At 37.2% G+C, this 144,179-nt stretch overlaps 9 protein-coding genes and 1 long non-coding RNA gene across 20 annotated transcripts in view; 8 read left to right on the plus strand and 2 right to left on the minus strand.

The window, feature by feature from the left end:
* Window positions 1-446: 446 nt before the first annotated feature.
* Window positions 447-14,646, minus strand: LOC148863122 (Haloacid dehalogenase-like hydrolase (HAD) superfamily protein). 2 transcript variants are annotated; one of them, XR_016109913.1, is made up of 9 exons: window positions 14,254-14,550; window positions 13,741-13,854; window positions 12,976-13,058; window positions 2,245-2,328; window positions 2,021-2,096; window positions 1,840-1,912; window positions 1,317-1,421; window positions 1,044-1,137; window positions 447-835 (listed from the first exon to the last, which is right to left on the minus strand). XR_016109913.1 is itself a non-coding variant. In XM_088978129.1 (9 exons), the coding sequence occupies exons 1-9, from the start codon at window positions 14,366-14,368 to the stop codon at window positions 778-780; spliced, it is 771 nt and encodes a 256-aa protein (XP_088834255.1). In that variant the 5' UTR covers window positions 14,369-14,646; the 3' UTR covers window positions 447-777. The 2 variants fall into 2 exon arrangements, 1 of the variants encoding a protein (XP_088834255.1); XM_088978129.1 differs by having other exon boundaries at window positions 1,348-1,421; window positions 14,254-14,646.
* An 8,324-nt stretch (window positions 14,647-22,970) lies between these two features.
* LOC148863123 (transmembrane protein (DUF616)) lies at window positions 22,971-36,667 on the plus strand. Of its 3 annotated transcripts, none has more exons than XM_088977777.1 (9): window positions 22,971-23,472; window positions 23,869-24,142; window positions 25,171-25,263; window positions 26,013-26,368; window positions 28,995-29,206; window positions 34,808-35,064; window positions 35,187-35,365; window positions 35,907-36,062; window positions 36,283-36,667. In XM_088977777.1, exons 2-8 carry the CDS (start codon window positions 23,911-23,913, stop codon window positions 35,979-35,981), a joined length of 1,404 nt encoding a protein of 467 aa, XP_088833903.1. In that variant the 5' UTR covers window positions 22,971-23,472; window positions 23,869-23,910; the 3' UTR covers window positions 35,982-36,062; window positions 36,283-36,667. The 3 variants fall into 3 exon arrangements, with proteins under 3 accessions (XP_088833903.1, XP_088833905.1, XP_088833906.1); XM_088977779.1 differs by having other exon boundaries at window positions 22,971-23,433; XM_088977780.1 differs by having other exon boundaries at window positions 23,040-23,252.
* Window positions 36,668-52,431: 15,764 nt separating this feature from the next.
* On the plus strand, window positions 52,432-53,424 carry LOC148863124 (antimicrobial ginkbilobin-2-like protein). Its single transcript, XM_088976254.1, has one exon. It carries the CDS (start codon window positions 52,432-52,434, stop codon window positions 53,422-53,424), a length of 993 nt encoding a protein of 330 aa, XP_088832380.1.
* Window positions 53,425-58,085: 4,661 nt separating this feature from the next.
* LOC148863125 (ARM repeat superfamily protein) lies at window positions 58,086-65,378 on the plus strand. 3 transcript variants are annotated; one of them, XR_016110322.1, is made up of 10 exons: window positions 58,086-58,417; window positions 59,036-59,158; window positions 59,464-59,661; window positions 59,924-60,002; window positions 60,453-60,598; window positions 61,884-61,997; window positions 63,548-63,679; window positions 64,034-64,080; window positions 64,380-64,493; window positions 65,033-65,378. XR_016110322.1 is itself a non-coding variant. In XM_088979672.1 (9 exons), the coding sequence occupies exons 1-9, from the start codon at window positions 58,364-58,366 to the stop codon at window positions 65,081-65,083; spliced, it is 1,011 nt and encodes a 336-aa protein (XP_088835798.1). In that variant the 5' UTR covers window positions 58,086-58,363; the 3' UTR covers window positions 65,084-65,378. The 3 variants fall into 3 exon arrangements, 2 of the variants coding, with proteins under 2 accessions (XP_088835798.1, XP_088835800.1); XM_088979672.1 differs by lacking the exon at window positions 64,034-64,080; XM_088979674.1 differs by lacking the exons at window positions 58,086-58,417; window positions 64,034-64,080 and adding an exon at window positions 58,586-58,783.
* A 9,247-nt stretch (window positions 65,379-74,625) lies between these two features.
* On the plus strand, window positions 74,626-91,097 carry LOC148863126 (NAP1-related protein 2-like). The gene is made up of 10 exons (XM_088979364.1): window positions 74,626-75,285; window positions 76,058-76,180; window positions 76,307-76,357; window positions 76,576-76,647; window positions 76,832-76,945; window positions 77,030-77,091; window positions 87,588-87,648; window positions 87,809-87,865; window positions 88,002-88,046; window positions 90,601-91,097. The coding sequence occupies exons 1-10, from the start codon at window positions 75,157-75,159 to the stop codon at window positions 90,670-90,672; spliced, it is 786 nt and encodes a 261-aa protein (XP_088835490.1). The 5' UTR covers window positions 74,626-75,156; the 3' UTR covers window positions 90,673-91,097.
* Window positions 91,098-94,243: 3,146 nt separating this feature from the next.
* On the plus strand, window positions 94,244-97,570 carry ORC6 (origin recognition complex protein 6). The gene is made up of 10 exons (XM_088975790.1): window positions 94,244-94,630; window positions 94,722-94,768; window positions 94,870-94,974; window positions 95,075-95,155; window positions 95,678-95,789; window positions 95,930-95,992; window positions 96,092-96,179; window positions 96,469-96,560; window positions 96,993-97,089; window positions 97,185-97,570. The coding sequence occupies exons 1-10, from the start codon at window positions 94,511-94,513 to the stop codon at window positions 97,259-97,261; spliced, it is 882 nt and encodes a 293-aa protein (XP_088831916.1). The 5' UTR covers window positions 94,244-94,510; the 3' UTR covers window positions 97,262-97,570.
* Window positions 97,571-97,610: 40 nt separating this feature from the next.
* Window positions 97,611-110,595, plus strand: LOC148863128 (sphinganine C4-monooxygenase 1-like). Of its 3 annotated transcripts, XM_088975792.1 has the most exons (4): window positions 97,611-97,830; window positions 97,957-98,071; window positions 101,649-101,963; window positions 109,880-110,595. In XM_088975792.1, the coding sequence occupies exons 3-4, from the start codon at window positions 101,742-101,744 to the stop codon at window positions 110,432-110,434; spliced, it is 777 nt and encodes a 258-aa protein (XP_088831918.1). In that variant the 5' UTR covers window positions 97,611-97,830; window positions 97,957-98,071; window positions 101,649-101,741; the 3' UTR covers window positions 110,435-110,595. The 3 variants fall into 3 exon arrangements, with proteins under 3 accessions (XP_088831918.1, XP_088831917.1, XP_088831919.1); XM_088975793.1 differs by lacking the exons at window positions 97,611-97,830; window positions 97,957-98,071 and adding an exon at window positions 101,193-101,416; XM_088975791.1 differs by lacking the exons at window positions 97,611-97,830; window positions 97,957-98,071 and having other exon boundaries at window positions 101,141-101,963.
* A 13,554-nt stretch (window positions 110,596-124,149) lies between these two features.
* PKS1 (phytochrome kinase substrate 1) lies at window positions 124,150-126,575 on the minus strand. The gene has a single exon (XM_088975071.1). It carries the CDS (start codon window positions 126,099-126,101, stop codon window positions 124,542-124,544), a length of 1,560 nt encoding a protein of 519 aa, XP_088831197.1. The 5' UTR covers window positions 126,102-126,575; the 3' UTR covers window positions 124,150-124,541.
* Window positions 126,576-129,612: 3,037 nt separating this feature from the next.
* On the plus strand, window positions 129,613-132,542 carry LOC148863130 (uncharacterized). Its single transcript, XR_016109362.1, has 3 exons — window positions 129,613-129,770; window positions 129,883-129,940; window positions 131,991-132,542. It is a non-coding gene; the product is annotated as an uncharacterized LOC148863130 (long non-coding RNA).
* A 5,683-nt stretch (window positions 132,543-138,225) lies between these two features.
* Window positions 138,226-144,179, plus strand: part of LOC148863131 (ATP-dependent 6-phosphofructokinase 5, chloroplastic-like) — an 11,992-nt gene continuing 6,038 nt past the window's right edge. Inside the window, exons 1-6 of one of the 4 annotated variants that reach the window (XM_088975794.1) lie at window positions 138,226-138,593; window positions 139,475-139,637; window positions 140,475-140,834; window positions 141,180-141,264; window positions 141,723-141,796; window positions 143,633-143,744. In XM_088975794.1, coding sequence (XP_088831920.1) covers window positions 140,530-140,834; window positions 141,180-141,264; window positions 141,723-141,796; window positions 143,633-143,744 — 576 coding nt within the window. In that variant the 5' untranslated portion in view covers window positions 138,226-138,593; window positions 139,475-139,637; window positions 140,475-140,529. Of the gene's footprint in view, window positions 138,594-139,474; window positions 139,638-140,472; window positions 140,835-141,179; window positions 141,265-141,722; window positions 141,797-143,632; window positions 143,745-144,179 lie in introns of those variants that run through there. The other 3 variants (XM_088975795.1, XM_088975796.1, XM_088975797.1) reach the window with 3 other exon arrangements.

The following is a 144,179-nucleotide window of genomic DNA, read 5'->3' on the forward strand; positions in this document are numbered from 1 at the left end:
TTACTGCCCAGTCCCCGACTCTTGCGGTGTGTTTATTGCTGCCGACACTTCTTCAGAGGCTTACTTCATTCAAGGGCTACCGGCTGCACCAAAGCGACTCGTAGCAGGGACACATAAGAAATTAGTCTGATGATGTTATCAAGGTTCAAAATATCGATATGTTGGTAGGGGTGTATTAGGCCATATCGATATATATATATATATATATATATATATATATATATATATATATTTTTTTTTTTCAAAACCGGTTCAGTGGGGCCAGTTTAAGTCTCCTCCACCCCATGAACTGGTCAGAACCCCGATATACCCCCTGGGGCGTATCGGGGAGCTTTCGAAACTTTCAACCTTGGATCTTATACAGGGGATTTCAATCCAACAATTTTGTCGTGTCTATAGCCCAATAGAATCTTCTACACTTTAATCCTACTTGGCTATTTTACATGTTTCTTGTTTTGGTAAAAACTATTTGTTACCATTGTTATTTGAATTTTAGTGCATAAAAATAGGGTTTGCAGCAAGAGCCCTTTTACAAATTAGACACATTTGTTCTTTTTTCAGCCAAAAGATTAAGACAAGGACACCAGCGACTTATATAGAACTTTGTAGTTAAGATCAATGCTGAAAAGTTCCCTTTCCAACTTGGAGCTATCGTATGCCTGAGATGCTTTTCTAGACGCCCATAATGCCCATTTTGTGGGATTCTAATGGCCAATTTCTGAGGCAAGCTGCATCTCAACAGATCCTGACCCCTTTGTTCTGTGGAACCGATGAATTTTATCTGAGAATTCGATCTTGTATCTCTGCAAATGACTTCACATCTGATCCCCACAACCTGCCATTCAAATGGAAATCATAATCATGACAGAACAATAACATTGTCATAAATCAAGATGAACAACTGATTTGACACCTAGACATGCATGTCTTGCCTTACTTCAAAAAGACCTAAGTGTGAATGTTATTGAAGTTTCCAAAAAAAGGCAACATTAGAAATCACATGTACAAAGAGATAATACATGCATCATAAAACATTCACTCACCAGCAATCAATTCCTATGGAATTGGCTCCCACCTTATCTGCCCTTTGATCATCTCCAATATGTACTGCTTTGTCAACCTCCACATTGATATGATCTATACAACCACCACCATTCACATACACAAATAAAGAAAAATATGAAACCAAGTGCCATCATCCTGAGCTCAGAAGACATATATAGACAAAGTAGACGCATTCAAACTGGTTAACAAATGGATAAATGGAGGACATAGCCACCAATCTAGACAAAGTATATCAACATGTCTCTATTTACATTAGGAAGGTGAGTTAATCCAAATTCCAACCTAAGGCAGCTCTGAAGATCTCTGGATCTGGTTTTTCATATCCAACCTCTGAAGATATGATAATGGCATCAAATCTAAAGAAAAAAACAAAAAGAAAATTAGTTTGATACAATCATAAAAACATGATAATATGTTTGGTTCAATGGTGGCTATCCTTTTTTTTATCAGCATTAATGGCGGTTATCCTTGTTTATAGCAAGAGTGTTGTTTCTATGTAATTATCTTTTTTTCCTTTCTATTGGTTTGGAGGGCAGGAGTTTAAAAGAGAACACAATGCACAAACATATGCACACCAACAAGGGTAAACTTTTCCTGCATCATCAGTAAGTCCATCAATAGAAAAACCAAAGATGTCCTAATAAAGATTGCACAATGGATCTTGTGCCAGGAACTCTATCGTTCAACCAAAGAATATTAATCTCCAGAACTCAAGGTATGAATTTCATAAGATGATTGGAAACAGCCTATTAAAAAACACGTGATAAAGCTTACAGATCTGCAACATTGAGATCCTTCAATAGCTTCCTTAAGCGGGTGTCAAAGTTGGACACAACGACCAATTTAACTGTAGTATTGTTCACTAAGTCAACAAGAAGGCAAAAACAACAAAGGAGGGTTTGACATGATGCATCATAATAGAAGAAAAATAAGGAAAATATATGGTGGTTATGACCTCCAGCATCTTTCAGTAGGCACATTGTTTCAAAAGCTCCACTGGGAAGTTTCCATGCATCACCATTTGCAAAATACTGATGAAAGCAATCAATGGCACTTCAGATGGAAATATCTAGATTCTGATTAATGGTGGGAATCTTGATTATATAGTTCTAAAATGTATTTTGAAAATGAAGCATGAGGATCAATTCCAAGAATCTTAAGTACTGTAAGAAAATTCACCTCATATACTTCTTCAAAATAGTCATTATTGGAGCAACCAGTAGCTTCAGAAACAATGGACTTCCAAAATGGCCGCCCATCTCCCTGCCAATAGTAAAAATGTGCAAGTACCGTTTGGATAAGATTTTTCAGTGATTTGACAAAAGCAATGCTACAGTGCATGATGCCATTACCCATGATGTCAGTATGCTACAGGTGTGATTAAGAACAATGTCAAGCTTTCTCCCACAATGGTGTTCTGAATTGAAACAAAAAAAAGGACTAATAACCGAAGTACGTAACCCCCTCCAACTATCTTTTGAACAACCCCTCGAAAGTTGCTAAGGAAACACTCAGAGTTCAGACTTGATACAGAAATTGCTAATGGCCACAAAAACAAAAACTAAAAAAGAAATAAAAAAAAGAAAAGGAAACCTGGTAACTGTTTGGTTTTACAGAAAGGGATGAGATGGTTTTGTATTCCTCTAGCTTCCCTACACAGCTAATAATTATTCAAAATGATGCTGATCAATGTTCATAGCTTTTTTTTCCTCAATTGGCATGCTTTTCATTGTTGCTCCTATGAGCTTTTAATTCCCGGCTGCTGCATAGCTGTTCCTCAGTCTCTTGGTATTCATACCAGTTTTCCCCAGTCCGTTTCTTCTTTGTTACTTCTTCAATATGGCAAATAACTCTATGGCTGAAGAAGTAAATGAAGAGAGCCGGGTGATTGACAGTCATCTGGTGGAGCAGATATCCGAACTTGGTGAAGACCTAGCTATGCATGAATAGCAGGACCCTTTGTGGAAATACATGTGGATCCTGTACCCGAAGTGGAAGACCTCATCCAAAGAACTCTCAAAGGCCGTATCTTCCCCAGAATCCAAGTAACGAAGGAAAATGTAAAATCCTTTGTTAAAAATATTTGGGCTCCAAAAAATCCTGTTTGGGTGGGGCACGATGATAGCAGTGGATGGGAGTTCGTATTCGAAGACAAAGATGACAAGCAAAAAGTCATAGATGGTGGTCCGTGGTTCATATTCATATGTTCCAGTTGGATGCTGATAGATGAATTGAAAGACGCCAAACCAGGAAAGAAGATGAAGATATGGCACCAAAAACTCTGGGTGCAGATGCATGATATCCCACGTAAGTTCATCTCGAATCAGCATTGTAAGCTTTTTACTTCAGTGGCAGGAAGAGTGCTACCTGAAAACGAGGAGATTTCTACAGGCACTCCCACTAGAGGTAAAATAGTAAGATTGCGACTAGAAGTTGACCTTCAAAATTATCTTTTCAAGGGATTTGTTCTAAACAACAACAACGAGCTTGTTTGGGTTCAGTTCTCATATGAGGGGCTTACAAAGCTCTGCATCTACTGCAGTCTGGTTTGGTCAATCGTGGAAGAAATGTAGACAGATACCTCCGAATACCTCACTCGATCAAGTCGCAAAAGGGATGGAAGATCAAAAGATGGATGCCCCAGGTGAATGGTTGAAGGCTGAGTTTAAACCAGATAAACCTTTGAGTTTTCCAACGAGATTATTCTCCTTGCAAACAACTTCAGTTGAAATGTCGTGATTGCAGTTCGGATGAAGATTGGGAAGAAGAGGGCAATGCAGACAAGAAGCAAAGATTATTGGGAAGCTCCAGGCAGCATATCAAGCTTTCGTCCAAAGACAAGATGAAGAGCCAGAACCAGCAAAGTGAAGGTGGCGAGTTGGGCAAGTCTTCCTCTTCAAAACGCAAGCGTGCTAAGTCTAGTTACAGTGCAACTCGTAAAAAAGTAAGAGCCGCCACCCTATCAGAAAAGCTAAACTCAAATATGTCAGATAAGTCAGAGCCAAATAAGTCAGATAAGTCAGACTCGCAAAATATGCATATCTACTTGCCAATCTCAGGAGGCTTAAGTTTGATAGATCCAACAACAGGAGCCAAAAGAAGAGGGTGTCCGTTTAAGTGTGAGAACTCCCTATAGGACCATCTTAAAGGAAAATAAAAAAAGCCAAAAGAAGAGGGTGTCCGTTTCAAACTCTTACAACCCGGACTTCCGCTTTCTCTGTGAAACAAAACTGTCATCAGGAGGCCTTAAAACTTTGAAAAAGACTAAATTTTTTCAACTTTGGAATAGTAGAAGCCCAAGGCTTACGAGGAGGTCTTATTTGTTACTGGAAAGATGGACTAAAAGTTGAAATTACTGACTCAAATAACCAACTCATTGAACTGAAAATTCTACAAGGACCTCAAGGCAAACACTGGCATCTTGTTTTTTCTTAATGGTCATCCTAGCAGAAGTGACAAAGCTCTATTCTGGCAGAACTTCTCTCAAAGTAGGCTTTATCTTCGAAATCATTCGTGGATGATGATGGGTGATCTGAATGACATTATTCATGTTGAAGATTATGAAGGTCCAAGTCATGTTCACCATATCTCAAGTTCTCTAAAATATGTTATTGATTCCTATTCTCTAACTGAGTTAGGGAACTCGAGACCTTACTTTACATGGACAAATAAGCAACCAGATCGAAAACTAGTTAAAGAAAGGCTGGATAAAGCTTTTGTTAGCCTAGAATGTCTAGATCTATTCCCAGAGACCAAATTAAAAGTCCTTCCAACTATTAATTCAGATCATAACCCTCGTATCCTTGATACAAGCTTTTCTTTTTCGAGAGGGAGACAAGCTTTTTCTTTTTCGAGAGGGAGACAAGCTTTTCACTTTCTCCCAATGTGGGCTGAACATGAGGATTGTGAAAGGTTAATTTCACAGAACTAGCAAAAGCAAGTCTCAGGGTTGATGGGCTATAAAATCTCCAGAAGGCTAAAATTGATCAAGAAAGGTCTAAGACCTTGGAATAAGGAGACTTTTGGTAACATAAGAGAGAAAATTAATGAGTTAGAGACAAAAATTCAAACTATTCAGCAAAGTCCCTTAGATCCGGAGAGTAACATTATTCCAAAGGATCTTGAACAACAATTCAATCACTAGCTGACTTATGAGGAAAGACTGAAGACTCAAATCTCGAGAGCTTTGGTTAAAAGATGGAGATAGAAACACGAGATTTTTTCACCTTCAAACCCAATCAAAGAAGAAGATGGAACAACATAGATTGGTTAAAAACAGGAAATCAAAGTTGGGTTTCAAGTAGAAAGCAAATTGGGAAAATCTTCAGAGATCACACTTTACTAATTAGTGGCCAAGAGGACTTTAACCATGATCTCTTGGAGAGCTTAATCTCTCCCCTCATCTCCGAGGAAGAAAAAGCAGATTGGTTAAAAACAGGAAATCAAAGTTGGGTTTCAAGTAGAAAGCAAATTGGGAAAATCCTCAGAGATCACACTTTACTAATCAGTGGCCAAGAGGAGGAATTTAACCATGACCTCTTGGAAGGCTTAATCTCTTCCCTCATCTCCGAGGAAGAAAAAGCAAATCTGGTGCCAGTACCTGATGAAACTGAAGTGAAAGCAACCCTCTTTGAAATGAACCCCCATAAATCTCCAGGACCAAATGGATTCACCCCTTCTTTCAGAAGTACTGGCAAATCCTTGGTGCAGATCTTACAAGATTAGTCCAGAACTTTTTCAACAATGAATTCTTGCTAAGGAATTGAATCATACTTATTTGTTTTTTTTTTTTTTTGATAAATAACAGAGACTTTTATTAAAAGATAATAATAGAAAATAGAAAAGGAGGGGTAAAAATTAACCCTCCGAAGAAAGCAATTCAGATTACAATGTTGCCTAGAAGAAATTAACTCTTCCCACCCCTTGTTTGGCCAATGAATCTACCAAGGAGTTGGCGCACCTCTTTATCCATTGAAACTTGACTTCATATTTTGGGTGAGATGTCTAACTTTCTTTTTTTCATTCAGAAACTTCCACAGACTAGAAGTATCCTTCATCAACCAATTTACAGCCAACTTACAGTCACCTTCCACTATCAATTTTCTGATATTTAACTCTTGCGCTCTTTTTAACCCTTCCAAGACAACCAATATTTCAGCTCTAAGAGAGTCCCCCCATCCAATAGAACCAGAATACAATGCAATAATTCGACCTTCATCATCTCTGAAGGCTCCCCCTATACCCGACAGACCTGGATTTCCTTCACTACTACCATTAAAGTTTAGTTTAGTGAAACCTGAAACTGGAGGGGACCAAATTGGGTGGGATACATTCTTTCTTGGAGCTGACCAAGCCACTTCTTTCCACTTCCTGATGATGTCTCCTTCTGAATAATTTTCAAAACTTTGCAAAGTTTTAACCCAATGGATCACCCTTATGAAATCAGTTCAATGATTACACCCTTATTTCTTTCTTTCCCATGAAAGGTCTGTTTATTCCTTTCCTCCCAAACTGTCCAACATACAGCTGCTCTTACACACCTCCACAGAATTTTCCCTCTCTTCTTTAGCCCCCTAACAGCAGTAGATTGAAATAGGCTTTGAACATTTGGGGGAGGGGTCCACCTGCCACCAAAAAGAGAGAAAAACCAACACCAAATTTCTGAAACAAATGGGCAAGAAACCAATAAGTGGTAGCAAGTCTCACCATTCTTCTTACAAAGGGTGCAACAATGTGGGGATAAACACCAATTAGGCCTTTTTCTTTGAAGTAAGTCGCAAGTGTTACACTTTTCAAGGAAAACTTCCCGACAAAAAACACTAATTCTGGGAGGAATTGGTCTACCGCAGACTTCCAAAACTGGAAAAGGGATTCCAAAGATAGGAGGGGAATGAGCCAGTTCCTTGAAGAAAGAGGAGCAAGAGAAGATACTCGAAGGAAAAGGAGCCCAAATCCTACTATCCCTCCTAAGGGGGTCAATAACCACCCCCCTCAAGGATATTTAGCAGGTTAGCAATGAAGTTCAGTTCCAGTTCTCTAAGGGCCCTTCTAAAACCCAAATTTCAATCAATGGTTGAATTAGAGGTGGTCAAAACAGTGGAGATTGACTCATTTTTAAACCGTGATAAAGAATACAAGGAAGGGAAAAGTTATTTCAGCGGAGTGCTTCCCACCCAAACATGATCCCAAAATTTCACGCAGTTACCGGGGCACATATCATACCTGATTAGAGGAAGAAAAGGAGGAAGTATGGCATGAATCGATTTCTAAGGAGAAGCTCTCGTAGCCCTAGTTGAAACTCCAGAGTCCCAGCCATCCGCCGCTTGCCCATGAATACTTAAGACAACTTGAGCCCATAATTTATCCCTTTCCAAAGTCAATCTCCAAAGCCATTTCCCAGTAGAGCTTCATTATTTTTTTGCAAATTGCCTAAAGCAAGCCCACCATCACTTTTGGTTTTGGTAACTATATCCCACCTGACCCTATGATCCTTTTTCTCCTCTCCTGGTTCCCATAAGAAGTCTCTCATCAACTTTTCCAAAATTCCACATATTCCTTTGGTCATTTTAAACACCGAAAAAAAGTATACAGGCAGATTTGTCAATATGGACTTAATCAAGGTTATTCTACCTCCCATGGATAGGTAATTTTTCTTTCTAGATGCTAACCTCTTGGTGAATCTCTCAATCACCAGGTTCCAGAAACTCTTTTTACTTGGGTTATCCCCCAGTGGCAGCCCCAAATATGTTAATGGCCAATGAGCGATCTCACAACCCAAAATTCGGGCTCTATCCTCCACCTCACTTTCACTCAAATTAATGCCAATCACACAACTCTTTTCTAGATTCACTCTAAGATTTGTCACATGTTCGAAGACATTGATCACTTGCTTCAGATTACTCACCCAACTTACCTCATCCCCACCACAAAAAAGAATTGTGTCATCAGCAAACTGTAGATGTGTTACTGGAACCCTATTCCTCCCTATCCTCCAACCTTTCACCAAGTTCCTAGAGTCTGCCCTCTCAATGAGTTTTCCTAGGAGCAATTAGGGTAAAAAGAAAAGGAGAAAGGGGGTCTCCTTGTCTGATGCCCCTGGTAGCCTGGAAATGGTCCATCACCCTGCCATTCACTAAAATGGAATAGTGGCAAGTCCTAATACATCCTTTCACCCATTTGCACCACTTCTGCCCAAATCCAAAATACTCTAAGGCTTCCAATAGAAATGACCAATCCACCAAGTCATAATCCTTTTCGAGATCCAATTTGCATACAAGCCCTTTCTTCCCGCTTCTTTTGAAATCTTCCACACTTTCATTTGCAATTAGGATTTGATTCACGATTTGTCTGTTCTTCACAAAGGCACCCTGATTTGGAGAAATTATTAAGGGTAGTACCTCTCTAATCCTCTGAGAAAGCACCTTAGCAATGATTTTATAGAGGTTGTGTACCAAACTAATGGGTTTGAACTCTTTGGGATGACAAGCATCTCCCTTTTTTGGAATCAGAGCCAAGAAGGTAGAGTTTAGACTTGGATTAATCACCCCTCTTTCAAAGAATTCACAAAAGACCTTTTGAATATCCTCCTTCAGTATCTCCCAGCAATCTTGATAAAAAGCCATCGTAAATCCATCAGGACCAGGTGCTTTAGATCTATTCATTGAAAATATGGCTACCCTTATTTCTTCCGATTCAAAGCTTCTCTCCAACCACACCCTTGATTCTTCTGGGATTCTTGGCCATTCCAAACCCTCAATTTGTAATCTGTTAGACATAGGCCTTCTAAAGATTGATTTAAAATGGTCCACAAAGGCCTCTTCAATCTCCTCTTGCTGAGTCAGTATTGCATTGTTAATCACTAGCTTAGAAATCAAGTTCTTCTTATTTGGTATTCATTCCTAAAAAAGTGGGAGCTGAATCTACAGATCATTACTATCCAATTAGTCTCCGTAATGTCATCTATAGGATAATTGCTAAAGTCCTGGCAAATAAGCTAAAGCCTCTCTTGCCAAAATTAATCTCTCCAAAACAGGCAACCTACATAAAAGGAATAAACATTTCTGATAATGTTATTCTTGCCAAAGAAATAGTCCATAAATTGAAGCATCAGAAAGGGAAACAAAATTGGGCTATGTTAAAACTTAAAAATTGATCCTTTGATAGGATGGTGTGGAGCTTCTTAATTGAAACTCTTAGAAAATTGGGCTTTCTAGCAAAATTGTGTAACTTAATAAGTCAATGTATTTCTACAACTTCTTTCTCAATCAAACTAAATGGCAGCTCTTTTAGTTTCTTTCATACTAAAAGAGGACTTTGTTAAGGGGATCCTCTCTCTCCTTATCTTTTCATTATAGGAATGTGGTTCTCTCCAAACTTCTTGAAAGAGAAGAATTTGAAGGCAGACTTCAGGGGATTAAACTTGCCAAAAATTCTCAACCCCTCACTTGTTATTTATAGATGATTGTCTCCTAGTTTGCAAGGTGTCTCCAGATTCTCTTCAGGCATCAAGCAGGCACTAACTCTTTTCGTGAAAATTGAAGGTCAACAAATCATATACAATAAATCCGGCATTATCTTCAGGAAGAATGTTCACAGAACCTGATGAGGGCGGATTTGGCCCTCCAGTGAAATTGTGACACGTGACACCTCGTGACAACTAGGAAAACACCCAGTCAACAAACTTACGAAGTTGGTGACCCACCCGGGCACCAGTCTGGCCGGCCTGGCGCGACCTGCGCTCGGCCTGACGCGCGCCTGCGCGACCTGCGTGCGGCACATGCGACTTGCGCGGCGCGCGCGCGCGGCTTGCGCACGGCACGCGCGAACTGCGCGGCGCGCGCGGCCTGCGCAACCCGGCCGACTTGGACCAGCCTAGCGCATGATCCGGCCAAGGCGCCCACCGACGAACCTGGCCTAGACACTGACCCGCCGACTGACACAGGCGCCAGCTTGACGACCTGGTCTAGACACTGACCCACCGACTGACACAGGCGCCGACCTAACGACCTGGCCTAGACACTGACCCGCCGACTGACGCAGGCACCCCTCTGACAACCCAGCCCAGGCGCCGACCTGGCCGCTTGACACAAGCGCCAGCCTGACGACCTCGAGGAGTTCACCACCGTACCCCGGTTCTGACAGGATGCGACGAGTCTTACCGTTTGGAGTCTTTTCACCCACCTAACCCGCGAGGACTCCGGTATATAAAGACCTCACCCCCCAAAGGGGAGAGGGATGGAAAAAAGGGAAGTAACCCCTGCTCTCTAGCTCTCTCATATTATCTTCAAAGCTCTCTACACTAAGAGTGCTAACTTAAGCGTCGGAGAGCCCCCACCGGGAAAATACTCCCGGGACCTCTGATTCAGTTCTCGCAGGTCCTTCAGCTCCCGCCGCCTACAAAGAGGAGGAAAAGATGGAGTTCTCGCAGGTCTCTCAGCTCCCGCCACCTACAAAGAGGAGGAAAAGATGAAGTTCTCGTAGGTCCTTCATCTCCCGCAGCCTACAAAGGAAAGAAGACCACCTCATGCTGAGGGCAGTCGGATTGCGCCGCACCAAGGAGCTCCAGCATTCTCTAAGGCATCAGCCGCCTAGTAGGCAGTTCGCCACCAGGCAGTTCGCCACCAGGGAGTTCACCACCAAGCAGTTTGCCATCAGGCAGTTCACCATCAGGCTGTTCGCCAGGCAATTCGCCACCAGGCAGTTTGCCACCAGGCAGTTCGCCACCAGGCAGCTCGCCACCAGGCAGTTCGCCACCAGGCAGCTCGCCACCAGGCAGTTCGCCACCAGGGAGTTCGCCACCAGGCAGTTCGCCACCAAGCAGTTCGCCACCAGGCAGTTCGCCACCCGGCAATTTGTCACCAAGTAGCTCTCCACCAGGGGGCTCGCCACCGGGCAGTTCGCCACCAAGCAGTTCTCCCCCAGGGAGTTCGCCACCAAGTAGCTCGTCACTAAGGCACGCCACCACCGGGTCAAATAACGAGGTACTTAGCCAAAAAATTTTACATCACAAAACATTGGTACGTGGCCGAAAACGGTTACATCAGAACCCACCAAAAGATTCTTTGCAGATTTATGGGCATGAAGATCATGAACTTTAGTGGCAAGTACTTAGGTTCTTAGATTGATGAAGAAAGAAACAAAAGTAATCCTTACAAAGAAGTTCTTACGAAAGTGAAGAACAAGCTTGAAACTTGGAAAGCCAAGGTGCCATCACAAGCTGGCTGGAACACAATGTTACAATCAGTAATTCAAAGTGTTCAGCCTATTTGGTGCTCACAAATATACTACCTAAGAAAGTTCTACAGAAACATGAACAAATGCAGAGGAACTTCTGGTGGAAAGGAGATAAAGAGAAAAGTTCGGGCCACAACACTTCATGGAGAAAAATTTGTAGGCCAAAAACATAGGTGGTTTGGGACTGAGGTTAATCGAACCTATGAATAAAGCGCTTTTTGCAAAGCAGCTCTGGAAAATGTTTGAGGAAGGGGAAGCAATTTGGCAAAGACAATTAAGAGCAAAATATTTGAAAAATAAGTCTTTTTGAGGTTAAAGCAAAACAGTCTCATTCGAGGTGGTGGAGAAATATACTAAAAGTAAGAGATCAAATATCCTCACACCTATGTTGGAAGATATGGAAAGGAGATAAAATCAGCCCTCTTGTGGACCCTTAGATCCCATGGCTGCTGAATAAAAACCCCTCTGCTAGCTGGTCAAGAACATCGGACTTGGACTGTAAAAGACCTCATTACAGAAAATTGGGAATGGGGTACTTAGATCCTACATCAACTCTTTGAACCTAGTACAGTGGAAGCAATTTGCAATATCCCTATCTCTCCCCATCAGACCAAAGACACCATGCTGTGGAAAGGATCAAAGAATGGAGTTTACAGTCTGCTCTGCTTACAGAAGCTTTAATCCAGATGATGGAGAAGGAACCTCAAGATCCCTCATTCGATGGCCCAAGCTTTGGATGGTGAAAGCTCCTTATAAATGTCAAATGTTTGGGTAGAAGATTCTGACGAACAAAGTAAAAACAAAACAAGCAACCTGGCATTCAAGACAGACGGGAGATGTATATTGCTCTTTCGCAATTATGCTTCTGAAACACAATCTCACCTATTCTTTGAATGTAGTCTAGCAAGAGCTGTCAGGTTAGAAGCTCAATTTAGCTTTAATCCTAATGAATTTATCTCTTCAGCATCCTTGGATTTTCTAGACTGGTGGTCGAAGAAAAACTTTGAACCAAAAGCCTTAAGGGATCACTTTATGGCTAGAATTCTAGCCATCCTTCGCAGCCTTTGGGATCATAAGAACGATGTTAGAGAGTGCTACAAATCTCACTCTCTCTGAGTATTGGTTTTCTTTCTCTTCTCATTCACTAGTTGTAGTGGGTGGCTCTTGGAACACAGGCACCCGCACAACTTCTACAGGACTCTATCTATTATCTTATACACATAATGTTTGCATTGCAGAAGGATGCCATGCCAATGATGCCTCAAAAGCTGAACTCTAGGCAATCGTCAAAGGCTTAAGGAAACTAGCTCTTTTGGGGATTCACAAAGCAGCTCTAACTTCTGATACTAAAGACATTTTGATGCAGTTAAAAGGAGCCACAAGAAACATTAGATGGAATGGCCATGCACTCTTGGATCATATTGACTATCTCCTCACTCTTTTTGATGACATAAATCTGCTATATGTCCGTAGGGATGATGTTACTAAGGCACATAACATAGCTAAGAAAGTGAACGTAAATAGAACTTACCTTTTTTGTTCAAAACCACCCCCTTAAGATCATCCCCTCAATTCTGTAAAACGGGCTCCTTTTGTATCCTTGATGTTTCTAGTGGATCCTATCACTAAAAAAATGTTCATGTATCCACACCATACACAACAAAGTAAAAACAATACCTGATATCGAAGCTTTTCAGGCCATGGGGCCGCAAAGGCTCTCCTGAATCCTTGCTTTATTTCTGCCATTGTCACACTCAAACCTATAAAGATTGAGGGAGGGAGGGGGGGACATGTCAAGCCATTTGACACCGAGATCAAGCAGTTCCACTCAACAATTGCATAGAAAAATAATTTTAAAAGAAGCAATAGAGAAAGGGCTTACCTGACACAAGGAATCAGTACAATTACCCATGGTCTAACACCCAAAAGTCACATCAAGAGGGCTTTAAATCATAACAGGGAATGAGGGATATAATGTAATATAATAATATATATATATATTCCAATAAAATCATATGTAAATATATAATACCCTAAAATCAAAACATATCACAACAAATATTAGCATATAAAAATTTGAGGAAGAGAATGTAACTTTTGTAGGACTAACACTTAAATAAACCTGTTTTAGGGGTAACGATTAAAAAAATCTGTTTGGTAACAGAGGAACTACATTGTATCTTAAGTACTGAAAGCATAGAAAAAGTTAGGAAGAAAATGTAATTTTTGTAGGACTAACATTTAAATAAACCTGTTTTGGGGGTAATGGTTAAAAGAGAAAATCTCTTTAGTATCAGAAGAACTACATTGTATCTGAACTCTGTAGTACTGATTACTGAATTTGGAGTAAAAAACGGTAATAGGAAGTTCCTTCGTCTCTGAAACTTGAAAACAAAAAGGCACCAGGCGACAGTCCAAGAGTACGTAAGCAACTCTACTGACCATATTTCCTCCCAATAGCCCCGTACGTCTCCTCAACAGGCTTTGCCAACTGCAGAAGGGTACCCCCGGCATCCAATAACAACGCATCATAAGCCCTCCTATGTGATCCTCCATCTGCAAAAAGTGAGTGGCGCATGTTAGGTCGTCATAATAATATGGATGGTAAAGTGTACTACGAGGACTATAGGCAACTATAACCAGAGATCGATCGGCTTGGTTCAACAGCCCAGGACTTCTCCGATGCAGGTTAGATTGCGGTGAATTCTGATACGAAGGGGGCAATTTGAAGACCTGATAAGTTAGGATCTTTGATTGGTTTCAGTTAGAAAATGGTAAGAATCCCTAGTTAAAGGTGCGCTGCAAGGACCGAGCTGAGATAATTTAACAAAGAGAATCAGCGTTCAGATGGATTTGTTACGGGGAAAAACGAATCTTTTTCATAAAGTGACACAGATGGTTGAACGTTTTTCAGTAGTAGAAAGCTAGAGAATCCTGTAGTTGAAGGGTTCCAACCTGTATGAACCGCCATGGAAGAGCATACAATCGATTTCGATAGCTTAATATTCTTCAAAGGTTTCTCTCCTAGCAGGAGTGCTCTTGCAGAGCATTTCGTCCAGAAAGCTTCCATCTCTGTCAGTTGGGGAAGAAAACAACGAGCCTAAAAGCCTATAAAAGGAACATACCTTAACCGTTCGATCCGTAAAAAAACCAGAGTAGTTCCGGATGGTGGCTTGGTGCACAACTCTAATGCCCCATTCAGTTCGCAAGAACAGGGATCCGGAATCGGAATGGAATGGATATTCCGATTCCAATTATTTGGTTGGCGGAGTTGGAATTTTATTCCTGTGGAATGGCATTCTTTCATCGGAGGGAATGGTCATTTCCTACCCTTCGCTTGCGAATTTTCATCCCTACTGATTCTAAATTTTATTTATATTATTATTTGAATCAAATAAATTATAAGAATAAATTATTCCAATTCCAATTTTAAAAGTACTTCGATTCTAATTCTGATTCCAATTTCAGTTATAAATCAAAAGGACCCTATATCTCTAACATATATGATCATATTGGCTCTCACATGTAGCTCACAATACATTCTAACATCCCAACGGTGCATTGACCATCACAAGTATGAAAAATGTTTTCAATACACGCTGAGAGATGTGTTACGGGAGACTGGGAGTATGTATGAGGTGTACAAAACTTCTAAAAGGTATATATCAAAATTTCCAAATTTTGATTGACAACAGGGCCGTTAAAATGGACTGAGCTTGGGTTGAAAAATTGAACTGGATACGATCCGCCCCAAGAATATTGAAAAATTGAACCCAAACTAAGTGATCGATGCAATAGTTGGGCTCATATCCATATAATATGAAATAATCTTGCATGTGTGGGTATAGGATATATCGGAGGAAACTAAGCCAAATCTACAGATTAGTCTCCTCCAACTCAGGACTTTACTCCGTCATTCTTCTTGATGCTCGCTCCTCTTTTCCTTAGTGGAGATCGGAAGTGAGATGTGGGAGGAAAGACGCCCCATGCCCATTACTGTTGACAAATCTAACCCTTGGTTATTAAAAATTTAACATAGTTATACAAGAACGCTACCTACACTGTAGCCACACATCAGGGACTGCTATACTGTCCTCTGATAATGTGGGTAGCATATCCGGTCATCATTTAACACCAAAGTATTATATATGAACTACTGATTTGGTACCGATGGATCAGTTACGGTTTCTGATATATTATCTTGATTTTTATTGGTTTGAAATCGGTTTTATCCGGTCTCCAACTAATTCAGATCTGACACGAGTGATTATTGATCTAAATATTTACATCATTTTTATGAAAGGTGTATTTACATCGATTATCGATGTTTAATTATATCTATCCAAATGCCTATAAATATGGATAAGAGTGTTTAATGACACTGATCCATATTTACACCGCAAACAAATGCAATCATAGGGTCTGATTTGATTCTTGGTCATGTCAGTTTTGATTCTACTTGGACCTGACCTGTTATGTATGTGTGTATGTTTTAAACCATAGCTTTTTTTCTTGGGAGCATGTTTATTTATTTCACTTAAGTGAAACGTTCACTAATCTTGCCCCCTATATGCATAAGTGCAACTCTCTTTCCACCTAACCCTGATGAGGGCAGATTTGGCCCTTCATTAAAATTGTGACACGTGGCACGTCGAGGCAACTAGGAAAACACCCAGCCAACAAACTTACGAACTTGGTGATCCACCCAGGCACCTGTCTGTCCGGCCTGGCGTGACCTGCGCGCGGCCTGCACGCGGCCTGACGCGCGCCTGCGCGACCTGCGCGAACTGCACGAACTGCAGTTCGTGCGGCCTGCGCGAATTGCACGGCATGCGCAGCCTGCGCGAACTGTGCACGGCCTACGCGACCTAGCCGACCTGGACCAGCCTAGCGCATGATCCGGCCAAGGCGCCAGCTTGACGACCTGATCTAGACACTGACCCGCCGACTGACATAGGCGCTAGTTTGACGACCTGATCTAGGCACTGTTCCGCCGACTAACACAGGCGCCGACCTGACGACCTGGCCTAAACACTGACCCACCGACTGACGCAGGCGCCCCTCTGACAACCCGGCCCAGGTGCCGACCTGGCCGCCTGACACAAGCGCCAGCCTGACGACCTTGAGGAGTTCACCACCGTACCCCGGTTCTGACCGGATGTGACGAGTCTTACCGTTTGGAGGCTTTTCACCCACCTAACCCGCGAAGACTCCGGTATATAAAGACCTCACCCCCCAAAGGGGAGGGGGATGGAAAAGAAAGGGAAGTAACCCTGCTCTCTAGCTCTCTCGTATTATCTTCAAAGCTCTCTACAATAAGAGTGCTAACTTAAGCATCGGAGAGCCCCCACCGGGAAAGTACCCCCGGGACCTCTGATTCAGTTCTCGCAGGTCCTTCAGCTCCCGCCGCCTACGAAGAGGAGGAAAAGATGCAGTTCTCGGAAGTCCCTCAGCTCCCCCCACCTACAAGGAGGAGGGAGAGATGGAGTTCTCAGAGGTCCTTCAACTCCCGCCACCTACAAGGAGGAGGAAAAGATGGAGTTCTCGCAGGTCCCTTAGCTCCCGCCACCTACAAAGAGGAGGAAAAGGTGAAGTTCTCGCAGGTCCCTCATCTCCCGCAGCCTACAAAGGAAATAAGACCACCTCATGCTGAGGGCAGTCGGATTGCGCCGCACCAGGGAGCTCCAACATTCTCTAAGGCATCGACCGCCTAGCAGGCAGTTCGCCACCAAGGCAGTTCGCCCCCAGGCAGTTCGCCACCAAGGCAGTTCGCCCCCAAGCAGTTCGCCACCAGGGAGTTCGCCACCAGGCAGTTCGCCACCAAGTAGCTCGTCACTAAGGCACGCCGCCACCGGGTCGAATAACGAGGTACTTTGCCAAAAAATTTTACATCACAAAACATTGGTACGTGGCCGAAAACGGTTACATCACCATTCATCTTTCACACAAGTTTGGATTTGCTCCTCACAAAGTGCATCTCACACCAACCTCACAATATGTCCTGATCACAGATCGGGAACATCTCCCCTACTTGTATTTATTATTCATGGGGAGGTGTTCCCAATTCAGGGTGGGATGTGGCTATGTGGTCGGTGTAAGGCATGCTCTGTATAGAACAAATCACAATTCCCTCCACATACATTTATGGCATCTAGACCTATTCATAGGCCGGGGTGGGCCAAGCATTGTCTCTTTATAAATAGAAAGTCACCAGACTCGAGTCTGAGCCCAACTTGACCATTGGACCTAGATCTTGAGCTCGAGCCCGACCATATATAAAGCCCGAAGCCTAATTTTGACATGTATTTTATAATATATTAATTATATATTATTAAATAGCACACTATATGATATTTTATACATTTAATATATATGATACTTTTTTGCTATTAATTTTATTAATATATAATATATATTATATATTATTAAGACATATATCATATTTCTATTATATATTTAATATTATTGGACCAGGCTCAGGCTTAGGCCAAGCTTATTTGGGAAAGCTCGAGTTCGAGCCTACAGACTTAAAATTTTGTCCAAGCACAGCTTATGATGGATCAGGTCGGGCCAATCCGTCAAACTATCCAGCCCATGAATAGATCTAATGGCATCCCAATCAAAAGTAGCACAAGAATATAGGTTTAATGAATCGACTACATAGAGTGAAGTTGAAGAATAAACTTTCATTGAACTATGGTTGATCAAGTGGGAAGGCTCACAATAGACCGACCTCAACATTTAATAAATATATAGTGGAAAACTTCAACACGAGAATGAACAAGTCATATGCCCGTGACTGGTTCAAAATCAAGTTCCACTTCAAGAAGAGACATCAATTTCCAACAAATTTTGCAACCACACAAGATTACAATAGATTCACTCACCAAGAAACCAACTAAGAGTGTTTAGTCATAGTGCTATAGTTATTTTTCTAGATATTTATAAGGAGTTTTTGTTGATGGGATGCTAACAACAACCTAATATACTTCATTAGAAGTATAAGTGAGCAAAAGAGATAAGGAAGAAATTTTGTATTGTTGTTGGCATCCCATGTTACAATGTTTATTGGAGGTGGTCCCAATTACCAAACTTTGGGGGAGGTTTTAGCAATTTACTTAAAAATAAAATAAATAATTTATTAAAACAGCTCTTATAGTTTCATGAATCACTAAAAGCTTACTCTATAGTTTGGGTTTTATTAGAACACCCCTTGTAGGTTGCAATTGATTTAATCAATTGATTATTTGTTAATTATTGTTTGTATTCCTGATCAAACGGAATACTTTAGGGTCAAAAATGAGATTTTCTTGTTCTTTTTCATTAAATTTGTTCAAATAGACATTAAGGCCAAAATTGTCACTTTTCACTTCCGTCCAACGGAAAGTTAATTAAGTAAGTCGGTTGTATAATATAAGGGGTATTTTAATAAAATGCAAATTATATAAACAGTTTTAATAAATTTATAAAACTATAAAAATCTTTCAATAAAGGACAAATTTCAGAAACTACCCTTATGGTTTAACTAATTGACCAATTCTACTTTTATTATTTATATATTATCTTAAAGTACCCCAAGTTTTTTAACAATTGATATCGCCATTAAAAAATAAAAAAAAATGAAATATCAAAATTACCCTTTATTATTCATCAAAAATTCAAAATAAACCCTAATCGATGAAAAGATCTCAGAAAACCAACTTGTAAGTCCACTATGCCTCCACCACTATATGAAAGCAATGGAGCAATGCACCAATCAATAATGGGCGAGGTTGTTTTTTGCCCTCTATAAATTCCAGACTATTGAGTCTCTCTCTTTCTTCGTGCAAAACCCATATTACCTTTCTTTGAAATACGACAATCAAATTGTATAGAACATAGCTCAAGCACTGCCTTTCCACACAAACTTTCATCAAATTAAGATTGCCTTGGCAGCAAACCCACTCCTTCAAGAGCATTAGGACCCAATAAAGCTGAAATGACACTCTCTCTTCGTCAGAACCACGTATTGGGGCTGAGGTGCATCCCGATCCAATACGAAATACAAAATTAATGGTGATCTGGTGGGTCATGACTCTACTACATGACATGCACAGGTTGACATGGAAGAAAGAATAAGAAGAAGGCACATGCCTCATTACTAATGGAGCAACACAGATTTTCAGAGAAAAAAAAGAGAAATTTTCCTATTAGTGCCCTGTAATTTGTGCCTAGTGTCATTTTGGTTCTCTAACTTTAAAATGCAATAATTCAATATCCAAACTTTCAAAACATGACAATCTAGTACCTGTCATTAATCAACAGTTAATCTGTTGTTAAGTGGCATTTGAAAAAGACATGCATGCCCTTCGAATGTCATTTAATTTTCTTTATCAACCATCTAAGCATTGATAAAAAATTAATAGTATCAAATCTTTGCTTCTTCCATTCAAGAAAGTTGGGGTTTACGTTTGAATGGGCATTCTGGTGCCCCCAACTTTATTGAATAGAAGAGTTAAGTATTTGAGACTAATTTTTTTGTGAATGTGTGGTAGTTGATAAAGAAAATTAGATAACACTCAAAGGGTATTTATATCTTTTTAAAATGTCACTTAACGGATGATTAATGACTAGTTAACGACATGCACTGGATTGTCATGTTTTGAAAGTTTGGGTATTGAATTGTCGCATTTTAAAGTTCTAGGACCAAAGTGACACTAGACCCAAAGTACAAGGTACTAATCTGGAATTCACCCCCCTCTCCCCCCGCCCCCCCCAAAAAAAAAATAATAATAATAATAACAGATTTCTCATTTAAAAAAGCTTTACCTCCCCAAAATGAGAGAAACCACAAAGGAGAGCGGCTTGGAGTGGGCCAAGTGGTGTTGTGTGCAATTATACATCCCACTTCTTCAATTTAATGAAAGAAGAATAGGGTGGATGGTGTGTTTTTAGCAAACCATTCGAGTAATACAGGGGAAACCATTCCAATAATACAAATAGGGGTGTAAACGGATCGAATTCGAATCGGATCAGGCAATATCTGAATTTGAATCCAATTAGAAAATCCGATATCTGACAGATATTGAAATTAATATCCGAATTTGAATCCGATTAAGTATTTGAATATTCAATTCAATTAGATTCGAATTCGATTAATTAATTATTTTAGATAATTAATAAATATATAAAATAAATATTTTATTGATATAAAGTATATAAGTATATACATTATTTATATAATTTAATTATTATATATAAATTATATAAAATATTTTATATATTATATATAACTAAATAATCGATCGAATTCAGATATTTATCGAATCGATTCAGATCATATCCGAATTCAAACCCGATTAACTATTCGGTAAAGAATAAAATATCTGAATTCGACTAATTAAACATTCGAATTATCTGAATTCAATTCGATTATGTCGAATATCAAATTTAAAATCGGATTTTCGAATATCGAGTAAAGAAAAAAAATTGTTTATTTCTTAAACAAAATATTAAGAAATGGAGACGTTGACTACAAATGTACGCATTGTAGCACTCCACGTTGTGATCCATAAAAACCTAAACTCGGACGGATGGTGCTTCAAACTTATTACAGAAAAATACAATAAATTGAAACAAATGAGGATTTGTTGTTAGAGAAATTGACAATATAGGCACGTAGAACAGAGATGGTGAGATCTAGGGGGGTCGACCGGTGGGAATGGCGCGCGGTGGCACGTCTGCAGCTTCTGTTGCCACTGGGACATTGTGTGGAGGATAGTCGAACTTCCAAAACCTATATTTTCTTTACGATTTATCCCACCTATTCATCCTCAGAAGATTTAAAAATGTTAAAGAAAAAATGAGAAAAATATGGAGAGAGAGGATGAGAAAACAATTATAGAGTTAATCGATTAGCTAATTGATTAACTCTATTTTAATATGTACATATTGTCTAAAACCTCTCTTATCGTTAATTTTTTATTATCTGAGAGTTCCATTAAGAGTTTCAATTCTAAGAATACGACTATGCATGTTATCAGGTGATATAAAGAACAGACACCCCACAACTAAACAATTATAGCATGGTGGGAATGCTCATGTGGATATGGAGTCGATGCTAGAATCATCCTGACCCTCTCCATTTTGAGGTTACCCAGGAAACAAAAAGAATGCTTATTGGAGCCCACTGAATACTGTCACAACCATTCACATTGCCTAGCTTGCTTCAAATTCTTGTAAATGAATTGAACCTAGTAGGATGCACATCTAGCATAGAGAAAAGCTTTTAGACCTTGATTTGGAATTCAAATATAGAATCTATAAGGCTATGTTTGGTTTAAAGGAAAAGATAAGGAAAGGAAGGTAAATATAGGGAAACCTATATAAATCTTGTATAGATTTTCCTATATTTTCTTTTATTTCCCTACCTTTTCCTTCAAACCAAACACAGCATAAAGGAATAATTTTACACTTCCATCCACATATGCCAAAATTTAGAATAGCATAATATAAGAACTATGATACTTCTTATGGCGATTAAACTTCAAATTCATTTATTGGAAATGGCATAGACATCTCCGTGGATCATGACGTATATTCTCAGACAATCTTTGCACATTCTCCCCTGCCCCAAACGGTCCTTGTTCTCTTCCAATTTTCAACCTCCCGCCTCCTCACTTTTCTTTTCTCTTTTTTGTTCTCATTTTCCAATAGCCAATCAGGTCTACGCAGCTTCAGATTGTTCACGTTCTATATCCCCATTTGATTGGATTTCAGATAGGTGGATCCAAATCTTTCGTCTCCATAGAATATGCAATTTGTGATCATAGTCGATTGTACAGGAGTGGCTGAAACAAATGAATAGATATTGCTGCCCGTTACAACTGCATTCCGTTGTTGACCTGGATAGTGATCACTGAATAGTTTTTCCGATTGTCAATTGCAGTCTTATTTGCCTTTACTTCATTTTCCTGATCTCCAACTATGGTTATGAGCTTTTTCAAATTTTTAGTAGTTGGATTTTATTATGAAAATCTGAAAAATAATAAAGAATAAATTGATATTTTGTTCTTTTCTGTTAATACTTATTAAAACATTTATCAAAAAACTTAGTAATACTTTAAAATAAGGGAAAATTCTCAATTAGTACCTTGTATTTTGGGTCTAGTGCCACTTAAGTCCCAAAACTTTTAAATGCAATAATTCAGTACCTGAATTTTCAAAACATAACAATCCACTACTTGTTGTTAACGGACACATTTGAAAAAAATACAAATGCCCTTTGGGTGTTATTTAATTTTTTTTATAACTATCCAAATATTGACAAAAAATTAACAATCTCAAATTCTTGCCTTTCTTATTCAAGAAAATTGGGGTCACCAAAATACTCATTCAAACATGACCCCAACTTTATTGAATAGAAAAGTAAAGATTTGACACTGTTAAATTTTTATCAACATTTAGGTAGTTAATAAAAAAATTAAAAAACACTTAAAAGGATATTTATGTCTTTTTCAAATATCACTCAATCACTTAAAACAGATTAAATTTTAAAAGTTTGAGTATTGAATCGTGACATTTTAAAATTCGGTGACCAAAGTTGCACTAAACTACAAGGTAGTAATCGGGTAGAGTAGCATTCGGCTTAACAGCGAGATAAATATAAATAGTATGGATAGAATCAGTCAATTAAAGAAACCAGAAGGATACTTCAAGATATTTGCCCTTCAATAAAAGACGTAAAAGAGAAGGTAAACGGTGAATCGGTGACCTCCTGCGAGCAAAAGCTCTGCTTACATAACATCTTCACGGGGAGATGTTCGCAATGAGCGGTTCGATTCCCATCTTCACCGTGTATGCAGAGTTTTGCTTGCAGGGAATCCCGTCGCGCACCCGTGGAACTGTGGAAGACGGAAGACGCTCTTCGCAGGTGGTAACTGGATTCTGGACCCGGGAATATCGTATAACACGAGGTACCTCCCCAATTTATTAGATCACGAGCGACTCCATGAGATTATAAACTATAACGCTCACGGTTCTCAGAGACTCAGATAACCGGACTGCCAGAAACGAAGAGATATCAACCGGAGATCCGACCATCCTGAAGATTCACGAATACTGCAACTTTAAAACCTTAGGTTTTCTTTATTTCAGGTCGTCTACTTACAACGGAAATGGTGAAATCCATTTGTAGTACGTTTAATTCCTTTCATTTGGCCCTAATTTATCATTTACTGTTATCATTATGATCAAAACGTCAATCGTTTTTACTTTTATGCTCCGTAGAAAATAAATTGCGATAATTGTGGGCAATCCATGGATTTTGAATGTTATGACTCGATCTAAGAATAGCGTTCCATTAATAAGACAGTGATTTAAATTTCTCTTCACCTGTTAGATTGCATTTTCCAAATGATATATTGGTTCTTGTATAAAATTGGTTTTCTGTTCTATACATTTTTATTGAAAACTAATGGCATGGGGCAATTATATGTGCTTAAATTTAAAGATATTATGTATTCTATCCATGAATTTTGAAGTACCAGTCTTTTTTGTTTCTAATACGTATTTATTGTTTTTTTTTTTCAGACGAATGGTTTTGAGCTGAGTTGAGCCTTAGCCTTGGGAGAGATGTTGCGATGGCTTTCTAGGCGTGGTAGCGAACCGTTGCCGGAAGGAAGGGAAAGAGATACCACTGGTGCAGTTATTAGGACACATGATCGAAATGATTATGGTTTGCGGGTGCGTCGAGGAAGAAAATATGGTCGGGTCACTAGGCAGAGGCTTTCATTTTGGACGTCCTTGGTAGCATTGTTTTTTCTGATGTATTTATCGGTCTTTGGCACAAACTTGCCATTTCATGGTGAGAATTAAAGGCATGGATTTTTATTTAGAATTCTGTATTTTTTTTTTTCAATTTAGAATCTTTCCAACCTCATGCATAACAGTTTTTTTTCTTTTTGGCCATTAATCTGTAATCCATGTGTATGGTGACAATGTAAACAAAGATGATTCAAAGATAAAATCTAGAAACATCGGTTTGTTTTTCACTGGCCAAGTTTGCTTCTAGAAGTTGAATTACACAACATTGACTCATCTAAATTTTTACTATTTATTTATTAACTTGGAATTTTCTTCTAATTATATTCTTGTTCAACGTATAAAATGTTGTACCTTGGATGAACCATCCAATGATGGAGTAATTAGAGAGAATGTTTCTCATAGAATTAGTGCAGGGTGGTTGTAACAGAAAGGTGCATCCAATGTGATGTGCAACTAGAATATACCAATGAGACTAAAAGGTAATTTAAAGTGCTGGGCAATGAAAAAACATGCTTGAAAAAATTGTGACTTAGATGAGAATGTTGAAATGGATGAGTGGTAAGACTGGAAGGGATGGAATAAGAAATGAGTGCACTAGAAGGGACTTAGGAGTAGCTCCAATTGGGAACAAGGCAAGGTAAATCAACTGAGATGGTTCAGTCGTGTGTAGATGATCAATTGCTACACAAAAAGGAGTGAATTAGTGCAAATAGATATTGTGGTTTAAAGTTGTAAAAAAGGATTTAAAGGCTTATAGTTTGACAGAAAACATGGCTCTTAATAGAGCACAATGGTTGGATGGGATTTGTATAGTGGATTCCAATGGTTGGGATTAAGGTTGAGTTGAATTGAGTCTATTAAGAATGCTCTTGATTTTTTACATTAAGCTCTGTGGAGACACCTGAGAGATCATCAGGTACATAGTTGTAAATGCCAATATTACTGAGCTATAATTCTTTATATATTTTTGAACTCGATCTCTTCATAAGTACATTAAACATTTATTATCTTTTGTTGGCAGTTGGCACCATGGATTGCAATTTATTAATTTATTATTATTATTTTTAGGTAAAATGGAGGGAAACACTTCATCTACAAGGGATGTACACCACAACACTTCAAGATTGGATATTTTAGAAAAGCCAAAACATCGGAAGAAATGTATGGTTTACTTTTGCCTCTTTTGATTGTGTGCTTAATATATTTAAGCATTCTTCTTGTTCAAATATTTATTTCTTAATGAATATTTAAGCATCCTTCCATAATATACACATACACATGAAGCAATGCGTTTTTAAGCATTTATGAACCATGCTACTTGGGCTAAACATAAAAATTAACTAAACTTGGCCTTTTCATTTGACAATGTTCTTTTGTTTACCAAGTTAAAACTGCCTTGTATTAATGAAAGTTCTATGGTCTTTTATGGTTAGTTTTCCCTAGATGACTACACCATAAAGTTCTGGTGATAAATTCACAAATCAGGCAAGAAAAAAAAAAATTCAGACAACATGGTACTTTATCTTATAGTTAATAAGTTATAACTAATTTTGTGATTAGTTACCTTGCCTACCAGAAAGTTACATTCTCTTATTTTCCCTTGCTTCATGCAAGGTTGACATTTTATTTGTAGAAAAAGAAAACAAAAGTTAGGAAGAGGCACACTCAAACTTTATCACCTAAACCATATTTGATCAGTGAATTGTCAAGAAGAAAATAAATTGTCGTTTATTAAAGAGTGATTTGAGCAATCATAAAATAAGAATACAATGTTATTCCTTGCTTTAAGTTCATGTTGCATGTAATATACTCAAGATTGTTGTCATATGCATGATTTTATTCTCTTATTACTGATTTGCTTGTGGTTGAGAATACTCATTTCTCAGATATTTCAACTCCACATCTTTCAGATTTTCCTTGTGAGGTTGGATTTGTCAAGTCAGTTGATAATCTTGTGGAGCCCAAGGATTTCATGAATTTCACAAAATTTACCCTGACATATATTGATAGAGAGGAAAAATCTCATAGTCATGATGCCTTTGAAGCCAGATTTGGAGGACACCAGACCCTTAAAGAAAGAGAGGAATCCTTCTATGCAAGAAATCAAACACTTCACTGTGGCTTTGTCAAAGGACCAGAGGGATCCCCAAGTACTGGGTTTGATTTGTGTGAGAATGACAAGGAGTACATGTCTACCTGCCATGTTGTTGTATCATCCTGCATTTTCGGAAGTTCTGACTATTTGAGGAGACCAACAAGCAAAAAGGTATCTGAGCTATTTTACAGTATGCATTATTGTAGATTAGAAATTAATTTGATTGGTTAAATTTTGTTCAAGTGTGTATTTGTTTTTAAGGAATGCATAAATTACTTTCTACCAAGGTTCAAAATATCAATACAGCCCGATATGCCAGTAGGGACATATCGGACTGTATCGGGGCTCGCTCCCTTTTTTTTAGTGTTTTTTTAAACCTGGTTCAGAGCGCTCGGTTTAAGGCCTGTCTACCCCCTGAACCGGGTTAAACCCTGAAACACCCCCTGTAGGGGTGTATGGGAAGCCCCCGATACATATTGAAATTTTGAACCTTGCTTTCTACAAGTGCAGTGCTATTTTTGACTTTCAATTAGGATTTTTAGAGTTGTCTCCTTTGTTTCCCTGTTTTGTGATCTTCAATTTTCATTTTGCAGGGGAATTCTTTTTTTTTTTATAACAATCATGGTTATAGTCTTATAGATGTCTAGGGTCCATGAACTTTTTTGTTTATATTACTTATCTTCGTATATGGAAAACATTTCTTATGCCCCTAGAAATTTCACAAGTGTATACTGATTAATACAACCTTTAGTGCTTTCTTTAAGACTTCAGTTTTATTCTTTGTCCATCTAGTTCAGCACATATCATTTTTCTCTCTATTTCTGAATTGTGTTTTGCAGATTATAATATCCTAGTGCTGCAATGCTGATAACAAATAATTGCAAAATAACAACTTCTTAGGTTACACGTTATAGTTATCATTGATTATCTACATGGTTGGTATATTGCCAATGGTTTGATTAATGAATGCATAGCATGGTTTTCGAACTGCCGTTGACCCGTACGGTCAGACCGTTCGGCCCGGGAACCGTCTAGGCAACCGGTTCCATTTTACCCCAAACCCAGTCCCTGGCCAAAACCGTTGAATTGATTAACGACCCATTGGCCTGGGTGGTCGAACCGCCGAACCTCAACCTGTTCAACGGTTTTTGGCCTTTTATTTTTAATTATTTTTTTAGTTTTTGTTGTCAGAATGGGCCATTCGCTCGAACCGTCGACCCGGAAACCATTGGCCAGAACGTTTCCGTTTCTGGGTCGTTTTTCAAAACCATGATGCATAGTGAGGTGGATGTGTGTGTGTTTCTTTTTATTATTATTATTATTATTCATAGGAAAATCCTGTTTCCATTCAACTCAAAAAGCACAGGGACAGGTCTCCCTCCATGAATGACTGTGGCAAGCTGAACCTGACAATCCTAACTTTGGCCAACAGCAGTGTGCCTAATTGGAGATAAACCACAACTACTAAACTAATGTAAATGATTTAGTACAGTCAAAACATCATGTTTGGTTTCCTTGATCTGGACACCCATCAATACAGCCATATCAATGGCTTTTCAAATGGCCAACTCCTCTCCAAGCTTAGCTGAGAAATATCTTGTTTCCTTGGTTTGGGCAGAAACAACACTGCTTGCTGTGTTTCTGAAGATTATTCTCAGGTCTAAAATTTTGATCAGATCTTTCTACACCATGTCTACATTTCTTTTGTTGGGGCTTCCACTTGATCACAATTCACAAGGGTGGTGGTTGGTTTCAGTGGTGCTTATCTTTGGGTAGAATGCCTTATATCACAGTAGCCATTCTTTATCCATAATGGCAAGCAATCTGGTTAGGAGGTTTTCTACATGAAAATAAACATCTGTGAGGTCTTCAAATGTTTAAGACTGCAGTTTGCCTTTTTACTTGTAGGTGCTTCTGTGCAAGGCTAGTTGTGAGACCACTTTCCATTAACTAATGCGCCATAACTTTGTTCTGGTGTTTGGAAGCACTGCTTTTCTTTTTCGTTTAGGTTGGAGTATCTATTTTTTTGTGAAAGATTTGCAGAGCCTATCCCCTCACCCCCACCCCCCAACTCACCCAGAGGGGGAAGAATTTAATGGAGATTTACATTGTGGTAAATATGTGAAGAAAGGAATCCAAGAGTCTTCTGTAATAAGGACAGATTCAACAGAATAATGAAGGATGCAATTGACTTTAGTAAATGCACTGGTTAAAAAACTACAGCTGAGTTCTAGATCTTCAAGGCAGATGGCATTATCAAAACTTGCTGGTGAATGGCAGCTAACTCCATTAAAGGTTGTAACTTCTATGGACTGGGTTATACTCTGAAGGGTTCTAAATCAAAGAGGTGCTTGCTATAGCACTCCATTCTTCTCCAGATAGAGCTCTTATTGGTTAACTATGCAATCAGGTAGTGCTAGTGGTAGGGGAGTTGAGTTAGGGTTATCATGAAATTTTCTTGAATCAGGCATGGAATTGGCCCTTTTTTCAAATATGGTGAAATGTTCTTTATATTGGATAAAATCATAAAGCTTGGTTGTGATTACTATACTTCCTTCATGTTATGCGCCAATTGTGTACATATTCTGTTTGTTTGCGTGCAATTTCATGGTTATGGTTTTGTTTGAGTAGATAAATTTTTAGCTACATAAAGCTAAAAAATCATAAACCTTGGTTATGATTACAATATTTCATTCAGGGTACTAAAATGGAATTTTCTCTAAATTTTTTAGCTATATCTAATGACAGATTCTGTCCATGATTCTCATATTTTGGAAGCATCCCTTTATTCTGGCAGATAAGTGAATATTCCAAGAACAATGTCTGTTTCGTCATGTTTCTGGATGAACAGACCATGGCAACATTGTCCTCAGAGGGACATGTTCCCAATGATAGAGGGTACATTGGTTTATGGAGAACAGTTGTTGTGCGGAATCTACCATACATGGACATGAGGAGATCTGGAAAGGTGCCAAAATTTTTATCACACCGGCTCTTCCCATCAGCTAGGTAAACATGTGTATTATCTTGTTGAGTTTATTCTGGATTATTACAATTTCTTGGAAGAATCTCCTCTTTGTAGATTCTGTCTTTGTCAAAATTGTATTATGAATAGGCTGTTTAACATAAAAAATGATAATGATAATGATGAAGAACATGTTCTTGATATTTATTGCCTGAACATGTTAACTTTATGACCCCACTCTTCACTCATTTCTAAGTCACTTATTGACTCTACCTTGTGATATTGGTAGAGTCAATAAATGCCTTAGAAATAAGTGGGCCATGTGTGTTATACCTATAGTATATTACCTGGATAGACATAATTTTCTCTCCTAATTTCTTTTTGTTATTCATGGTCTTGTATTTCCTAATTTCATTTCTTTATGCTCTTTACAAGCTACTACTTAAGCCTCTTGGTATGCATGTTGCACTAATTCACTAAATTGTAATTTGGAAATTGGGCTTAGGCTGCATTTGGTAAGAGTGCAAAGATCATATATGTTGATATAAATGCAAATTTGGTCAAAAAGTAAAATGCAAACTTGGTTCATTGTTGCATTGATAGATTTTGCATTGTGTTTGGTTGTGATGGGTAGAAACACGAATTTCAAGACCGGAATCTACCTCTTCTACCTTCTTTGTACAAATACATATTCTTGCCAAACACCTGCAAGACTGAACCTGAGTGCAAATTCACCTTAGTTCTGCATTTGCACTCATACCAAATACAGCCTTATGGACCACATATGTTAGCCCACATACAAGGGGAACGCATCCAAATTTTGACAGGTCCTGCCTGGGTGTCACGGGGGTAGTTCTACAGCGGAAGAACCCGTGCGGCGTCCTGGCCAAGGCAGGCCAGAACAAGCCTTTGTAACGCATAGAGGCTAGGAGTTGCCCGATGGGATGGCTCCACCAAAGTCAGTAGCACTGGATTATGACCTCAAGTCCAATGGCCGGGGCACTCTCCTGGCTCAGACCGATCCATGGGAGGCGCCGCTTACGTGCTAAAGGGGGACAACCATAATGGAAGGCGACCATGCGCCGATGGGGTGACTTGGCACCGATGTGATGGGTCTCCTGTGAGCCGAAGATGACAAGCACCTGTGTGCCATGATGATAAGCAACCGCTTGGGCTGGAGCACACCCGTGCGCCAAGGGCAACGGGGTAGCTCACTCAGCTTGGGCAAGGGATTGGCGTGGTGAAGGGACGTGCTTGAGCCAAGCCCGCATGCCAAGCCTTCCTTGAGTATCGGCAGCGCAGTGCCGGTCCAACACTGTCCCCATGAGCAAGTGTGCGCCCATGAGGAACCCTGGTAGCCATGCTAGCCGTTAACCAGGGCCGCCCCGCAAGGGGATGAAGGTCTAGGAGTGCCAAGGTTAGGCACCCAAGGAGGTCGACCACCCCTCCTCAAAGAGTACGTTAAGCTTCTGGAGGTCTGCCTAAAGATGACATCAATTCTCCCAAAAATCTTACAGGCGAAAATGACGAGCATGTCCCTAACGTAAGCCTGCCAAGTGTAGGCAAGGCTAAGCCTGTGTCAGACCGTCACAGGCTCCCCCACTCAATCCATTGTCGACCTCGACAATGGTCTTCATGTGAATGCGCGTCTGTGTCCCGCGCCATCCACTTCTCCACCAGTTCCTGGGCTCACCTGGTCAATCCAGGTCTTGCCTATGTTGGTGTCCATTTATGGGGACGAAACCATTTCACCATGCCGGCCTGCCTAGACTTCACCCCTCCAATGTTGAGGTTACTCAAACCGCGCAATGGCTATGCCGTTGATTTGTGAAAGAAGGGCCCTTGAAGAAATGTGTGTGGTGCTTCGCGGAGGTCCGCCCCATGTATCATCTTACTTCAAGGCTCAACCGTCTTCTTGGTAGCTTTTCAGTGATGCTACCGAACACGCTAATAGGTCTACTCCTCATGTTGGCGATGACCTGGGTACCCTTTCACCATGCTAGCCTGCAGACTTCACCTCGCCCTGTGCGGGTTACTCAAACCTAGCCATAGCTTATGCTCTCCTGGCCCTCGAAACTACGCTTCACCTCGCCGACTCGGGCTACATCTTCACTCCGAGGGGGCCCCACTGCTGCTGCCTCAAGGAGACTTGACCGCAATCTGTGCGAGTGTGGCAACTTTTACCCATGAGTTGCCGAACATGCACTCGCCTTGTGATGAGCTTCTGCTGCTGCAAGTGTTCAACCAGAAAACTGAGCATGTCCACCTGAAACTTTGCTGGTGTAAGGCCGCCATGCTCCAACGGCCAGCGTAACCACATTCCTAACAAGGTCCCCGCATGGGGACAACAACCAATGCGTCTGCACCCACAAGGGAAGTTGTTTTAGGGTCATTGGAATGGGAACGCGAACCTTGAATGGCCTCTTGCTAGGCCTGATAAACAATCTGCTCAAACAGTGTACCCACATTCCTATCAAGGCTCACGCGTCTGCCCCCGCATGAGGACAACAACCAATGCGTCTGCAACCGCAAGGGAAGTTGTTTTAGTGTCATTGGAATGGGGACACGAACACTGAAATGGCCTCTTTCTAGGCCTGATCTGAATTCTGCTCGATCTTGGGTGGAAGTGCCTAGGGACCGCACCCCACAAAATGCTGCTTGTCGAAATGACCGCTTCAACTGGCTCTGGGCTAATCTGCTGAAAACCAACTGCAGCTGCAATTGGCCAACTTGCTCTGATACCAACTGTCACGGGGGTAGTTCTACAGCGGAAGAACCCGTGCGGCGTCCTGGCCAAGGCAGGCCAGAACAAGCCTTTGTAACGCATAGAGGCTAGGAGTTGCCCGATGGGATGGCTCCACCAAAGTCAGTAGCACTGGATTATGACCTCAAGTCCAATGGCCGGGGCACTCTCCTGGCTCAGACCGATCCATGGGAGGCGCCGCTTACGTGCTAAAGGGGGACAACCATAATGGAAGGCGACCATGCGCCGATGGGGTGACTTGGCACCGATGTGATGGGTCTCCTGTGAGCCGAAGATGACAAGCACCTGTGTGCCATGATGATAAGCAACCGCTTGGGCTGGAGCACACCCGTGCGCCAAGGGCAACGGGGTAGCTCACTCAGCTTGGGCAAGGGATTGGCGTGGTGAAGGGACGTGCTTGAGCCAAGCCCGCATGCCAAGCCTTCCTTGAGTATCGGCAGCGCAGTGCCGGTCCAACACTGTCCCCATGAGCAAGTGTGCGCCCATGAGGAACCCTGGTAGCCATGCTAGCCGTTAACCAGGGCCGCCCCGCAAGGGGATGAAGGTCTAGGAGTGCCAAGGTTAGGCACCCAAGGAGGTCGACCACCCCTCCTCAAAGAGTACGTTAAGCTTCTGGAGGTCTGCCTAAAGATGACATCAATTCTCCCAAAAATCTTACAGGCGAAAATGACGAGCATGTCCCTAACGTAAGCCTGCCAAGTGTAGGCAAGGCTAAGCCTGTGTCAGACCGTCACAGGCTCCCCCACTCAATCCATTGTCGACCTCGACAATGGTCTTCATGTGAATGCGCGTCTGTGTCCCGCGCCATCCACTTCTCCACCAGTTCCTGGGCTCACCTGGTCAATCCAGGTCTTGCCTATGTTGGTGTCCATTTATGGGGACGAAACCATTTCACCATGCCGGCCTGCCTAGACTTCACCCCTCCAATGTTGAGGTTACTCAAACCGCGCAATGGCTATGCCGTTGATTTGTGAAAGAAGGGCCCTTGAAGAAATGTGTGTGGTGCTTCGCGGAGGTCCGCCCCATGTATCATCTTACTTCAAGGCTCAACCGTCTTCTTGGTAGCTTTTCAGTGATGCTACCGAACACGCTAATAGGTCTACTCCTCATGTTGGCGATGACCTGGGTACCCTTTCACCATGCTAGCCTGCAGACTTCACCTCGCCCTGTGCGGGTTACTCAAACCTAGCCATAGCTTATGCTCTCCTGGCCCTCGAAACTACGCTTCACCTCGCCGACTCGGGCTACATCTTCACTCCGAGGGGGCCCCACTGCTGCTGCCTCAAGGAGACTTGACCGCAATCTGTGCGAGTGTGGCAACTTTTACCCATGAGTTGCCGAACATGCACTCGCCTTGTGATGAGCTTCTGCTGCTGCAAGTGTTCAACCAGAAAACTGAGCATGTCCACCTGAAACTTTGCTGGTGTAAGGCCGCCATGCTCCAACGGCCAGCGTAACCACATTCCTAACAAGGTCCCCGCATGGGGACAACAACCAATGCGTCTGCACCCACAAGGGAAGTTGTTTTAGGGTCATTGGAATGGGAACGCGAACCTTGAATGGCCTCTTGCTAGGCCTGATAAACAATCTGCTCAAACAGTGTACCCACATTCCTATCAAGGCTCACGCGTCTGCCCCCGCATGAGGACAACAACCAATGCGTCTGCAACCGCAAGGGAAGTTGTTTTAGTGTCATTGGAATGGGGACACGAACACTGAAATGGCCTCTTTCTAGGCCTGATCTGAATTCTGCTCGATCTTGGGTGGAAGTGCCTAGGGACCGCACCCCACAAAATGCTGCTTGTCGAAATGACCGCTTCAACTGGCTCTGGGCTAATCTGCTGAAAACCAACTGCAGCTGCAATTGGCCAACTTGCTCTGATACCAACTGTCACGGGGGTAGTTCTACAGCGGAAGAACCCGTGCGGCGTCCTGGCCAAGGCAGGCCAGAACAAGCCTTTGTAACGCATAGAGGCTAGGAGTTGCCCGATGGGATGGCTCCACCAAAGTCAGTAGCACTGGATCATGACCTCAAGTCCAATGGCCGGGGCACTCTCCTGGCTCAGACCGGTCCATGGGAGGCGCCGCTTACGTGCTAAAGGGGGACAACCATAATGGAAGGCGACCATGCGTCGATGGGGTGACTTGGCACCAATGTGATGGGTCTTCTGTGAGCCGAAGATGACAGGCACCGGTGTGCCATGATGATAGGCAACCGCTTGGGCCAGAGCACACCCGTGCGCCAAGGGCAACGGCGTAGCTCACTCAGCTTGGGCAAGGGACTGGCGTGGTGAAGGGACGTGCTTGAGCCAAGCTCGCATGCCAAGCCTCCCTTGAGTATCGGCAGCGCAGTGCCGGTCCAACACTGTCCCCATGAGCAAGTGTGCGCCCATGAGGAACCCTGGTAGCCATGCTAGCCGTTAACCAGGGCCGCCCCGCAAGGGGATGAAGGTCTAGGAGTGCCAAGGTTAGGCATCCAAGGAGGTCGACCACCCCTCCTCAAAAAGTACGTTAAGCTTCTGGAGGTCTGCCTGAAGATGGCATCAATTCTCCCAAAAATCTTACAGGCAAAAATGACGGGCATGTCCCTAACGTAAGCCTGCCAAGCGTAGGCAAAGGCTAAGCCTGTGTCAGACCGTCACATGGAGGCATCTCATAGACCATATTGTCTCAGACAATATTAATCAGCCAATCTATGTGTTTTATGGCTACTTTTTTATTAGAAGAAATAATGCAATAGAGTTAAATCGATTGACTAATTGATGTGTAAGAGAGATTTCCTCAGTTGGATCCATAAAATGTTGCATCCTGCTTCCATGCACCTAAGGCATCTATTTATATATTGGTTTTAGTCCTTATGGTATCTTCAATTATTTTTCAGGTATTCTATTTGGCTTGACAGCAAAATGCGACTTCACACTGATCCAATGCTAATTATTGAATACTTTTTGTGGCGAAAGGGATCAGAGTATGCTATTTCAAACCATTACAGTCGCCACTGTGTCTGGGAGGAAGTACTCCAAAATAAGCGCCTAAATAAGTACAATCACACAGCTATTGATGAACAGTTTGCGTTTTATCAGTCTGATGGTTTGAACATCTTTGACCCATCAGACGCAAATACTCCTCTTCCAAGTTGTGCGTGCATTTGGACTTACTTTCTTTTTTTCTTTTATATTAATTTCAAAGATGTGCCTTTTTCCTTTGGTTCCTTTCCTTTAAAGTAGGACAAATTTATCATCCTGAACTATTTCCTACAGATGTACCTGAAGGTTCCTTTATTGTGCGGGCTCATACGCCTATGTCAAATTTATTTTCATGCCTTTGGTTCAATGAAGTTGACCGCTTCACCTCACGTGATCAACTTAGCTTTGCATATACATACTTGAAACTGAGGAGAATGAATCCAGATAGGCCATTTTCCCTCAATATGTTCGAGGTAAAGTTTGTTCCCTAGGAATCTCCTAGTATTGTCCTGCTTGTATATCTGTTTTTCTTTGGCATTTGGTTTGGTGACTTCTGGACAAGCACTTGTACAAGGAGCAATTTTCTCTGAGACTTTACATTTAAACCAGCACGTCCCCTAAAAAAAAAAAAGAATGCATAGAAAATTTGTATTCAATCGTCAAGGATTGTAATTTGTATGCCTTGTAAATAACATGGCTGCGATAACATCTTTTTTCTACTTTACTGTTGTCATTAATTATACCATTGGTTAGAAACAGTGTTATTTCACATTATTGAGTTCTTTCTTGGAGTACACCCTTTTCTCAACTTAGCACAGTTAATAGGCCGTGGTGTCAATTTAGAGTTTAAACACATTGCAAGCAACAATCTAACACTCATCCCTCTATACCGGGATACTATTTTTTACTCTAAAAATAATTAAAAGAGAATGAGAAGAAAAACGATTTTGTTGATATGCATGTTATGGATTCTTTGAAACTTTCTGCGTTCATCGACTGATTTTATTTGTGCAGGATTGTGAGCGCAGGGCACTAGTTAAGTTATTCCAGCATCGGACGATGTTATCACCTCCACCTGCTGCACCTTGATCACTACAGTTGTCTTGGCATTTTGGCCTGTTTCGTTGATGAAGCACTGATCTCCCGCTTGGTGGGTCCACGGAACAACAGGTAGTCTTCATGAAATCTGGCAACTCTGATACTATGATAGTATGATGCATGAATTGTTAGATTATCTTGAGAGACAACCATGTCATCGGTATCATAATAATTGGCTGTTTTATAGGTTTGTAAAGTGTAAACACGATTGATAGGTCTCACCTAGGAGTTTTCTTTGGCCCGCATTTGATCTAATTAGATTATCATAAAGCACGAGATTTTTGTCTTTCAGGAGCAATGAGGACCATCCACAACTCTCATTTCATGACAACAAATAAGAATGTCAGAGATGAGATGGTTTTGATCATTTGCTCAAGTTCCGGTGTTGAGGATCAAATTGTGGGATGATTGAATGACGGCCTCTCCCCTGGAGTGCCTTATGTGGCTCCACTCCATACAGCATTACAGCTAAGCTGTTTGGAACGTTCAGTTTGTTGTAAAAATATGTGCTTGATTTTCCTCTATCCTAGAAAAAAACAGAGAAAAAAAAGAAAGGAAGAAAATTATTAAAAAACAAATTTTCTAATCTTAAAAGGCCTGTTTATTTTGTCAAGAAAGGTGGATGCTTTTTAAAGACCAACAATGGAAGAAAATGGAAAAGAGAGTGTTGGTTTGAACTGAGTATTATTTCATAAGACATTTCAAGCTAGTTGTTGGAATGACCGAATGAGGGCCCAGGTGGTTGGATGAGAGTCCGGATCTGCTGTTTCCGGTAAGTTGTGGACTCTGCTGCATCCTCAATAAAATTGGGACAGTTGTAGTTAGTTCTTGTCTTGTCCCTCTACTTCGCACAAACTCTCGTATAGAGGAGTCTCCACCTTATTGTAAGGGCTTCTGTTAAAATGAGAGCTGCCCAAATGCAAATGGATGATCTGGTAATTTTGAAAGTTTGATGGTGCCAACTGGGCACTGGCCAAGTTGGTAAGGACTCGGGCTGGTTGTAGTCTTGTAACAGTGCTGCGGAGACTTGGGTTGGGATTAAGTGCTGCAAGGGAAAATTCCACTTTATTTCCCGAACCATCAAAAGTGTCACCAGTACCTAAACCGAAAAACTTTAGCTGATGGGGCTCAACTGTTTGAGAGAATTTCTGAGAATGCCACCGTACGTTACCATAAGAATGGGTAAATTAGTAATTACATCTTAATCTATTTTTATTAAAAATCAAAGCATGGGCGTGAATAGGTGAACTGCCCAGAACGTGTTCAGCTCAGAAACTGTCTCAACAGCTTATGCTGTTGGGCCCAACAGCCAAAGTTAAGATTTTAGACTAATGAAAATCTTGTCTTCTACTTTTAGATCTGAAACACATTCTTGTTTAGTTATTTTTTTGTTTTCAATTATTGTTTCTTTTTATTATATTTCATGTTTTTTCTCTCTATTTTTGAAGATAACCAGTTCAGTCTAAAGGTTGAAGACAATAAACAATGTCTTCTTTTGAATGGTAATTTTGATATTTTTAACAAATAACTAACGGACGGTTAAAAGTGGAGATCAACTTGACACTTTTTGAAAGTTTAGGTGCTGTAATGACATATTTGAAAGTTCGGATACTAACTTGACACTACTCCCAAAGTTCAGGGTATTAAAGTGGAATTTTCTCTTTTTGAAATTAGAGTTAAAATGAATGGGACAGGATCTACTTACGACACAGACACAGTGAGCACGTTCAATGATCACTTAATAAATATTTTGACAGCTGTCAAAAGTTTTTAGGGAATGACTGTTCGGCCCACCTCAGAATTTTAGCCTCATTGTACAGGTGGGATGAATCCTGACTGGATTGATGTCAAATCCATGGGCAGGATGCGGTTTATAAGGGGGCTACTAATAGACTATTGGGGGTTATAATTTTAGAATTCTGCCGTGGGCTGCAGTGTACTTTTAAGTTTTTAATCTTTTTCAAGGTAGGCTGAGAGTATTTTAAGGGACAGGTGTTAAAATATTTTCTAAATGCTTATTGAATGTGCTTCCGGACTGAAAATGAAGGTGGTACATGATAAATCTTGCAGCAGAATTGGGCTGGGGGGTGAATTGGGCTGTTTGAGCCAACGGCCTGGGCAGTTGGAATTTGGAAATGTCAATGTAAAATTGTCATATATGAAAAGGAAATAATTGGTGGATATTAATTATTTATATTTTAGATTTTATTTATTAGCTAGAAGTGCCCTCATCCCTGTAGAACCCCACAAGCCCCATTTAAGGGGATTAGATCCCAGGCCTCTGCTACAATTAGCTGGAGATCTTTGTCAGCAATATAGTTGGGCAGTCCATATGCAAAGAAACTGGGCAAAATCAAGGTTCAAAGTATCAATATCAATCGGCTCTATTGGCCGATATTGTGCCAATGGCTTTCCGATATGTCCTTTTAAGAGTTGTATTGGATCAGCAGCCATTGGTTCAGAGGATAATTGGGCTTAAACTAACACTTTTAAAGCGGTTTTCAAATAAATAAATTAAATTAAAAAAATATATCGATATAGGCCGATTAAGTATTATTGGGTGGTCCAAATAATACATACAAGCATCACATGATCCATAATCCATTTGGTAGACCATGATAAAGTATTATTGGGTGGTCCAAATTTTACTCTTGTATTGGCAATGATTGTACTATGAGCAGTTGATTAATAAATTTTGACTTATCAAGCTTCGAGAAATTACATCACTGCACAAGATGGGGCTGCTAATACATGGTTCAGTTATGCTTGTCTATATTTGTCTATACTAAAAACACCCTTTGTCTTCTTATTTTTTTATCTCTTTAGCGTTTTTTGCTTCTCAACATTACTTACTTTCCTATCTCTAAACTCTCATTGGCAGTTAATTCCACTATACTTTATTAGATTTTTTTTTCCTACTCATCCAATCAGTTTAGTAGAGGAAGGGACCACGGATTGCCAGGTCTAAAGGGCTCAAATACTTGAATAGCAGTACATAAAGGCCCTAACTCAGTAATTATCAAGCCATGGTTAGAAGGTAACGAGGGTGAAGGCGGGAATTCCACCTAGTTTTGGGAATGTAATTTGGGCAAGCCAAGTCCATCTCAACGTAACGGTACATCAACTTCATACCCAAGTAACCTAAGCCAAACCCTAACCCAACCTGATCTTAGAATATAATATGTAACCCTAACCCATCCCAAATAATTCAGTTTTCATTATTAGGTCGGGTTGAGTTAGCCATGACAAAGACCCAATTTTGTTTTTGTGAAATGATTCTATTTTTGTGTCATTAAAAATTAAAATCACATAACTAGGACTATGAGCAATTGTGGATACTCGCCTTGGGTTCTGTACTTCTGTATTGCCATGTTGAGTAATTGTGGGCAATACGCCATGTGGGTTTTTATTATTGAATAATGTTATGCGTCCCATTCAGTGGGAACAATCCAAATGTTCCGTTTTCCGCTTTTGTTTTTCAAATATATACTACTTGTGAATTGTGACCCGTAAGATGCATAGACAAGGTTAAATCTAACCTAATCATTTTTTGGAATTATGTAACATGTATTGATGAGGGTAGATTTGGCCCTTCAGTGAAATTGTGACATGTGGTACCTTGTGACAATTAGGCGACACTCAGGCAACAATTTACCAAGTTGGTGTTCCACCCAGGCACCGGTCTGGCCAGCCTGGCGCGGCTTGCACGCGACCTGGCCGGATCAGCCTGGCACATGATCTGACTTGGCTGACCTGGCAACCCATAAGGCCTACCGATGAACCATAACGGCATACCCCGCGAGCTCGGTAACTCACCAAGGAGCTCGCCAAGGAGCTCGGTAGCTTACCAAAGAGCTCACCAAGGAGCTAGGCAGCTCTCTAAGGAGCTCACCACCAAGGAGACAGGAAGCTCGGCATAGCTCCCTTGGGCAGCTCACCACTTGTAGGGTAGCTCGGTACAGAAGAGTAGTTTGGCGTATCGCAGGAAGATCTCCTGCCTGACAACCTGGCCCAGACACCAACCCGTCGACTGACACAGGCGCCGACCTGACAACCTAGCCCAAACACCAACCCGCCGACTGACACAGACGCCCGACCTAACAACCTGCCCCAGACACCGTCCAGTCGACTGACACAGGCGCCGACCTGACAACCTGGCCTAGGCACCGACCTGGCCACCTGACACAAGCGCCAGTCTAACAACCTCAAGGAGTTCACCACTGTACCCCGGTTTCGATGGGATATGACGAGTCTTACCATTTGAAGACTTTTCACCCACCTAACTCGCGAGGACACCACTATATAAGGACTCCGACCCCCAAAGCCAAGGGGAGGGAAAAAGAAAAGGATGGTAACCCTTGCTCTCTAGCTCTCTCATTTCTCTCCAAGCTCTCTGTAATCAGAATGCTAACTTAAGCATCGAATAGTCCCCGCCGGGAAAATACCCCTGGGTCATCTGATTCAGTTCTCGTAGGTCCCTCAGCTCTCGCCACCTACAAAGGAGAGGAAATCACCTAATGCAGAGGGTAATCGGGTTGCGCTACATCAGGGAGCTCCACCATCCTCTAAGTTGCAGGCCGCCTAGGAGCAGGTCAAATGACGAGTCCACCAGGGAGTTTGCCACTAGGGAGCTCGCCACCGGGCAGTTCGCCACCAGGGAGCTCGCCACCGGGCAGTTCGCCACCAGGGAGCTTGCCACCAGGCAGTTCGCCACCAGGGAGCTCGCCACCAGGCAGTTCACCACTATGCAGTTCGCCACCAAGTAGCTCTCCACCAGGGAGCTCGCCATCGGGCAATTCTCCACCAGGGAGTTCACCACCAAGCAGTTTGTCACCAAGTAGCTCTCCACCAGGGAGTTCGCCACCAGGCAGTTCTCCACCGGGGAGTTCGCCACCAAGTAGCTCATCACCAAGGCACGTCACCACCGGGTCAAATAACGAGGTACTTAGCCAAAAAAATTTATACATCACAAAAAATGGTATATGATCAGAAACGGTTACATCATGTATTATCAGATAAATTTGTGTTAATTTTAGAGTTTAAATTTTCTAATTTATCAAAAAGGCACTCGTGGTATAACAAATGTTTTTTTTTTCCTTTTATTTGTTGGAGGATGCATGTATTGACATTCATATTATAGTTAACACCAAAAGTAAATTATGTATGAGATTGTAGTGTCATATGGCTTAACTGACATGTTTTCACAATAAATAAATAAAAGGACCCACGTATCTATGTTTAAGGTGATTAACTTTCTCTTACCTAAATTTGTAAATACTAAATAGGTACATGTCAAGTTGACACCCACCATTTCATCTTCTTCGCCCATTAGTAACTTTATACAGACATATACCTCCATTTTTTTTGGCAACGAAACCTATAGTCCTATACCTCCATTGTGGTTATTATTGGTGACTAACAATCAATCATTCGATGGCATAGACACTTCTGAAAACCAGCAATAGCATTAAAAATGACAACACACCGGACCCAAGAACGTTTAAAAGTAATAATAAAATCGTTTATTGACAATTAGACATTATTAGGCGTCACTAGGCATTAGATAAAAAAACAGTGAAATTTGGCTACTTATTGGGGGAAGCGCTAAAGTGAAGCTTCCCTCAAGGGTAGGTGTGCACATAAATAGATGCCTATTTTTGCAAGTCTCTATGCATATAGATTCGCACGATGGGCACAATGTTGAAGTGGTGCCTATGTGGCGGCACTTGTTGAATAAATGCCCACAGTTCCAAACACTGATTTAATCTTTCTTGGGTTTTTCCTTTCAAAATCAAAATACAATAGTAAAAAACCAATGAAAACCAATATCTTTCAACCACAAATTGTTATTGTGCAAATTCGGCATCAGTTTAAGAGTAGGAAAAAATAAACAAATGAAAATACAATGGAATTTAGCGGGGACCTTGCTTAATTGATATTTGTTGAACACAGTTGCAACCTAGAAATTCAAAGAAAGAGGTATGCATGAAAAATTAAGAAAACAATTACAATCACATTTATATGACAGGGTAGCACCAATAATCATTTTTCTCTTTTTAATTTACAAAACAAACATTAGAAATTGTTAGGATTAAACTTTGAATTACTGATTAATTAGTATGGCAAACAATAAAAAATAATTGAGGAATCTGTGAATTATAAAGCAAATAATAAGATCAAAAGAAAGGTAAAGATGACACCAGATTTACGTGGTTCTGTCAAAGAGACCTACATCCACGGGGAAAAAAGAAAAACATGTTTATTCATGTCTTTGATGAGAGAACTACAAACTGACCACCTTACTAGTGCCGAAATGCCTTTAACAAAGCCTTGAAGCACTCAAAAAAGGGCATAGATGACTGCTTTGAACTGGCGTGAGAGAAACCCTTAATGGCACCAGAGAAGAAGAAGAGTGATCCAAGCAGAGTAGGAGCAGATATTGTCAGAAGATGGTGATGAAGTTCTCCCAGTCTTTTCAGCCTTCTAATGCTCTCTCTCCATACACATACTACCCCTAGGAGGCACCCCTTTTATAGAAGAAAATAGGGAAGTGGAGAAGTCACAATAAGTGTATAGTTTTTGGTGGTGTAATTGTGACTATTACAACATTCATCTCAAAAGATAAATGTAGCAGTTTTTTGTGGTATAATTGTGACTGTTACAACATTCATACCAAAAGATAAAAATAGCAGTTTTGGTGGTGTAATTGAGGTTATTGAATTACTTAGCCACACCAAACGTCAACAATCTCCACCTTGGTGATAATTCAAACAGCAAATCTCCCTCTCCAAATGCCCCAAGGGCATCGAACATCAAATGAGACAAGACCCATCAAGTCGATGCAAGCATCGAACTTGGATGATGGTAATGGCTTTGTCAACATATCAACAGGATTCTCAGCGGAAGCTATTTTGTTGAGCAAAAAACGACCATCCTCAACAATATCACGAACAAAGTGATAACGCACATCAATGTGCTTGGTCCTCTCATGAAATATCTGGTCATGAGTCAAATGTATGGCACTCTGACTGTCACAATAAATCACTGTAGCCTCCTGTTTACTTGTGAGTTCACCAACTATATTTCGTAACCATAAAGCTTCCTTAGCGGCATCAACCACAACCATATACTCCGCTTCAGTCGTAGACAAAGCAACAGTTGACCGAAGTGAAGCTTTCCAGCTAATAGAGGTACTCCTCAAAGTGAAACAATAGCCAATGAGAGATCTCCTCCGATCAAGATCTCCAGTATAATCAGAATCACAATAACTGACAAGCTTCTTTGTGGATCTTCCAAACTCAAGGCAGAAATTAGATGTACCTCTCAAATACCTAAGGATCCACTTCATGGCTTCCCAATGGGCCTTCCCCGGATAGAACATATAACGGCTCACAACACTGACTGCCTGAGCAATATCTGGACGCGAGCATACCATAGCATACATGATGCTACCAACACCACTAGAGTAAGGCACACGAGCCATATAGACCTTCTCCTCATTAGACTTTGGTGACTATTTCGCCGATAATTTGAAGTGAGCTACTAGAGGAGTGGAGACAAGTTTGGCATCTGACATGCCAAAACGATCAAGAACTTTCTCAATATAGTTCTGCTGACTGAGAAATAGTTTCCCGTTCTCACGATCACGAATAATCTCCATACCTAGAAATTTCTTCGCTGGACCCAGATTCTTCATCTCGAACTCATTGTTCAAAAGAGACTTCAACTTCACAATTTCAGACTTATTCTTAGAAGCAATGAGCATGTCATCAACATATAATAACAGATAAATGAAGAAATCATTAGAGAGCTTCCTGAAATAAACACAACTATCAAAGACACTCTTGGAATAACCGCTAGAAGTCATAAAAGCGTCAAAGCACTTATATCACTGCCTTGGAGACTGCTTAAGGCCATCCAGAGATTTCTTCAACAAGCAAACATGGTCTTCCTATCCTTCTACAACAAAACCATCTGGTTGTTTCATATAAATCTTTTCTTTCAAATCACCATGCAAGAATGCAATTTTAACATCTAACTGCTCTAATTCCATGTCATGCATAGCTACTAAAGCAAGCAAGGTACGAATAGAATAATGTTTAACAACAGGGGAGAAGACTTCGGTATAGTCAATACTTGCAACTTGACTGAAACCCTATGCCACTAACATTGCTTTGTGTCGAGCATCCTCAACACCAGGAATACCCTCCTTAGTCTTGTAGACCCACTTGCACCCAACAATTTTCTTCTTTGGTGGTGGTGATACAAGCTCCCATGTGCCATTCTTTTTGAGGGATGCAATCTCCACTTCCATGGCAATTAACCACTTACCACTGTCTGGACTGGATATGGCTTCATTGTAAGTGATTGGATTGGTAGTGCTATCTACCTCACAAATGACGGTCAATGCATAAGACACATAATCATCAAATCTGCTTGGTGGTCTTATCTGTCACCTCGGTCTATCTTTGGCAATAGTATGCGACTCCTGACTGAACTGAATATCATTCGATGTGATTGGTTCATCTGAAATAGACTAAGAAGGCTGTGAAGATGGACTGGGCTCCACCTCCACCTACATCCGGTCATCCTGTGATGTACCTGAATCACCAGCAACAGAATCCTCCTTCCTTGGAGATAACATGTGTGATTCATCAAATATAACATCACGACTAATAATAATTTTCTTGCTTGAAGGACTATACAACTTGTAACCCTTTACACTAGAGCTATAGCCCACGAAAATACATTTTTGGCTCTAGGTTCTGACTTTCCATTGTTAACATGAGTATAAGTAGGACAACCAAATATTCATAAAGATGAATAGTCAACAAGAGTACCTGACCAAATCTCAAATGGAGTCTTAGCCTCGAGAGCTGAATGCGGAGATCGGTTCACCAAATATGCTGCCATGGAAACTGCCTTGGCCCAAAAGGACTTATCCAAACTTGCATTGGACAACATGCAACAAGCCCTTTCCTAGAGTGTGTGGTTCATCCGCTCTGCCACACCGTTCTGTTGTGGTCGACCAACACAGGTGCGGTGTCTAATGATACCTTCCTTCAAACAATAATTTGTAAAGTCAGACTCACAAAACTCAAGCCCATTATCAGTCCCCAACCTTTTAATCTGCCTTCCTATCTGTTTCTCGATCATAGTTTTCCACTGCAAGAAGACTTCAAACACATCATTTTTATTTTTGAGAAAATACACCCATACCTTTCTAGAGAAATTATCGATGAATGACAGAAGATAATTTGTTCCACCCTTCGAAGAAACACGAGAAGGGCACCATAAATCTGAATGGATGTAATCAAGTGTACCTTTGGTCCTATGTATCCCTTTGGCAAAGCTAACATTTTTGTGTTTACCAAACATACAATGTTCACAAAATTCAAGAGTACCTATGACATGCCCACAAAGTAAGCCCCGCTTGCTCAAAGAAGTCATCCCTTTCTCGCTCATATGTCCGAGCCTCATATGCTACATCTTTGTAAGATCTTCCTCGGACATAGATGACGAGACCAAAGCAGAAGATTCTATCACAGTACTTCCCTACAATACATATAATCTACCAACCTTGTTAGCTTTTATAACTACCAAAGCACCTTTGGTTACCTTAAGAACTCCACCTTCAGCTGAATATCTGTAACCCCTAGAGTCGAGTGTACCCAAAGAAATCAAATTCTTCTTTAGATCAGGAACATGGCAGACTTCATTTAATGTCCTCACAATACCATCATGCATACACACCCGGATGGTCCCTTTACCGACAACCTTGCAAGCTGCGTTGTTGCCCATCAAAACAACTTCACCATCAAAATTTTCATATGTGGAGAATGCACTTTTTTCAGGACACATGTGGTAAGAACATCCAGAGTCCATAATCCATTTTGAACCCTTCTTTGCAACTGCATCTGCAATTAGCAGAAGATCATTCTCTGACTCATCTGCCGCAACACTTGCTTCGGCATGAGGATCTTTCTTTGTGTCACCACTTGCCTGATGTTTCTACTTATTTTGCAACTTGAAGCATTCAGCCTTAACATGACCTTTCTTTTTGCAATAGTTGCAAGTCAAATTACGATGCTTTGACTTAGACTGACCCTTTGTCTTACTGCTGCCACTTCTTTCAGGTGGCCTGCCACGAACAATGAGACCCTCGGCTATAGAGTTACTTGGGTTATTGGTCAGTTGATTATCAATCAGTTCGCGTTGTAACAATGCATTCTTTACATCTTCAACTGTAATCTCCTCACACCCATACAATAAGTCTCTCTAAAATGCTTATATGATCCAGGTAAAGAACATAAAAGAGTGATAGCCAGATCTTCATCATCAATTACAACATCAATATTTTGTAGATCCATGACAATCGAGAAGAACTCATCAATGTGGGTTTTAATCGAGTTACCTTCCCGAAGACGAAGGTCCTTAAGTCTGTTTTTCAGCAGAAGCCAATTGGTCACGCTCTTTGTCATATAGAGTGACTCTAACTTGAGCCACAATTTTGCTGTAGAGGTTTCTTTAGCAACTTCATGAAGAACCTCGTTCGATAAGCACAAATGAATAGCCGACATGGCTTTCATATCAATCTCCTCCCACTTTTCATCAGACATGGATTCATGCTTTTTCTTTTGCCCTGCCAAGGCTTTCTCCAAGCCGCTCTGAATCAGAATTGCTCTCATCTTGATCTTCCATAGACCAAAATTCACAAATCTATCAAACTTCTCAATGTCAAACTTCATTGATGCCATTAGTAACAAAATTAATTGGTAAATAATCCCAAAACAATGCTCTGATACTAATTTGTTAGGATTAAACTCTGAATTACCGATTAATTAGTATGGCAAACAAGAAAAAATAATTGAGGAATATGTGAATTATAAAGCAAATAATAAGAGCAAAAGAAAGGTAAAGATGGCACCAGATTTACGTGGTTCGGTCAAAGAGACCTACATCCACGAGAGAAGAAAGAAAAACATGTTTATTCATGTCCTTGATGAGAGAACTACAAACTGACCACCTTATTAGCGCCGAAATGCCTTTAACAAAGCCCTGAAGCACTAAAAAATGGCATAGATGACTGCTTTGAGCTGGTGTGAGAGAAACCCTTAATGGCAACAGAGAAGAAGAAGAACGATCCAAACAGAGTAGGAGTAAATCTTGTCAGAAGATGGTGATGAAGTTCTCTCAATCTTTTCAGCTTTCTAATGCTCTCTCTCCATACACATACTACTCCTAGGAGGCACCCCTTTTACGGAAGAAAATAGGGAAGTGGAGAAGTCACAATAAGTGTAGCAGTTTTTTGTGGTGTAATTGTGACTGTTACAACATTCATCTCAAAAGATAAATGTAGCAGTTTTTTGATGGTGTAATTGTGACTGTTACAACATTAATACCAAAAGATAAATGTAGTAATTTTGGTGGTGTAATTGAGACTGTTACAACATTCATACCAAAAGATAAATGTAGCAGTTTTGGTGGTGTAATTGAGGCTGTTGAATTACTTAGACACACCAAACGTCAACAGAAACATTCTTGATATCTGATGTATAAATTTGAATTTCCAATGGATTCCCTTGCTTCAGCCTAAACTAGGAACAAACTGATCCATGACAACAAGCGTCAGAAAGTTGTCGCATCTCGACCTCTTCTTTAATTGTGGGCATTAGTTTCCTCTCTCCAACAAATGTTCTATAAGTAATGAAAAACAAAGCAACCATGTCAAACAATTTTTCTCAATTTTCTCTATACCCAAAAAGTTTGAAGCAAAACCATTTAGGGGGCATTTTTTTTCTGGATTTTGAGAGGGGGAATGTTGGTCATTGGGATTTTGATTCCTGTTGATTAAAAAATTCATATTCTTTTTTATGATTAAAATGGACGTTGTCTTATTTATATGGAAAATAAAAAGAACATGAGTAAATATACATTTTCGGATAAGTCTTTCATGTGAAACACTTACCTAGGTAAATGCATTTACTCGGATAAATAACTCATTGAAAAGCAACGGAGACTTAGTTTGCACAAATGGTAAGTCATAATGAAGAGAATGGGAATGTCAAGAAACCCACCTAAATAGGTAGTGCGCATCTCCATATGCGTTCCTCTTAAATAACTACGAGCATGACCTTCTTCAAGGTCTCATGATTTATGTTGGGAGGGATCTGGATCCTAAGTTGTAGCTTTCTTGTTTGGATTTTTGTGCTAAAGATATCTTTTCATTGCTTGAACATGTATCTATTAGTGATCAGCACAGGAAAAAGAAGGCAATATTACTGGCATTTAATTGATTAAAACTTCATATATTAATCGGAATTGAATTGAGGTTTAAATAGATTACAAAAGGAGATGAGTGAGATTTCAAATCCTTCAAGGACATATTCATTATTTGCAATTAGAGTTATGAGGTAGCTGTCCATCAAGTCTTGTCATACACAATCGATCTTGAATCTCCTGTAATGCAAATGTTGCTAAATAAGAGCCATTAAAATTTAAAACTATTATGACAACCAGAGAAAATTATGGACAGAAAAATTATGTTGTTTTCTAACAGTTTTATACAACCAAACAAACGAATCTATCATGTCTTTTCCTCACAAATTCGAGAGCCGTCTCTTAACACCTTCTCAGGAAAAATAAAAACCAAATTATAAATAGTTGACAGAGAGAGATAAGATATACAATGTTAAACCTCGCAAATGGACACCTTTCTAACTCAGGTGATGAACACGGATGAGGTGATTCAACCCATTCAATTAAGGAAGTAAATGATATGAACTCACCTCATCTCTCCTTTGGCTTCCATTCTTTTGCAAAACGCAACCCAAATCTTCTTTTCAAGTGAAACCCATGAGGTTTTGAAAAACCTTTTCTTAGAACAAAGAAAAGAAAACCCATTACACCATACTATAGAAATTGATGTCTGTCGACTCTGATCCATAAAAAGACTGGCAAGAAAAAGAATCATGGAAATTTGATATTACCAGTCTGTCTCTACTTCTTGATCCTAGACATTGTACCTGCTGGATTGTTGATGGGGACAATGGAAGCGCTAATTGAATAGGTATGTTGATGAGAAGAGGTAGAAAAACATGCATAAGAGGTGCATTTTCTAAAATTTGGATCTACATGTATGAGACATGTATTCTATAAGCATAAAAATTAAAAGGTTAGAAGAGTAACAAAAAATACATGGAGAAAAAGTTGTTGATTTGGCAACTTGTGAGACTTGGAAAGGGAATAATGGAAATCCTCTAGAATTATAGATTTGGAGTAAAGGAGAAAGTAGAGGCCATATGGCACGGTCATCTTTGTTTTAAAATATACTAATAGATTTCACCATCATAATAATACTTCTCCAAATTTTTGCTATTATTAATGGGTTACATCTATGGTAATACAATCATACACCATTTAAAAAAAAAAAAAAAAAAAAAAAAAGAAAGAAAGAAAGAAAGAAAGAAAGAAAGAAAGAGAGAAAGAAAAAATCTTGGATTAACCAACTGAAACATCACTCGATGGTGTATAAGCTGATTTGTTCCGGTGTTGGCATGGAATCAAATCCTGCAATCAGCACTTTAGGAAAAAAGGATTTATTCCAGTGTTAACTGGTTTTATCAATTCAATTTCTGAAAATCTCAACCCAACTTGGACCAAAATTCAGTTAGGTCAGGTAGCCTATAATAGGATCAAATATGGATCCACCTTGTATATCCAACAAGAACATATTTGATTTGCTTTAACCAGAAATGCCTATATACTTTTTATTTGCATCTTTCAGTAAAATCGATTTGAATGATCTGTTTTTACTCCAACTTTTCACAAGTTATCTTCCATTTATTCGATATCAAAGTCGTTTATCAGTAAAATATAATATTTGATTATTTTTAATAGAATTTATTATTGTTATTGAATATCTAATATCTTCGGAGTCTAATGTATTACGGATAAGATTTTGAATATTAACAAATCAAATTTTGAATGGGATCCCATCCATTTGAAACCCTAACCCTAGACTGGAGTCCAACATAGCCATTTGGATGAAGTTTGGATCTATGATCATAATGCATTGCTGGTTACATTCACCTAACTGCCTATTACAAATATTAATTATGTTTTATATCATTTATATTCCTGATGTACGACTGGATGAACATAATCAACAATGTATTGTCAGCAGATCGGGGCTCGTTTGGATGAGGTTACGAGCTTGTCTTGTAAAGAAGAATCTTTGCCTCGTAATAAAGCCTCAAGCCCGTGACTAGTCTGTACTCTGTACATCAGATTTTATATTGTTTAGTCGCCTATCAAAATTTAGAAGAAGAAGAGGAAAAGAAAGAAAGATTCTATTACTTGTTAGTCTGTACACTGTACTCCTGCAGTAGCTAGCAGCTAAGATAGGCGCAGACTCGCTATAGGCTACAGGCCACAGCTGGTGATAACGGAAATGGATTATCATGGCAGGCAGATGCCACCACTCGACACTTCCTCCAGCAATACATATACACATATGCACGTTTTGCTTACAAGTGGACTCTGACACTGTTTCTGCATTCTGCTAACCTAGATTGCTCCATCTGGACTAAAAGCCAAACCTTCGAAAGTTCTATACTGCCCTCTCATATTCACGATAACTACGTTACCATCCTTAAAAGGACGACGACGTCTCAATGTCTCAACACGTGGAATATGGGCCTGAGCATGGCGCCATGGCCCTCTTTATTTAACTCCCTTTTACAAACACTTCATGTGGCCATGTGGGGTGAGTGTTAAAGAAGCTCTTAAAATAGGTCCAGCTGCAACATTAAGTCAACGTCACCGCTCATCTTATATGGGCCTTAGTGCAGATTCGAAGAGGGTTTTGTAAATTTTAAAGTCTATCAACCTCACTAAACCCTTCGAAACGAAAACGCAAAACCCTTTCCAATTTTCATTTTCGTCGTATTTAAGATTACGGTGGATTATATTTAAAATCTGTATCTAACTTCTGGAAAAACTTTAGTTGTTGGGGACCAACATCATGCCAACAGTATGATGTTGAGAGAATTTCTAAAAACGCCATGTTACTATGAGAATTGGATAAATTAGTAATTACATTTTAATTTTTTTTTTACTAAAAACCAAACTATGGGCATGAATAGGTGAATTGTCCAGAAGGTGCTCAGCCCTGAAACTGTCTTAACAGCCTATGCTGTTGAGCCCCAACAGCCAAAGTTAGCTCTTAAATTTCTATTATTTATTTTTTATATATAAATAATAAATAAATAAAATAACATGAATAAATATAAAAATTTTCAATTATATGTAACAATATATAAACTATCAATTATATTTCATATAAAATTCAAAATATTATTAAATTTAATACCTAATAAATTAAATTCATATTCTTTCCAACTGTAAGGTCGATGAGGGTTAGGCTTTAATATCGTAACATAGTGGTACATGTACCCATATGGAATGTACAACCCCAAAACCCATTCATCCAACACCAAAAGCTGTCTTTCAATCAAAAACACGACCCCGCCATTTGAATAAAAACATATATGATATACCTACCAGATAGGATAGAAATTGTCATTCTCTCTTTAACTACAGCAAAATTAACATGAGATACAAGATACATAGTCTGGATCTGTTCTTCACATAGCACATGCCTCACACCAACGTTACAGTATGTTTTGACCGCACATCAGAAACATCTCCCATGTTTGTATTTATTATTCATGCGAAATATTCACAATAGAAAGTGGAATGTGGCTGTGAGGCGCAAATCCCAATTCCAAGATATAATCATTGAAAACCAAATCATTCTGCTAAGGTGAAGGGCTAGCTAGAAATAGAGTAAACCTAAGAGTGATTGAGTAGAACTACGTTACCCTTCAATTAGAATGGCCCACTTTTACCGAGTTTGGATTTGATCCTCACAGAACCATCGTTCACACCGTCATTACAGCCTTTTGCATCAGTGCATTTAAAATATCTCGATACTTGTTTGTTTTTCTCAAAGGCAGATGTTCCCAATACAGCTGCAATCGTGAGAGGATGGTTTTGCGAGGAGTGAAGACCGAATCCGATTTCTTATTTATACTCTTGTTATAAACACGTGTCATGTGGATCCGTGTTTTGGTTCAGATCTGCTATTAAGTCATCGCGCATCAGTCATCTTATAAGTAGAATATATTTTTCAGCCACATCATCGAAACATCATGAGACGAAAAGGAAATCATTCATTCAGCTCTAGCTAGAGTGCAAACGAGATAGAATAAAAAAAAGCATAAGTGATGGAGATGCAGTAGAAATTTCAGGACTACCCATCATTAATACAGGGGTAATTTTGTCCACCAACAGAAGACGGAAAATATAAGTCAAAACATAAATTTTCCAATAAAAACACAGACGCACGCTGGTGTGCCGTGAGAGTAGAGGAGTGTACATGGATTCTGTTCATTCTCTCGATTCACTTGTTCTCTCATTATTCCTCTTCCTCTACTGTTGCAACTCACCAGCCTCCCCTCTCCCTTCTCTTCTAGCTCTGAACTGCAACCCACCACCTACCAACAACACCTCAACAGACAATAAAGCCATCGAAGCCCTCCTCCATAATCTAACCACTCAAGTAACAAAGACGTCGTTCGCGATCTCCACTGTGAGTCTCAATGCAAACCGATTTGACGGGCTCATGCAGTGCCGACTCGATCTCTCCCCAACAGCTTGCGCCCTCTGTGTTCGATTCGCTAAACGCTCCATCTCCGGGGTATGCCCGAGCTCCGAGGCTGTCACCGCTTGGTTTGACGGTTGCTACCTTCACTACTACAACCATTACAAGTTCTCTCGCCGAATTGGCATTCCAGTGTCGTCCCAGTCGAGCCAGATTTATGTCATGGACAGGGCTAAGTTTCAACTGGCCCTTCAGACTCTCCTCTTGCAGCTTAGAGCTGGAATCAGTCTTCCCTCGCATCTTGGGTTTTTCAATGGAAAGATTCTATATGGAGCCAACAGCAGTAGGGTCTACGCGCTTGCGGAATGCATTCGGTCAGTGCCGCTGAAGGAGTGTGAAGTCTGTATGGATAAGGGAATAGAAAAGCTTTATGAGTGCTGTGGTGGTAGGGAGGGAGGGGTTGTTGTAGCTGGTGATTGTGTAATTCGATTTGAGACGTACCAGTTCTTCTCAGGTCAAATGTTTTATGCCGGTGGGTCAGATTCCGGTGGTTGGTCAGGAATCGTGAGTTATGATGAGAGTGAAAACGGTAATGGTTGGCAGGGTCTTAAAGTCAAAGTAGCCTGGGGATGGTTTGTTGGAGTTGCTTGTCTTAGTGGGCTTGTTCTGGGAGCTTGGTTGTTGAGAAGAAAGGTTGTGAATAGAGCTAAGGTAGGCATAGCAGGGACTGAGAATGGTGACAAAGTAGAATGTAAAGTCGTGGCTTGAAAAGACTGGTGATTGTACGTTTAGTGATGATTATTATGGCACTGTCTGTTTGCAATGCAATTTCATTTGCATGTACTAATACAAATGGATGGGAGTGCAATGTGCAAATGAGAATTTTGCAAAATTTGGGTTTTTTTTTCTTCAACTTTTACATTATTCTGCTTTAATTTTTCATTTTAGTTCATTGCACTCCAAATACCAAATAAACGGAATAAAGCGAAACCTTTTAGGTGGAAACAAACAAGGCCTAAGGTGTAAATTGACTGAGTCGATTGTATTTTGAAGAGGACAAGTTAATTAAAAGCAAGTTCATTCACTCTTCTAGCTTTTAGTTATAATTGATTGTTTTGATTATTTTTATTATGGCGGAAGCCAAGAATAATAACTTGCAAACTAGTCAAAATGAGATAATATGAAAGAACAATGTATATATAGGAAATGCAAAATTATCATACCAGCTATATTGCTAAAATAATGAATCAATAACAAATTAAGAAGTAAGCATAGGCAATTGAAACACGGAAGACATAATTATATTCTACAGGTTTCCTGATTATATTCCCAAGAAGGTATAAGTCAATGTTTATGCAAGGTTCAAAATTTAGATACAGTATGCCTAATATTCAGTATCTTTTTGGTTCTAATGCACTTATTGAAAGGGTGTTTTCAATAAACTTTTTTTAGGAAAACTAAAACGTATAAAAAAGCCCAGGTGAAACTTAAAAAATAAAAAATAAATAAATAATGCAAGGTTTAAAGTATTGATACACCCCTTCTAAACTAACACATATTGGGGTGTATGGATATTTTGAACCGTGTGTGCATGTATGGTTTTGCTTTTACAAAACAACAACAATTAGGGTTTTAGCCCTTGGGTTTTAATTAAGAAGATGTTGAGTTGTTAGAGGCTATTAAATTCCTTATCATAGTAGAAACGAACTGTGTTTGGTTATCAGAAAAATAAAAAATAAGAGATGAACAGAAATTTAAGTGAAAAGATATTACAAAATAATGAAACAGATTTTTTTAGGTTGAGAAAAAACAACTCAGGATCACTTGCCCACAAGAACTCTGCCCACATCTACCCATAATACACTATCCCCGTGAAATGAGAACATCACTCCATATGTAATACTATGTAGGAGAATGAGATGTTTTCCACATGTGACTGCTATTTTATGTAGATAGACTTGGGCAGAATTTGTGTGAACAGGAGATCAAGACTCAGAAAAAACATGCATGGAGGAAAAAAGGTTAGAAACAGCCGCCACAACTACCAAAAAAAAAAAACAAAGACCAGAAAGGAAATTAAAAATATTTAGGACTATGGTTTTTATTTTATTTTATTTTTTGGCAAAAAAAGGGAGATCTATTACCAACTTACCTAGGAGAACCTCAGTTTTTAATATTAGAAGTCATATTTTAGAGTCTAAAATGTAAACCGATTTAATCCTAAATTTTGGAGCCTACAATAAATCAATAACCAAGCAAGAGTCTACCAATATAACTGAAAAAAAAAAAAAATCTGTAAGGATCTTTGGCCCTTTTTGGGGATGGGAGGGAGGGGATATATACACATTTCAAAAAAATCTCCCCACCTGATTTGAGTCCCACCTATGAGAACTGGGAATCTTTTAGGTGGTGTCCCAACTTACCAAATCCTATCCTTAATAAAGTTGAAACCTCTACTCGTAACCGTGTCCCAACCCAAGTTGTTAAACCTGGAAAGCACGATCTCTACCGCATTCGTTCTGAGTAAACTATTTGAAATGTTTACTTTTACAATACTTGTAAGATAGTCAGAAATATCAAATATTTAATCTTTTTACACGTGGTGGAAAAGAAAAGAAATGGGGTATATTGGTCGTCATTTAGAACCAACCAGTGGATCCGGAGTCTGATCGAGGCCAAGTAGCCAATTCAGTGATGATTTGAGCTAGGCAGCCTAGGGTCAAGTGTATCTTTTCACTATTTCTTTCTTAGGTAAATTATAAAGACCTTCTATTATGAGGTCAGTGACTAAGATCCCCCTATACTTTTTTCTGCGATAAATACCCCTTAAACTTTGAGCATTCATCAAATATATTTGAAAAAGATTTTATTGTTGCAGTTATTATATTTTGTAATTCTTAAATTGTCATTATCATAATTTTTTGGATAATTTTACTCATATTATTATTTACTCTTAGCTTACAAACAAAGTCCCCACTTTCTTCTCCACTATGCCGAAGCATGTGGAGCTTTACATGCCGAAGCATGTAAAGCTGCCACCCTCACGTATAGATCTGGGTATTGTCCATGATGTATTTTTGAAGATTGATCAGATCATCAACTCAAAACACACAACAATCACTTTCTATCTCCAGTGATTTTGGTATTCACATAAGTTATACAATAAACAACTTGCCTGTTCCTGTACTCTCTTAGGCTATGTTTGATTTAAAGGAAAAAGTAGGGAAAGGAAAGAGAAACTTTTATAAATCTGGTATAGGTTTTCCTGCATCTCCCTTCCTTTCTCTACTCTTTCCTTCAAACCAAACATAGTGTTAGTGTGGGATGGGGTGCTCTTCCATTCACTGTTTTACACGTTATTTATCTACAACAGTCAAGTCTCATACAGGTGAGGCTGATTGCCCCTCCCGTTATACTTTTATTTATATAATATAAAAATTAAAAATAGATTTAGCTGATCAGTTCGACAAAGAGGACAAAAGAAACAGGAGAAAACATTAAAGAAAAAACCCTAATTATTTCTTCGAGTAAAGAGAAACCCCTTTTTTTTTAATTCAAAACTTCATACATTGTACCACAAAAGCTCTATATTTAATCTCCTTAATCATTGCAAACATGGTTTTATATATAGGTTCTGCTGATCAACCTTTAGCATTTTCAAATCGCTGACAAGAAAAAAGCAATTGGAATCGCGTTTTCTTCCTAATCGAACAAGTCAATTTATTGTGATGTTATTAAATAATAAAAAAAGAAAAAAAAACAATTAATAAGGTAATTTCTAAGTCAATGATGTATATATATATATAAACATACATTATCAATTTCTAGTGTGCTGATTGATTAACCCAAACCTGACCTAGAGTTGGGCCTAACTTCAATGCATCAAATTTTACTGTGGACCAAGTTTAGATTGAATATTTCAGACCTGATCTCGGACATGGGCTCGACTTGGGCTTCAGGCCCAATTCTTATGATTGGATCTGGATTGTGGTAAAAATCGGCCCATTGAACTTGCACCCCTAAGGCTTTTTTTTTTTTTTTTTTTTTTTTTTTTTTTTTTTTTGCGATTGTGAACTTGCACCCCTATTGCACTCCATTTGGTAGAGGTGTTAATATAAATCATGAAAAGTTTACATCAATAAAATTTATGTAAAACTTTCCCTTCTTCTCTATCGAAATAAAAACTTGTTTCATCTCCTCTCTTCTTCTCACCGGATATAATACAACGGTCACCTCACGTCTACCTTCCCTATCGTCAGTCGATCTCTTGCGACTCTACCTACAACAAAAATGTGTCTGATAATCTGCAATTGTTCTTCCGCCATGCCCAGTATGAACCTTTTGTTGATTATCAAATGAAATGGATACAGATGGGTATGCTAATCCGGTCTCCGTTTGCATTCACCTAAACAGGCGTGTGATTTAGGGGTGAGCATTATTCTTAAAACCATTAACCTAATCGAAAATTTCAGTTTTGGTTTTTCAGTGTTTGGGTAATTCGGTTTGATTTTCAGATTTAGAAATTCGGTTAACCAACAGTATGTAATATATAATATATAATATATAATATGATATATTTATATTTTAATATATTATAATGAAATTAAATGTCATAATATATATTATAGGTATAATATATAATATTATATATTAATTAAATTTGGTCTTTAACTAAAAACCGAACCAATAATTTCAGTTCGGTTATCTTGGTTTTATTGTAACTCGGTTTTCATTTTTTAATTTCAATTTATTTGGTTCGGTTTTTAACCGAACAAACTGAATGATCACCGCTACGTGTGATTGATTTCCACGGTACATATTTGCATTTACTCCACTATCAAATACGGCCTAAGGCCCTAACAACAAGTTTGGGTTGTAGTTGTAGCGAGGGATGCAAACAGATCAAATCATATTTGAATTAGGGTAATTCAAATTCGATCTGACATTGTCCATGTCGGATCCAATATGATCAAATCTGGTAGGACTCGATTTGGATTTGAATCCTATCAGTAAGTCAAGTCTTCGAATATGATCCAATCCAGCTTGTTTTTCTTTAAAAATCAATAAATTATTAAAAGAAAATTTAAATATACTAATTTAAATAACACAAAAACAAAAATACAAATATTTTTTAAATTATTTTCATCATATATATACATGCTTTTATAAAAAAATAAATAATATAATAAATTTATAAAAAAATAACGTATATATGTATTATATATATGTATACTATAAATATAATATACATCAGATAGAAATTATCCGAACCCCACCCGATTTTTAAGCGGATCCTATTATTCGATCCGTTCCGAAAATCCGAACAGGATGATCCGAATTCGACCAACTAGCATCGAATCATTTACACACCTAGCGCAGGGAGTCTAAAAAATAAAACGTTTTCAAACTACATTATTAATAATATCCTTCCACAACCCGAAAATTTGTGTCGCACACCTGTTACGGGGGTAGTATGTGTCAGACCGTGACACTCCGGCGTTACCGGGATCTGAACCCGGGTCTCCTGGGTGAAAGCCAGATATCTTAACCAGGCTGGACGACAACGGAGCTATGAGCAACGACATATAAATATTTATGATATAATATCTTTTAATCTTTTCGTCTCTTCGGCCACTTCAAAACCGATGTTCCAAGGGACTAAAATACAGTTAAATACTACTATTACCGAAAGAACACTGTAACAGCAATGGCGACGGAGCTCGAGGAATTGTTAGGCTTTCTATCATGTCCTTCCCCACAGGTAAGTTTCTGTTACTCAAGAGTTTATCAATTAATTCCATGAGAGTTCCGTTGTGTTTTCTTGATTATTCTCCGACCAATCTCTTTCATGGTTTAAGTAAAAAAATTACAGAATCTAAATCCATTTAATTAGAACTCCTACCGATTTTAACCAGTTATTGGAGAGAACCCATACAAGTTAGGTTGCATTTGGAATGAAATGTCCACCACATGAGCACATTAGGCTGACTTTGAGACTTCCTACCTTACCCTGATAGTCCAGACACGAACGTTGAAGCTTATGTTCATCGAATCCACTAGATAGAAGCTGGAACCGGTTCTGGTTTATATTGAGGCTTATGTTTTCAACATCTATGGAAATTTTGAAGTTAAGCAGTTCTCGTCTTTACTTAGCCGCTATGTTTCATTTTGAGAAGGCTTATGTGAACCGCTGAACCTGTTCTAGATGAACGTTAATCGTCAAAAAATCATATTTGAATGGCTTGCTCATTGAAGTGGATATATTCATTTTGTATCTCTGACCAGGCGGACGAATCTCTATATGATTCATTTTTCATATGATCGATTTATGATTGTAGGGTTTTCTTTTTTACTGCACTAATTGTAAAAGGATGTACAGATAAAAAAAGCAGCTGTTGATATAGTTCGGGATTTAACTGGTTCCGATGATGGCATGCTGTCTCTTTCACGCTACTCGGAGATTCTGCTACCTTCACTCTCCCGTCTATTAGGTGAAAAGAAGGTGCTTTGAGCTGCTTCCTGTTTCATTTCCAAAAGGAATTGTGAGGTTCTTTTATATTGAGAAAATGTTAACTGAACTTCAAAGCATTGCAATTTTAGGTTAAAGACAACATATTCATATAACTGAAGAATAAGATTTACAAGATAGAAAGCCACTGCGCCAACCTACCTAATCATAAAGTCACTATTAGTGAGCCATGGTGCAGGAAACTAACATTACATGAACGTTCCATTGCTTATATTTTTAAGAACTGTCAAAATAATATTTTAACCTACAAGGGTTCATTTTTGTTGCCAACCTTTCAGGATGTTTCAGAGCGGGCAGCTGAAGCTCTTGTAAATCTTTCACAAATTTCAGAGCTATCAGCAAAGATGGTTGCGATGGGGATGATTAAAACAGCTATGGAGATGCTATATAAACAAGATTGCAGCATTGCTCGATTATTGATTATGCTTCTAGTTAATCTTACACAGTCGGATGCGGGTATTGCATCTTTTCTTCAGGTGTTGTTATTGATTTCCCGAAGTTCATGCTATGTTGCCAACGTTCATGTAATTAGTACCAGAAGCATGTTTAAAATTTAATACATTAACAAGTACAGTATTCAATGCTCCTTACCTTATAAGCCAAGATAAGAAATGAGTATGAATATGTTTTCAATTTTGACAGCAGCAGGAGCATGCTCTTGTTATCTACAATATGCAATTTTTTTTTTTTATTTCTTTTAATTGGGAACATGCTGTATTATGATTTCATGCTCTTCAGACCGGAGATGACAAAATAGAAGGATTATATGTTATGAAGCTTGTGAGATCATTCTGTTCTTCATCAAGTGAAATGAGAGGTATATTTAATGGCACCTTACTTTTTCCTATTTTTGATTGATAACCCCTCTATTTATTTTAGTGCTTGTAATATTTTAACAATAATTAGTTTTGCATTCGTTGTCTCAAGAAGGATTCATACTTCGGACTGGGGCTCAAGTTATTCTACCTTGAACTAATAATTAGTTTAATATGCCTGGTTGAATTCTTGCTCTGTTTTTTTGGTTATTTTCTTTCCCGTTCTTGTTTTTGTTGCTCCTATTATTAAATTTTTGGCAACATTTGGGATCTATCATACCTAACATAGGTGAGGAGGTGATGCCACAATTGAAGCCCCCACCACCAGGTGGCCAAAAAGAGGAAAATAGTAACACCTTCACATAATATTCATAATGTATTGTTATTACTGTAATTATGTCCCCTATTTTTAAGGTCTGACCTTCTGTTTCCTTCTATTGCATATGTTTCAGAAGATCCCTTTGAACATGTTGCTTCCATACTTGTGAACATCTCAAAGATGGAAGTAGGAAGGAAAATTCTATTGGACCCTAAGAGAGGACTTTTAAAACAAATTATTCGACAGTTTGATTCAGCAAGTCCATTGCGGAGAAAGGGGGTATGTTTGAGAAGTATCTTCTGGTGGCAGGATATCACAAACTAATTTGCCTTTAAGTTCTTTGACTTTGCTTGTTATCATTTTGTGTTTCTATTTCTGGGTACATACAACTAGTAGCCATTTTTTGTGTTATTTTCTTTGTGTAGTTGTATAGAAGTACAAAGTAAAAGTTTATAGAAACATAAAGGTTTATCGAGTGGAAACCTTTTTAGCCTTTTTTGCTGAAGGTCTGGTGTTCTCCTTTCCTTTCATTTTTCTTCTCTTTTCTTTTCTTTTTAATTTTTTAACCTATACAAAATGAAGGAAGAGGTATAAAGGATCCAACACTTCGTTGGTGTAATATTAGTGCTTGTTCAAAATGTTTAGTTTTGTCTTATAACCTGCACTTTTAGAAACTCTATCCTAATTGTAGGTTGAGATCACTTTAAATCGCATTCCTGTTCCTTGATTTTTGAAGGAGATTCAGCTCATGCCATTAGATAAGAAAAAGGACTGCTTGAGAACTCTTTGAGGGCTATCCATTACCTTAACAAAATTAGAGATAACATATCATAGATGCCAGTACAAATTTAGTGGGTTTCTATAGAACCCGGTCCAATTGTTGATGCATAAATTAGAGTGGATGTGGGGAGTTTCTTTTCTTAGTACTTATAACTATGTCTAATACTTTTTTAGGATAGATCCCCATTCAACACCTTTGCATTTTTGGTTTACACTCTTATGATTACATATTCTCCTCTCTTTAATACAATCAGTTACAGTTACTTATAACAAGACGTCTCTCTCCTCACTGATTGAAGCCTTTAACTCTGATATGGCTAAACCAAACCTCTAAACTCTTACTTTAGTAACACCTGAAGGCATCCACAATTCTCGTAAGACGGGTTTACATGAGAAGCTGTGTAAATAATACGTTTAATTTACATTATATGGTGACTACAGAAAAGCCCAATATATGATATAGGTGTCCCACTTCTCCCCAAATCTATGTCTTATTTTGTCCCAACTATATTGGGTTGGCTACTTGAATCCTGTTTCACTATATCGTTCTGTTCAGTGCCATATCTATTGTCAAATTATGGGCACATGATCTGAGACCCCATTCTGCTCATTTTCGGTTAATGTGGGTGACTTTCAAATTTCTGCATATTATATACTGCTATTCCTAGTACTTATTGATCTCTCATGAATATTCTCTTCTAACTATGAAGTGTGAGACATATATTCTTTTCCTTCTAATTTTTGGTATATGTTATTGGTTTTGATGGAAGCACATTTTCTCCAGGTTTCTGGGACCATTCGCAATTGCTGTTTTGAAGCTGAGAAGCAGCTACAAAATTTGCTTTTGATGTCAGAATTTCTCTGGCCAGCTCTGCTTCTGCCTGTTGCTGGAAAGAAGGTTTTTCCCCATTGGCAGCTGCTGTTGAACTTTATGTGATTTAAAGCCATAGCTTGTTGTTTGAACGTCCTTAGTGTTATGATTCATTTCCTTTATTCCGAAAATTAATATTGCTTTTGCCCACCTTCTTCCATCCAACTCAACTTTATGTTGCTTGTCTAAAACCTAGAAAAGTTTAGTTAAATATTTGGGTAGTAAAGGAACTTTTAATGGAGTTTGATACAGAAATTCAAACCCGTCATCAAAGACTGAAATCAATCTTTTTTTTTTTTGGAAATAGACCTTTTGCAGGACAGACTTCTATCATAGCATGGTAGCAGGAATGCACTGTTGACAGTTGTGGACATGCTCTCGCACCCATTAGTTAATGACTTACTTTGCTTCTAACCTTGGAAATGATTATTTAAAATAAAGTTTGCTGCATTCTTGTAATAAAATTATCTAGTTATTGCCTTATTGCTAAAGAAGAAAAAGGATAAGATATTGCTGCATATGTGAGGCTCTTCACCCAACATTCTGGTCTCCTGTTTCTTAGCCAGAAGAGAGAGAAAAAAAAAAGAAGAAAAGATTAGTACCCATGTACAGCAAGGCACTATACATTGGGAATGTACAAGTAATAACAGCATATATTCAAGAGTTAGAGCTAGTGAATATTTTATTTGAAGTTCGAAAATGAATTGTATCTAGTCCTCTGAAGGCCTTATAGACCGACAGCTAAGAACCTAGAGTGCCCACGGCCTTCCTTTCAATCACTTCTGCTATGTGCTCTTGTTTTCAAAGATGTGAGAATTTCTGTCCCCAAATGGTCCAAAAATTTGAAAAAGGTATTGTGTTTCATATTACTTATCTCATTTTCTAGAACCTTTCAAATGCCATTAATGAAAAAGAGCTTTAATGGTAGCTGAGAAGTATACTTTCATTCCAAAGTTCCAAGCAACTTTGCCTTTTGCTCTATATGGGGAGATTGCAATGAATAAATAAATGGTTGGCTATCTCTAGACATACTGAGCACAACATGCAATCAGTTTCATCCAACATTCCAACACTTTTCCCTTGTTAATATTTTCCCTGAAGCTTTCCATTTTCACGGGTCCTAAACTTGAAATATACCTGGAACATAAATTGATACATTTCCATGGTTTACTTGTTCACTTTCAGCCATTTGTGCATGATATGTGAGGCACCCTCTCTCTATCGACTTATGGCATGATATTTTTTGCCCTTCCAAGTAATTCTACTTTGTTGGTAGGAATCTAGTCAACATTGCATTATGTTTGGGTTACTAATATTTAATGGTCTATACTTGTTCACTTTTAGCTTTTGAGCATCTCTTTCTCTTGTATTAAAGTTGGTTTCCCTTAATTTTGTTTGAAAGCTAAACCAGGCATCTTGTTATACTTTAACCAATTCATAATTATTGATCTACTTTCCAGTTTTCTTTGCTTCTTATTTTCCAGTTTCTATACATGCTCACTTTACTTATTACGTGTTGCACACATTTTAAGTGCTCCAATTGTAATTTTGTACTTTATCTGATGAGCTGTATTCAGGTTTATAGCGAACAGGACACATCAAAAATGCCACTTGAGCTTGGGAGTGCACTTTCAATCGAACGAGAGGCAGTGGATGATCCAGATCTCAGGGTCCAAGCACTAGAAGCTATTTATTTGATTGCTTTGCAGGTGAGATAGTAATATCAGTCCATCTGTACTTATTGTTGTCCAATTTACTATTTCCCATGGATCATGTTTCGTACTTTTGATATCCAATAGAACTGTTCCCTTGGTGATATTTGAAGTTCCATTTGACTAGAATCTTATAGAACATAAGTTTAACAGAAATGCATTTACTACCTTGGTTTCAACGGGATGAATACATGGGACTTCTTTCCATTAGAGTTTCTATTAGTTGTCACTTCCAACTTTCAGGATTTTAGTTTTAATTTTCCCAAAAATTTGTAGCACGTAAAGTGATAATTTAGTTTACATGATTACTTGCTCTTTAAGTGATCAAGGGCAAAATGGTAACTTTTCCAGGTAATGGGAACTAACTTGAAAGAAATGGAAGCAAACTGGCCTTTCCGGTAAACTTTCAGGTCTTGTTTGTAAATGCTTATATTGGAAGTCACTTGGCTTTGCTAATTCAAGAAAACAATCTCTTTTTATCTATTAAAAAAACAAACAAACCTCTTTTTGGATATTAGTACAATAAAGAGAATGAATAGATTTTGGAAAGAGAAAAGCATTGCATGTTATATTTCCTGATGGATGGATTAATTAGATTTCTCTATTTTCCTATCCTTTTCAGTGCGGTTTTCACCTCATGAAATCTGTTACTCTTTAAGTGTTTTGACTCACATTTCTCCATATTAATTCCTTCCAGGAGGCAGGTCGACGAGCTCTATGGTCTGTGAATGGTCCACGTATACTGCAGGTTGGGTATGAAGATGAGGAGGACCCCAAAGTAATGGAAGCATATGAGCAAATTGGCTCCTTGGTATTGAACGCTCCCTTTCTTTTTCTTTTCTTTGAAAACCTTTTAAAGCCCAACCAAATGGTTGATTACTCAGCCAGTCTGGCAGAACAATTAAGATGGGCCAGGTTGAAATTTACTTGGTTTTGTAGAACTTAAAAGGCACCTAAGTTGGAGATATGACTAATTTGCTTATCAAAAACTATGACTATAATTTGTTTACAAAACCGTTACGGTTTCTAGCTGAGTCCCCTGTTGACGAGGTTATTCTCTTGCAATTACCATGTCAAGTTCGACATTCAAGGTCTGGCTCAAGATTATAACCTGATGGGGAGGGGAGACTCAGATAACATGACTAGGTGATTTGACCAAATGGATCTTATTTTTTAGCAAAATTGGCCTTAGGAGCAACCTGGTCCTACATCACTACTGTCAGGCACTTCTTTTCAACTCTGTTCTCTCATTTTCTTTTAGCAATTTTATTACTAACGGGTTCTGTTGAAGCTTGAAACTAAACACTTTAGATTCAAGTAATGCAATCTTCCTGTTCTTTGATCTGCCAGCTGGTTCAAGGTAGCGAGATTGCGGAAACACCTGCTCAGACGCTGAAGTAGCATTATGGTTGTTCAATAAATTAAGATTTTAAGCACTTTCAGAGAATTTCAGGCTAATTGCAAAGGCCATCGTGTCTAATTAAAACCCAAGCGATAGCTTTTAATTATCAGTTTCATTGGAGGTCAGCAGGCTTCGTGTACCCAAGGAAATTTATATTGGTAGTTGTAATGAAGTAAAATGACATTTTTTGGATGTTCCAAAACAAAACTTTGATTTGTACTCTATTGATACATTGAACTTGAAATTCACAAGGGGCAAAAATAGAAGAATAACTCTAGTATTATTTGTTACCAAGATCATGGTAGTACTGCTTAGGTTTCTTATTACTCTTGCATCTTTGAACGATTCGATGTTACGGGGGTTTCCTTACCTAGTGACCCTTGGTCTGAATTTCCATGGCAGGTGGTCCAGCCATGGCAAAAACCTTTTGTTTTAGCTAAAAGGAAATGATGCTAAAAAGGTTCAGAACTTCCTGAAAGACACAAGGCGGAAAGAAAGAAAGAGATGCATTTAACATTTTATTTTTACCTTGTATTTTCACTTCTACAAACTAAAAAAATATAAGACCATCCATTGATCTGGAAAAGCAAGAAAACTAATATCCATTAGGTCCTTGGAAATTAATTATCAAAGTAAGATTGTCATCTTCATTAATTGTTTCCATAATGCTATGTTTCTCTTCAAACAAAACCCTGGTTTTATTTTTGATGGCTTGGAGTACTTGAAGAGCATAAATAACTCTAGGCTTGGCTTTTGTAGATGATTGTGGATTTTATTCTTATTTGTTCAATTTAAATGATTGGATTTGGATCGGTTTCAATTGCATCTACTTCTATATTTGATTATGAAGCCTCTAGATCAACATGTACATACGAATCCGATTATTATGTAGGATTTTGGACCATATTCAAATTTAACCTACAATTATTTTGTTGTGTTTAAAATGACCACAAAATTAAAAAATATATAATTATTTTTAGCTTGTATATGTATAATAAATATATGTAAACATAACACTTTAAATTTATCATTTATAAACTTTATATAGTTATACTTAATGTCCATAATTCCATATATACATAATTTATTAGACGATTGGATGGGGTTAAATTTCCATTAAATTCAATTATTAATCGGATGCAATTTATAACATCCAAAACTGAAATAATCGGATTTTGAATTGAATCGGGTATCAGATTTTAGAAATTCATTGATAATCCTACTTTCAAGGACTCCTATTTGCTCTCCAGTTAGGATTGATGGACAGCAGATTGCCAAGCTCTTCTTGGTTTAGCAGGCTGTAATTCCTTGATATCTTCATCATATTGTTGCCGATTGCAAGAGCTAGTTGCATGAATTTGTATATCCTTCCTTCTCCGTTCATCATATAGGTAATAACGTGCCTCATTGTCTTGTAAAACATGTCCTTTTTTTTTATCTCGAGACCTTGTACTTGGTCTGAGACTAGCTCTACTTTTCTTATAGTTTACTCATGAAAGATGTTGATTAATGAAGCAGCCTATGGGCTTTCAAAAAAAATGTTATTTTCTATTTAATTTATGATATGCAAAATAGGAATCAATTTTAGTTCGTTTATGAATAATATATAACATTTTGATTTTTTTTAGTTTAATTTATTTGTGACTTTCAATACCTGAATATAATCTGAATTTGATAGGAACCCTAACTAAATTGATGGATAAGGTTCAGTTAACATTCCTAATGAATAAAGTTTGAATATGGATGTATCCATTGAATGAGTCGATGGTTCAACCACTTGGATCAACGGGTTATTGATTGATTCAATGATTTTTTGTCAAGACCGGATTTGGAGTAAAATGGAATCAGTTGCTTGAACAGTTCCTAAGCTAAATGGTCCAACCATCCGGGTCAATGGTGATTCAAAAACCATGATACTATGATGGAATTGTTTTAATGCCGATAATCCTTGCAAACCACAACTTCGACAGCTTGTCTCCTAAAGGCAACTAGTGTAAGGGCATAATAGCACGTGTGCAAATGTACAAATAAATGGTAATATCAAATTTAACTTTTATGATCATCAAAATCAATGCAAGTATCATCTTTATAATACTATTATAGATATTTAAGTATAATTATTTTTTTATGATTTTAATTTAATAAATCAGTATTAGTTGTTTTCTTTGAAGCCCAAAGCAAAGGCTTTATTCATCTACCAACTTGAAACATTACATGTCATCAATAATAACAAACCGGATAAAATCTGGAGTAGAGGACCAAGTAAAAGATCGGTTCTGTCCTATACCGAATTGGACCAACCCATGGGCTGTGTTCTATTAATTAATTGATACAAAGAAAATCACTTGATTTTAATCTCGCTTGCTTTACAATTGCTATCGCCATTTCTCGTACCAAAATTAACCTTGGGGTGTTCGAATACTTTTTGTTCTTCATTTGTTTTAAAAATTGCTTCATCAGCCAAAAAATAAAAATAAAAAACACTTTTTCGAGTTTGAAAAGCAATAAACAATTCGTTTTTTGTTTCAAATATTACATGTTTTTGGAATCGTTTGTCTTTAAAACAGAAACAAATTGTACAGTATAGAAATTATATGATTTGCGAAACATATATTAAATTACCCAATGAAAAAGATGTCCTTTAAACCAGAAATCCAGCGATACTTTTTGTTTCAGTTTAAAAAAAAAAAATCAGTGTTCTTGTTTCAACTTTCAAGAACCAAGTTGTTTTCGAACTGGCTAGTTTTGTTGTGTTTTTGACACCCAAAAAAATTCAACGGTAAATTACAGTGTAAAATATAAAGATGATAATCAGCTAGTGATCTCATTAGGTGGATATAGCATAGAATTGGGGAGCAATTCCTGCAAGGAATATCAACAGGTCAGATCTGGCTTTTTGCTCAACCTGAGCTTCACCCAAAGAAACCGGGTACATGAAGTTGGAGCATTGAACCAATCTGCCCCGACTCTAGTATATCTAAGGGCAATCATAAAAAACTGAAAGCCGAAAAACGAAAAAAAATAACCGATGGAATTGAACTGAAAATTTGAATTAATCAAATTGGTCAGTTCAATATTTTTTAAAAATGGTAAATTTTTTAAACTACCCTTGTGATTGAGATGTTTAGAGGAGATAATTGTTTAAAACCTTCTTGTTATTAACATCAGTAAGGATCAGTTTAAAAGGAGTACAAATACAAATTTATAGAGTACAAAATCTCATATTTTGTATTACTTTGTATGTATTTACAACTGTATAAAATGTAAAATCTTATATTTTATACTCTTTTGTATATATTTACACCGTACATATTTATATTTGGATTCATGCACCAAATGGAGCATTCACAAAAAAAAAAAAAAGAAAAAAAAAAGAAAAAGTAAGCAGAACAATTCTTTTAAAAATGTTAGTTTTGTTGCAATTAAGGGCAAAAAGTTGGCCTTATCTGCCAGGGGTTAGCGTTCGACCTCTTCTCCTCCTTGCCTTCTCCACAGTGATGATTTGACCTTCAAGGTACGGAGCTCATTTAATCTGACCGGCGGTGTAGCTAATAATCCATCGGGTGAAAGTGGAACCGGAACCGGAGCTAAGGAAGTGAAAGTGAAAGAAAAGACTGGAACCGTGGTGGTCGAGACAGATACCATTTAACACTACCGTCGATGATGATGGTGCTAAGACTGTTGAGGCCGTCGAGGAGACCATTGTGGTCGTTTCCTCTTCTATTGCTGTTGTGGTGGAGGCTCCTGCTGAACCAGAGAAGAAAGAAGTAGCTGCTGTGCCACCCCCACCTCCGGAGGAGGTCTCTATCCCGGGGATTCCCCTACTCAAGGATGAGTGGAGCGATATGATCCTCCTGAAATTCCTCTGAGCCAGGGATTTCAATGTTAAGGATGCCTTCGCCATGATCAAGAACGTCGTCAGTTGGAGGGAGGAATTCGACATAGAATCCCTTCTTGCATCAAATCCCTCCCGAAACCACCAAGAAAGCACGAACTGGCGTTATTAATTTGGACGAATTGGCGCGAGAACAACGAATCTTCAGCAACGATTTCTGTACGTTGTTATCAACTTATAACGCATAAAGGTTGAAGGCGGAGAACGAGAAAGCCTACCCGCCGACTCGGGGAAATTGAGCCTCGTCGAAGCCTGTCCGCCATCACGCATCACATAAGCAAAATGCCAATAAATATCTGGTCGTTTCAGGAAACTCCAAACTAAATGGGAGATCCATACACACAAATGCAATTAACGAGGCATTTGCTTACGGGATGCCTATGTGGCATAGTCAATACACGTTTACTCAATAAACTAAATGGAACCAACATATGTATCGTTGTTGAAGCTTTTAACTCCCGTATTTAATGTTAGTGAAAATCTCGATTAGTACCTTCTATTTTGGGTCTATTGCCATTGTGGTTCTTAAATTTTAAAATGCAATAATTGAATACTTGAACTTTCAAAATATGATAATCCAGTACTTAATGTTAACTGGCTATTAAGTAGCATTTGAAAATGATATAAATGCTCTTTTAAGTATCATCTAATTTTCTTTATCAATAATCCAAACATTGACAAATAAATTAACACTCAATTCATGGCCTCTTCTATTCAAGAAAGTTGGGTCACTAGAATGTTCTTTCAAATGTGACCCCAACGTTTAAATGGAAAAGGTAAGGATTTGGATCTGCTAATTTTTTTGTTGATGTTTAGATGGTTGATAAAGAAAATTAAATAAAACTTTAAGAGTATTTGTGTCTTTTTCAAATACCACTTAATGGCTGGTTAACAACTAGTTAACGACAAGTACTAGATTGTCACGTTTTAAGAGCTTGAGTATTGAATTGTTGCATTTTAAAGTCCGATGACCAAAATGGCACTAGACCCAAAGTAAAGGGTATTAATTGATAATTTTTTTAAATACTGACAAGTGTCAATGAAAGACAAAAGATGCTGAATATTAATATGATCCAACTGTTATTCAAGAAAAGTGAGAAACTCTTAAACTTAACCAAATACGTCATTTATTTGAGTAGAAGCCAGATGTTTTGTTTCTTCCTTGGCCCCAATTCCCCAATTCGATTTCTTCCTTCCACCATTACATTCGGCACCACCTTCACATGTAGTTTCCCTACATAAAATGTAAAAAATGATGGGATTTACTTTATATATTAGTGATGACTCGTGTGATGCATGGGATTTGTTAAGTTAAAGATAAACAACAAAATCATGTAAAAGTATGCAATTGTTTTACATAATAATTATTAATCATTTATAATTTTATATACTACTTTGAATATTTTGTTATAATACAAAAATAATAATAATTAATATTAGTTAGGGTTGTTTATCAAACTTAAGGATGGCAACTTTTCCCATTTTCCACGATACCATTGGGTTTTGCCCCGAATGGGGCAAGGATGTGGATGATTTTCCTCTGTGGGGATGAAGATGGGGAAATTTTCATCCCCATTGGCGGGGATGGGAAGAGCATGCCCTGCCTCGATCCCCACCTTATGGGATCCCTGCTAATATATATGTATATCTACGCATACATTTATATATGTATATATGTACACATGCGTCTATATGTTAATATTTTTTAAAATGTGGTTAAATATGTTTGAATCTTTACTGATATGATTGTAAATTTTAATTACTTTATTTTTATTTTTTAAATACAATAAAAAACAAAAACACAATGGTTGACACTATAAATAATTACAGGGATGGGGATTCCCATGGATATGGGATGGGGATAACTTTGTCCCCGTTAGCAGGGATGGGGATGGGGATTTTCACAGGGACAAGGATGAGAAGATGCTTCTCGTTTTCGCCATGCCCCGTTGCCATTTTGAATCAAACTAATGAAACTAACCAATCCAATTTCTAGTATTTCTAGTAGGCTTTGGTTCAACAATTTCCCAACTCAACTAGGTTTGATCAATTTCACTTTGGCCATTTGTAAACTGATTAAAATCGAACGACTTGACCATAGATATATATTAATTTTAACATGGGAAAGTGGGATTTTCCAATATTTCTTAGGCTAAAACAGTTTATGTTATAAATTTAATTTTTAAATTTATTTTTTTAATAATGCTATTGTAATTTTTTAATATCCAAAGATAATTTTTAAATTTAATTTTATAAGTTTAAACCAAACCAAAAATTGACCCAAACCAATATAACTTGAGTGACCAACCCCCCAACCTAACCAGGTCGATTTGGTTGGCCAAACAAACTACAATTGAATTGAACCAACCCATGAACAATAGTTTAATCTCTAATAATTATTAAAAATTTATAGTGAAAATATACAATAAATTAAATTTAAAAAAGCTAAATAATAGTAGTTTAAACTCTAATAATTATTGAAAAATTTCTATTAAATAAAAAACAAAAAATAGATTTATACAATAAATATTAATTTTAGTACAAATAAATATATAACAAATAAAGATTAAGTTTTTAAATTTATTATTAATAAACATTATTTTTTTTGAAAGTTATTTTTTATAATTATTAATTAGTACTATAAATGAAACTAGTTATTTACAATATTATTTATTTATTGAAATAATATCATTGTTTAAATTTTAAAATATAATTACTTGTTGAATTTAATAATCCATCAAATTATAGTACTATTAATACATAATTTTTTTATTTTAACTATTTAAAATATAGTTGTGTTAAAATTTTCGTTATTTAAAATATTTAGTTATTTAACTAAGTATTTAAAATCTTAATCTATTTATTATAATTGAAAGTTATTCAGTAACTATTTCAAATATTAATTTTAATATTTAGTTATTAAAATATTTAAATAATATTTATTTTTTAATGTTATATTTTTTATTATTTGAATAACATTTAGATCGGGTAAACCATAAAATCATAATTTATATTGTTTGTACATGATTTTGTGATGAAATTTGTAAAAATATATAATTATTAATAATATGAATACTATTAGATTGATTATAATTGTTTTTGTCTTTTTAATAAATATTTTAAAGTTATTATTATATTTAAATAATTCATAATTTTTTAATTCAAAATTTCTTTAGATAAATGTAGATAAAAAGTGGGGGAAAAGATAAATAAGAATTAGAGATGATTTATGAGAGAAACTCTCTACTAAATTAGATATAACTTAGGAGACTGTTGGGTAGAGTGGGGAAGTTTGTTTAGGAAAAACTTTATGATATTAGATTATTTAGATTATTGGAATATGTGGGAGAGAGAGGGGGGTGAGAGGTTTTAGGATTTTTTTTTGGGGAAGTAAAGTTTTAATTGGTAGTTTCGAAAATGATGTGGAATAAAAAAATCAAAATTTAAAAAAAATATAAGTTTTCTAGACTTTCTTGTTTTAAAATATATATTATTATGAAAAGATAACGACATATATGAAAGAGGAGATTTTTTGTATTATCATTCAAGACCAACCATGGAGCCACAATACACTGAAGATGAAGGAGGAGAAAAAGAAGAAGGGAGAGGGATAAAGAATAAAATTGAGTTTAAAAAAATTATATGTTATCTGGTGTCACATGTACGGATTTTAACGGAACATTAATAACGATAGGGATAGAGTTAGTTGGTCATATAAAAAATAAGAATAGTTTAAGAAATTTGCCCTTTTGAAAAGATGAAGGTATGGGTTTAGTTTTAATTAATCAATGGTTAACCAAATGGGTTAGTATATTGTTTTCATACATATTATAAATTTTCCTATATTTATATATATTGCCTGTACATTTTATATTATCTATATATTATAAATTAATATATATATATATATATATATATATATATATGCTATAATATATAATCTATTATTTATTATTTACAATAGTACACCATACTCAATCAAGCCATAAGACAGGAAATCCAGATTTCTTCGACGTACGTACCAGCACGTGGCAACAACAAACGACAAACTTTTTTTCTTTTTTTGGTACTTGATACGTTTTCAATTCGTTCAGGACGAAAAGCTTCCAAGGTACAAACGCAACCATGTACAATGCAAAAAGGCCCCCAAATCGGTTCATGAAATTTTCTAAACCAATTTGTATTGTTGTTGTTTGTTTTCAATCGAAGCAAACGCCTATACATTTTTGTTGGCGTTTGGGAGAAAACATCAGAACAAACATTAAATGCTCTACAAACGGGGATATGATTTTTAGATTTGTAAAACGAGGTTTATGTGAAATGTTGAAAGTAGCGGATATGTTGAAAAAAAAAAAAGAAAAAACTGAGAGAAAATAGTGGATATGATTTCCTGAAGTGTACTGATTTGTAAAACGACGATAGTTCTGTTACTGATTATGTTTGCAACGAAGGTCACCATCTTTGATGGCGGTGGTTAAGAGTGGACAACACTAATATGTGACGGGTAGAATGTATTACACAACTTGTACTACAATTATAAATATACAAAAAACAAGGCCCTGTTTGGTGCATTTTTTTGTGGGGTCTTTCAGCTGCTTATAAGTTGAGAAGATAAAAAATTGGTTTATTTTTGTTTGGCATGCAAAAGATCTTATCGCTAAAAGATGGGACGTCGAAAAAACGTGGTAAGCCCATTTTAGGTTGATTTTGGGAAGCTCCAAATGAAGCTTTTCACATCTTTTGCATTTTAATCTCGTGCGAAAAGACCCAAAACAACGCACAAAAATATGCGCATTTGTCAAACGGGCTTCGGGCTGCCCAAATCTTATGTCAAAGCTCAATGCATCTATTGACTATCAGAACTACGAGAAGATATTCTCAAAAAAACTTGCCCAATGGGCTAAAGCAGTAGTGAGTACACAAAAAAAAAATAATAATAAAGGAAAAACATGTTTACTAGTTATATTCAATGGATTTTTAGGCCCCGTCCGCTTTTTGGTAATTTACTTACTTGGGTAATTTACTCATCTTCTTTTATTTCCCACGCAAACAATATAATGACCATTTTAGTCATAAAAATCCATTATTATAAGGGGCATTTTGTCTCATTCAATTATTGACAATTTCCCTAAGGTGGAAAAGTTATTTATCCACTTAGGAGATGTGTATCACTTACCTGGGTAAGTGGTCCTTAGGAATATAAACTTTACATTGTCCCCACATAAATCTGAAAAAAAAAAGATTTTTGATTAATAAGAATCAAAGTTTCATTGACCAACTTTCACTCTCTCAAAATCTAAAAAAAGAATACCCCTTTGTGAAATCTATTGTTGCCGTGGTCAGGTTTAGCAGTGACATCAACCACCATCAATATGAAAATGTCTTCATTTCTCAAAACAGAACTGTCAAAAAATACAATTTCCCACTGTTTTACAATATAGAAATATATTGCAAACAAACTCCTATAAATCTGAACCAGAGTTAAATGTACCCATTTTGTGTTTCTATGGTAAACAAACGCAGCCAAGAAAAAAGATCCGAAGTCAAAATATATACAAATAGAGGGACCAAGGCTGCAATGTCAACGTGTCAGATACCGGTGTGTATGGGTTTAAGGCTTTAAGCTGTTGATTGGTTTGCCAATTAGGGCTTGGAGTTTGAACTATGTGTCTTGCTGATCGATAGGTAGTAGGAATTGCTGCCCCGCCTTGTGAAAAGAAAATGAAAGAAAAATAAAGTAATTTACAAATTACAATTTCCCGTTACCGTAAAAAAAAGTCTCTCTTTCTTTCCCTCCGGGATCTTTGATCACGATCACGATGCAAGCTTTTACGATATCCTGTTTTTTCCGGCATCATAGTCGAACCCTTATTTTTAATGCGAGTTAATAAAAATCAGGAGCGCTAGATCATACGTTTTGTCCCGAGGGCCCACACATAATCGAGAATTAAAGAGATCGATAATGTACGGAAAAAGGTCATCCGCATTGCATTATTACAATACCTTCACTTCGCCGGCTTGTCTATCAGGAGGCCTTCAGGGTGGGTTCGTAAACCCTCACTACACTTCGTCGTCGTCTTCTTCCGCTTTCCATTTGCGCTTTCTTGGTCTGACTTCTGATATTAGGGTTTTAGAAGATCAGAAGAACCTAGATTGCGTCTTTTGTAGGTCGTGAGGATGGGTGCGGACAAGGGGAAGAAATCAAAGGTTGCAGAGGGGGGAGAGGAGGAAGATTCAGATCACATTGATGGAGAGCTTGTTCATTCCATCGAGAAGTTGCAGGAGATACAAGACGAGCTCGAGAAGGTAAACTTTTCTTTTCTTTTCTCTTAATGTCACCGTTTTCTTCATCTTCCTCCCTTTGGACTTTGAGCTTGATCTTCTATATATGTTTTGGTTGCTTACGCGAGAGGGTAATCATTTCTTGAATTCCAGTGAAGGACAGTACTTGTTTCCTCTCAGTGCGTGGATTCAAGAACGATTTATTATTATTGCTGCAGTTGTTGATGTTTTTTTTTTTTTTTTCTTTTTCTTATTTTTTCTAGTGGTTGTTATAGATATGGCTTATACTGCCGTTCTCATTGTTATTGAACCATTGGCGTCATTTTGTTTATTTTACTACGCTATTTTCGTTTTCTTCTATTTCATTTCGAAACCGACGGCGGACAGCGTAAATGCATACCATTTTCTTTTCAGAGTGCAATTCTCCCCTCTCGACTCAAATTCGCACATTCATTTCTGGTACGGGCACATTGTTGCCTTTATACTGTTGGTTTTGTGTGTGTGTTTTAAATTTCTATTCCTTGGTTATTTCAATTTTAAATGAAGAGAGAGGCGTTCAATCATTATCGTTTTGTTGTTTTGGGTTCAGTGAGAGAATGTAGATTTTTTTTTTTTTAAATTATTCTTCTGTAAACGTAAGGCTTCAAGTTCTATTCGATTTTCATGTTCATATGTCTAGTTTTCGTCATTAACAATCGACTAATCAAGTTACCAAATATTTTTGAAGAGATTTTGGTTTTATTTTCACCCGGAAATTTGGAAGTTTTAGCATTAATTATGTCTTTTTTGGTGGTAGATCAATGAAGAAGCAAGTGACAAGGTTTTGGAGGTGGAACAGAAGTACAACGAGATACGGAGGCCTGTTTACAATAAGAGGAATGAGACCATTAAAACTATTCCTGACTTCTGGTTAACTGCTGTTAGTTATCCATCTTTCACAAACTTTGATTCTTATTTTATTACTGGAGTACTTAACTTTAACAAATATTTGATTACTGACTCTTTTGGTCCAATCCAATTAACTTGTAAAGGTTTTTGTGTGCAGTTTTTGAGTCATCCTGCACTTGGTGATCTTTTGAGTGAGGAAGACCAGAAGGTTTGACTCTCCTTTCTTATATACATGAACTGTATCTAAAATCAGCAAGAATTTGTTCCCCATTCTTAATGCCCAATAACATTTTTCATTTCTTTGCTGTGTTTAGTTTCTGGAATTGAGTGGTGAAATGCTGTAGGAAGGATGTTATTGACATCCTTATTAGACTTTGAATGGGTTGTAAGCTTGACTTCATGATAGCTCCTTCTTACTTGCTGTAGATTTTCAAGTTTCTAAATTCTCTGGACGTTGAGGACTTTAAGGATGTGAAATCGGGGTACTCCATTACCTTTGTGAGTTTCTTTCTCTTCTCTCATTTGATTTGTTTATGATGGCACTTGTAAATGGTATGGTTTTTCAGTTCTTTTTTTTTCCTTTCCTTTCTTTTGGGATGATATTATTATGAAGATTGGTTTATGACTTTATTTCAATTCATGATTTTATTGAGTAAGTAAATCCTTTCCTTCTAATGCTCAGAGCTTCAATTCCAACCCTTACTTTGAAGATACAAAGATCACAAAGGCTTTTACCTTCTTTGATGAAGGAACAACTAAGATAACTGGTACAACAATCAAGTGGAAGGAGGGCATGGTATGGGTGATTTTCCCATGTTACTTGTACACATCATTCACTTTCTTATACAAATCTCTGATTATATTTATTTTGCATTTGAAGGACATTGCAAATGGAAGTAATCATGAGAAAAAAGGAAGTAAACGCCCATTTGCTGAGGAAAGGTTGGTTTCTTCACGTAACCTATTTCACATATTTTTTTATCATACACACTGCAAATAGTCATGAATAGTAAACCTTCCACAGAAATGTGTTTATAACTAGTTCTGCATTGCTGTTGTTGTTGTTGTTGTTGTTATTGTGATTGATGTTGCTTTCTCGATGAACAAATTGTGATACACAGAGACATAGTTGTCAAGGTGACTAAGCAAGGCTAAGTGGCCATATATTTATAGATTTATAAATCTATAAATCTATAAAATTTGTAGATTTCTACACTTCCTAAACTATTTTTATAAGTTATATTTGCTTACTAGCAACACATCACACTAAGAATCATCAATAAAATCTTTCATATAAGTGTAATTTTCATGTGAAAATATAAAAATTGAACATTTAAATTAAAAGAAATAAGCAATCAAGCAAGTGGCTGATAAAAAAAAAAAGAAACAATCAAGCAAGTGAAGTGAGAGTAACACGTCTAACATGGCAACACTAAAAAAACTAATAATTTACTAATTTAGTTTAATAAAATCATACATTTTGGACCATTGAGTGTTGACCTTCTTGAGTATCCTTTTTTCTACTACTTTGCCTTCAAAAAGAAAACAAATTAAAAGAATCAATCAATTAATAAGAATTCAACTTTGCCATTAACAAATGGAAGAAACACTACAAAAAAAATAAATAAAAAATTTCATAAGAATTCAATATCAATCCTTTAAGGATTAAAACACATACCTTGGTTGATGCTTGATAGTTTATGTAGGAACTAGGAAGTAGCCAATTAGGAAAATATAAGATGAAAGTCATAAAACCAATAAAAAACAAAAAGCATGATACCATATAATGGAAAAGTATAAATCATTATTCATTTCAACAAGTCTACAAAAAAATAAATATGAAGTTTAAAACATTAAATATATCATAGACTATCTTTAAAGAAAACTTTGTATTCTCTAATTGGTTGGAGTGTCTAAGAAGTAAGAACCACCAACACCTTCATTGAATGCACCAACATCCTTAGCACTACAATCAACATCTTCATCCTTGTCATCATCATTGTCATTGTCATCATCATGATCATCTTCAACATCAATATTTTCTTCATCTTCATTATCTTCCATATTTTTGTCCCACATCGAGTCTTCTTCTTCTTCAACAACAACGACATTTTTGCCTTTAACTTATCTTCCTGACTCACCTCTCCCATGACCACCCCCCACTTCCACCTCCACCTCTACATCTACCTCTACTTGTACCCACTTGCATTTCCACACCCATGTCCACTTCTCCTTGGCTTATTTGATCATTCAAGGATTTCAGATGCCCCTAAAGCTTCATCAACTTGAGTCCATGTAAGATCACACCCTTCATAAACCAAGTCATTTGAGGGGTCTTTCCCAGTCAACCATTCACTAGTTTCATCTACGTCATCAAAGCAAATAGGGTCAAATTGCTTTGGATTTGCACGCCTTGTCGTAAATCTTCTCGGAGGCGTTGATTGTATTGAACAAATACAAGATCATTGGGCCTCTTTTGATCAAGCCTATTCCTCTTTTTTGTTTGAATCTACATTCACAACAAAATAAGAAAAATTATAAAAATAAGTATTTTTAACTTTCATAACTAATTTTATCGGAAAACCAACCATTACTTAGAACTTACATGCTCAAAAGTGCTCTAGTTGCACTCACAAGTAGAAGAAGTGCATGTAAGGCCTAATATGCGTAATGAAATACGCCTGAGGTCTGGGGTGCAATGTCCATAGCTATGCCACTAGTCAACTACAAAATAGAAAAAAATGAATTAAGACAATATAAATTTAAAATATTAGGAATAAAATATAAATATAAGTTTCAAGAAAAGAGAGCTTGTATTACTTGGTTGCTTTGTTTCACGTTGCCTAATTGCCAATTCTTTAGAGAAAGCCCCATGGGTGTGCTTATACTCATCCAACGGTTTCTTCCTCTTATTCTTCTGCATGTATTCTAGCATCTCCTTGGCAATACTTGCAGTAGTTTTGGAACATTTAGTAACATCCCCGTATCCCTAATTCAAATGTTGTTTTATCCTTTTTATTCCTCCTTTAACAATTTTACCACATAATAGCATGGAATTGCATTTTTATCTTCCAAATCATTGCAAAATGCATATTGCCATGTGGGGTCCTTTGATTGAGCCTTACGCCTAGTACTACCAGTCTACCACTTCCCTCTTCAGTTGTCATTCTCTATTTCTATTGAAAAAACCCAATCAGCAAATAAAACAAATTAGAAAACAAACAAAAATGTTATACTAGAAAATAATTAATCTATTTTATTCCTAAATTAAATAATGAGAAATGAGTAAGAGAAAAAGACTAAGACCAAGGGCAAATCAGCAATGACAATAATTAATAAATTAATAAAAAACAAATAATAGTTTTTTTGATAAGTACACAAAAACAAATAAATAAATGTTAAATCAGAAATCAATTAATCTAATCAATAAGTTATTCAGTTATTCAGTTAAAAATAGAAATTAAATAAACATTTCAAGCAAGCAAGTTTCAGCTACATGATATAATCAAATTTCATTCAGCTATTCATATATTTCCCAAGTATGCAAGCAAGCAGTAATGCAAATCAGCAAATGCAATATACAAATAGAAATAAAATAAAAAAACTTTCAGCCATATAATCAAATTTCAGACTTTCAGTTCAGCCATATAAAAAATTTTCAGCCATATAAAAACTTTTCAGCCATATATTAATGATATAAAAAAAATCCTTGAAAAAAAATAAAAGAGTACAAAACAGTGGATGTAGTCGCTAATTTATTCAACGAGAAGAAGAAAAGAAGAAGAATTGAAGAGTGGGTTTCGACTGTTAAAAAAATATGGGGCATAGCTCCTGTTTTTATTTGAAAACTGAGAACAATTAGTGGACTGTGGAGGAAGGGGGGAGAGGAAGACTGAAAACTGTGAACAATGAGTGGAGGAAGGGAGGAGTATGAGCCCCCGTGTTTTTGAAAAAAAGGCAAAAAATGACTGAGAAACAATCGGACTGAAATCTGAAGAAGAAGAATAAAACAACCAATAAAAACCTTTCTGCAATTGAGCAAAAACCCTTCTGCAAGACGAAACAAAAGCTTATTAGTTTGTAACTTTGTATTCTATTGTCTTAATAATAAAATGATTACATATAACCAGTTCTGTTTTAAAAGAATAAAATAACCAATAAAAATAGCAAAATAATAAATATAAAAAATAATTTCTTTTATGTATAAGGCGCCCGCCTAGTATACAAAATCAATGGCGTTTGGGTGAGGCGGCGATGGGAAACTGCTTTGTTGCCTAGGTGACGCCTAGGAGGTGCCCGCCTTGACAACTTTGCACAGAAAGCAACGTTGCTAGATTAGTTCATTGTTTTGAATATCATATTCGAGTTAAGGTTCTGTACTTTACATGGGCAATTCAATTTCAATCTGGATTAATGTTGTAGGAAGCAATATTGTGAGATTAAACTATTATATTTATTTGAAAGGATGGTTTTTTAAGTTAAGAACTCTTTAATGAACTAGGAACTAAAGAGAGAAGAACTACAATTTATAAAATTGTAAAGATGAGAGAAAGAATAGCAGAGATTTAAATCATATCAAGTGCATCAAAGAGGAACATAAAACCTTGGTAAAAGATTAGGAAGTCAAGGAAAGATCGAACGGCTATTATAACAAATTACTAAATGAAGATCATAGAGAGAGTACTAGAGGGGGAAGGATTAATAATTCTAATATTGCTAAAGTTGATAGCAACCTTCATAAAGTTAGAGATTTCTTAGTGAAGGACATTTTGAAAGAAGGGAAAGACGTTTGGACTTGACGGTATACTAATAGAATTTTGGAAAAGTATGGAGAGGTATAGCGACAAGCTTCCTCCTTTGTAATTTGTTGGGGTTTTCCCCTGCTTTGTACATCTTCTCATGTACCTCCTCTTCATTTAATGAATTCTGGTTAAATTTTCTCAAAAAAATTGGAGAGGTAGGCCTATTATGGCTAACTAAACTATTTAATAAGATTATGAAAGTAAAGAAGATGCTAGATGGTTAGGGAAAGAGCACTATGGTTCCTATATTTAAAAACAAAGGTGATATATAGAGTTCTAATAGTTATCATGGGATTAAACTCATGAGTCATGCTATGAAACTTTGGGAGGGAATAATTGGCCAGGGGTTATGACACAAGACAAGTAAGTTACAAAGTCAATTTATTTTTATGTTAGGTAGATCAACCATGGAAGCAATCTTTTTATTGAGATGATTGATGAAAATGTTTAGAGTGAAACAGAGATTTTCATCAGTGACTAGGCGCATAGGCGAGGTTCATTTCAAGGTATGTGCTTGAGTGCCTCACCTAGCCTAGGTGCAACACCTTTAAAAAGGCACACCAAGTGTGTGTCCTTTGCCTTGGTTAAAATTTGTGCTTTTTTACTTTTTTTTTAAAGCATGGTGGTTGGGCTGGGGTCTTACCCCCGAACCCCTAACCAAGCCCTTTTGGGCAAGCCCAAACACGTCTGTGCTAGGGTAATGAATTCTTAAATCATACATAAAAGATTTGCTTGCTCTCTAGTGCCTTGAGAGCCCCCCCCCCCCCCCCCCCCCCCCTTTTACCAATGTTGTTCTTCTTGATTAATACAAGACATTTTTAAAAGATAAAGAATTATTATTAACATTAAAAAGCAACCTTTTATGTATGAGTTAAGAATTCAAGACCCTAGCATAGACATGTTCGGGCTTGCCTCAAGGGGCTCAATATAAAGTGTCTTGTGGAATTAAAGTAATGTAATTGGGAAGAAATAAAGAGATTGGAAGTTCCACACGCTTGAATTGTTGATTCTTGAATATGTTTTTATGTATTTTAATCTGAGCTAATAGGCTTTTTAAAACATTTAGTTTAAAACTTAAGTATGCATCTTTAATTAAGATTATTTTTAATCTCTCTCTCTCTCTCTCTCTCTCTCCCTTCTTCTTCTCTGCATCTGAGTTGTTTAAACTCAGAGCAGAACTGCTATGAGTTATTCTTGTGAAGCACTTAGAAGAATACATGAAACACCGTACTAAGTACACGAGTCGGTGGTTTGGTTCCAGCTACTAAGCCTGTTAGAGGTATCTGAAGCAGTTTTGAACGCCATTAAAGCCCGTAAATTGGGATTGGAAGATGTCTATGAGTATGCTAACTGGAGAAGCGAGATACACAACATGCAAAAACGAAAGAGTGGGCTTCGCCATTTTTGCTTGCAGCAAGCTAGCAACTACAAGGGTGAGCAAAAAAGTAGAGATCTGTGATCAATATTTATTAATCTCGAGGGAGATTTGTTCGGTGGTTTGAAGGAGGAAGGAGATGAACAGTGTTTCTGCTCCTATTTGATATATATATTTTTTAAAAAGTTAGCCTATTTTAATAATTATGCTAAAAACATTATTTTTATTGGTATTAGGGCCCAAAAGTTGCCCTTATCAGCTACAATCCCCTTTTTCCCCTGTAATGCATCGCAGGAGCAGCTTGACTATCTAATGGCTATTCTTTGGTGGTTTGAAGTGGTATTGGGGTTACACTTGAATGTGCATAAAAGTGAGCTGGTAGCAGTTGGAGAGGTGCAAGAGTTGCAGTCTTGGGCTGATTACTGGGGCTTTAAAATGAGTAAGTTTCCTTTAAAGTATATGGGAACGCCTTTAGTGGCTAAATGCAACTCAAAGTCTATTTGGGAGCCTATTGTGGAGAGGATTGAGAAGAGTATGGCTGGCTAGAAAGCAAGGTACCTTTCAAAGGGAGGTAAGCTCACACTAGTTAAGAGTGTTCTTTCTTCCCTTACTGTTTACTTGCTCTCTCTTTACTCCATTCCAGCAGGGATGGCTGCTAAGATTGAGAGAGAAATGAGAGTTTAGAATTTTCATTTAGTAAATTGGGGAAATGTGTGCAACAAAAAAAGAATGGAGGTCTGGGAATAAGAAGGATTCGGGAACTAAATCTAGCCTTACTAGGCAAATGGTTTTGGAGGTTTGGTCAGAAAGGGAGCAGCTTGTGGGAGAGAGTTATAGAAGCAAAATATGGCACAAGAAGTGAAGGTTGGGACCCAGGAGAAGCAAATCAGTCTTATGGTTGTTCAGTTTGGAAGGGAATAAAACAAGTTGTATAGCTATTTCAGCAAGGAAACCAAGTTTGTAGTGGGTAAGGGCTCTAGAGTTCACTTCTGTCTGGATTGCTAGTGTGGTAACAACAAGCTAAAGGATGACTTTCCAGAGCTTTTTGCAGCTGCGGTGAATAAGGGGGCAAAAGTGGCTGAGTATGTCCGGTCTCATGATGGGGAGCTTGTGTGGAATCCTCTTTTCAGAAGAGCATTAAATGACTGGGAGATTGCTCCTTTTGGAAGGCTTCTACTGAGGCTAATGTAACACTCAAATTGACCTCAATGCAGCAGAGGAAAGGGTGTTGTTAGCAGATAGCAAAGGTCAGTTCTCGGTGAAATCTTTTAAATAAATTGACTCAAGAAGAAGAGCAGGATTTCCTATGCATGTAATTTGGTGCAAATACATTCCTTCAAAAGTATTCTTCTTTGTTTGGACTGCCTATCTGAACAATATCCCTACAAGAGATAACTTGAGTAGGAGAGGATTGTTGATTGAGACTCCTACCTATATGCTACAGGGCTGAAGAGTCAGGTGACCACCTTTTACTGCACTGCAGTTTCTCTTACAATATCTGGGTGAGGATTTTAAAGATGTTTGCATTAAGTTGTAGCTGCCCATCAACAATGGATGCTTTTGTGAAGAGATGGAGGATACAAGGCCTAAGTAAGAAAGGGAAGATTTTGTGGAACTTGATTCCAGGTGCAGTTTTCTGGTTGATTTGGCAAGAAAGAAACTCAAGGATGTTTCAAAACAAAAGCTGTCAAGAGGATAGAGTGTGGCAGAGAATTGTGGGGAAACTGTACTCTTGGTCTGCGGTACAGCTGAATATTCAAAGTTCCTTCTATAGGTCCCTTTTTTATTTTGAAAGTCTGTTTGTAATGCTTCATGGGATAGTGCTCTGATTGTTTTTATGTATTCTCTTTTGTACAGCCTCTGGTTGTGCACTTTGATCTTTATATTTGTATTGTCACGGGGTGACCTGTTCAGCTGGATGGTTGAACCACTGACCCAGAAACCGGAGGCAAAACGGTTCTGTTTCTGGGTCGCTTTTTAAAACATTCACAAAAGAAGAGGAAAGATAATGTAGAGAGTCACCAGAGTAGCAATCTTATGGACAGTTTGGGAGGAAAGGTACATCATGCTTTTTAAAGAAAGTTTAGAACATTGGATGCTATTCTTGGAAATATTACTTGAAGGTAATTCTTAGGGTCAAGATGTAGGATATTTTCAAAAGCTTTTTGGTGTATCATATGGTGAGAAATTGAGGAGTGGTGGCTGCCTCTTTCACACTGAAGATTTGGGTTCACCCACAAAACAGGGTAAAGTTGAGCCCTGAGGGAAGCTCACTTGGCAACCTGGGTCCCTCTGATATTGGGGGCGCTTTGAGGGATGGTTATGGGACAACCGTGACATTCTTCTCGCTCTTGGGCCCAATATGGTAGTGTGGTTCTCTTAGAGTAGAAGTATTAGCTCAATTGCAAGGATTGGAACTTGCTAAGCAATTAAACCTCAAACAGGTGGGGGTGGAAGGTGATTCAATGTTGGTAGTGGGATGAATGAATAATAACAGTCAAGGGGTTTGGATTTACAGGCAGGCCTTAAGGGAAATCAGAAATATAGCAATAGAGGTGGAGGGTTCCTTCAGATGGACTAGTAGATCAGCTAATAGATTGGCAGGTTCTCTAGCCAAACTTGGGGTATTGACACAACATCTGCTTTAGGCTTGTTTGTGAGTTTAAGATGCTAAGGGTTGTCTCCATGGGAAATGAAAGATGTACCTACTTGTTTACCTTTTAACTAATCTCAATAAAAAAAATGCTAGGTGCCAACCAGCTGGTTGGTAAGGTCTCGTGCTGGTCGTAGCGGAGACTTGGGATTGAATCCTGCCTGCACCTGGGTTGGGGGATGGGCTACCCCCCGTTGTGTAGCCCTTCAGAACATTTAAAAAAAATCTCAATAAAAAATATTTCTTTTACTGTTCAAAAAATATATGCAATGTAAATTTAACAATAAAATGAATAGAAATCAGGATAACTTGGGATTGGGGACCAAGAAATATCTCAATGTCTTTTCTTACCTTGGTTTGGTAATCCTGAATAAGGGAAATATCTCAGAGAAGTCATCTGCTTTAGGGGAAAATAACATAGATGAAGAGAAGTTATCTGGGGAAAAGGAGGAGATCTCAGTGGAAGATAACTCTGATGAGGAGCAGGAGGGAGAGATGATGGACAGAGTTAGAGAGTTAAAGAAGAAAGTAGATGTGGACAAGGTAGTGGAAAATGCAGTTCAAGCAAACAAGACTCTAGGTTTGGTGGTGTTGGGAGGAGAAAAAATGACAAGGAAGCTGTTCAAGGAATTGGAGGAAAGGTATCTGTTGAGTAACGAAAGATCTGGAGAAGGTTCCTGAGGGATATGCTAGTGCATGGGCCTTACTGTGGCTAGGTCTATTAAAAGATTTGGATTTCATTTGGATTCAGGGTTTTGCTTTGCTATTCTGGTCTATTTAAAGGTTTTGAGTATTTTTTTTTTCTGTAACTAGTTTCCAGGGTTGGATGACCCCAGTACTGTCACTTGGAACTTTAAGGATATTTTAAAAAAGGTTAAATGGCTATTGAGGGGTATGACAGTTAGAGTTCAGTGGCTGGGTATCGGCTAATGCCTTGGCTGATTATTATGCTAAACAAGGGGCTACTCGGGTTTCATTGTAATTTTCTTTTTCCTTTGTTATGTTTTTTAACTAAAGGGTTGATGGTTTCTTCCATCTCCCCTCTTTAAAGGGGAGGTAGCATCTCGTGCCTCTCCCTAAGTTGTTAGCGGGTTCTTATCAGTTGTACTATCTTTGACTTTGATTTAATAAATCTGAATATCCACTGATAAAAAAAACTAGTTTCCAGGGTTGAAGGGTTGTGGGCTGGTGGGCTTTGGGTGTTGGTTGCGGGGTGATATCTTGTCACCTGCTTGTGTATATCTCTTCTCTTCTCTCTCTCTCTCTCTCTCTCTCTCCTCTTTTTTAATAAAAGTTTTTCTTTTTTATTTATTACCAAAAAAATAAGGGAAAGATTGCCAAATTGAAAAGGATGTTGCCTATAGAATTAGAGCAGAATGGGCAAAATGGAGGGGTGAATTCAGAGTCTTATGTGATGGGAGAATACCATTAAAGTTAAAAGGAAAAATTTATAAATTCATAAAAAAGGAAAATTTTATATAACAGTTTTTAAGGAAAGCAATGTGCTATGGAGCAAAGTGTCCGTAAAATGAGTGTAGAAGAAATGTGAATGTTGAGATCAATGAGTGAATTAACTACAAAGGACAGGGTCTGAAATGAACTTATCTAGGAGAACCTAAGAGTAGCTCCAATAAGTGATAAAATGAGGGAAAATAGATTAAGATGGTTTTGGCATGTGCAAACAAGAAACATCCACAGCATCAATAAGAACTGATTTGTTACTGGTTGAGAGTGCTAGAATCGCTAAGGGAAGATCAAAATAGAAATGGGTTGAAGTAGTGAGAAATGACTTAAGGGTCCATTGTTTAACAATGGATGTCACATTCAATAGAAGAGAATGATGGAACATGATTCATGTAGCTGATCCCATGTAGTTGGGACAAGGCTTAGATAATGATGGTGATGGTTTTCAAGTTAAGGCTCTGTAATTAGCTTCAGCAATGCTATCAAATGGATTAATCGTGAACATTATTGGGTGGCAAGTATGTCAGTTCTTTACACATTTATTTTTCTTTATACAGGAGTCTATTATCTTATCCAATCTAACAGTGACATGTAATCTGTGCGTGTGCATGCATTTTGGCCTCAGTACTAGAATTATGTTTTTTTTTTTTTTGATAGATCAGTACCAGAATTCTGTTGAAGATCTCTAATCCAGTTTAACCATTAAAAAAAAGATCTCTTGTCCAGTTTTGTGTCTTGAGTTTCACATGTGCAAGATCAAGATCCAGCAGATAATTGTTTTTTTTTTGGTCATATTAGAGCATGGATGGTGTTCATATGTTTTTTATGTTTTTCAGAGCTATGGGAATATGGATTACATGAACACTTGCTCTTCCCTTTTAATGAATTGTGCGTGATTCACTAACTTGAAGCTCTCACCATTTTCTATATGCTTTTCTATTTGTTACATGATCTTTCGGAATTTGAAGGGAAAAAAAGGCTTATGTAGTCTCAGGTGTATTTTGAGTATTTTGATCTAAAAATACATGTATAAGTGATACTTAATATATACATAAGTGACTAAAGACATTCATTGCCCAAAATGTTATATACATACATGTGCATACTTGGCCCCACATTCTCAAATTGATTCTCTTAAATGCAGTTTCTTTAGTTGGTTCAGTGAAACTCAACAGAAAGATATTACAGAGGTGATTCATGATGAGGTAAATTCTGTATTTTTTCATCGGCTATTGCAAGATTTGCAATATTCTTTGTATAGACTCTGCCCAATATCATATTAACAACAAAAATAATGCTCATCTATGCTTCTCTGTCATTGAAATAATACTGTGTTATTTAGCTCTCACTACTTTGAAATTGTAGGTGGCAGAGATAATCAAGGAGGATTTATGGCCTAACCCTCTCAAATATTTTAACAATGTAACTCTCTTCCCATTTTCATTTGGTTTCAAGGATGGACATATCCATGATGATTGTGTTGGTGTATGATTTTATTCCTTCTGCTGCTTCCCTTGTACTATTTCTTCTGAGTTGATTAATGATCTTTTTGGTGCAGGAGGCTGATGAAGAAGACTTTGAGGGAGATGAAGATGATGAAGATGTAAGTTAAGATGGTATTTGATATTTCTTCATTATATAGGTGTTTTATATAATATGTTTCTGTCCAGCAAAAACTAGTAATCTAATTTCTTATATTTTATGCTGCCTTCACTGGCTTACAAAAAGGATGTGTATTGTTTTATTTTATTTAGATAATGTAAACAATGGAATGTTGCTAAAGTAAATAGTAAGTATACTAGGCATAGTTTCTCCATAAACCCACATTTTCAGATTAATGATTATCAACACATTACTTTGAATTCATCATTATTCTTAGATAGCAGGTCTTTCTTTACATATATCTCTGTTTTTCTTCATTTTCAATGAGCAAGAAAGTAATTTTGTTCCTTGTCTTGGCAACTTTTTTTTATTACGTAGTTTCTCTATGTACTGAGAGTGTCGGTCTCTGCATTAATTGTAAAAGAGCTCAGAAGAGGCTAAAAATGACGTGAACTGAAGTAGTGAGGTGATATTTGTGCTTGATAGAGTGTGATAGTGGAATGCGGTTCATGTAACAAAAACTAAGGGGGTCTTTTATGTATGATTTTCATTTTCAAAACAGAAATCAGCCACATCAGCAAAATACAATTTGGTTGATGTGGAATTTATTTTTATTTTACAAATAAATATCATACATATTGATTAATACCCCCTAGATGGTTAGAGTATATCTTAGTTGAGTATGCACAATAGGATTCAGAACCATTTTTTATTTATTTTAATGTTTACACCTTGTTGTTCATTAGGCATCCTATGTCTGAGTAATTTTTAACCGAGTGTTAGTTTGTTTTTTGTTCATATTACATTTTGGGGCATCGTTTTTGGCATTTATTAGAGGCTATTCATAGCCTTTCAGCCTCTTCTTTGCAAAGAAACTCTTCACTTTTGCTAGTAGCCCTTCTTTGATTAGTTGAGGATGGGGTTTTCTGATAGAATTGGTTATTAAGGTTGTACTCTTTCGAATATATTTCTTTTGATCTTTTGGAGATTTGGAAAGGAAACTTGTTTTTTTAATCAATAAGTTTGGAAAGGAAACTTTTCACATTTACTGAAAAAAAAACTTTTTACGTTTTGAACTTTTGATAATGTCTAGATTTTGGAGGGTAGTGCCCTCCTGGGTTGTGCCAAGTTAAAGTTTTTCCATTTTTTGGTAATAAATACAAAATAAAAATTTATTAATAGTTGAAGAAGGTACAATTGAGGGTAATGAGAGATCACAACAGCTACAAAATAGTACATGAAGTAGGAAACCAAAGGAGAAAATGACAAAACAATAGCCAAGAAAAGGACTATGATTGTAAACCCACTCAAGGATATTCCAAAAACCAGTGCTGACATCTTCTTTTGAAACCTCCTCAAGCTCTGGAAGAACGAGAACCCAATCCATGATCTTTTTCCCACAAAGAAGAGTGTATGGTCCCTGAACGAAATTCATCTTCGAAGATTATTGTCCTATTTCTTTGTTTCCATACTTTCCAACAAACAGCAAAAGGAATGCAGTTCCATAGGTGCTTGTGTTCAAGGAAGCTAAGTATATTTGTGTGCCTAATGTTAATATAGGGAAGGTGATTCTCATCTTGAACGCTGTATATTCATATTTACCTTTAGAGTCTGAACTCTGAACCTTGGAATGTTCATAGAATTCTCATAATCAGTTTAGAAGCTTTTGACAAAGGATATGTATTCGACAAAGTGGATTTGGTGAAACAGGATTTCTGTAGGTGGGCCCATGTAGTTGGATAAATCTATATTGAGTTTAATTTAGTAACAAGAATATTAATATATATTCTAATCAATGGGGAAGGGATTAATTACTTGTATGCCACCCATCCCCATCCCTTCAAATGCTCAATTGACAAGATTCTAGGGAGTTTTAGCTTTATCGTTGAAAGCACTTTTGTTCCATCTGACTGAATTTTGGCAATGAGCAGCAGGGAAGAGAAAAAAGAAACACCGAAAAAAGAGGGGTAAATTACGTGGGCACTAATTGTATGAATGGCAATGTTTGTAAAGCTAGAAGCACAACTAAAGCACATTGGGCTCCTAAAGCATGAGGCACAAGGCAAGGTGTTTGTACCTGTAAAAATGAAGCATGCTATTTTTGGGGAAAAGAAACAATAAACGTTTTATAGAAAGAATATGTCAATCCAAATTCTGAATGGAATAAACCAACTAGTCCTTGTAAAATAACGCCCTGCATAGGCTAAATTGTTTAACTTTTTATTGATAAATGCTAAATTGTTTGAGCATCAGAAGTACAACCTAGAATGACTTCATCAATTGCAGGGCTGTGATGGGGTCCTGACTTCATCAGTCCTAACTATTTACTTCTCTAGTTGAATCCTTAGTTGATTACCTTGTACAAGTACCACCGTTAGATGGACTATCTGCATTAAGAGGACTGTGTCCTATCATGCATTGGCTTCAACTGCAGAGCTTTCTTGAAGTTGAAATTCTTATCTAATGAATGGACTCTGGCAACTTAACATAGTTATGCACTGGTTTGAGATTTGAGATTTACCATTGTTTGTTTCTTCCTTGATTGTACTTGTCAGGGAAAGGGCATGGATGGCTTTGAAGAGGAAGATGATGATGACGAAGAAGGTGATGAGGAGGATGACAGTTAAACTCGTCCTGCTAGGGTTTGGAAGGTCTACATTTTGGCCATCAATGCTTTGGTCTTGGCTCTCGGAAGCAAAGTCCCTGATGGCTGCAGAGAGAGCCAGAAACAGGAGCTGACGACTCTTTTAAAACTGTTTTGGCGGTAGCAATGATCTGTTTTGGTTACTAGGTGACTGCTACCTTGGTGGTTTAGAAATGCATGGCTTGTTTGTTTTCTTTCTTTCTTTTTTTTTTTTTTTGGGGGGGGGGGGGGGTGTTTTCCTTCTTTCATTGTGCCTTGCGGTCTTTCTTCCTAAATTCAGGGGGTTTGAAGTGACGAGTATATATATTGGGTCATATTAACTAACATTTGTCCAGGGCACTTGCGGAAGCATATGCTCTTTGTGAACACATTATTTCGTGATAAATAAATATAAGGCGGCTTAATTAATCGATGGAAGTATGGAAACTATTTTTGGTTATTGCAATTTTCAGGGCTTGTGGTGTATGACGCACTTTTCCAGTAACAGAATTTTTCACTGCTAGCAGCCTAGCATGAGCTCTGCTCATACCATACCAAGAATATGGTTATGGATGGATTATCAGGAGATCGGTGTGGGTTGAAGAGGATTGGCCTTGCAACTTGGGTGGATGTGAGCCAGTCTAAGGTGTTCCAAGTCTGGAACTGCATGAAGTGTAATAGGGATGAGCATGGGTCGGTTCAATTCAGTTCCGAACTTGGAATTTTTCTTCTAGGGGTTGGTTCTAGGTTTTTGGAACAAAACCTATTATGTCTATATTGGATCCAAGGTTGGTTTTGACCCTAGTGGTGTTAGGGTGTCCTGTTCTTTCTTTATTTAAAAATAAGGAACCTTTCTTGAAAATAATTAAAACATTCTACAACATTTAGAATCTAATGCTGGATAGTGGAGACTTGGGAATGAATCTTGCTACCACAGGATTGGGAGATGATGGGCTACCTGCCTACTTCCCTGTTCTGTAGCTCAATGAATAAAGAAAAAGGGTAAATTACAAAGAATCCCTTTATACTATGGGGTCTATGACACCCCCCTGTATTTTGTTTTGCGACAAAGACCCTATTGTATTATGACGGTAAGACAAAGACCCTTTTTCGTTAGCCTTCCATTAAAGTCCACGGTTATAATATTTTTTAATTCTCATATTACCTTTGTAATAAACAATTAGAAAAAAAAATACTGTTCATCTTCCCCAACCTCACGAATCTGTAATCCCCTCCACACCCTTGGATAAAAGAGAAAATAAATGAAATCTATTTTTTTGTTGATTGTTGGTTTCATTTCAGGGTGATGATCTATCTCCGTTTCAAATTCAGGATATGGATGTTGAAAACAATTGGAGCTTCGCTACTCAAGATATGACGATCTAGGTACCTCAAGTGCCACAAGCCTCAACCATTCCTTACTACTTACCCAACGAAATCAGCTTTGAAAATGGATTTAAGGAGCTAAAGGAGGCAAGCAATCAAAAGACTATTGCGGTGGTTTTACAGTCCCGCAAATTAGCCCGCCGTCCTATAAGAGATCTACACCTTTTCGGTAAAAAAATCTATCAAATAAGACAAATTAATATATCTCTGTGCCATTTTGATGATCTCCTTAGGCCTGTCACTCCACTTTCTTGTTTCTTTTTCCCTCCCCCTTACGAAACTAGGTTAGATCCTTTGTTTCATTGTGTTCGGTGTGCTCTATACCATGTGAGTTTGTTTCATTTCCTCTCTTTTCTTTGGATTTGGAATGAAACTCTATAAATATCAACACAAAACAACTTTTCATCCCTTTATTAATTTCCTTCTGTTTTGTTCGTATGGATCATGAATAAACACTTCTCCCGGAGAGAATAAAAAATGATGGGACTTCGTTCCGTACTCGATTTGGTGAGCAATATTGATACAGGATATGCAAGTGCATTTCTTCAGCTGTAGTTCTAGGAATAGAATGCAATAAAGTGGAACTCTTTTGGATCTCTGGGATGGATTTAGCGAGAGAGAGAGAGAGAGAGAGAGAGATTGATGAATCTACCATTGTTAAGTGGTGGAGAAAATAGGACCCTAACATTAGGTTGGTGGCTACCATTATTGCAGGACTCGTGGATGGCAAAGGAAGGATTAGTAGCGACGATGGGGTCTTCAGGTTGGGATGTGATGCCGATTCCGGCTTTGACTCCGCAAGTGCTGTAGGAGGAGAGTCTCTAGCTCCGTCAACTCCCAAAAAAGTCCTTTTGTCCTTTCATTTCAGAGAATTGGGAGAGAGAAATAATGAGAGTGGACGGTGAGGGAGGGGAAAAAAAAAGAAAAAAAAGGGAAAACAATAGGTTAAATAGGTTTTAAGAGAAAAATGGCAAAAAAAAAAGAAAATAGAAAAAAATTAGTGGGTTATTTTGGTAATTTATTGCATTTCATCATTTGATTTAACGTTCAAGGGGGTCTTTGTCTCATGGTCATAATATAAGGGGTCTTTGTCACAAAACAAAGTATAGGGGGTGTCTTTGTCACAGGCCCTATAGTACAAGGAGGTCTTTGTAATTTAAGCTAAAAAAAACAAGTTAAATATAACGCTCATTGTTAAGTTATGTTATTTCTCAACATTAATAATTATAAACATGGCATAATTACATAATCACAAATTGTAATCATTAGGGTTTGGGATCTAAGGTCAACTAAGGCCAATTATTTAGGTTGGTTCAGGTTAAAAATCTCTAAACCTTAGAATCGGCTTGGGTCGGGATCACTTCCATGAATTTGGAATGAGACCCTACTCAATAATAGATTGGATAGTAAGTTTAAGGCTAATTAAGGTAGAATCTGATTATTGAAGTTCCTTCAAAAACTGATTGTGCATTAAAGTTATGTAGATTACCAGTATTTAGTGTAATTAGAAAATCTATTATAACAACAATACTTAGTAATTAAATACTGAGTATTAATAAAAATCTAAGAAAATAATCATCACCATTACTAATTAAAAATAATATTAATCTTTAATTAAATAATTAAGTAAATATTACATTTTGATTAATCTTTAAATTTTTACAGTAAAAAGTTTAATTATAATAATTATTATGATAATATAATCATTAATTAAATACTTAACAATAACAATAATAATTAATTAACTAAATATTACAATTCAAATAATCTTTAAAAAATAAAAAAATAAAAAAAAAATTAGAAAATTTTTGTTTGAATAAAATAAGAATTATCAAAAAATACTAACCCCGTACTTAGTACGGGGTCATCCTCTACTTTGTTATTATTATTCATGGGAGATGTACGCGGTGCACGGTGGAATGTGATTGTGAATAGCAGATCCCAATTCCACAAAAGTTTGATTGGTTCAACAATGGGGCCCAAGAAATTCAAATTTATCTCGTCCACTGTCATGGTACCCACATCCCCCCTTCCGATGGATAAGATTTGATTGGGAATTAAACAATGCATTGAATTTAGATCTTGCGAAGAAGAGGCGCGGGTTCGAATTTGAAGAAAGACATGACTTTCCGGTATCGTAGATTTTTCTTTTTCTAGTACATACACGATACACCACATCGCGAAAGTTTGTTGTATTTAAAAAGGGATCAAATGCAAAAGTGAATAAACCGTATAGCGTACTGCACCTCCCTTGGCGCCACAAAATTTCCCGGGAAAAATTTCTTAGTTTTTGGGCGCGAGTGATGAAACCTGGGAAGCCGAATTCGAATGACCATGCATCCATTTCCCGCCAAATTTCCAGTTATTTCTTCGTTCAGATTTGCCATCTCCCATATGATGCAGAAGGAACTTCCAAGCCGATTATTCCTTAGAATTCGTATAGCGCTGCTAAGGAAATGGATCTCTCGGACATTGCTAGAAAGCTAGGGCTTGCAGAGGCCAAATCCGTAATTCGAAAAGCCGAAGAGCTTCGGCGTCTCAGTGACATTCAATTTGATTCGTCTATAATCGGAGTTGTAAGCATCTACCCTTTTCCCTTCCTTCGTCTTCGATGAATTGATTCTTGCTTAACTTGGTAATGCTCATGTATTACATTCATAATTGCAGGGAGAAATCTGTAAAGCAATAATATGCTTGGAGATCGCTGCCACAAGGTGGTCTCTCTATTCCATATTTTATATGTGATTTCACGTTTTTTAAAAGGAAACTGTTTGGTCTTCTTATTTTAGGTCTTGACTGGATTGGTTCGGTTCAGATTTCAGGTTTTGTTTGACCGGCAAACTGCGATAAGATTGAGTGGGATGTCAGAGAAGGCTTATACTAGGTCGCTTAATGCGATGCAGAATGGTCTCGGTGTCAAGTGAGTTTAATGTTTATATCCATGTCATGGTGCTTTCAATTATTTACATTGCATTCATGAAGTTAAAATTTACAATAAATGAATGGAATTGAAACTGTAGGACGAAGCTGGATATTAGAGAACTAGCGATCCAATTTGGTTGCGTCAGGCTTATTCCTTTTGTGCAGAAGGGTTTGTCTCTGTAAGTTTCTTCCATCCTCTACGTTCTCAGGAGGTTTCATTATCTTGTTGAATGTGTGTTTTGCCTCGTTATTACCAAGATCCACTAACTGATGCCCTGGATGACTCAGACAATCTTAAGCAGTCCTAGGTGTTCTGCCTAATTCTTATCTTTTATTATGTGAATATATGTGAGTTTTCATCAAAATTGTCTTCCCATTCAACATTCTGTTGAGGGATCCTTGAAAGTTTTTTTGGCATTGACGGATGAAATATGCCCTTGAATTGGTTTCCATTTTAGAATTTGGTGGAAGGCATTCTTGTAGTCATCATCTTTATTGTTCCTTCTATTGGCTGTCTCTCATCTCTCTCCACTACAAAGATTGTGCCGTTTTATGATAGATACTTCTCCATCATACAGTTAGGTATTGTTGAGCAGATATGCAATGCGATAGTATAAATTACATTTTACAATGACCTGCTTTGCATTGTATCATCCTGTTGGTCATAATGAATATTAATGTTTTGTAATGTTAATGTATAGCTACAAGGATCGGTTTCTCAGTGCATTGCCAGCTTCTCGTCGATCTAGTGCTGACTTCACGCGGCCTGTATTTACAGCTGTTGCCTTTTATTTGTGTGCTATAAGGCATAAGGTATCTATCTCAATTATGTACAACAGGCAATTGACAGACATACAATTTGTGTTTGCATATTTTCTCTTAACCAAATCCCCTAGAATAATTTGTTATTTAGTTTCTTACATCAGACCTTTGCATGCTTTATTCCTAAACAGCTTAAAATAGATAAGCTGAAGTTGATTGAGCTTTGTGGCACATCAGAATCTGAATTTGCTAGTGTAAGACTTATTCTGTATTTATTTTTTGATTTAATGATTGACCATTTTGTTGGATGCAATTATTCTTTTTCTCTTAATGTTTTGGAACCAAAATTGCAGGTCTCTACTTCTATGAAGGATCTATGCTTTGATGTTTTTGGGATCTCAAAGGTAAAGAAAGACCCCAGGACTGTTAAAGGAAATCGAGGTAAACACCTGATATTTTAGCAGTTAATTTTCCTGATTATCCATCCACTCTATATCGTCTGTTTGTCTTTTACTTTGTAGTTCCATTTCTCTACAATGGCCTGGCACCCTGAATTAGCAAGGAAATATTATCACTTTGACATGCTTTTGATACTACAATTATTTTGATGTTATGTAATTCCATTTGAAAGGAAAATAACAAACTATTTAAATAGCTAGTCCATCTATAATAGCCACAAGCTCTCCATATGGTCTTAACTAATTCTTTTGGTGCTTTTGCCCACCAACAGAACTGTTAGATGTGTTACCTGGCAAGAGGAGGCGTGAGGATGATAGTGATGGATCCGAGAACTCCTCTATTGATGATGAAGATGGGCTGGAAGTAAGAATCTTTAATTGCTTGTTCATCCGCTTAATGCATGCAATGCAACTAGAATGAATTTCATGTTTCTTTGCTATCTCACATCAAATCTACCTCAGTAAGTTTCCATTTGTTACTGCTTTTACTTGGGTTTTATATAGATGATGTACATTATTGAAGTAGTTTCTTATGTATGCTTCTTATCCATTATACCCATCTCAAGAGGGTAGTGGTAAGTTTGTGTGTGAACTCTATTCGTTGAAACATCTGAGTTTATTTTGTACATGGGAATTGTTGAGTTTCGTTCCATGAAGTATATTGCTAGGATTTTTTCTGAGTAAATATTTTTTCAATGGTCTTCAATGTCTATTTAATTGATATGTTAGAAATACATATATCCATGTCATTTTTCTTTTTGGTATTCAATCCTAATGACATGGAACATATTTTCAGCTTCCAACTTACAAGAGGCATAAACAAATGGAGAAGCGTGCCTATGAGGACTGGAAGTCCTCTGTCCTTGTATCCAACAAGAGTAATAAGGGAGAAGGTGCGTGTGGGAGTGTGTTTTTTGTAGTTTTCCTTTCAGCTGCATCAATTCTCGTCTGATGAATAAGCCATCTTTATTGTTCTGTTTTCTGCCAGCCCCTACCAAAAAGAAACAAACTCGACTCAACTTTGCTAAGAAAGTCCCTGGGAGAATCTCAGTAGAAGCTTCATAAGATTGCTCCCCTTAATTATCACCAAGATTTTTTTTGGATTTGTTTTGATGTTGAAGACAATCCAATCAACCTTTCCATCATAGAAGGGAAGTGGCTCAAATATTATGCCCTGAAAAATATCTGTTCATTTTATGTTAACAAACCTAGTCTAAATGCCTAAAAGTGGATTTTGCTGCCTCAAGGTTCTCAATTATAATATGCATAGAAAATCAAGAAATAGGCTTTTAATTCTACTTTTTTTTCTTAAATTGATTTATAACATTGTAGATTCAATATTTTTGGTAAAAGATTGTAGATTCTATTTGTGTATACGATTTCTTTCTTTGTCCTCATGTTACACAATTTTAAGGGGTGTGTGGGCACTGGGTTACTATTGCACGTTACCGATGCTGTACCGCCCAAGGGAGTTAGGGAGGACGTGTTGCGTGGTTTGCGCGGCTCATGGATGAAATTCGACGCACTTAACGGCCTACAACTTGTGGCCTACCCGGCCCGTGAGCAGGTCTATCTACCAGCCAAATAATTTCTTTCGTTTGGTGCAAGATTCAAAACAACAGCGTCTGTTTTTGGTATGTAATTGGGCTATAAACCCTTAAACCTCTCAACCCTGTTGAAAGGAAATGGGATCTGTTGATACCATATACCCGGTGTGAGGAACAGACCGCAGCAGGTTTTGATTTAACGTCTCCATGCAGGATCAAAATGTTGATCAAATGGGATCAGTGGTCATGGAAATATATGGTACACCAATATGGATCGGGTTGGGCGTTTCGAAAGTTCGGGACGAAATAATCATAGAAGGTCATCAAGGTATCCCTCTATTTATCGATATGCATTAATACCCAATTATTTAGCTTCTTGCTCCACTGTAAGCCTATAACCAGCTAAAATCTTTACCAGCAAGTGACATAGCTGTCATCCCACTACAACAGCTTAAATTCTCATATGTACTACATCCCGTTGGGGATTTCTTATGTTAGCTGTGTGCTAAGATGTGAGTTGTGACATAGCTTCCTCAAGGACCCTATCCCTGTCTGCTGAAATGTGGACACAGCTTCCCCAAGCAATCCAACATGAGAAGCCTTGTCTTTACAAAAAAAGCAAAAAAAAAAAGTATTGATGCGAACAATTCGATACTCAAGCATGATTCACGGTATTAATATGTATTGCCATGATGCGAACAATTCGATATGTAACGGTTTTTAAGATTGCTGAATGAAAAACCATGAATTAAAGGATAAGGAGATTTTCAAATTTTTTGAACAAGTTGACATGTGAAAAGAGTTAAATCAAGGAGTATTGATGCTTTAACATGCTTGCCACATGAAAAATTAGTATCAAGTGGGTTGATATATTGAACTTCAATAACACTAAAGCTGCATTTGGCATTCCTTATTTTAAGGGCCTATCTCTTTATTGCAAAAAATAAAGCTATGTTCATATCATCATATGGCATTTTAATTGCAAAGAGGAGAAAGTCCTTAAAATAAAGAATGCCAAATGCAGCCTAAATTCAGTTCTTGGAGGATAATAAATACTAAAACACCATGGCATTTTTTTCTAGAAAACAAAACACCATACAACCCCTTTAAATGTAGGGGTATAGCTTGGGCTGTCCCAATTCAAAATTGGACCAATTCAGCCTGCAATTTTACATGAATTGGGTTTGGAATTTTAGTTCTCGGGCTAGTTTTAGGTCCAAAATTTTGGGTAATTTTATTTTTTGGATTGGATTTGGGCCTAACTGTTTAATAGTTGGAATTCATTCTGATCATACATATATTTACATAAACTAGTAAGCATTTACATGCTTTGCATGTGACAATTCTAGATGATGATAATGATAGTAATAATATATTCAAAATTTTCTTTAAATTTTACGTATTTTGCTTTTTATTATTAATCAAATGCAGATTGCAAAATCTAAATTTGATTGCATAAACACCTCATCCAAATATGTGATAATCGAGTTGTGAAATTTCAAATATCATTGACATGCCTATGATTTACCTGTTTGGCTAGACTCTTCTTTTTGTAGTGTTTTCTCTTTTTGGTGTATCCTTTTTTCTTTTGTTCATTTATAAAAAAAAAATTGTAAGATTTAAATAGAAGAAATTGAATGAGGTGAAAAGTAATAGTTCAATTTACAATTAAATAGAGACTCAATTCAAAATGAGTATTTTAATCAAAAGAAAGCTCTACAATTTTATTCATATTTGTAATAGTAGTGTCAATAAAGAATTATAGGTGTGTTCAATTTTTTCTATATTTTTGTTGTATTTTTGTGTGTAATAATAATAATAATAATAATATATCACACTTTTTATTTAATATGATAAATATATGATGCTATACATGTGCCTGGATGTTTTTTTTTGCAAAATTTATGTGTTTATGTATTTATTATTATTATTTTATTAATTTTTATTATTTATTTGTGACATTAAAGGTTAACACAATTAACCCAAAAGTTGAACTATTTATTATTAATTTTTATATCTTATTTTTTGTCAGTTCTAAATTATGCATTTCATTATCATTATCAATAAAAATAATTATTGTTTATTACTTATTTTTTTTTTTAATTTGATTAGTAAAAATATTATAAGTGTGTTTAATTTTTCATATTTATTTTTATTTAAAAAAATTATTACCTAATTATGATTTTGTAGGTTGATCAATTTGATTCAGATTGTTGAATTGCTTAGCCACCATTTGGATATGAAATGGTTTTGTTATTGAGTCAATTTTAAAATATATGGGTTTATATTATTAAAAATATTGACATAGATCTAATTAGTAGCATTAGTTTTATACCTTGACTATAAGGCTTAATGAGAGGAGATTAAATGAGATGGAAAGTAATAATTGAAGTTTCATTTTCAACCTTTACAATTAGAGATAGATTAAATACAAAAATATAGGCATTTTAGTAGCCATAAAAGCTAGGGGTGAGCATTTGGTTTATTTGGTTAAAAACCGAATTGAATAAACTGAAATAAAAAATAAAAACTAAACTAAAACCGAATTATAAGAGAATCGGAATATCTGAAACTGAAATTTTCGATTCAATTTTTGATTAAAATCGAATTTCATTAACATACATAAAATATTGTATATTATAACGTATAATATATATTATATTATGAAACTGAATTTCATTATAATATACTATATATATTATATTAATATATAAATATATAACATATTTTTTAATTATGAAAATCAAAACTGAACCAAAATTTCTAAAATAAAAAACAAACCGCAAAAACTGAAACCAGAATTTTCATTTCGGTTTTTTGATTTTAACCGAATGATGCTTACCCCTAATTAAAGATATAATAAAATGACTTTTATACATTTTCTCAAACAAAAAAAGATAAGATAATTTTAATCCAAAAAAAAATCACATTGCATCCACAATTTTATATATATTATAGATATACAAATATATCAAATTTTAGAATGAATTTATCGGCCAATTCAAACCCCACCAAGACCCATAGCCAACCTGAGTGCATCACATTTCAGTTGGAGCTGGACTCGAATTAGTATGATCGGACTTGATCCGGGCTCCAACATTAAGATGGTTGGGCCTGGGTTAACGATAAACCCGACCCAAACCACCCGACTTGCACCCCGACCTAATGGCGTGCGAGGGACGGAGAGTGCCGGTCAAAAGTCAAAATTGGACGTCTTCAGCATTGGAGAGGGTAGAGAGAGATACATGTTTTTGTCTCCACTCTACGGTCTACGCGACTACGCCAGTCCGCCACCAACTCCACTGACCAACTAACCACGGTTCCTTGAAGCGAAACTAACTACGGTTCCAGATTTGTCCACGTTTTGGGTTTTATTATACGATTACGCCTTTCTTAGTTGCTTTGTCTCCTTTCCTAGAAATAAGAAACAGAAATCCAACACCGAAAACGATCTCGCTTTTTTCCCTCCTCCTTTCTCTTCTGTCAGATTCGGTTCTAGAACGACCCGCTCCGAAATTTCTTTCTGTCAAAACCTCTCGAGTTCGTCTTGGCTTCCACTCTCTCCCTTCCGTCGGTCCCTCTTCCCATCATTGACAGTTGACTCCGCCTATTGCACGGCTTTGTTTTCTTATCCTAATAAAACTATAAAAGTCGTGAGAGATTAGGGTTTAAGGTCATCTCCTGATCCATCTTGGTTAGGGGGTCTCTTTTTCTTAATCCAATCATGCTTCTGCGTTCTGTTAATTGAGACCTTCCCTTCATTAGATTTCGAGCTTCTTAATTTGTTCATACCTAAAACTGGGTCCTAATCCTTTTAGTGAATACCGTTTTGAATTTTGTTCCTTATTGTCAATTCTAATTGGAGCTTCTGCTAAGTTTGTTGATTTGAGAGAATCTATTTGTAGGAGCTATCGGGTGGGCTTGTAGCGTTGCCGCGGTTTTTTCAGGATCAAACCTCCAATTTACTGCATTTGTAGTGGTATATTTTCTTATTATCCATGGAGTTCTCTGTTTCGGATGAATTATTGGGAACTTTTGTGCCGATTATAGTTTATTGGCTTTATTCCGGTATCTATATCTTGTTGGGATTCTTTGACAATTATCGGCTGCACTCGAGGAAAGATGAGGACACTAAGAACCTGGTTTCTAGAAGGACTGTTGTCAAGGGTGTTCTTCTTCAACAGACCGTTCAAGCTATTGTTGCGATTCTTCTCTTCACTGTAAGTAGCAAAGGAAAAAATTATTATGGGTTTACCATTTCTCCCAAATTTTCATTTGGCTTGTCTCATAATTTGAACTAGGGACTCTATGGGTATAATCGTCATTGCCATTTGATCTAAGACGTCGTAAGGGAGTTAACTAACTTTTTTTCAGAACAAAATACAAAATTTCTAGTCAGTTTCTATGGTAAAAGGGGAAAAAAGTCACAATAGGGTTTTGGATTACTTTTTTCAATCATTCGATGTAATATTCTACTTAATTATATTTCTTGCAAAGGAAACTAGTCTAAGCTAAACATAATTTTGCATCTATTTTTTTTATGATAGAGATGGTAATTCTAGATTACAGACAAATAATTCGCATATGATCAGTATCATCTATTTCTTAGCTATTACAGTGCTGATGGTAGTTCGAATTTTTTACCTTCCTTTCAAGAGATTGAAAGTTTAAGACTACTTGTTTTCTTTATAAGATGGACTTTTTGGAAGTGCTCATCTACATCTTTCAGTGGAATTATAGAGGACATGAAAGGATGTATCTTTAAATTTACTAAGGGAAATTTATGGTTTGACCCACCTCATAAATTTTTATTGGTTTTCTAGTTTTATTTACCAAAACTCCCACCTATGATACAGTATTCCCCCCATGTATTTTGCTAGATTTCCTCACCTGTCACAACTGTACAAACCAATAAAAATTTACAAGGTGGGGGAATCAATAATATAACCCCAATTTACTATTGCCTTCAGTTAAATTTTAGTGGGTTCTTATTGGAACCATGATGTCAATCATGGGACTTACTTGGCAAGAGCTAATTCATTGCTTGTTTGACTTGGAGCATAAAACTTTTTTTTGGTAGAAACAAATCTCTTGAAAGTTTCTTGAATGTTGAGATAAAATCTCTCTCTCTCTCTCTCTCTCTCTCTCTCTCTCTTTGATCCAAAAAATCATGAAATCTTAGCAAGAAGGAATCCACATCAGGTCAAAGTGAGAGAAGGAATTTGTGTTCAAAGAGAGTATTTTCATATTTTATTGATGGAGGTCTCCTATTTTTACTTCAATAATTTGGCATAGGTTTGAATTTTTAAGACAAATTCCTATAATAATGCTTGATCTGAAGCATTTTATCTGTATCAGTGTAGCCTATGAAAGATCTTTTCAAAGATATATTGAGTGAAACCATAATTTGAAGGGAGCCTTCTATTTTTCCCTAGGACATTCATAGCACATGTACTTGCTTTTGTTTGCATTGGATGCTCAACTATTATCTTGTGAAAGAATTGAGAGGTGGATATTCTTTTTTGGAAATGGTGTTTCTATACTTTCCCTATTCAAAAGGACTTGGATTCTACATTTTCCCACCACATGTTTTCTATTATGCCATTGGCCTCCATTTGATAAACCTTGCTACCAATAAACAAATTATTTCAAGGTGGAGTGATATTTGTACTAGGATTTTGTTTGGATGTGGACGTTGTGGAGGGTGAGATCCAAAAGCTGTCACCGGAAATGGACCTGCACTCTGTTGATACTGTACCTAATTGGATGCCATTATGCTTGCAACTCCAAATCAATAACTTGCCAAAAAACAAAAAACAAAAAAACTCAGTAACTCACATAATCAAATGCTTGTGTTATCCTATAGTTGGAGTTCATGGCCCTTCCTTTGGTCGTAGTGACTTAATTGGTCTCCATTTCATTTAGTTTCTCAAACTGTGAATCCTCCTCAGTTCTTTGCCGAAGAATGAGAGAATTTGTAAAACAAGTGGAATTCAACTGGAAGATTTGGGAGGAAGGTGGAAATCCATTCCTGGTGAAGCTGTATAACATTGTTCCATTGTGTAAACTGGTGTAAATCCATTCCTGGTGAAGCTGTATAACATTGTTCCATTGTGTAAACTGGTGTAAATCCATTCCCCTTTTATGGAAGTTAACTATCCTTCCAAGCTATTTTACTGGTCATTGAATGCCCGGAACATCCTTATGACACTTTTGTATTTTTCTGGACCTAAGGTAATGTTTAGACTCAAATATGGAACCTTTTTCACATTAAATTGATCATGGAGTCCCAGAACCACAAAATCTTTAAAATTGAAGTTCTAGCAACCCATCTGTAACATGGAAAATGAACAAACTAGAAACGAAACACAATTCAGCAAGGTGTCCTTAGAAAGTAATTAATTAAATTGCAAGTAAGCCCATGTGTGTGTGGAGAAACTCTCCTTTCTATCTTCCCCCTTCACATTTTTTTATTGAATGGAACACTAGAGTTCAGTAATTGACTACATAAGCACTTGCCAATCAATAAGTTGGAAATGTTTTTTATGTAAACATCCCAACCTTTCTCTCTCTCTCTAATTACATAGGAATGCTCTTTTTTGATGAACGAATGGTATTTTATTAAATAGAGATAAAAATAGTACTAGCATGAAGCACCCTAAGAGGAGGCACAAGGTGTTACCTCCCCTTAAGGGTGGTTCCAAACCCAACTCTTTTCAGATTGCAGTTACAAATTAGCCAAAAATAGAGAATCCCTTGAAGCCCCTTGTTTAGCTAAAGAATCTACCAAAGCATTTGCTGATCTACTAACCCACTGAAAGCTAACTGACATGGTTCTCGTAAGCCATTTGACTTTTTTGATGATGTCCCTATATCCCCAAACAACAGTTTCTCGGTCCGACATCCATCCCACTACCACCTTAGAGTCTCCTTCAACTATCAAATTAGTCACTCCAAGTTGGTTGGAAATCTGTAGTCCTTGTACCACAACCTATATCTCGGCCTTTGTAGAGTCTCTATAACCCACTGGACCTGAGAATAAGGACAGAATGTTGCCATCCTTATTCTTCAAGATCCCTCCTATACCCGAGGGTCCTGGATTGCCTTGACTACTCCCATCAAAGTTCAACTTTACAACTCCTTCTGAAGGGGGTAACCAGCTTGCTTGTGTTCTGTTTTTCTTGGATGATGTGGAGGCCGTTGCTGCCCAACTCCTTCGAAGGTCATCATTAGAGTAACCCACGAAGAGATCAGTAGTTTTTAGCCAAAGGATTGCCCTTGTCAGTATACAATCATTTATTTCAGCAATGCTTCTCTCCTCTTTGAAAATTCTGGTATTTCTTTCCTCCCAAATGGTCCGTAAGAGGGCTGCCCTAATACATTTCCACATTACTTTCCCTCTCTTTGTTGGCCAACAAAAAAAAGATGGATTAAAAAGCAGATTTACTTCAGGAGGTAGGTTCCACCTGTTCCCAAACAGCATAAAAATCCAATTCCAAGTATTTACTATAAAAGAGCAAGAAATCAGTAGGTGATACCAGTCCTCATTTTGCACTTTACATAAAATTTACCAATTGGGGGACAAGCATGAATAATGTCTCTTTTTTTTTGTCCACAATATTAATTTTACCATAATACACTTTCCAACAAAAACCAGCAATTTTAGGTGGAATTGGTCTTGACCAGACTTCTTTAACTGGGAATAACAAAGGGGAAGGAGTAGAGCAAAGGGACTTAAAGAAGGAAGAACAAGAGAAGGAGTCACTCGAGGTCAAAGACTAAATTCTTCTATCTGGTTTAGGAGGGTCCAAACAAATAGAATCAAGTAAAAGTAAGAGCTTAGAGGAAGAAACCGATTCCTCATCCCTCAACCCTCTACGGAACCCAAAATCCCAATTAAGAGACAATGGGAGAATGGGGGGAGAAAGAAACCTTGAAACAGGCTCCTTTTTATAGAGGAAAATAGAAAAGGGAGGGATAGAGGTCTTTTAATGGTTGGTTGCCCACCCAAACATCTTCCCAAAAATGCACAGAATTACCATTGCAGACACAATACCTTACATAGGAATGCTTGGAATGACTATTCATCATCTTAGCAAAGCCTTATTCCAGCTATTTGCTTTTGTCTACAGGAATCCTGTTTTCCCATTACATACCTTCTAGGTTTGATATGTTAAAGTGCATGTGTTTATATATTCCCTTAAAGCATCAATGGAAATTCTTTTTGGCCTTCCCTTTGACCTTTTTACGGCTTTCGGCCTGAATCCTTCCAATCCTATTCAGTGGCTCCGTTTGTGGTGTTCACTACATGCTGGTAGGTTGTTGCAATTGGCTTTTTATCACCTTTTGGAGCTACACCTGGGTTACCTCTGATGCAATTATTATTCATCCATTTGACATTTTCATCTTGGTTACACTTATTCTATTTATATACTTTGCCTGCTCTGTATGGCATTGCTGATCTCATAGCCATTTTTTTTACATATTGAAGATAAATGCAGTGATGCCACCAACTCTACTAATTCTTCTAACTTAATTGATTAGATAAAGGAGGGAAATTAACAGGTGCTTCATCTTTCACTTCTGGTGATTCCCATCCCACGTGTCAAAAGTTGCCTACTCCACAGTCTTGACTTATCTGTTACTCTTTTCTTCTCCCTCTCCTGTACCCCACCCTAACTTTTTTTTTTCTAAACCATATTGTTATTATTATTTACCTGTTGTTTTTGATTAATAACAGATCAGGATTTTTTATTTATTTTTGGAACAGGCAAAGTATAATATTAATTAAAAGCAAAAAACATGTACAACAAGGAGTTGTACACAGGGATTTACACAGAATTGCCCAAACAGATCTATACCCCCAAACCCTGATTTACAAAAATATTCCTAACTGCAAAAAAAGGAACTAAAATTTCTGTCCTTAAACACACTATTTACTGCTAACCAAGAGAACATTTTCCCAAAATTTTCTGAAAAACTGCATCTGTGGAGCTGTGCTGATTCTTGAAAATCTTTGCATTTCTCTCCTGCCAAATGCACCAAAAAGCTGCAGCAGGAGTCAGGGTCCATGTCAACTTTCCTTCTTTTGTGAGGCCCTTGACACTCCAACTCTTCACAAAATCTGCTACCAATTCAGGGCGGCAAATTTTCACCTCAAACAAGTTCTTGACCTTGATCCAAATCTCAAAAGAAAAAGAGCAGTGGAACAACAAATGGTTGACTGACTCAGCATGATTCTGACAGAGCACACAAGCAGTTGAGTCCAACAGCATACCCTTCTTCTCCAAATTATCCCTAGTTAGAATCCTGTTCAAGTAGGCTGTCCAAAAAAAAAGCCACCTTTGTGGGCACACTCTTACACCACACAATGTTAACTGGGATTGACTCCTCTGATCTAGAACAGTAATTGTAAAGAGATCTAACAGAGAAAACCCCTGAATTCTCCCACTTCCAAATTCTTCTGTCCTCCCTGCATCCACTTGAGAACTATACAGTCTGTGCAGCAGATCCACCAGAGATTTCACTTCCCAATCATTCAAATTTTGCCTAAAGAGAGGCATCCAAACAATGCTTCCGTTCTGCACATGCAAATACTTTGAAACAAGAGCATCTTTATCTGAAGCCATTTTAAACAGGGTGGGATAAATATCCATCAGAGGTCTGTTATCACACCATTTATCTTTCCAGAAAAATACTTGCAGTCCATTCCCAACCCTGAAGAGTATTCTGTTTGAGCAAAGACCCTGAACTTTCTCAATCCTTTTCCAAACAGAGCATCCGTAGGATTGGCTTGACTCCCCTGTAACCCAACCAGAATTCCCAAGCCCATACTTAGCTGCTATCACCCTCCTCCATAGACCACCTTGATTCTCACCAAACCTCCAAAACCATTTTCCCAGTAAAGGAGAATTGAGGTCCTCCACTCTTGTCACACCCAAACCCCCTTGAAGTTTGGATTTGCAAATCTTTGACCAGCTGACCAGCATGTATTTTTTCTTCTTATCCCTCCAGCCTCTCCACAGATCAAGAATTGTAATAAATATTATGTTATTATTTACCTCTTAATTATCAAACGGTTTATAGGTTGAATATAATTCTCAATCTTTAAATGCTTATTTTAGAAAGGAAGTTCGTATCTAGAGTGAGACTAATTGAATGATGATTTTAGGAGTCATGACTCAGATCAAGATACACCTCCCAAGCATGGCTGAGCAATCAGAGATTCTTCATGGCAGTTATGAGAACTGGAATGGGTTTCTCTTTCTCTCTTTATGTTAGATGAACACCCCCAAAAAGGACATACTTAAATGAACTTAATGAGATAAATTACATATAAAAAGGTTAGGAGAAATCAGGTCTTCAACCGTGGTTAATGCTCCAATTGTTGTGGCAATTGAAACACTTCTATTGTGATTGAATGGGAGCACCGTAGGAGGAAAAAAAATTCTATTTGTAAATGGGAAGATCAGATGAAGAAATCAGAGTATATATGGGTAGAGAGGGTTTTCAGTGGATTGGTTATGAAATACTACTGGCTGTATGTTCACTAGCAAGAGATTTCTGCAAGATTCTCAGGCTGAGTGAACAAGTCACATCTGCTGCCTTTTATTTGAAGAACTAAGGTTCATATCCCCCTTTCTTTTTTATTGGCTTAATAAGTATCATTTGCTTACAAAAGTTGTTTGTTTTTAAGACTTCTATAGTTTATCTTCAGTACAAGATCAATGCATTGGATTGAGGTTCTATGTGCTAAGTAATTGCAAAGCACGACTGAAAGGAGTGACATAGGATTTGTAGTATCTTTCTTTTTCAACAAAGTCTGATGGGAGAATACAAGGATTGAGATGTTACATTGACACATACTGTGTATATAGTATGTCGAAAATAAATGTAAACAAGGAAAAAATTAGAAATGAAAATGCTAAAGCAAGAACAATTCAAACAGGTTATACATTATCACGTGCACTTAATAAACTAAGTTTTTGTAGGTTGTGTTCAACAAACTACATTAGGGTCTACTTTAGAAGGTTAAAATTTGTTTGCTATCTGCTTCTCTCTCAATATGTATGCAGATGCCTCTGACATGCTTGGTTCTCTAAGTTATTATTGAACAAATATTTCTTCTGTTGGATATACTCTTGATGTGGCTTCGTTCTGCAAATAGAATTAACATTCTGTTGACTGAAAGAAGAGGCAGACAGCTATGTTGCATCTTGCCAAAGTAATATGTGCCCATGCATTGAGACCCCATTTGTTGCTTGAGTCATGTAGCTCAAAGTAATATGTGCCCATGAAAAGTATCTAAAGTAGATTGTCCAATATTGTCCAACTTCATAAATTGATATCAGGATCCTACCTGATACCTGCAAGGTCACAACTTAGGAATTTCTATACTACTTAAAATGGTGTGAAATTCACATGGAATGGTAGCTAAAGTTGGTTTACCAATATTTGTTTAACTTCATTTACTGAAGAGTATTATAGCAATTCTGAACTTGTGGCCTTGTTGGTATCAGGTGAGATCATGATATCCAATTTATTAAGTTGGACCCCATGTTTTCAAGACCGTAATGCTAAGCATATCAATTTTTTCTTATAAAAAAAACATAACAAATTTTCCTCCTACTTGGCTCTTACTGATGCTGCTTAAACCGGAAGGTTAAGGTCATTACCCAATGTTGGTCCCAGCTATTTGGTGCTTTGGGAGGTCATTTATCCCCAGGATGGAATATCTGCAAATTCCATAGATGAAATACCATGACATTGCATGCAGTAGCTGGGATCTATCATATGATCAGTAGCCAGTAAGGGATACGTTAAAAGGCAAATCCAGATTTCTGGTCTTCTAGACAGTGGCGTAACCTTCTATTTAGGTGGTTTGATAAATGACTATATAGATGTGATGGTTGTTTCTTCCAGTGCGAGTCTCATGCACTGGGCTAGGTATGATCTTTGCATGGGTTCTGCTGCTTGTCCATTATTATGTTATTAAACATTTATCGGTGATACTTGAGTCAAATTTGTAATTACAAATGCACCACCAGACTGCCTACATGAGCAATTACTTGTTATTACTGATTTGAACATGGCAGCTGGGCCTCGATTATAAAGTAAGTCTTGTTTACTGGTGTAGGTAACAGGAAATGATAATGAGACAGCCAAGGATCTGAAACTGAACTTCATTGTCCTAGCAAGGCAATTCTTGATTGCAATGCTGGTTTTAGATACATGGCAATATTTTATGCACAGATACATGCACCACCACAAGTTCTTGTACCGGCATATTCATTCTCAACATCATCGGCTTGTTGTACCATATGCCTTTGGAGCTCTATACAACCACCCTTTAGAAGGGCTTCTTCTAGACACTATAGGTGGGGCCCTATCTTTCCTACTCTCTGGTATGTCTCCCCGAGCCTCCATCTTCTTCTTTTCCTTTGCCACCATGAAAACAGTTGATGACCACTGTGGGTTATGGCTTCCTGGGAATCTGTTCCACGTATTCTTTAGCAACAATACTGCATATCATGATGTCCACCATCAGCTATACGGCAGCAAGTACAACTTTTCACAGCCGTTCTTTGTTATGTGGGATAGAATTCTTGGAACCTACATGCCTTATTCACTTGAGAGGAGAGCAGGTGGGGGATTTGAAGCACGTCCAACGAATGAAAACAAGGCCGATTGATTTCCTAGCAAGTTGCATGTATAATGAAATGAATCTTTTCTAATAACAGTGTTTATATGCCACGATGCTTACATCATTTGTGTATATAGAGATATATACTTTATTGCGTATAGTTTTAATTTTCGAAAGTCAGTAGCGGAATGAAATGGAGTATTCTATTAGTCTGAATGTCCTTACATTTTTTGTTTTTAATGTGGGTTTGAGAGTGCTCTTTACAATGGCCTTCATTTCATGTTCTAATACCATTTGATCCCCCCACTACGAACGAGTCTACGAGGGGTGTCAACGGTATTCGATTTATATTCAGCATAATTCAATTCGATAAATATTCAAATTCGATCGATTATTTAATTTTTATATATAATATATAAAATATTTTATATAATTTATATATTTATATATTTTATATATTTATTAATCATCTAAAATAATTAATTAATCAAATTCGAATTGAATCGAATATTCAAATATTTAATTGGATTTGAATTTGGATATTAATTTTTAATATTCGTTGAATACTGATTTGGATTTGGATTCAGATATTATTTGATCCGTTTCGAATTCGATACGTTAATACCCCTATCTACGACCCAAAAAGTAACACTTTGCACCGTGGTGTTTTTATCTGCCATTGCATTTAAATAATTACCTACATCAGCGTTTTGGCATAAACGGGCAAAACACTGTTTTCATTTGTGCCCGCTTTTGTTAAAATGCCAATGCAACAGTAGATTCTATTCTAAAATTTTATGCGGCAATTGTGGAATCAGGGGAGGGGATGGTTAGAATTTCTGCCCTGTTATAAGTCTCAGTTTGGAAGGAATATGTACAAATGTAAAATGCCAGGTCTGGAAATACAATATGCAAAGCTTTGCAGTATACATATTTGCATTTGTATTCTTCCCATAAATTCCTATTCCATTTTTTTTTTCAAAAGTTTTATATTAGAGAAAAAAGACCTTATGCTAAGCTTCTTGTTTCTCTCTCTCGTCCGAAATCCCGGTCTCTTAATAAGACGAGAAAAAAGACTGACTCAAGAAATTGATTGGAAAGATTTCTCCGGTTATTTTTTAATTCATTTACTCAGCATATCAATCTGAATTTTGGTGTTGAAGAGCACTTTGGTTATATCGATGTTCCCTTAAAATGAAATCGTATATAGAAAAAACGGTGCTGTATATGTGTGTGGATTGGAAGTGAGAAAACGGTGTGAGCCTAAAGGGAAGGAATGCTTACAGGTTCATGTCCCACGTGTACATCTCAACGTGTATTAGGAATATTTCCTATGGGATAATGTTTTCAATACACGGCTGGGATGGGCTGTGGGGTATGCTCAAGATTCAAGTTTGGGTAAATTAGACGGACCCCCCATACTATGGGCTCTGCACTTTTTATTTTTTTGTGACAAAGATGACCCTGAACTTTGGTCATTAGACAAAGATTCCTCCGTTAGTATTTCGTCAGCCAACTTCGAAAAAAATTATTATCTGACTGTTTAAAATTTTTTAAATGATCAAACTACTCTTTTGTAGAGACAATCACTAGTGAGAATTGGGATTTGGGCAACCAGACAAAGGGAAGAGAAGGAGGTGAGTCATGCCAGTCACAGTGTTTCCACCATTTCCACCACCCCCTCCAGCTCAGTATCATACACACATGATGGTTGGTTCTGGCCACACACTTTCAGTTCCATCTCTGCCACCCATTTCAACTCCATTGTCATCCAACCTAGATGTGTAAATCGCACCGTACCGCCCATGGCCTAGCATGACCTGACTTGGCACAACAGGAGGCCCATGGATCTGTAGCTATATAGGGGGATTTTTTTACAAAAACACTCCCAACAGTTCTAAACAACTATATAGGGAGTATTTATGTATTTTGGTTTTGGGGAGAGAAAGAATGACACAAATGCCCCCAAATAGCTATATAACAGCTAGTTTGGAAGGGAATTTTGGGTAAAGTGATAAATAACTTTACAATGATCAAAATACCCCTCTAAACAACTAAAAAATAACTAGTTTTAGGGTATTTTGGGTAATTGAATTATTTTCAATTCTTATAAATAGCCATATTTTCCACAATTTTCAATTCTTATAATGATCAAAGTTAAGAACAATAGGAGAAAATGATGAAGTAAATATTTTTTATATACTCAATAGTTGTATAGCATTTTTTCAAATTATTGTAAAATTTGTTTTAATTTTATTTAATTTATTTGATATTTTTTAATAACATAAATTTTATTTTCAATTTGTAATTATATTGTATTTTTTATTTTTTATTAATTTATTCTATTTTCTGATTTTCATTTTTCATTCATCCAACCATTGTATGTTTTGTATCATTCAAATTTAAATGAAATAAAATTCATATTTTTCTTCCAATTTGTTATTCACTCACTTTGAGTCTTTGTCTTCTCGACTTCTTATTTGGTTATGTATTATTTTTTTCATCTATTTGTTAGATTTTTTTTTTCAAATAATTCACAAAGGAAAGTTAAATATTTTAATTTTACTTAAAAAAAATAGTCTGGCCTTGATTCGGCACACATCCAAGGCCCGGCCTATGGCACAGCATGGCACGGCCTGCAGCCTACCGGGATCCCCCCCAAATTATCCCTGAGAGGGCAGCACGACACAGCCCGCACTTTACCTGAGCCGGCACAACCCGTTTTACACCTCTAATCCAACCCTGAATTGATTCCGTCGGTCATGCATCCGTGTCCAGCCCTAGAGCCTCCGCTGCCCACCCCAGCATAATTCAACTCTGTATTGGCTCCCCCTGTATTTGACCAGCCCGCACCTTGATTGCACTCGTGTCCGTTGCCCATTTCCAGTCAAGCAGGAAACAAACTCCTGTATCTACTCTTTCATGGCGGAAAGCTCATTAGTTGTACACTTGTTATTTTCCAATCCTCTCGGAAGCATCGTCTCACATTTCTTGATTATCGAAATCTTCTTGTATCTTTTGCGGATGAAATGGCTACTTTCATGCACTATGTGCACGAGTACCATTTTAGCTTCTTCCTGGCGACTTAGGCCATTGGTTATCATCGCCGTGGCACAACCAACGCGTAAGATGCAATTGGTGACGAGCATCGAGCGGTCATAGCCAAAATACCGATTCATTCTGATATTCTTGGTTCCTATGATGAGCGCATACCTGATATGCTTGTTGTAGTTCAAGAGCATAGTGGCCATGTCAACAGACATAACACCTAAGCTACAACCCATGCCAGAGTTATATCGCTAGCAACGGGCCAAATTGGCTGCAGAAGAATGGGTTCCACTCTTTGATGAGATCCACCTGACATGACCCTTTGGTTTTGCAAAGTCAACTTAGAAAACCCCAAACTTGAGGAAATCCAATGCTAAACGATTTTTGTGATAATTAATTCCGGGATTAAAGATTCAATGGTAAATGAATTTCGTGGCAAGACCACCGCAAACAGGAGAAGCTTTCCATGATAATTTTGTAGCGATGAAAGGTAATTTTGGGTTAGTTGGAGCGAAAAATTTAGTAAGGTATTTTGGTAATTTAACACCTTCTATCTGATTTCACGGCTGATGGAGCGTTTGTCGCAATGTACAAGTTCAGGGGGGGTCTTTGTTGCAAAAAAAGTATAGGAAGGTCTTTATCATCGACCCCATAATACAGGGGGGGTCCATGTCAAGTTTCTAAACTAAAGTTTTAATTTTATTTTGAAAAGCATGCCAAAACCAAACTTTTTTTTTTTGGTGAACATTTTTGACTTTGACTATTTCAAGAGACATGGCATATTATGAGAGTCAGGATCACCTGCCAACAAAAAACATTCTCACCCTCTACCAATATGATCTCACATTGTACATCTCATATATGGCGGGACTCACTTTTATGATGGGTCTAATCTTATGGTGAAATATGCGATATTGAATCAAATTGGTAGAGGGTTGGAACTTATTTTATTGACAAAAGATCCTTAACTCATATTATGAATGGTGGGTTGAAATAACACTTTTCGAGTCTGTATTAAATTTCAATCTTTGCTTTACCCTTTTACTATATCAAATATGGATCTCTTGAGAGTAAAAATCGTATACACACACCCTAAGAAGGTGCACCTAGCTATATATTGGAATATATGTACATATAGGTTAATTTCAGTACTATGTTAAATTCACGAAAAGATACTGGGAATTTTATAGTTCTGCCATTGTAAAACATATTCCTTTGCCATTTGCCATAGAGTTAACATTTTACATACAAATATTGGTAATATGATATTAATGAAGGGTGATTTGGCTGATCTACCAGAAAGAGATGCGTGGTAAGTCCGAATCATTTGGTGACACCTCGGTATCACGTGGAGCAGGTCGGTTAAATTATAAACGACTTAAACCAATTTATTTGACTTACATCTCGACCTGGTAAAGATTGCAGATCGCCCCTTCAATAAGGTGGCACACATCACTTCAGGAGAGCCAGCCAAGGACCTCAGAGGCCGGCTTGACCCGATCTAGGTAGCCAAGGATTTGATTAGCTAGCGGACATCCGGGGTACTGAGCTATCAACCTACGTGATGAATCACCCTTATCTAGGGTGGTATACCTTTCGGTCCTGAGATAACTGGTGACATGTTATCCACTTGGTGTGAACTATCCCGGCTCCCACACTACTCGGAGAAACAGGATGAGGATCACTGCCCATATTGGGTGACACGTCTCGAAGGTAACGGACTGATAAGGCCCGGCGTGCCTGGATATCCCAGACACGAAACTTGGACCTCAACACCTATAAAAGGATTTCAACACTCTTTTCACAACATATACACGATTAAGTGCAAACAATCTATTTTCTAACTTTTTATTCTCCATTGCTCTCTTGCTCACTTTAGTTCAGCTAATTTAAACATTACAATGCTCACCCTAAGTCCAAACCCTCGGACACTCTGATTTTGTCTATCTTACAGATCAGTCTGTCGACCTTAGCACTCGTCGTCCAAGCTGTCTTCCAGAAAACGGACGATTTCGAGCAGCATCAGATATTAATCATTAATCACAAACTTATGAAATTAATCTAAGTAAAATTGTCGCATGCACTAATATATAAGAAAAAAAAGTTCCCTACTGGGTTCCCTATATGACCTGCCATATATATGCCAAGTAGTGGGATGATATGGCCAATCAAAGACATCCACCAAATAGGGGGGATCATCTGGATTGGCCACCTGTACATAAACCTTGTAATCTGGCATTCTATTAGCACTTTGTCAAGTAATGTTGGCCATTGAAAATTTTATTAGTGTGATGTTGAATTTGACTAAAAGATGAATTTATTAAGACAACATGACGAAGGTTTTGGGGCTCAAATTTTCTCCATTAACAAAACTTAATAAAGGAAAACATGGGGCCATTTGGAATTGCAAACAAAATTTTTCATTATTTAGTCTTCTTCACTAAATTGAAGACCTGATTATGTTTATATCACATACTCAGCTGATGCAGTAAAGAAATTCACTGTAAAATTAATCAACTGTACATGTTAGAAATTCACTCGATCTGTGTTTCCAGCTTTGGATAATAATCATGTGGGAGCTAGAATGGTCACAAAGAAAATGGTGTGACTTGTGAGCCCCACCCTTATCACTTATTTATCCAGAATGACTCATAAAAGATGTATCTCAGCTTTTTGATTTTTTTGGGAGGGGGGCATTTAACAAAATAAAGACGGTACCATTTACTTACTCAATAATTAGAACGGACATATTTAAGTAAATTGTGTGAGCCCTACATTGACCCAAAAAATTGTGACACTTAAAAAAAAAATGTGTCAGCTTTCCAATTGCTTGGATCTTTCTCGTTGAGAAGCAAGTGAAGAGAACATTTTGTCTCCGCCCATATATCCAATCCAGCTAACGTTGATTAGTTCATTGGCTGAAAGCTAACAAAACTAAGTAATGCTTGAATTTCATCCCAATGATAAATTGATAATCATCACTATATCTGGCCCAAAATTTGAGGCAATCCAAAGCTGTATTTGCTTTTCCAATGATCCCTATCTTTTATTTTATTCTGGTATGCATATGTTTTTTGGAATCCTTTCACAATTATTGGTTGCACTGGGAAAAATGAAGATGACAAGAACCTGGTTTCCATAGATGATTCTTCTTCAATAGATCATTCAGGCGGTTGTTGATATCCTTTTGCTTTTGTTTAATCCAACTAGATGGATTTGAATTGTAGACTTTGTTGTTATTATTGTGTAAAAAGGACAGCCCAGTGCATAGGATTAAAAGTTTTGAGCCTCCGATCAATGTGGGTCTGGGAAGGAACAGATGTAGAGGTTTTATTGATATTATTGCGTAATTAATATTTTCTTTTTTCCGGATAAAATGAGCAATTATGCTCAATTTTTTTTGTATTTATGACTCAGTTTTGAAAAAATAGAAATACAAATATATACAATACGAAATCATACAAAATATAAGGTTATGATCTCTCTCTCTTTCTATATATATATATATATATATATACTAACAAACTGAGCCAATTATGCATATCCAAAGCTATTGTTGACACCTATCCTAAATTATTCACCACTAAGTAATGTTGATACTTGGAACATTGTGTAGATAAAATAAAATGGAGTAGAATTTGAAGCACGCACACTGAATGAAAAAGGCTAATTGATCACTTCCTGGGGACCATTATCCGTGATGACCACCATGTATCATTCATTCATTCACCTTTCTCAACAACAGCTGTGCATAATTAAGTCGATATTTCCACTCTTTCTCTTCCCTTTCCAGTGGCTTCATTTCATCATGTTTTACATATATTCAATTGCCTTTTCCAGTCACCCGGCCCAAACCATAAATTCTTAATTTATATGGGTTCAAGACCACCATGAGGATGGTGGACCACGTACGGTCACAGCATTCAAAATTAGTGTTTTAAGACTTGGACCAAACCGGATAGTCGGACCGTGAAAATTAGGAACAGATGGCCTTTTTGGGGTGGGTCCCGATTAAAATGGTTTTGGCAGTCTTTCACGGGCCGAACAGGTGAACCACCCAGTTAACCAGTAAAACTGGGACCCATTGGTACTCATGCGCGGCCTGCTTTTAGTCCAGTCCAAGTCTTCAAGCATTGCATAAAATACTCCTTTTTTTTTTTTTTTTTTCCTTCATTTGATAGCCGGTGTCCCTGCCTACTTATTGAGGGGTTGGAAAAGCTCAATCCTTGTAGAGGAGGACAAAGAAATATTTATCCTTTCATCTGTCCTTACCTTACCTAACTTGGAAATAGCTTAAGCATGTCAATTCTCATGGAGTTTCTTGTTTCAGTTTTTTCAGAGAACTTTGACGGTTAAAAAAAATTCTTATGTTTTGAACAAAATTCCTATCTCCCAATTCAATATAAATATGAATATGGATTTGAGTACATCCCTTTTTTAAGGAAAAAACAAGGAAATAGCAGTTAGAGCTTGGCTGCCTACTGTTAATTGGCACAAGTTCATTTGGAAGACTTAAGCTCCCCACAAAAATTGATTTCTTTTTCTTTTTTTTTTTCTTGTGGAGAATTATACATGGTGCTATCCCTGTAGGTGATTTCATAACTAAAAAAGGTAATACTCTTGTTTGTAAATGCTGTTGCTGTTGCGTGCACCAACTTGATACTTTCAATAGTTTCAACCACTTATTTGCTAATTATCTTAAGGCTTCTTTGGTTTCAGGAATAGGAATCTGAATGGGTTATTCTGATTTCAATTGTTTGGTTGGATGACATTAAAATCCTGTTTTCATTCCTTGTGGAAAGGCATTCCCTCTCATGAGGGAATGGTCATTCCCTCCCCCTCCTTTGGGAATAAAATCTCATTTCAGCTGATTTCAATTCTCACTCTGATTCCTGTCTGACCCAAACAGATTATGGGAATAGATCATTCCGATTTTAATTTTGAAGGATTTTGATTCTGGTTCCAATTTTGACTGCAAAACAAACAGAGCCTTAGTTCTCTTTTTGATGCATCTTTTATTTTTTTAATTTCAGTTTTAAGTATAATTTTATATATGTTATTTAATAAAAAAGAGGTTCTAGAAAACACTTGTAAACAGGTGTATCTGGCACCCAAAGATATGATATGATTTGCCCAATATGAGACATACTGTATCCATACTTTGACTTTGTCAAATACATCCAATCATGAGCATTCTTCCATCTGTTATGTGGGTTTTATAGAATGAAAGATGTAAACACATCTTATTAGATGGTAAGAGCATACCTGCTTTAAACTTGGATCTTTCACTGCTGATCATAATTTTGGGCTATTCATTTGTTAAATATCTCTTCCAAGAGTTGAAAACTAAAAGGTCTAGGTGGATCAGTTAGAATTACCTGGTTAACCATCTTTTTAAACCGAATGACAATGGTGCTAGTAGAGGTAACTAACATGGGTTCTAGTGGTGGGAATGGTGTTGTTACAAATGCTTATGGAAAATTCCAATTGGTTTTTCACAATTATTATGGCTAAACTACTTCCATTCAAGTAGAATTCTTAGCCCTCTATGATGGTTTGAAATATTTGCTGTTTAGACCATGGCATTTTAAACTTGTAAGTTGAAAATGATAATGAAGGGCAACACCAATTGTCTATGGACTATTCTAGAAGGAGCAAGCTCCTCCTCTCTTCTCTCTTTCATGCACATTCATTTCTTACACTCTAAGAGCAGGAAATAAGTGTGCAGACTATCTTGCAAATAAGGGCATCGAAAAAGATTCATTAAATTCTCATCCATCATTCAAGTTTTGAGGAATCTTCATAAAGTTCTCTTCAAGGATTTTCATAGCAATCCTACATTTTGCCTAAAATGATCGTTTTTTGTTTTATATAGTTTTTTGTATGTCTGTTCTCTATGTTTTAATCATTTTTATTGTAATGATGGGTTGGGCTGAATGTGCAAGGGAGAAACTCTTGTATTTTGGATTGGGGCAAGAGGGACTACATGCATTTTTCCCTCTTAACCTTTTTTTTTTTTTATTTATCTTTGAAAATGGTTAATAAAATTCTCCTCCGCTGGAGTAAAGTTGGGGGTTCAAAAAACAAATTGTTATTGTTATTATAGAAGCCAAAACTTTGGGGTTATTTTCATCTTTTGAAACAAGTACTTGCTGTCTCATTATTAGAGGCATGCATCTTTAATTTTTGAGTCTTGCGTGCAGTAGACAAGCTGTTCCTCCATTCCTTTGACATGTTTTTCACCTACCTCCTAATGTTTATATGACTGGTATCACGGAATTGGATGCATATTATCAGAAGAAGATTGAAAAGGAAAGATAAATGAACCCTTCACATTATGAATCTTCAAGAACTTGGTCTTCTAAGATTAAAAACATAAGTTACGAGTTATGAGATTAACAGAAGAACGCCGTAGGAAGAATTCTGAGATTCTGAAATTCAGAAAGTTACCATGTTGATCTTGTGAAGTGAGGATCACTCATTAGGAATTAGAAATTTAGAATCTATATTTCATTTACCAGCTCATTTTGTCTCTTTTCATTCAGTACCGATCAAGATTTTCTCAAGCTGATCTACATGGAGGAATTCGTAATAGTTTACTCTCTGATCAGAATTCATGCCGGAACGTCAAAGAGCTTTCTTCATGAACGTGGCCCCTACGGACTTTCTTTAATGTCTTGTCCATGTGGACCCTTTTAGCTTTACTAAGTGACAGATGCCTTAGTTTGCTAATCAATCAACCAACCTTGCCAGACATGGCTTACCCAATGATTTTTCTTTTCTTTTCTTTCTTTTTTTTTTTTTTTTGAGTGAGTTAGACGTCACGAGTACTTTTTACATATGCATATTTTATTTATCGCATTTATAGCTCATCTACCTTCACTTTAAGTGTCACCTCTTGACCCCATTGTGCACATGGCTAGCTCCATCTCTGCTTTCCTTGTTTCTTCCGTTATCCTGTGGGTTCCTTTCCGAGGAAATACTTTTGACGAACAACTTCGCTACAGAGAAATGATTTATAGTTGTATTTGGTGTTGCAGTTCGGCAATCACAAATACAATAATGGTAGGAAGTAGGAACATGGGAGGAGTTAAAATTTTTCATTACTTTTTGCGATTTTTAGCAATGTTGCGGATGATGTGGGCCCAATCCAACTGGATTGGTCATGTGACCAAGTGCCAAATTCTTGCATCTCTGCATTCGATTGTGCATTAGTTTTTTTTTTTTTTATTCTTTCCTTTTCAATGAATGTTGGATTTTTAATGTCCAAATATGCCATATGGTGAGGGAGTTTAATTCAAGAGCCCGGATCTCTTGAAACATTGAGAGCCTGATTGGACAGAGGTCTTCTGTGTTGAGTGAGCCTCATCAGAGAAGCTAGCTGAGATTGCTTCACCGAAATGTTGATTTTATGGTTCATCTAGGCCTACTTTCGGCTTTCTGGATTTTTATCAAATATGACTCCATGGGGTTCCAGCCTTCCAGGTTTCTCAGCTCATGTAGTACCATAAATCATTGCGTGAAAATCCTCCCAAAGTAAAGCATGTCATCCAACCATACATTGAAAATACATTCCATCCTTGTAAATTAAATTCATTGAGAGATGTTTTCAATGTTCACCCGAATGTCTTGCTCTCAGGGTGTTGACATGCTTTTTTGCTTTTTAGGAAATCCTGTCTCCAATTTCAAACATCCTTTTACAAGTGGAGTTTCCTGTTGCTGTATGTACCACTGTTTCCCCATATCATTCAATAAGGTGATCACATATCAAAAGGTTGGTCTGTTTCAGATTAAAGAAGTATATTTAACCATGAACAACAAACAGAGTTCCAGTCAAAGTTGGAGACTTTGAGTGCAATCTAAGTGATGTGGGATCGTCTCATTGATCAATGTATGACTGAAGCAACATCTTCATACATACATACGAGATGGGCTTCAGTCAGTGCAAGACCTGTTAGAACAGCCTTTACAGCCATACATTAAAATTACTTATGTGTTTTATTTCTTGAGGAGATATTCTCAATATAAGGATATAAAGGCTATTTGAATGGACCCTGCACTGATTGATTCCGGTTTCCATACAAAGAGCAAAAGGGAGTTCCTTGAAGTGATATAATTAAATTGATAAGCATAGGCCCCGTTTGTTTTTTGGTAAGTTAATTACCCAGGTAAATGCAGTTATCTGGGTAAATTTTTCCTGGGGACGTTTACTTGGGTAAGTGCATTTACCCATGTTCTTTTATTTCTCATGTAAAGAAGGCAATGCCCATTTTAGTCGTAAAAACCCATTACTAAAAAGGGCATTTTTGTCCCATTCAAGTGTTGGCAACTTCCCCCTAGGTGGGAAAGTTATTTACCCACCTAGGAGATGGGTCACTTATCCAGTTAAATGGATAATTGGTACCCAGGAAAATAAACTTTCCCTGTTCCCTACATAAATCTAAAAAAAGAATATAAGATTCTTGATCAAAGGGAACCAAAATCCCATTAAATAACTTTTTCCTCTCTCAAAATTCCGAAAACAGAATGCCCCCCATAATATAATATTATACAGCTGGTGAAAACTTATGCCTAATGGAACACACAAATGTTCATGTTTAATTAGAATATCAAAATCACATTGAATGGTCCCATTTGGGAGATCAATTGGGCTGAAAGATTCGGTTCAAATATATCGTAACCGTTAGTTTTATTATATACATTTAGATGGTAGAAACACTATTAATTTAAACATCATGTCATAAGCATGCGAAAATGGTGAGTTGGGGGACCAGTCATAACTAAACTTCTAGTCCAATGTCTATACATTCATACTGTAACATACATATATACATGCCTGCATGTATGTATACATACATAGTTACATATAGAGATAAGAATTATTTTATATTTATTATTTAGGTGAATTAAAAAGAAAATTTTAATTAATTGAAGGGCCGGCTACAATTAAATCTACCTCCCTTTTCTTTTAATTAGGACTACAGGGAACCACCCTCCCCACCCTCCTTGCTCCCCTTGGTTCCGTCATTGTCTCTGAAAGCTTCTTGGCTGTTGGATGGGGGGGTAGTTGGAGTTTAGTCATTTCATACACTTCACACATCTCTTACTCATTGTCCCACTATATAAATTCAGTGCTGAAGGTAGAGTTATAGAGTGAGAAGGACTATTCAACCTCTTGACTTGGATCAGAAATCACGGAACAAAGTAAAAGAAAAACAGAAGAGGCAATGACGAGAACAGGGTGAATTTAAGGAACACTTCTAATACTTCACTATGGCCTTACTGTATAATTTTAGCCTTGCATGACACTATGGCCTTACTGTATAATTTCACCCTTTACTTCTGATATCAGATGGATTTAATGAATTTCCGGCCTACATTATCATTACGGCATTAAAGGGAGAGCAACCTCGGGATCCGCCACCTTACCAATATACATAAATGGTTGTTAGAGAATTGAATGGAACTAACATTGCACCTGCAAGTATGATCATTATGAACTGAGCGAGCGTGTCCTTCCAAATGACACTAATTCCTGCAGCTAGCTGCTTCAACACTTGTCATCCTCCCAAAGACTGAAAACTCCATTGTCACTGCTGAGACCCCTTTTACTCTAGTGGTGTGTTTTGTGTCATAATTCAACTGTGTTTGAGATTCATGCAATTGGGTAAGAATTTCTTCTTTATCAAAGCTTCGTTTGACCTGTTGGTGGATATAATATATAGATAGATATAACGTAATCTGGAACTGCTCTCAGTTTGTCCTTTATAGTTTGGCTTAAAAGAAACTTTTTAACTTATCTGGATTATAACCTTCTCCATGAAACAGAGAACAACAAGCTGCATATCTAGACAATGCCGACAAGGCCACGAGGACAGGCCTGGTCTGGTCCGTCTGGAGATAATTTTGAGCTGTTTAACTACGCTTCTAACACAAACACTGGTAGTAGGGGCCTCAGCGCCGAAGATCCCAAAACAGACATACCGGACAAAGTATGCATTTCTAGTATTTCACCAAATCAGCAGCTCCTTCATTCAAGGACGGAAGGATCATGGATCACGGGCAGATGGAAGAGAAAAGACCACCACGCAGGCAGCACTAAGCTAACTTTATTAAATCCTGTTGTCACGTGAGTTCAAGACTGTTCTCAACCTGGGACTGGGAGTCTTGGCTTTGTTATCCACCGTTGAGCGTTGAAGCAAATTAAGGTTAATAAGGGTCGGTCCCAACTCCCAAGGAGTTTTCTCTGGGCAACGACGACACACAGGGAATAAATTAAGCTTTCTACATTCAGTTTTGGGATAACATACCAAATAAATAATCCAAAACACACAAGCTTCTCAGATGTAAATCCATACTACAGGCTACAGCAAGAAATATCAAATCTGGATGTGCTGAATAAGGGATGGAGGATGGAGATGGATGGGGCAAGGATGGCCATGAATTTGCACTCTGCTGCTCACCACAAATGAGACCAGTTAATTGGGTTTTATTTAATTTAGACGCTTTTCTTAGTTTTTAGCTGTTTAATTTCTTTTCGGATTACAGGCTACATGCTAGACAGCAGGACAGGAACCTAGAGAGTAGAGAACATGAACGCATATTAAACTGCTCAAGAGTCGAGACTTACGGGTCGTCTCGTCTCAGACCACTCTCAGCCCCAGCCTAGCTTATATTGTGAACGCATAAACTACTGATCAAGATTCAAGAGAGCATGATGGAAAAATAATTTCATTGCAAAACATAAAATGGGTAGAACTATTTTGCCCCTTTTTCACGATGAAAACTTTCGTAAACTTTTGTTTTCCTTGCCATTTACATGAAAACAAATTAAAAGGCAGTGGAAAACAAAGTTTTCTCTGTAAAAGGGGCATCAGTTGAGAAAATTTTATGTCCATTTTACAGAGAAAAAAACACAACCTGAAGCTGAACTGAAAATATAAGTTCTTAATTATTATCTTTTGTGGAGATGCTAAGGTATAGGATCAGGATCACCACCTATATTTACCATAGTTCCCCTGCATTATTCAAATGTGATTATTAACCATTAATAAGACGAACCGTGAAACTCTACTGCACAGGCTTCAACAACTGATGCCTTAGGCCCTTAGCTCACGTCCGAAGAATCTGAAGCACGTGCAGAGAGAGAGCGGGTGAGCGTGCCAAAAGCTCGTTGCGCATGGGCAGACTCAAGATCCATCACCTTGGCGGCCTCGGCCTGAAACCTGGAAATTGATGTGAAGGACTCAGACCTGTGACGCCTTCTTGTCTCAAAGCTTGCCCTCTCAGACATTCTGAGCGCATCGCCTGCAACATCCACTGCTTTTTGACTCCTGCATCCGAACAGCATGCCATGCCCATGAGCCCCCCGTCTTTGCTCCTCTTTGGCCATCAAGGTCTTGGGCTTTGTTGACGTAGGAATCATCCCGTCGGGGTTCGTAAGAGTTGGTGGTGCTGGCACCAACGCCACCGAGAAATTGGCAGCACCGGCGGTGGCGGTGACAACGCCCCGGTCAACGCTTGCTTCGCTTGGCTCGTAACATGTTGTGGGTGTAACACAGCTTGACATGGTATCTGACGCCTGCCGTATGAGGTATGGGTTGGCATTGCTCGAAAGGTTCTCGATCTCAAACAAGTCCGAACTCGCATCACTCTCCATATCGTCGTACAGTCCACGGCTGCCGGAATTTGCAGTGGTCTCCTGGGCTCTGGGAATGGCATCCCAAGTTAACATGGGTAACCTTCTCCCCAGGTTCAAATTTACATCCCCTCCTTTTTCCATGATAGGGGACCCGAACACCTCCAGAGATTTTCTGGGCTTCTCTTTCTTCTCCTTCTCTTCTTCAAACTGCCTTTTTACGGTCAGGTTTCCCACCCCGGGATTAAAAACTGGGAACGAGAAACACTGTTCCCCCGTTAACCCACTACCCACCTTATCACAGGCCATATCCTCTTTGAACCGTGTTTGCTTAATTCCAACCAAATCGAATGGATCACGATCGATTTTGATGGGTTGTTTTGTGAGGATCCCTCTGCTATGAAGCCCTTCAAAATGAGGATGGTTCTTGGAATTCCTTGAGTTATTCTTGTTCCCCCCGAGGTCTTCATCAATTTCCACCGACTTCTTATCAGAGCACGCGCAATTACAACCGAGGCCCACGAAAAATCTTTTACCAGGTATCTTGTTTGTTCTGCTTGGAGATAGGTCTCTCAAACGACTTGGCAGTAATGCGCTACGGCTGTTCCAACTTGCTTCCGAGCATGAACTCGGAGTTCCCAGTTTAAGCTTGGATCTCATGGCGCTTACATCAACTGGGTTGTGCCGCTCGTCTTTCCTAGGTAGGTGCTCCCTGGGACTTCTGTCGACAATTCTCGGCTTCTCCTCGTCCATTCCACCGTTGAAGTATTTTTCTGCGCTGAAGACACCAATTTCACTATCTTCTGTCTTTTTTCTTCCGAAAGCTACCTGGTGGAGAGGTTCTTGGGAGTCGGTGAAGGCCGCAGCTGGGTTCCGGGCTGATTCAGTCAGTTCTTGTATGAAGGTCTGTTTGGCACTTCTGAGGTAAGAAGAGAACGAAGCATCGCGGGGATTGGTATTGTTATCTTCGTTGGATATGGTTCTGGGGAGGGTGGTATTGCAAGTTGATGTTAATGCAAATGTAGCCATGGCGTTTTTAGCAAAACCTTTTCTGATTTATAAACAAAGAAAAAAAGAGGAAAAGGACTTCGGAGAAAAAGCATACTTTGCAAGATGCTTCGCTTGAAGGGCTCCGTAAATACCACATATATCATAAGAAGCCTAAGACGGTGATAGGCTCTGGTACGATCAGTAGGTGGCTTCAGTTCAATGGAGAGAGAACGGTAAAAAAGAGAAAAGATACCCAAGAAAGGCGCAACTTTGAATCTGGAGCTGTTATGGTGGCAATGGTACATAAAGGCCGAAGCTTGAAATTGGAGAGGTCTTATTTCCATTTGGGGAGGATCAGGAGAGGATGGAGTGGGTAGAAAAGCAATTTTTCGCTTTGGGAGGTTAAACATGGGCCCATCATGCTGGTGATTCGTTTGACTCTTACCTTTACAAAATGCACGTAACTTCTCAGCTTCTCTAACTTTCACTGTTATTTGACCAGAAGAATTTCCTTTCCTTGCCAATCTATGTGTGGAGCAGATCCCAATTCAATGGGCACCCCGTGTTAGATTAAATCTGACGTGGAATCTAGACTCAACTGCTACAGATGGGGATATCAGCCCCCCCCCCCTCCGATCCAATATTACTAGGGATTGGGATTTCATGCTTGGAGCATTCTCTACCAGGAAAATCTGGTCGACCAAAATCGGGTTTTACAGAAGTCCCTGATCGTAGCCCCTTATATTACTGCATTTACATTTATATTGAATTTGGAGAAAAGTTATTTTTGTTCAGTAAATACCCAAGTCAGATTGCTAGAAGCGAGCTAATTAAACATACGCACTTGGTACATAATTACATTACTTTAGAAGATGGGGGCCATTAAATGGTCATTCCAGTTCCTGAATCCTGAGTGAGGTTGCAGCCTGCCAGGGGCTCTAGCTAGAGCCTAGAGGCCTCCGCCCGACTCATATAGATCCATTGTGTGTCAGACCCAAGAATCGGGATATGCTCCTTATACATTGCAATCTCACACCGATCTCACGGGCGCATCTCCAATGAATAATAACACATAGGGGAAAGAGCAGATTGGGTCTCCCTTATGTGAGCCTTGTAGTCCTATTGGGCCATAAACCACCAGCAAAATGTTCCCCCCCCCTCCAAGTTAAGGTTTAAAATCTGGTCCTAAGCTTAACGGTTGTCTCTAATGGATTAGCAATTCATCCATATGAATGAATCAATAGTAGACCAGTCCATAATGTCATCACTATAATAAAATTTTCAAAAAAAAAAAATGAAGAACTTGGTGATGATGAGTCAATGATTCAACTGTCAGGATTGATTAGATCAGTGTTCAAGCCAATAGTTTTTTTGGGAAAATTTTCGATTAATACCCTATACTTTGAGCCTACTGCCATTTTGGTCCCGATTAGTATTCATACTTTTAAAACGTGATAATCCAGTACCTATCGTTTTCCATTCAAGAAAGTTGGGGTCATGTTTGAATGGACATTCTGGTGACCCTAACTTTCTTGAATAGAAAAGGCAAGGATTTGAGATTGTTAATTTTTTGTCAATGTTTAGATGGTTAAAGAAAATTAAATGACACTCAGGGTATTTATGTCTTTTTCAAATATTACTTAATGGCTGGTTAACAGCTAGTTAACAGCAGATACTATATTGTCATGTTTTAAAAGTTCAGAAACTGAATTATCACATTTTAAAGTTCAGGGACCAAAATGGTAGTAGGCCCAAAATACAGGGTACCAATCGGGAATTTTTCTTTTTTTTTTAATTGTAAAATGGCAAATTAGAAATTGACCCAAACCACAAGCTGGTATTGTGACTAGATCACCAACCGGCTGAATTGAAAATGGACCGAAAACACTGGTTTTGTAGACCTCAATTGTGGCTGATTGAACAACGCATTTAGATTTAGGCTCCTTTATTGCGGCATGGTTTCTCTTCATATATGCATGGATAACTGGATAAGGAGATTTTGCTCCTTATAGATGAAATTGTATTGGACGATTGGATGGATAAATAATAACTATGGGTTACTTACAGAAATCCTTTAAAAAAAGCAAGGGATATTCAAACATTTACTACACATGTTTTAAAATAGGAAGTTAGGAGTGAGTCAAATGATGGATCATAAAAAAGTTGCTTTATATTGTGGGGCAATTTACATTTCTAAGTCATTAAAGTTTGAGATACTTGCACATGCACTTTAAAGTCCTCATGGATACTTACGACTTACCTGCTGAAAACAACTTTTACCTACTTATTATGTACACATTAAAACGTTATTAGGTGTTTGACAACATGGTTTATTTTGTTTTTTGAGAATCAAAATGGCTTTTAGTTTACCAAACCGCAATAATAACTTTTTAATTTCCACTTCTGCTCTTAAAGGGAAACAATGTCTTATTTTCTGAAGAACCAAACAAGTACAGCTTAAAAGATCTTACAGTGGACAATTAACGTGATTCACGGCCTTCCATGTATTGTTATGGCCCCATCCAGATGTCATTTGTTCTAATTCCAGGTGTGGCTACAGCAAATATACATCAAAGGCCGTTAGCTAAAACCACGTCGTAGCAAAAGTAGATTTATAAATGTTGCAGGTGAACCAATTAGCTATACAGCATATACCGGTGCATAGCTTAGCTAGTTAAACAAGCGCCTACTTGGTCAAAAAGGAAAACCACTCAAATAGAATAGGGTGGCCCAAATTAGTTAGAAATTTGTTGTTGATTTCCTTTAGAAGATGGTTAAATTTACAGGCCAACTTACTCGTGTACAGTTCATATGGTTGAGCTTGAGTATCGCTTTCCAGATGCTGTAGACTGTAGTGGAATTAATCCAGTAACAGTTTCCATTTTGTTTTCCATAGAGTGAGGCGGATTGCCAATTGGGTCTGGGCAGAGTTGGGTTTGATGAGAAAACGAAAGGGGATTAATGGGGATAAAGGGCGGTACAGCTGTTGTAGATTCGAAATCAAAAGTTTTAAGGGATATCGCTTTTGTGATTGATTAGCAATAAAAGAAGGATTAGGCCGTAGTGAGGGCAGCTTCTTCCCTTTATGCATTGATCAACACAGCCCAGCAAACTGAAGCAGTTACAAGTAATGTCGAACCTTTAATGGATAGTGTGCGATAAACAACTGGAGATAGCTGCAGTGAGATGATAAGACTGGGATGATATGTGACAGTGGTTCATGCACGGTCACTACAGGTACCGGAGGATTTAAGCTTAATGTTGAGGCCAGATATGTGGGTTGGATGATTTGAGCATGAGAACATCATAAGGTAGGTCTCATAAATGAGACTATTAGAGTATTTAGGCACTTTGATTTTACTTACAATAAGTACTTTTTATTAGTTAAAAAAAGTGTTGGAATCACACATTACGTGATAATTAAATACTTATTCATGTTTGGTTAAAAAAATCAGGAATAAGTGCTTTTTTTTTTTTAAAGAATCACCTAAGAGTTGTTTTTTTTTTTAAGAACTTCTTAGAGAAGTGTTTATTCGACTATTATAGGCCGATTCAGTCCTTAAATATTTTGCTAATTCCCATTATACCCCCACGGGGAGACAACCCTTCTTTCATTCGAATAGAAGAAGACAGAGGAGCGGGGCGGCACACCATTCTCCTTGGTGACCAGCAACCACCGACAGGGTGAAGAAAACGGCGGGCGATGAAGTCGGTTTGATATTTTTCACCATTATATCCCTTTTAATGTTGATTTGAATTGGTTTTGGGAAGGCTTTTAATGCCTGAAACTTGCTTGTGTTTTTTTTTTTTTTGTTCCTAGATTTGTTTTGAGAGGTGTTTAACGGCAAAAACCACTATGCAGACGTCAACGATCGAAGGTTAGATCGCCCAAACGAACACCTTCCATGATTGTTGTTATGTTTTTGTCTCTTTCGATGAGTATTTGGCCGAAATCAATATTTATGAGCATTTTTTGTGCATTGCTTGTGTGACGATTCCTATGGATAAGTAGGATTTTGTTGGGCATTTTTTTTGTTGAAGATCATGCTAAAAAATGCCGAAATATGTGATTACAGATTTTTTTTTCATGATTTTTAATATAAATAATTGGTTAAATGTTAGCATTTTTTCTTTATTTGTGATTGCATTTTCATATAATCCGAATTGAGGAATACTTGTGATTTTTTTTTTGTGATCAATCCGAATTTTCATATTTTTTTATGATTAGTATGAAAATAAATTATAATCTTAATTTTTTTTTTTATTTCTCAGTGCATATTTGTGATGTTTTTATATTTTGTTGTGATTAATAAACGTTATCCTATTTTATTTTTTACATTCTCATTGCATATTGGCGATGTTTTTATATCTTTTTGAATAACCCAAAATTAAAAAAATTGTTATATTATTAATATGAATAATAAATGTTATATATATATATATATATTTGAATAATCTGAATTTTCATTAATTGTTTTGTTATTAATATGTATTTTTTACTTTATCCTATTTTATTTATTTTTAAATTCTCATTGCACATTTGTGATATTTTTTTTTATCTTTTTGAATAATAAAAAATTTCAGTAATTGTTTTATTATTAATATGAATAATAAATGTTATCCTATTTTATTTTCAAATCCTCATTGCTATTTTGTTATTATTGTTATAATTATAATTATATAATTACTATTACATTAATAATTATAACTTGTAGCTTATTATTATTATTATTATTATTATTTCTTTTTGGGTCCATTTGTTACTCAACAGGTGGGCCCACATGGGTTCTCTTATGTCACGATTAGACCTGTTCATGGGCCGGGCCGGGCTTTTACTCTTCATTAATGGAAATTTGTTAGACCCGAGCCCGAGCCCGACCCTGATAAAAAGCCCAAAGCTCGAGGATTGACCGTCGGTGATTGTGTTCGCCGGAGCTAAGTTTGCGGGTGACTATGAGCTGCAATCTACGATTTTACAGTGATCAGTTTACGTTTGAGCGAGCGAGCGAGCGAGAGAGAGAGAGAGAGAGAGAGAGAGAGAGAGAGAGAGAGAGAGAGAGAGAGAGAGAGAGAGGACTCACCGCCGTAGTTGTTACACCGGTGAACGTTCACCGCTTCGCCAGTTGTGTGGCTGCCTGAGAGTGTGAGGACTGAGAATTGTGGAGGATGTGGAGAAGAAAGGTTCAGTTGGAAAAGGAGGTGAAAGAAAGAGGGGTATTTGACTAGAGTTTTTAGCTTTAATTATAGGTCGAGTCGGGTCGGGCCGGGCTATTTCGGAAAATTTTGAGCCTGACTCGAATTTATTATGGGCCGGGTTTTTTGGCCCGAGGTTAAGCTCGCAGGCCCATTTGCGTGTTCAAGCCCGTCCGGGGGCCGGGCCGGCCCGTCGGGGCACCCGGCCCATGAATAGGTCTAGTCACGATGTGGTGATGCTATAAGTTTCCTTGAAATGCATAATATAATATGTGAAAAACATTATTTATATGTATAGGTTAAATGAGTGTTAAAATTATTATTTATGCTAAAATAAGCACTTATGAGAAAAATAGCTTATCAAACATCATCAACCTACAAATGGGTCACCAAACAACATTAATTATTAAAATAAATGACTTAAAATAAGCACTTATACAATAAATATTTATTTATCAAACCACTTAATCACCAACATAACCTTAGTGGTGGATCAATCCAATTAATCCTTATTCGTCCTAAAAATGCAAATGATTGTCGGGTGAGAGAAAGTAATTAAAAAGAATACAAAATAAAAACAAAAAACAAAATAAAGATGTTATATATATATATATATATATATATATACATATATATTAAGTCAGGAATAGAAACTTGTGCCCACCCCGAAATTTCTGGCGTAGATTTCGGTGGTCTAACTGAACTCTGATATCTGATATTGAATTTGATTTATAGGTGCTGGTCACATGGTTAAAGGCAGAGTTTCTTTTCCGTGGTGCCCACTACGGGCCATGTGGGGTGAAGTCATGGAGCTCTCTCTACAGGAGGGTTGCGGTAACATCAAGCCATACCTACAGAGAGTAATGTAATCAGGTTGTAAATGCCTTAGCTAACTACGCATGTGACTAGCTAGTTGGCCGTCGACTAAAGTCGGGTTTCCAGCCTAATTTGAATCACAATAGGCTCTATGAGATAACGTAAAACATGCATTGCAGTGTCAAGAGTGAAGATGCCGATGGCGGGGGCAACTCATGAACCGATTCAGGATGTGGATTGGTTTAGTAAGCTCTGGTCTTGTGGTGGTAAGTTCTACCGCTCAATCCACAAGACGCCTGTACTGATCTGGGTGGACCACTAGAGACCCGGAATCGAGTTGAAGCTGAAGTTGCTGTAGCATCGAAAATGCCATTAGGTTTACAGCCTGACATAACGGCATCTTTAAGGATGTCAAGTGTATATATTTGCACTGGCATAGAAATATGCCAGAAGAAACTGCACAGGAAATTTCAATACTCAGAAAATAGTGCAAATGGCCAAAAGCTCCTTAATGGGAAAGCATGATCTCAGATAATCCTTCGGTTTCCAAAAGCTTATTTTCAAACTAAACCTAAAATACTACAATGCTATTTATCATTTCCAGCAACGATAAGATCATCAATATAGGCCAAAACTACCAAATAAAGAAGCTGATTGGAATGAAGTGAACAAGGTATTATTAACAGGGGATTGTGTGACTTGAACTTGCCTAGACCAATTGAGTCTCAATTTTAATTCAGTTAAATAGATTTTATTTGCAATACCAAATCCTAATAACATTAATTTAATGCCCATTTAAATTTAAAAACAATTACATCATTAAAATTTTAAAATTAATTGATAAAAAAATTAAAATTCACAGACAAATAATTCACCTACAAATTTTGCTTGGATTGGACTTTAACTTTGCCCAAACAAATTGAGTCTTGAATTTAGAGGAATAGATACCATTTACTTTTTGCAATTTAAAAAATCTTAATTATATTGTTTTAAAATCAATTAGACTTAAAAATAATTACATAAATAAAATTTCAAAATTAACTATTAAAAGTTTAAATTTCATAGGCAAGTAAATAACCTAATATATTACTTGCATTGGATAAAATTGAGTAGACTTTGCAGCTAGGCCCCAAATTTGCAAATTAATTGAGAATGCCATAAGGTTCTTTCTAGGTTTTGCCTTTTGGCATCTACTTCAATTTCTCTGAATGTGTTATATATTATCAATTATATTATGCTACTATATATATTATATTATATATGAAAAAATAGTTACAAAATATATAACCTAATATCTATATGATAAATGACTAAAGACATAAAGGATTGAAACTTGTTTGATAGGCTGTAGTCATAAAGGATAGAAATCTGACTAAGTTGATTTTTTTTTTTTATAAATTCTTGTAAAAGTCCTGATATATTTATGTTTTAATTTTTAAAGCACCATCCCCACCCCAAACCCGATCAATGGTCAGAAAAAACCACCCTAACCAGGGTGTGGCTCTAGCGGGGGTGCGTCAGAGTGCCATCCTTACTAGCAATATGATGGGAAGACAAACTCAAAATTTGTCAAACCATACCTTGATAAGAGATTAATAAAATACTATACTTCTAAATCCTCCAGACAAAGAGGCAGGAGAAATTTTCAACAAACTAGATGAATTATCTATATCTAAATCTCAATCTCTAGAAAAATCGCTTAAAACATGGTGAATGAGAGATATATGGGAACACATTTGTGAATAGGAGATGTTTAGGCTTGGTTTTGAAAGAGTGCAAATTCAAATATATAAATTGCAAATACAAGTTTAGAAATGCCTATACAAAGTTTTGCATTGAAAATACAAACCTGGCCTGTGAACAAAGCCCGGCATGTACTCAACTTTGAGACAGCTTTTAGGCTCTGTTTGGAAAGAGTACAAATACAAAAATGCAAATTTGGTTTAGTTTTGTAATGATAAATTTGTACTCTTTCCTAATGATTTTTAATTGTGATAGGTACAAGCATGAATCCTATGATTGAAATGTACCTTTTTAATATTGATCAACTTTGAGTGCAAAGCTTGCATCTATTTTTTGGATGCAAACTTTGCTCTCATTTTGAATGCAAATATGTAGTGAACCGACATTTGCACTCTACCCAAATGGAGCCTCAGTGTGGAAGGAGTACAGATAGATATGTAAAGTGTAAAACTTTGTAAATTCTATTATTTTTTATGCATTTGTACCATACATATGTATTTAATTTGTACTCCTTCCAAACTAAGCCTTAGGATGCGTTTGGTTGCAGTGCAAATTTGTTTGCACTAGTACTAGTACAAATGCATGGGGATGCAAATGTAAAAAATGCAAAGTCTTGGTTAATTTTGTTTTGAATTTTACTTTATTCTGCTTCATGTCTTAATTTACTTCATTTTTATTGCAATTAAACAAAATAAGCTAAATTTTGAAACAAAATTAGATTAGAATTTACACTCAAATCATTCACACCGCCATGATTTTACATCAATACAATGTAAACACAGCCTCAGGGATTTTAAAGAATACAAAACCTCAAAATGTGGATGTTTCAATCGTATTGGTTTTCTCTTACAAAAAAAAAAAATCGTATTGGTTTTTTGAAACAAAATTTTCATATAACACATCTGAACGGGTTAATAGTCAAATAAGAGGCTTTAAGGTTGCACCAAACGATCTGAAACATCTTAAAAGTCATCTTTTCAGATTTCAGGCATCCATTCAATGCAAACAAATACCCACCTAGACATGATGCATGCTAAAGTGCGTTGGAATTTGTTTGCTATTTATTAGTGGGATCTATTGCTGGACTCCCAATAGGAATACACCAACACAGACCACGTATTTTATTTTTTATGGCATTTGAACTTACACACTCAAAGGTGAGTAGGTGAGTAACCAGCAGATCCGGAGTGATATTAAGCCTTTTTAATGCAAGAACATTGGGTGTTTATTTTAGGGAAAGTTACTGGGTCGTTTGTTTCGCGGGAATAGGCCAATAGGAGTCTTGAATTAATAACTTATTCTAATTCCATCCGATTGGTTGGGTGGATTCTAAATTCAAAATCCCATTTTCACTTGTGATGGAATGGCATCCCCCCCCCGGAGGGAATGGCCAATTCCTTGGGAATGAAATTCCATTTCAACTGAATCTAATTTTGATTCCAATTCTTTTTTGAACCAAATAAGTTATGGGATAATCCATTCTTATTCCAATTCCAAGAGATTTTAATTCCAATTCTGATTCTGATTGAGAACCATAGAGATCACGATATATTCAATTCTCAAAATACACTTTATTTCTTAGGCTATATTTGGTTTGAAGGAATAAAGTAGGAAAATGAAAGAAAAAGGTAGTAAAACCATTACAAACTTTGTTTAAATTTTCCTACCTTTTTCTTCCTTTCCTTACCTTTTCCTTCAAACCAAATATAACCTTAAAGTCTTGCTATGCTACTGAAAAGATACGGTAACTAACAAAATCATAACCAATAAAAGGGTATTTTTGTTTAAGCTTATATGGATTTTGATTGGTTAACGTATTTTGATTTGGTTAACATGTTTTGGATATTGCCATATTTCGTATCATTGAACAACCAATTTGTAGGCCGATCCTGAAAATGCAACGATGGTCCCTTGCAAGTGCTATCTTTTCCTCTAGACCGCCTAAGTCTTAAATGCAACTCTTTGCACCCTTTAGAATTTAATTAGGTATATATATATATAGAGATGACATGTCATGGTTTGAACCATTCGACCTGACCACTGACCAGTCAAATGGTGACCTGCAACCCAGAGGCAAAAGCGGTTCAGCCTCTGGGTTAGTTTTTAAAACATTGCTTTTAGGTTTAATCAATTTAATTTTAGTTTGTTTTTCTCATATTAAATACATGCTTATATTTTTTAGGCAGTGTTTTGCATTGTTTTCAACCCGCTGTTGACCTTACTGGTTGAATTGTTTGAACTATTACTTAATCAGGATTTTGGGTCTGGTTTAAATAAAACCTGGAGTGAGGTAAAAAACTATTGACTTGGTCGAAGATCGTTCAACCCTAACAGTTAGACTGTTGATTTATTCAACCCAGTGACTGGGTTATGGGTTGCATACTAAATGTGTATGCAAATTTCGGGAGGCCATAACTTTGCATTTTGATGTTTGATTAGGTGATTTTTTTGATAACTTTTGAGATTTATGTGTCCTAAGGTGTGATATGTGCCTTTCCTTGCTATTTTTGCAAAAAAAATCTTTTTTTGTCATCAAATTACAAATTTTAATATTTTTTACAAAAAAATAATTTAAAACTAAGGGTGAGCAAAAAAATTGAACTGAACTGGCTAGAAAAACTGAACTAAAAAATCAGTTAATCGAACCGGTTGGTTTGGTTTCAATTAACCAATATAGAAAACCGACAGTTAACCGAACCGACTGGTATACATATATTTTTATATATATTTATGTATATTATATATATTATATATATTTTTATATATTATAAATTAATAAATATGCATTGTATATAAATATATATTTATAATATATGCTATATTATTTATTATTTAAAATATAATTTTATATATTTATTTTTTATTATATATTTTTATTAATATATATTGTAAAAGTTAAAAAACCAAAAATCGACGAGCTGAACCGGTCAACCAGTTAATTGATTGGATTCGGTTTGGTTTTGGTTATTGGTTTTCCAAAAACCAGTAGTACTAGTTCAATTACAAAAAAAGCCTAACTGAACCGTGAACACCCCTATTTAAAACTGAATTAAAAACATAAGTTAAATATAAAATAATACATTATATATAAAACATAACTATACATTACTTTTTGATAAATACATGTTTATACATATCTATATACACACATACATACATATGTTTATATATATTATCTAAATCCATGTTTGAATTTCATATGGCTAATGTAGCATGGTTTGATCCGTTCGACCCGAACGGTTGAATTAGTGACACATAACTTGGAGGCAAAAACGGTTTGGCTTTCAAACCGACTTTTAAAACACTGCTGTTTTATTTGATAAAAGATAAAGAAACAGAATGCAATTTCACAAACATCTTTAAGAATTTCCTTCAAGTATTTAGTTTCTATGAAACCAAACATAATTTGAAGGAAACATAATACATACCAAGTATAATCCCGACACATATTAGAGAGCAGGCCCTGTATAATTAGGTGGGTTTGATTCTATCCAATGCAATGATGAGACCGGATATGCTCCTCACACAGGGCGCCTTACACCGACCTTATTAGCACACCCACCATGTATTAAAAACATTTCCCATGCTTACACGCTATTATTCATGAGAGATATTCCCAATACATGATGAGATGTGCCTATAAGGTTGGTGTGAAGTGTCCTATGCGAGGAGCAGATCCAAATTGTAATATATTAAAAAAGTTCCAAGAGAACGGAGAAACTGGAAATATGATGTAATTAGGTGTACAACTTGGGCAGGGCAATTAGCCTGAACGGCTGAATCCACCCAACCCAAAAAGTTAGATTGCGTCACTGTGATTGACCCCTCGTGCAACTTGACCCATCCCGAACCTAACTCTAACACTCTCCCAAGTTCGTGAAAAAGTAGAATTTGATCGATTCAAATCTGATAAGAATCGGTTGGATTTTAAAGAGTATGATTTGAATCGAATTTGAATATTGGATATCTGATTCAATTAGAATTATAATAAAAGCTCGATTAGAATTATAATAAAAGCTTTATGATATATAATATAATATAAAAATAATATTGGGTCATGGCGGACGGAGAGGGATATACCCAAATTCGATCCGCTAACTCGATCGGATCCAATTTGTTAAGATCAAAAAAGTAAAGGTATTCGAATCCAACTCTTAATCGAATTTGGATTCTAATAATTGATCACTTATTTTCAGCCCTGCGACGAGAAAGTGAAGAAAGAGAGAGAGAGAGGGATCGGCTGCTTTAGAAAAGTCACCATAGCGACATTGAACAGTCAAACTAAAGACCAAACAAAAGAAAAGAAGTAAATAAGCGATTGCAAGTCCAATTTGACTTTAGGGTAAATTTCTAAAACTCCATTGAACCTATGGGAGGTATTAGTTTACTTCTTGAATTATGAAAAGTTTCAAATAACCCCCAAACATTCACATTTTAGAGGAAATTGACCATATAAGCCCTACTGACGATAGAGTAGGGTTTTGTTCTCAACCTCACGGAACAAAAGGTAGGAGTATCTTCCGTCGGGGGATATCCGCAATTTTTCATAGTTTCGGGTGGTAAAGTGACAAGACCACATTAGTTCAGGGGGATTTTGGAGTTACCCTTGATTTCTACTTCCTCCCCAATACGGCAATACCGCATGGTCTTGTCTTAAAAAACCAGCCGGGAACAAACAGGCCGACTGCCGAGAAACGTGAAAGCAAAACGAAGCTCGCCAGTTCAAACTGCTCGGGGTTTCTAGTATTCTGATCCACCAGGATTCGCGACAGACCTTAGGTAAGTTGTCTCATTCTGTGTTCAAATGCTTTTTTATTTATTTACTAATTTATTCATATAGGTTAGTAGTAATCATTCCAATTAGGTGGAATGATGAGGACGGTCTTGACCAGATCTCCGAAACTCAAGTATAAGAAAATGATCTGTTTCGGAACATTCATGGTTGGAGTTCTTGGTGCCTTAAATTCTCTCTCTCTCTCTCTCTCTCTCTCTCTCTCTCTCTCTCTCTCTTTTCAAGAAAAAACTACGAATCGTATTAACTGGGATGAACAAACGAATACAACACTTGTTCATTGTTACATACTATTTGTTTTTTATCATAACACGCTTTCCAAGCTAAACTGTGAGCTGTCAAATTAAGTTCCCTATTTACATATATGAACTGAATGTCTTCCATTATCATTAACTAAATTATGTACTGTAGGTTGCCCTTATATATCTGAGCTACCCAGTTCTGTTGTGTCTCCATTCCCGTGATCTTCAGTATCAGACTTTGCGCATCAGCAAAAAGAACCAATCTTTTATGTCCCAAACTTCTAAGTCTTCAGAGCCTCTATCATTGCCTTCAGTTATGCTTGCTTACTGTTTTGCAGCAACACATTTGTCTGCGGCAGCATATACCATGTTACCATTTGGAGCATACATCCACAGCTTTACCTGTGGCTTCACTGTAGGATCCATCTGTGAAAACTTTGAAATACTCTGAAGCATTCCTATGCTCCTCTTGCTGCCTTTCAATATGAGATTTCAAAACAGAAATTGATGTCTCTATCTGAATTTGATAGGAATGTGCTTGTGCAATCAATTCTTCTGACGTTATTCTTTTATTTTCAAACAAGCACCTGTTCCTATTATCCCATATTAATCTCAAAATGATGCAGATTTTTCCAGGATCTTGAAGCTTCTCTATTTTTTGAAGATGTATCATGCTGTTCCACCATTCCTCAACTATCGTATGAACGGACTTGTCTGAGATTGTTTCAGGATTTATCCCCGTTTGTGCCTGACACCATACTGCTCTTGCGTAAGGGCAGTGAAAAAAAGGTGATGCCTTGTTTCTTCCTGTGTTTTGTACAATATGCACAACCTCTCCTCCTCCTTAATTATTTGCCTAATTTTGTCTTTTGTTAATACTTCTCCCAAATACAGTTTCCACATAAATACTTGAAATCTATTTGGAACCTTGACATTCCATATCCTTGTCTATTTTATGTTGGCACTAGAAGAATTAGGCTGCATGTTTATGAAGGTTTGATACCCAGACTTCATTGTGTAAACTCCATTATGGGTCCTTTTCCACAACATCTTATCCCCTTGATCATTTTGGTTCAGAGGCACTTCCTTAATGTGGTCTATAGTTTGACTGCTAAACAACCTTTGAAGTTTTTGAATGTCCCAATCCCCTGACTGTAACCTCAACTCATCTACTGTCAACAATTGATTCCAACTCTGATTATCTTGTGCCACTGATTTATTCAATGTACTTCTCCCTACCTGTGATAGAAGCTTTACCTTCGAAGTTTCTAGTTTTGTTTGTATTTTTGCTTCCATCTCTTTATATCGAAGCTGATTTTTTTTTTTTTTTTTTTGGGGGGGGGGGGGGGTGGAGTATAGATGTATGGGAGAGAGGGAGGGAGGGAGGTATTGAGCTTGAATGTTTCTTACTGTGAGTGTCGAGATTAAACATGAAATTCCTTGTTATAAGGTTTGTGGTTGATTTTAGCTTAAAATCAGTGGAAATGTATCAGAAACGAAGAGTGCTGTTACAGTATTTGACAAATTTCTTGGGATTTACATGAGTTATTTCCTTTCTGGACTCTTCTAGCGTATAGCTGCTTATCGGTTTTTTTATTGTTTTATTAACATCTGTCATTACTGCAGGAACTTTTTGCTGATAATCCCATCTTAGTAGAGTACTAAGTTAGCCATTTAACAGATGGCCTTTGTTTCTTCAATAAAAAATATTGGCCTTGCCTGTCCAGAGCAGAACGGTTTCCATTCAATAGCTGACCATTCTTCATTTAGTTCCAAACTTTTAATATTAAGGAGATCTGGATGGTTTCCAAGAAAGAAATGTTCCTCTGCGGTTGTCAAAGCTGCCATTGCACCAGAAATTGATTTTAGTGATCCTGATTGGAAAAAGCATTTCCAAGAAGATTTTGACAATCGATTCAATCTGCCGCATCTAAGAGATGTTTTTGACATAAAGCCAAGGCCAACTACATTTTCTCTCCACAACGGGTACTTGTCTGCATGTGTGTGTGTGGGTTCGTATTTGGTACAAAAATGAGCAAAGGCCAAAAAATATTAGATTTATATAACCTTTTCCTCTATCTCTGTTTAATTTATTTTTCACTTGATGCATGCACATTGATAATTTCCCACATGCTTTTTTGAAATATTTAGTTGTCCCTATTTTCTTACCTCAACTATGCCCAGGTTTACTTCTTGACACTAACTCATGCCATATATGTGCATCATAAAACACTGTTTTGAATTGTTCTTTGTAACTGTTTACCTGTATTTAGTTCATCCTAATTCATGTTTTTACCATTAAATAATTTCTCCCATGTTTGGTTGTGACAGAGGTTCTCAAATATTGAGCAATATTGATGCACCTGAAGATAGGAAAAGTGGATATGTGAATGATGATGATAGGGCACTATTAAAGGTGTGCCATTCCATATTATTAATTTACAAAATCAGAACTTGTATATTTTTTAGCTTCTAATTTCTGTAAGCCCAATGTTATGACCAAATATTAAGTAGGGAGCCATTAAAGGTGTGTTATTCCATATTATTATTTAAAAAATCAGAACTTGTATATTTTTTAGCTTCTAATTTCTGTAAGGCCAATGTTATGACCAAATATTTAGTAGGGAGCCATTAAAGGTGTGTTATTCCATATTATTATTTACAAAATCAGAACTTGTATATATATTTGATGCACTATAATCAGAACTTGTGTTATTCCATGAAACTGAGCTGAGCTTATGAAGTTTCTTTCACTACAATGAGTCAACTATACCATATCTTTTCTTCTCCTTTTCTTTCTTTTTTCTGTTTGCCTAACAAGTATCTTCCTGTATAGAGATTTGATGCATTATAATTAGTATTTTACTTCATTAGGTTATCAAATATTCTTCACCAACTTCTGCTGGAGCAGAGTGCATAGATCCTGATTGCAGTTGGGTGGAGCAATGGTAATATTATAGTTTTTTCTTCAATTCTTCTTTTTCTTTTTTTTTCTTATTTCTTTTTCTTTGGGTGGTTATGCAAGTAATATGATTAGTAGCAATTACTGTCAAAGACTTATTTGGAACTCAGGCCGTTGTATGAAGGATGAGCTTTCCAAATATACTGTTGGTTTGTTAGCTGCTAACTTGATTAAGATTAATTTAGTAAGCAGATTATGGAATCAAAACAGACACTTTTTTTTTTTTTTTATCAATAACAGCACTTTTACTAAAATAGATATGTAAGATACAACCAGAATGGAGGGGTAAAAAGTCTTAACCCTCCCTTTCAAACCTGAAAACACATATTACAGGATATCTCAAAATAAATTAGATCTTCCCACCCCCTGTTTAGCCAAGGAGTGAGCCATGGAGTTGGTGCTCCTCTTAGCCCATTGAACCCTTATAATCATGTTCTGAGTTAGTTGCTTGATTTTCTTTCTTTCATTTGAGAACTTCCACAGGCTGGACTCTTCCATCTGCAACCATCTAGCAGTCAGTTGGGAATCTCCTTCCACCAGCAGCTTGCTAATATTCAACTGCTTAGCCCTTTTAACTCCTTCTAGAACTGCCAGGATTTCAGCTCTCAGAGAATCTCCCCAGCCTATAGGTCCTGAGAAAATAGCAATAATTCAACCTTCTTTGTTCCTGAAAATACCACCTATGCCTGAAGGGCCCAGAATTCCTTCACTACTACCATCAAAATTCAATTTGATGAAACCCAAGTCTGGTGGAGTCCAAACAGGTTTGATATCTCTAGACATAGGAGCTGACCGAGCCACTTCTTCCCAGTTTCTAATGATGTCTCCTACTGAATAGGCTTCAAAAAGCTTCAAAGACTTGACCCAGTGAGCCACCCTAACATATACAAGTTCTATGAGGGCTTCCTTGCTTTTTTCTTTTTCATCAAAACAGACACTTTGCTTTGGTCTTTCTGCGAATCAGATCATGGCCTGGATCTGCTTAGCCGGATATGGATATCAATAATACATCTGTGTGATTAATGGATTTGGGTCCAGATGCACTCAAATTTATCTGATAGAAACCAGATCTGATAATCTTACCATAAAGATATCTGAATGTATTTTACATATTTGTTCATTGAACTAATTCAAGAACTGCATCTTCTGTAAAGTTGCAAGACAGAGATTTATGAAAGTCTTTTCAGTTTATTTGTTAAGAATTTGTGATGTCCTAATCCAGTTTGGAATCTGATTAGCTGAGTTCAAATTGGATAGATATCCTAGATGTGTAATTGGATAGCATAATCTTTCTTTATCTGTTCTTGTTGCACTTTTTCCTGATTTATTATGTTTCCTCATTTTGTAAGAGGCCCATCTAATCTCGGTCATGCTCAGACAAGTAGGGACAAGAATATGTCTTATTTGTCATGTTTTATTTGTCTTATCCCCCCAGGTCTTTTCTTTTTTTGTCTTAATGATCCCTCCCAATTTTGTGTCTCTATTCGAACATTTGTTTTTTCAATTTCTGTAAATCATGTTATTAGTCTGTTATTTTTCATGTGTGTGCACTTTATAGTAATCACTAGTCAGTGAACTAGTCTCTTTCTGTTCTAGAACTATAATTCTGATCTTTATAGGCTTTTGAAGTTTATTAATGATTTTCTAGGCTATATAACTTAGTTTTTTTTTGTTTTAAATTTTTTGGTTGATTTATTTAGAAAATCATCTGCAACACAGTGCACCTTCTTTCGTTCTGAACTGAGTTATTAGATGTCATTCGTTATTCTGCAGAATTATGTGCATAGATATGCTGTTGATTTATGATTCTCATCTTACTTAGGGTTCATCGTGCTGGACCACGAAAGCAGATATACTTTGATCCTGAGAAAGTAAAGGCTGGACTTGTCACTTGTGGAGGGCTCTGTCCTGGTCTTAATGATGTTATTAGACAGGTTAGCAAGCATGGCTTAGTTGACCATGTACTTTTTCCCAGTAAAATTGTATGCTACTAGTACATTAAATTTTGTGTCAGATACAGGCTACAGAGAATGCATAAATGTCTGTTGAAAGAGTTTGATCATATCTGAAAATATTCGTGGAGTCTTTCACTGTTAGTTAATTAAATAATATGTGCATAAGCAAAGAACAAAAATGGCTTTGGCTTTAGATCATCTTCATCTATTTTTTCTGGATCGAGTTTCCCCAAAAATATAACCCTGAGGCATTACCAGTTTTTATCAAAAGCTTATGTGATTGGGAAAGTTTTCATAGTTTTTATTAGGAGTACAGTATATTTCTGCGATCACATGATTGCTTGTTCATTGAGATCTTGCAGTAATTTGGAGTGCCAGAGTCTAAATGCCCATCCTTAAGTAGTTCATAACTTT

Source organism: Nelumbo lutea, chromosome 3 (genome assembly GCF_056320005.1).
Source record: "Nelumbo lutea isolate HS-2025 chromosome 3, American lotus-T2T, whole genome shotgun sequence".
Taxonomy (NCBI): Eukaryota; Viridiplantae; Streptophyta; class Magnoliopsida; order Proteales; family Nelumbonaceae; genus Nelumbo; species Nelumbo lutea.

Coding starts and splice junctions, on each gene's coding strand:
- LOC148863122 (XM_088978129.1), bottom strand. CDS start 14,368: ATGGAAGCTTTCTGGACGAAATGCTCTGCAAGAGCACTCCTGCTAGGA. Junction 13,855..14,253: donor TTCCATGGCGGTTCATACAG/GTTGGAACCCTT, acceptor CACTTTTTGCAG/ATGGAGGATCACATAGGAGG. Junction 1,913..2,020: donor CCTACTGAAAGATGCTGGAG/GTCATAACCACC, acceptor ACAATACTACAG/TTAAATTGGTCGTTGTGTCC.
- LOC148863123 (XM_088977777.1), top strand. CDS start 23,911: ATGTTGCGATGGCTTTCTAGGCGTGGTAGCGAACCGTTGCCGGAAGGA. Junction 25,264..26,012: donor GCCAAAACATCGGAAGAAAT/GTATGGTTTACT, acceptor CACATCTTTCAG/ATTTTCCTTGTGAGGTTGGA. Junction 26,369..28,994: donor GGAGACCAACAAGCAAAAAG/GTATCTGAGCTA, acceptor TTATTCTGGCAG/ATAAGTGAATATTCCAAGAA.
- LOC148863124 (XM_088976254.1), top strand. CDS start 52,432: ATGGATTCTGTTCATTCTCTCGATTCACTTGTTCTCTCATTATTCCTC.
- LOC148863125 (XM_088979672.1), top strand. CDS start 58,364: ATGGCGACGGAGCTCGAGGAATTGTTAGGCTTTCTATCATGTCCTTCC. Junction 58,418..59,035: donor TATCATGTCCTTCCCCACAG/GTAAGTTTCTGT, acceptor AAGGATGTACAG/ATAAAAAAAGCAGCTGTTGA. Junction 64,494..65,032: donor ATGAGCAAATTGGCTCCTTG/GTATTGAACGCT, acceptor TTGATCTGCCAG/CTGGTTCAAGGTAGCGAGAT.
- LOC148863126 (XM_088979364.1), top strand. CDS start 75,157: ATGGGTGCGGACAAGGGGAAGAAATCAAAGGTTGCAGAGGGGGGAGAG. Junction 75,286..76,057: donor TACAAGACGAGCTCGAGAAG/GTAAACTTTTCT, acceptor TTTTGGTGGTAG/ATCAATGAAGAAGCAAGTGA. Junction 77,092..87,587: donor CGCCCATTTGCTGAGGAAAG/GTTGGTTTCTTC, acceptor TCTTAAATGCAG/TTTCTTTAGTTGGTTCAGTG.
- ORC6 (XM_088975790.1), top strand. CDS start 94,511: ATGGATCTCTCGGACATTGCTAGAAAGCTAGGGCTTGCAGAGGCCAAA. Junction 94,631..94,721: donor ATTCGTCTATAATCGGAGTT/GTAAGCATCTAC, acceptor TCATAATTGCAG/GGAGAAATCTGTAAAGCAAT. Junction 96,561..96,992: donor ATGATGAAGATGGGCTGGAA/GTAAGAATCTTT, acceptor ACATATTTTCAG/CTTCCAACTTACAAGAGGCA.
- LOC148863128 (XM_088975792.1), top strand. CDS start 101,742: ATGGAGTTCTCTGTTTCGGATGAATTATTGGGAACTTTTGTGCCGATT. Junction 101,964..109,879: donor TTGCGATTCTTCTCTTCACT/GTAAGTAGCAAA, acceptor TTACTGGTGTAG/GTAACAGGAAATGATAATGA.
- PKS1 (XM_088975071.1), bottom strand. CDS start 126,101: ATGGCTACATTTGCATTAACATCAACTTGCAATACCACCCTCCCCAGA.